The 144179-nt window shown below is 35.5% G+C and overlaps 5 protein-coding genes and 2 pseudogenes across 12 annotated transcripts; 4 read left to right on the top strand and 3 right to left on the bottom strand.

Annotated features, from left to right (window-relative positions):
- The first annotated feature begins 51104 nt into the window (after window positions 1-51104).
- On the top strand, window positions 51105-58099 carry LOC126721533 (LIM domain-containing protein WLIM2b-like; annotated as a pseudogene).
- A 19111-nt stretch (window positions 58100-77210) lies between these two features.
- On the bottom strand, window positions 77211-78521 carry LOC126721532 (aspartic proteinase CDR1-like). Its single transcript, XM_050424583.1, has one exon. The coding sequence runs from the start codon at window positions 78519-78521 to the stop codon at window positions 77211-77213; it is 1311 nt and encodes a 436-aa protein (XP_050280540.1).
- A 9457-nt stretch (window positions 78522-87978) lies between these two features.
- On the bottom strand, window positions 87979-92668 carry LOC126721529 (aspartic proteinase CDR1-like). Its single transcript, XM_050424580.1, has 3 exons — window positions 92665-92668; window positions 91819-92110; window positions 87979-89026 (listed from the first exon to the last, which is right to left on the bottom strand). The coding sequence occupies exons 1-3, from the start codon at window positions 92666-92668 to the stop codon at window positions 87979-87981; spliced, it is 1344 nt and encodes a 447-aa protein (XP_050280537.1).
- LOC126720845 (mediator of RNA polymerase II transcription subunit 22b-like) lies at window positions 91038-97980 on the top strand. Of its 7 annotated transcripts, XM_050423670.1 has the most exons (6): window positions 91038-91356; window positions 91503-91517; window positions 92671-92796; window positions 92897-93148; window positions 97034-97099; window positions 97569-97980. In XM_050423670.1, exons 4-6 carry the CDS (start codon window positions 92972-92974, stop codon window positions 97806-97808), a joined length of 483 nt encoding a protein of 160 aa, XP_050279627.1. In that variant the 5' UTR covers window positions 91038-91356; window positions 91503-91517; window positions 92671-92796; window positions 92897-92971; the 3' UTR covers window positions 97809-97980. The 7 variants fall into 7 exon arrangements, with proteins under 7 accessions (XP_050279627.1, XP_050279626.1, XP_050279624.1 ...); XM_050423669.1 differs by lacking the exon at window positions 91503-91517; XM_050423667.1 differs by lacking the exon at window positions 91503-91517 and having other exon boundaries at window positions 92632-92796.
- An 11018-nt stretch (window positions 97981-108998) lies between these two features.
- On the top strand, window positions 108999-131136 carry LOC126720844 (ATP phosphoribosyltransferase 2, chloroplastic-like). 2 transcript variants are annotated; one of them, XM_050423664.1, is made up of 11 exons: window positions 108999-109362; window positions 109465-109524; window positions 110635-110748; window positions 111989-112054; window positions 112170-112277; window positions 112376-112459; window positions 115142-115243; window positions 115386-115499; window positions 115575-115655; window positions 116003-116122; window positions 130651-131136. In XM_050423664.1, exons 1-11 carry the CDS (start codon window positions 109147-109149, stop codon window positions 130699-130701), a joined length of 1116 nt encoding a protein of 371 aa, XP_050279621.1. In that variant the 5' UTR covers window positions 108999-109146; the 3' UTR covers window positions 130702-131136. The 2 variants fall into 2 exon arrangements, with proteins under 2 accessions (XP_050279621.1, XP_050279620.1); XM_050423663.1 differs by lacking the exon at window positions 130651-131136 and adding an exon at window positions 116900-117187 and having other exon boundaries at window positions 109004-109362.
- On the top strand, window positions 120687-129146 carry LOC126720843 (heat shock factor protein HSF30-like; annotated as a pseudogene).
- Window positions 131137-137702: 6566 nt separating the features above from the next.
- Window positions 137703-139200, bottom strand: LOC126724387 (amine oxidase [copper-containing] alpha 2, peroxisomal-like). The gene is made up of 3 exons (XM_050428945.1): window positions 139075-139200; window positions 138182-138720; window positions 137703-138015 (listed from the first exon to the last, which is right to left on the bottom strand). The coding sequence occupies exons 1-3, from the start codon at window positions 139198-139200 to the stop codon at window positions 137811-137813; spliced, it is 870 nt and encodes a 289-aa protein (XP_050284902.1). The 3' UTR covers window positions 137703-137810.
- Between the last annotated feature and the right edge of the window lie 4979 nt (window positions 139201-144179).

Here is a 144179-nt window from a genome sequence, read left to right as displayed (position 1 = left end):
AATAAATAAATTCTTTTGTAGGTTGAATAGGATTCTTAAGCATCTTTTTAGACTTTTTTTAAAAAATAATTTTGCAAAAAAAAAAATTTACTGCGTAAAAGAATAACAATAAGGCTTGTTATTTTTATTATTTCTATATCATAGGAATTTATTATATGGAATATGTATTGAATTTATTTCTTTCCATATTTTAGGGAGTGTGAATGTCTTCTTTTCTCATTAATCTCTCCCAGACATAGTCGTTTGAATAATTTCCTCTTAATCGTGCACATCTTCTTTACCTACCAATTATTTCTCTTCAAAGTAATTACTTCTTTCTTTTGTAATTGTATCTTCTCTTTCACTATTTCTTCCCCTTCTTATAAATATTTACCATTTATATATATACACACATTTTAAGTAAGATGGGGATTTGAACCCTAGACTCCGTTGGAAATATCAAAGAATAACATTTGGCCTTAAGGTCATTAACAATAGCTACCAATCTAAATGAAGATTATTAGAAATTTATTTGGAGTATAAAATTGGTTTTTATTAATAAATAAATTTATTTTTAAAATTTTAATTTTGATATTATTTTATGTGCATGCATAACTTGTGCTTCATTGGTTACTGGTTAGTATATCTTTTTATACATTAAGTGAGGAGGGGGTTTGAACTTAAATATCTTAGTTGGAAACACAAAAATTGTTAGCTTTCCTCATATGGTATCCTTTTTGGTCTAACAAATATAGTTGTAATATATAAAGGATATAACATATATCAGACAAAATATAGATTGTATTTGAACTTGAATATTACACCTAAAAAAAAAATTGAATATATGCAATTTTTTTTTTTTTTTTATGTGACGAACTTAAATATCTTCATTGGAATTTGGAAGCACTAGAAAGTACCATATGATTTAAACATCATTGCTATTTTTTATTTTAAATATTGATTAAATGCCTATTTAAGTGAAAAAATGAAATCAACTTTTCTATCACGGATGACATATCCATTTCAAACTTAGAATTGAAATTCAAATCTAAGTAATAATACCTTTTAGGATAAATTACTTATTTGGTCCATATCCTATACACCACATTTAAATTTGATCTCTAACCTTTTAATTATATCAATTTAGTCCTTAACATTTCAGTATCGTATCAATTTAGTCCTTACTGTTAATTTTTGGATAAAAATTGATGACGCATCTAATGACCAAAATAAAAAATTAGATTTCATTGATGTGACAATATAATAAAATTTTATTTTGGCCTTTTGACATGTCATCAATTTTCATTCAAGATATAACAACAAGGACTAAATTGACACGACACTGAAAGATTAGGGACCAAATTGACACAATTAAAAGATTAAGGACTAAATTGAAATATGTTGTGAATGATAGGGACTAAATATGTAGTTTACCCTACTTTTTAATATGCATCAATTTTCTTTCTATTAATCATAAATGTAAATGTTTATAGTGCTTAAGTTTTTCAAATCATAAAACTGATTGTTACGAGAACTACTGTAAGTTTTAATGACAAACATTTTAAATTCTTTAATATACATTATACATATTGCCTAGCATTCAGTTACTACGAGTCCAAATATTCTATACCACTTTTTGTGTACCACTTTATATTTCACCAATCACTACTTACCATGCTTTCATTTTAGTTTCCTTATAGAATAACTGAAGTTTAAAATGGAAAGCAATCATACACATGGTAAGTAGTGATTGGTGGAACATAAAGTGATACACAAAAAGTGGTACACAAAAAGTGGTACAGAAGATTTGGACTCAGTTACTATTTTAAGTTTTAATGACAAACCTTTTCAAATTCTTTAGGGTAAATTGTAAATTGCACCCCTAAAGTTTGGGAGTGATTGGATTTTACACCCTGAAATTTCAGAATTTGGATTTTACCCTTTGAAGTTTAGAGTGTTTGGATTTTACATTCTAACGTTTTATAATTTGGATTTTACTCCTTAAAGTTTGTGAGTGTCTAAATTTTACACCCCAAAATTATGAAACTTTAAGGTGTAAAATCCAAACACCCCTAAGTTTTAGGGAGTAAAATCCAAAAACCCTTAAAATATAGGAGCTAAAATCCAAATTTTGAAACATCAGGGTATAAAATCCAACCACCCCAACGTTGGAGGGTAAAACCCAAATTTTGAAATTTCAGGATGTAAAATCCAATCACCCCTAAACTTTAGAGTGTAATTTGCAATTTACCCAATTCTTTAAGTGCACTTTTAGTCCCTACATTTTGGTTTTTTTCCATTTTGGTCCGTACATTTTAATGTCACCACTTTTAGTCCCTAAATCAATTAACGTGTGTTATTTTGGTCCTTTCCATCAGTCAACAAATGGAAATATCTGAGGTGGTTGATGGAGGACAAAATTAAAAACCAAAATTCAAATGAATTAAGATCTAAAAGTTTCTTGAACAAGAACACCAACCAAGATCTAAAAGTTTCTCCCATTGTTTTCTCGGCAGCCAAGCAATCAAATATCAAAAAGTACATAACAAAAGAAATGGTAGTGTGTAACTAACTCTCACTCTTAGTTCTCTATGACAATTTGGTCCCAAAATTCAGCTCCAATCCTTCACAAACCAGAGCTAAGGTTTTGATGAAGTTCAAAGCCATAGCTTCCACACCCACCAAATTGTATGGAAGAAACTCAAGCAAGAGTTGTAGCCCCACCAAGATAAATGTTGGACTATCTGCAATTAAGCCCGATCTTAGCGAAGACCCAGTTGATCGTTGGCACACCAATGGTGTTGACCCTGTACCGTCTCCTTCAACCTCATTTCTCTTTCTCTTTCTCAAACCACAAAACCTAGATATACAAAATCACAACTCAAACCCAGATTTTCTCATCTTTCTAAGAAACCAACAAAAAATCAACTTAAACTAAACACAAACCGATCTCCAGAAAGAACACAAACATAAAACCAACAGTAGATCTAGAGCAAACCCACAAATATCAAACCTAGAAAACAAATTAATCCATAAATTTCAAAAATAAAAATTTGAAACAAACAAATACCATTTGGTTTCTGAAATTTCCAAGGTCAAGGGTATATCATTTACGTTGTGACTCTTCTAATCATTGCCCCATCCATGTTACTTTTTCAGATTTAGTAACACCGGTTCATAAGAAAGTGTTCCGTTTTTAGGAGATGTGGTTATCACATGCTGGTTGTGAAGAAATTGTTGATGCGGCCTGGAATTGCATAGGTTACTTGAGGGTAATCCAAACATCCTGGCTAAGATTGATAAGTGTGGAAAGGATTTGGTTTGGTGGAACAAGAATATTTTTGGCAATGTGAGGAAGGAAATAGACTAACTGAGGAAGTTGTTGGCCAAAGCCAAGAAGGAGGCTATTAGGAGTGGCAACAATAATTTGGTTAGGGAGTTGAGGGGGATATTAATGTGCTTTTGGATAGGGAAGCAACGATGTGGTCTCAATGGTCTAGGTTGTTGTGGGCAAGGGATGGAGACAAAAATACAAAATACTTCCGTAGTCAAGCAACTAACAGGTATAGGAGAAATCTAATTGTGGGCATTAGAGATGATTAGGATAGGTGGCATGATCAATCAGATGACATTGCCTCCATTTTGATTGACTATTATCAAGACCTTTTCTCTTCCACAAGGCTGCAAGTCTCATCCAGTGTTGTGGAGTGTATTTCGAATGTTATCAATGAGGAGATGAATAACATGCTACGTGCTGAATTTTTGGAGAGTGAAGTTGGGGCTACCTTACACCAAATGTCCTCTCTCAAAGCACCTGGTCTGGATGGCATGCCTCCTCTCTTCTTTCAGCACTTTTGGGGTTCAAACAATAATGATGTTACTTCCTCCATATTATCTTGGTTGAATTTAGGTACCTTACCATCCCCCCTAAATCATACTTTTATTACTCTTATTCCCAAGACAAATTCACCAGAGTATGTTCATCAATTTCGACCCATAAGCCTTTGTAATGTGTTGTATAAAATTTTCTCCAAAGTCCTTGCCAATCATTTAAAAAAAATCCTTCCTAAAATTATTATTGAACATCAATCTACTTTTACTAAGGATAGGTTGATTTCAGATAATATTTTAGTAGTTTTTGAGACCTTACATTGTTTACAAAAATATAATTCCAAAACCCATGATTTTATGGCTTTGAAATTAGATATGAGTAAGGCTTATGACCGTGTTGAGTGGCCTTTCCTTGAAGAAGTAATACGAAAAATGGGTTTTAATGAAAGATGGATTAATTTGATGATGGTTTGTGTCAAGTCAGTGACCTACACTATTTTGGTGAATGGTGAACCATATGGCATGATCCAACCTACCAAGGGGATTAGGCAAGGAGACCCACTCTCTCCTTTCCTTTTCCTGCTTTGTACTGAAGGGTTGAATGGGTTGATAAAAAAGGCTGATGTGGAAGGTGAAATTCATGGTTTTTCCTTGTGTAGAAAGGGCCCAAAACTAACCCATCTGCTCTTTACAGATGATAGAATGTAATAAGGTTTTGGAGGTTCTAAATATATATGAAGGGTCTTCAAGGCAAAAGGTGAATAGGAGCAAAACATCCATATTTTTCAGTAAATCCACTTCTGCTAAAATGTAATCCTCCATCAAAGTAGCTTTGGGTGTGCAGGAGATCTTGCAATATGACAAATACCTAGGACTACCATCTCTAGTTGGGAAAGGTAAAAAGGCAAGTTTTAGTTACATAAAAGAAAGGGTGTGGAGGAAATTGCAAGGTTGGGAAGGGAAGCTACTCTCTCAACCTGGTAGGGAGGTGTTGATAAAATCTGTAATCCAAGCTATCCCAACATACACTATAGGGTGCTTTAAAATTCCCTTGGGTCTATGCCATGAAATTGAGTCGTTGATCAAAAAAATTTGGTGGGGACAAAAGGGTGATCGTAGGAAGGTCCATTGGCTAAAATGGGAAGAGATGACAAAATCAAAGTCAAGTGAAGGGATGGGCTTTAAAGACATTTCCTTATTTAATGATGCTCTCTTAGCAAAGCAAGCTTGGAGATTATTGCATAATAAAACATCCCTTTTCTACAAGGTGTTCAAAACTCGTTTCTTCCCCAACTCTTCTATCATGGAGGCAACCGAATCAAGAATGTTTTCTTATGCATGGAGAAGCATTCTAAAAGGGAGAGACGTCCTACAACAGGGTGCATGGTGGCAGATGGGAAACGGGGAGAAAATAAGGATTTGGCAGCACCATTGGCTACCAAGGAAACACCCCCCACTAGTAATCTCTAGCCCCATTGATTCCCTTCAAAATGCTACTGTGGATTTGTTAATAGATCCAAGCTCAATGCAATGGAATATGGAGGTTGTGGATGGACTGTTTGTACCAGAAGAGGCAGAGATGATCAAAAATATGCCTTTAGCACGTGGAGTTGCTGAGGACATCCTGATCTGGCCTTACTCGAGTGATGGTAATTACAATTGCAAGTCTAGTTATAGATTCCTTAAAGAAGAACTAAACTTGAAGTTTGTTCAGCAAATCGCAAGCCAAGAAAAGCAGCTTTGGAAAAATTTGTGGGCTCTGAAGGTACCGCAAAATTGAAGAATTTGCTATGGCAAGTTAGTCGTAATGCCATGCCAACGAAGGAAAACCTTGTTCGATGAACCATCATTGATGATCCATTGTGTGACCGTTGCCATCAATCACCAGAATCTCCATTACATGCATTATGGTTGTGCACTGAGCTTGATGGTGTTTGGGCAGATGCAACGCTTTAGGGTTTTAAAGGGCCTACAACATTCCAGGATTTTAAAGAGTTGCTATCTTGGATGATGACATGGGGAAGAGATGTCGAGCTTTTCTCTTACATGGTTTGGGCTGTCTGGACACAGTGGAACCAGGTCCGACTCCAAAAGTCGGCCCAAGCTCTCCATCAGTTGCCTCAACTATGTAAGGATCGGCTCCTATAGTTTTTATCCTACCAAGTATCCTCAAATGACCAACCATGATCTGCAGAAAGGAATAGGTGCAGCTGGAAACCTCCGCCCTCAACAGAATTGGTGAAAATCAATTTTGACGGTGTAGTTTTTTCCAGTACAAATCAATCTAGTGTCGGGGTTGTTATCCAAGATGCCCATGGTCTGGTGTTAGCCTCTTACTCAAGGAAGCTACCAAAGGCCTACAGAGCTGTCGGAGTGGAATCATTGGTAGCAATAATGGCTCTCTCATTTGCCTTGGATATTGGTATTTCATGTGCTATCCTTGAGGATGACTCTTGGGAAGTTTTCAAAGCTTTGACAGATGAAAAACCTGCTCTAACTTCTTATGGTTTGTTGGTTAATGATGCTAAGGTGATCTCTGGGAATTTTAATCAATTACTTTACTCTCACACTAAGAGAGAGGGTAATTCTATTGCTTATAGTCTGGCTAGATATGCTGTTAACATACCAGACTATTTAGTGTGGATGGAGAATGTTCCACCACAATTTCATTCTATTGTTCAAGCCGATTTAGATGGCTTAAGTTAATAAAACTTCACTATTTCCTTCTCAAAAAAAAAAAAAAAAAAAAAAAAAAAAAACAAAAACAAAAAAAAAAAAAAAAAAAATACCATTAGAGCAAGATCCCTTCAAACCCAACCAATCCTTGCAACTTCCCAATACAAACAAACCCATATGAAAATGAGAACCCAAACCCATATAAAACTAAAACCATGACCAAAGATCTAAGATTTGAACCTGAGAAGCCAAGTCTTCGAGTAGAGGTGTCCAAGTCTTCGATTTCAGCGTGGTTGGCTGCCTTCACTGGTCCATAAAGCTCCATTGTTGAAATGAGCCCAAGCTTGAGATGAAGTCCCATTCTCAAGCACTCAATCAGTTAAGGAAAATAAAAAGATCACCCATAAATCCATAGACCCGAACCAACCACCAAAAAACTAAAATTCCATAAATGAAAATTGGCTTCTAGGGGGGGGGGGGGGGGGGGGGGTAGAGAGAGAGAGAGAGAGAGAACATATGAATGTTCTTTGGGAAGAACCTATTCTTCCAAAAAATCTAATTAAAAACTTGCATGTGGCATCCAACCTATCTATTAATGCTTGGCAATTGGGAATTGGGAGATGTACCCATGCATGGCAACCATGTGTTTAAATTTCATTTATTTATTTTAGGTGTGTTAATATTGATTATTATTGTGGTTGTAAATCGGTTTGGTATTTTGTTCATATTTCAATATTTTGAGTTGGTTAACATTTGGGTATGTGCTAGGTTTACTAATGACATGGAATTGGTTTTGTGTTCTTGTTATTATTGTTCAAGTTAGATTCAAATCTTAATTCATGTTACTTTCATTTTTAATTCTGTTTTTTATTTTGTTAAATTGAGAAATTATTATTTTAACTCATATTTTTTCTTTTATTAAAATTGAGAAATTAATTTTTTAAAATTATAATCTGATGTGGCATGGGTGATGAGTGCCACAAGGGATTTTTAATAATATTCTAATTCCTCTATTAGCCATCTCATATATTTTCATCCGTTGATTGGCGGAAAGGACGAAAATAATACGCGTTAATTGATTTAGGGACTAAAAATGGTGAAATGAAAATATAGGGACCAAAATTGAAATAGGGTCAAAATATAGGAACTAAAAGTGCATTTACGCCTATATACATTATACGTATTTCCTATCATCTGGTTGTCAAAAACGTTATTGTTAACTGAATCTTTTTGACAAAATTGTCTAAATACATGAATGGTTATACAACTGTGTTTTGAATTTACTAATTTGTAATATAAAAATAGATGAAAATGGCTCTTTCTCACCCCATATTAACATATGATCAAGTGAGTATTGTGTGAAAACTTTTCCAGTAGACTTTACGACAGCCGTTTTACTCCCTCCTTAAACATTTGTTGTTAAAATATATTTAGATATATTATTATTTATGCATACTATATTCTGGATTTGAAAAGTACTATTTCAAGAGCTTCTAATCTTATAAGTGATGTAAGCTTGTAAGGAATATCAGCAAGCTGACTTGGCTGTTATATCCTGTGAGAGGCACATTATGGTGCTAGTCTACTATACCGGAAATTTCATAGACGACATGTATTGCCTCAAGAGAGTGACCTAATCCACATCTCAAGTCTAACACCTATATTATACTTGAATTGACGGTAATTATTTAGCATGTTATGATATGCATTTTCACTAAATTTTACATTTACCATAAATTAATAAATAAAATTAGGAGATATTACATCGTTGGTGCTTAAAATGCATCTTATAACATGATATACAATTACCATCAAATCATGTATAATTTAGGTAGCGGAGTTGAAGTATGGACCAAATCACTCTCTTGAGATGATTCACTCTCTGTCTACAAAATTTCCGGTGTATTAGACTAACAACATAGCATGCCGCCACAGGATACAACAACACAACTAACTTGCTAGTAATCCTCACAAGCCTACATCACCTGTAGGATAAGAAGGTTTTAAAATAGTACTTTCCAAAACCATAATATAGTATATAAAAATAGAATATATCTAAATATATTTAAACTACAAATGTTTGAGAAGGGAGTAAAACGGCTGTTAGATTATAAAGTCTATTGGAAAAATCTTTAAACAATGCTCACTTGATCATGTGTTAATATAGTGTGAGAAAGAGCCATTTTCATTTATTTCATATCATCACAAATTAATGAAATTCAAGACACAGTCATATAAGTTATAACCATTATACATTCATGAATTTAGACGTTTTCGCCAAAATGATTCTGTCAAGAATAAAGTTTTTGTTTTTTGATAACCGGATGCTTGTATTACTTAGATTTGAAAAGTGAAATTTATGATTTGAAAAGTCAAAAAAATTTAATATAGAATGAAGGTTGAAACTAATAGAAATAAAGCATATTAATAACTATTATTACTTAGATTTGAATTTCAATTCCACATTTGAAATAGATATGTGCAGATTAGGGATGGCAATGGGGCAGGGCAGGGCCGAAGGATGAGATCTTCGCCCCCGCCCCGCATGGATTTTTCTTGCCCCATCCTAGCCCTGCCCCGCATGACGGGGAAAATTTCTTACCCCATCCCTGCCCTGCATGACGGGGAAAATTTCTTACCCCATCCCCGCCCCTTAAGGCCCCGCGAAGACCCATGAAGCCCAGCCCTACACCATAAAACTTTATTTCCTGTTAATTTTTCCTACAATTATTACCATTTTTTCAAATAAAATGACATATTTCAATAATAAACATATACTTGAAATTATAAATAAATTTATCCTATCAAATCTGTAAGGTTGAATTTATTCAACCATCTAATTGGCTTTATTCCGTGCCAAATTTGCTTGTAATTCAGCATTTAGTAACCCTGTATTTAGGTGGGATTGTTGTAAGGGTAGTGAGTGAGATAGTGTGAAGATTGCTCAAGAGTGTGCAAGAAAACAGAGTGTCGCGGCTGGGACTCGCGGCTTCAACCCGCCAGAAGATGCACACGTGCCAAGCATGCTGGAAGATGAACAGTCATGCTAGCTGGAGCACTACAGGACAAAACAGGACAACTGGCCATACGGTTAACTCGCGACTGGATCTCGCGACTTGGTCAAGCCGCGAGGTCAAGCCGCGAGCCACCCCTGTTTTGGAAAAACCTGACGTTTCGCATTCCTCTTCACTCCAGTATAAATACCCTTTTAACCCACGATTGAAAGAGAGCTTCCAGAGAGAATTTTGAGAGAGAAACCCTAAAGAAAAACCAGATTGTTTCACCCACAATCTCTACCTTAGAGTCTCATCAAATTCCCTCACTCTCTTCCTCTCCATTGTCAAATCCTTGAGAGGCATTATACCAAACCTGGTTCTCACCATTATCATCTCTGTGAGACAAACGTTTGGAGTTCTGGGAAGCAGTTAGGAAGGAGCCAATCTTTATTGGTTGATGCTACGGTGTAGTAGCGGAATCCGGAAAGCTAGAAAAGAAAAAGGTTCGGCGCAACCTCGTTGGAGTAAGAAGCTTGGAGGGCTTAGGTGCATTGGGTAGATTAGGCTTGGAGGGTCTATTGCTGTCCTTGTATCCCAACTGTATTTTCTAGTGGATTGATTACCGCTTGGAGGGCGGCGGAGAGGTTTTTCGCCGAGGTCTTCGGTTTCCTCTTCGATAACACATCCGGGTGTTATCTCTGTGTTTGCATCTTCCTTCCTCTCTATCTCTGCCTTTACATTATCTGCTGTGGTTTATTTTGTTATGGCTTAGATAGTTGTTTAACCAATTTCATATTATAGCATATGTTAAGTTTCCGCACACTAGTTGTTTAACATATTGCTTGTGTTGGTTAAGTTGGTTTTTGGGGGTCTAAACGTTCAAAAGTGTTTTTGTACACGTTTTTGAACTTTCAATTGGTATCAGAGCGGGTACACAGCTGTTTGGTTTCATTACCATTTGTGTGATCCTAGACCCCTGAGTTGTGGTTGTTGTTTTTGTTTTTACCATGCTGAATTGTAGCTCAAGTGTTTGTGAAAATGTCTCTATGCATATGACTGAAAGGTGTCTTACTGATGATCTTGCAGAGTTATTAATAACTAAGAAACATGCTAGAGTTTTTGTTCACATGCTGAAATCTCTTGAGAATCAGAATCATGTCTTACACAGTAGCATATCTGAATCAAAATCATTGATTAAGAAATATAAAAGAAAGAATAGAATGTTGTGTGAGATGATTGAGAATCTGAAAATGAAAAATCAATCTAAAAGTAGCATGAAACCTGATGATGAGTTTGTGTTTGAAGGTCAAGAGTGTCTGTCACATGTAAATTTATTTGTGCATACCTCATTAAAAGTGTTTAATGCATGTTTGTGGTATCTTGATAGTGGGTGTTCTCGCCATATGACAGGGGATAAGTCACTGTTTAAGTCACTCAAAGAAAAGGTGGGTGACTATGTGACCTTTGGGGATGGAAGCCATGCTCAAGTCCTAGACAAAGGAACCATCGAGATACCCGGTTTGCCTCTGTTGAAAGATGTGCTGTTCATAAAAGGGCTGAAGGCGAATTTGCTGAGCATCACTCAAATTTGTGATGACGACTTCCTGGTACAATTCTCCAAGAAAGGATGTTTGATCATCAATAAAGAGGGGATTCAGGTTTTGGAAGGAAATCGGACTACGGATAATTGTTATGGAATAGTTCCCACGGCACCAATATCGTGTAGAAGTGCTCGGGTAGATATGTTGGAGCTGTGGCATCACAGATTTGGGCATGCCAACTTCAAACAAGTAGCAAAAGTCTCCAAACTTGAAGCAGTCGAGGGACTTCCTAAGTTTGGAAAAGTAAAGAAGACCATTTGTGGTGCATGTCAAATGGGGAAGCAAACTAAAGCAAGTCATCACAAGGTAAATGTGATAGCCACCTCTCGTTGCTTGGAGCTACTTCATGTTGATTTGATGGGGCCCACCAGAACTGAAAGCCTAGGGGGAAAAAGATATATTATGGTCATTGTGGACGACTACTCAAGATACACTTGGGTTGAATTCCTTAGAGAAAAATCAGAAGCTTGTGAGAGGCTGGAGATTCTGTGCAAGAAATTACAAAATGAAAAGGGGATTCCAATAGCCAAAGTTAGAAGTGATCATGGGAGAGAATTTGAGAATGCAAGATTCGAGTCCTTCTGTGAGAAGAGTGGTATTAAAAGAGAGTTTTCAGCTCCCAAAACTCCACAACAAAATGGAGTGGTAGAGAGAAAAAATCGTGTGATTCAGGAGATGGCAAGAGTCATGTTGCTTAACAAGCAAATACCTCAAAATTTTTGGGGAGAAGCTGTCAACACCTCGTGTCACATTGGCAATAGGATTTTCTTTCGAGCTGGTACAAAGAAGACTGCATATGAGATATGGAATGAGAAGAAGCCTAAAGTGAAGTATTTCCGGGTATTTGGAAGTAAATGTTATATCTTAAATGATCGAGAGAATCTTGGGAAGTTTGATGCAAGAAGTGATGAGGGTATTTTTCTTGGTTACTCCACTACAAGTCGAGCATATAGAGTGTTTAACAAGAGAACAAAGACTGTGATGGAATCCATAAATGTCAAGATTGATGATGCCTTACCTAAGGTGGAAATGATTGATGATGTAGAAGGGCCGAGCACCGAAGAGCCTGATGTTGAGGTAGAAGCTTTGGATATAGAAGGTGAAGAACCTATACCAGAAGTAGAATCGACTCCCATCAACCCAAGAAGGGAAACGAGATCGATGTCTAGAACTTCAAGTCCTCTTACTCCTCCAGAAGTTCATCCTCCTATCTCTCGTAGTGATGAAGTTTCCACTTCAAAAAGGCCTTCCTCAAGAATTCTCAAGAATCATCCGGAAAGTAATATCATAGGATCACTTGATGACGGTCTTCGCCTCAGGAAAGGAAATATTCTGCTAGCCAATCATGTAACATATCACTGTTATCTTGCACAGTTTGAACCAAAAAGAGTTGAAGAGGCTCTTCAAGATGAGAATTGGGTTGAGTCAATGCATGAAGAACTGAATCAGTTTGTGAGGAATGACGTGTGGGAACTTGCTCCACGGCCTGAGAACGTTCATGTTATAGGCACAAAGTGGATTTTTAAAAACAAAACTGATGAAGATGGAGAGATAATTCGAAACAAGTCTCGGTTGGTGGCTCAAGGCTACACACAAGTAGAAGGGGTGGATTTTGATGAATCGTTTGCTCCGGTAGCAAGACTCGAATCCATTCGAATCCTAATGTCCATTGCGTGCACTTTGAAGTTCAAACTTTATCAAATGGATGTTAAGTGTGCTTTTCTGAATGGATATCTAAATGAAGAGGTTTTTGTTGAGCAACCAAAAGGATTTGAGGATCCTCATTTTCCAGATCATGTATTAAGATTGAAGAAAGCACTATATGGTTTAAAACAAGCGCCTAGAGCCTGGTACGATCGTCTTACACATTATCTTCTAGATAGAGGTTTCAAGAGAGGGTACGCCGATCGAACTCTGTTTGTCAAAAATGATGAAGATTATCTCCTTGTGGCACAAGTCTATGTTGATGACATAGTGTTTGGAGCAACTATCGAAGATCGTGCTACTGAATTTTCTGAGGAGATGAAGAAGGAGTTTGAGATGAGCATGGTGGGGGAGCTCACATTCTTTTTGGGTCTTCAAGTCAAACAACAGAAGGAGGGTATATTTGTATCTCAAGAGAAGTATGCCAGAAATATTGTCAAGAAGTTTGGCCTAGACTCCAAAAAACATGCCTCCACTCCCATGAGCTCTTCCACTAAACTGAATGTGGATTCATCAGGAGTTGAAGTAAGTCCTACATTGTATAGGAGCATCATAGGAAGTTTGCTCTACCTTACAGCAAGTAGACCGGACATTGCTTTCAGTGTGGGCGTTTGTGCCAGGTACCAAGCTAATCCAAAGGAATCTCATCTGACTGCTGCTAAGCGAATCATTCGATATGTGAATGGTACTGCAAACTATGGTCTGTGGTATTCAAAAGACTCAAATGTGTGTCTTGCTGGGTATTCGGATGCTGACTGGGCTGGCAGTGTAGACGATCGGAAAAGCACTTCAGGCGGCTGTTTTTATCTTGGTAACAATCTTGTTTCGTGGATGAGCAAGAAGCAGAATTCAGTGTCTCTATCTACTGCAGAAGCAGAGTACATAGCTGCTGGAAGTTGCTGCACTCAGCTTCTTTGGATGAAGAAATTACTTCATGACTATGGAATTCCTCAAGAAACGATGTGTGTATTCTGTGACAACACCAGTGCCATCAATCTTTCCAAAAATCCTGTTCAGCATTCAAAATCCAAACACATAGAGATACGTTACCATTTCATTCGGGATTTGGTAGAGGAAAGAGTTGTGTGTCTTGAATTCATACACACCGACAATCAAAAGGCGGATATCTTCACCAAGCCTCTCGATGGTCCACGGTTTGAATCACTCCGTAAGACCATTGGTGTCGGTACAATTCCTTGACTCTCTTGTGTCTTGTGTGCTTCATTTTCTTTTATATCTGTCTGTGTTGGAGCACACATTTCTTTTTGCAACTTGTTTTTTGTTTGTTTGTTCTTTTGTGTTTACTGCTGGTTATGTTTGTGTTTGATTCATTCTTTTTGTTTCTTGAGTCAAAAATCCAAAAATTACATAAAGAATTTGAAAATCAAAACACTTGATTGACTTTGTTGAGTTTTGTCTTAAAACTCGTTTTGCCTTGTACCCTTGTGCTAATGGCTTTGTGCATTTTCGAGCATTGCTTGTTTTCATGCACTCATATCACTATGGGAAAACTCTTGAAATCTATGTGATTGTTGTAAATAGATCTTCAAACTTGTCATGAATGATTAGTGAATGGTTATGTTGATCTTGAAACATGCATAGACTTGTGTCTATATCTCTTCCCACTCTTTATTTTTGTTTTGCTAAAAAGAGCTCACCAAATGTAAATCTCCAAATGAAAAGAGATATTGAGCTGCAAAAGCCTGTCGCACATTCTAGTATTTGACTAGGAAAAAGGGTAAGCGACCTTATATTCAAAGTGAAATTTCTTTCAAAAAGGCCAAAGGCCTGTTCTTCAAAAGAGAAATGTTATATATCCCTCTCACAATGAGAGATGATTGCCTCAAAAGATAAAATGTTATGGCAGAAAGTGGAGTCAAATGAAAAGCTCCAAGTTATGTTATCAAGTTATGTGGGAGGTCATATATTCATATTTCTATAATTGAGATTGGTCACATGATCTAGTGCTAATTGTGTATGCCTTGGTTGAATTGATCATTGAAGCTTCACATTAGACAAAGGACTATCTCATTGTTGATATCCACACACAACACACAAGTTTATGTTCGATAAATGCCATATTCATTTGTGTGATTGTACTTGATAAAATGTGTTTCCACATGCTCAATCTTTGTTAATTCAAGCACAAAAAGATTTTTGAGTGTTTTAGGTGTTTTTGGAAAGTATTTTGTTGAAAAATCTGAAAATTTCAAAAATCCAGTTTTGCCCTGTTTTGGCGGCTCAGTCGCGGGTATGTCAAGTCGCGAGACTCAGTCGCATCTTCGCTGGTCAGTTTTGGCGACTTGTTCGCGAGTGGAAGGTCCAGTCGCGAGATTCACTCAGAGATTTTCGCGGCTCAGCTCGCGACTCACTCGCGTGTTTTGGACATACAGAGGCAGTTTTTAAAATTTTCTGTTTTCCCTCGATCTTTTTGTGACTGTTCATTGTCTTTTACTTCTGCACTTTCCCTTTCACACCGTACCTCTATTGTCGATCTCCATTGTTTGCTTCTTCTCAGCTAAAAATCGTCGACTAACAGGTATGTTTCTCTGTCTTGTACTCTAATTCTCCTGATGTCATGGTTTTTCCCTCTGGATTATTCATTTTTGTGATGGGTTTTGTGATGGGTTTTGTGATGTCACCGTTGTCCTTTCTTAGCTCATGGTTACCTGTGCTTCTGGTTTTTGAGCTAATTTATTTTGCTGATTGTGTTATTCATCTTGTGCTTAGCTAGGGTTAGCTAATTTTTGTCTGATCTGATATTGCTATCATGTTTCATTTTGATCTTGTGTGGTACCTTGTTGATGTGGTGTTGGTTTTGGTCCTTTTCAGTTGATTATGTGGTTATATTTGACCTCTCTATACTGTGTAGTTCTAATTTGGGCCTTTGATGTCCCTCATGGACCATACTCATCCAGCTATTAGGGTTTCATCATTGTTCTTACATTTTCACTAACCCACTGCTGATATAGTTTGTTGGATTGTGTTCTGTCATTTTCCTTGTTTATAATACAGACTGGTCATGTCTCCATTCAAAAAGGCTGCTGTGAAAGGAGGCTCTTCCAAAGGGAAGGAACCCGTAATTGATGTTGATGAAGACACACCTCTCCCGAAAGTGACTCGCTCTTCATCACAGCGATTCGATCCCAATAAGTTCAGATCCTTTTCAGCCTATCAGTCATATGAGAATTTTTTTCTTCATGCCACACCGTTACTAGAGAGAGCTGTGGATCTGCCATCACTTCACAACACTGACATTCCGATATGTTTTGCTCACAAGGATTGGAATTACCTTCTCTCTGATCCGGATATCGTGTATGAAGAGTTGGTTAAAGAATTTTATGCTAACGCACTTGTGGAAGGAGATGAACTTAAGTGCTGGGTTCGGCAAAAGAGCTTTTCTGTCTCTCCTACATACCTGGCAGAAATTCTTCACATCAACAGACCCATTTTTCGTCATTCACCGGTCTATGATGATCTATGTCCTGATGAGGAGCTTCTCAAACAAAGTCTTGGTCAAGACTTGGAGTTCTCACCCAATGGCAAATCCATCAGTGTTTCCTCCCTTTCTCCGAATCTGCGAGTGCTTACAATTGTGATGTTTCACAATTTGTACCCTTTATCAAGTACTGGGTATATGAATCTCGGACGTGCTTTGTTTCTTCATGATCTAATCTCTGATGAAGAAATCGACATTTATGCTCACATCTTTCATGTTCTACGCAAAACGGTTCTTCGCAGTGAGTCTCGGATCTGCATTCCTTTTTGCAGTCTCATTTCACGGATCTTGAAGCTCAAGGGGATTTATCCAACGACTGATGAGTCTCCTATCCCCAAACCGAGTCCGATCAACATGCGTACATACAATGCAAGTGTTGGACATAGTCGAAAGAGAGCCAAACCAGAAACTTCTGCATCTCACAGTGACTCTCAGTTCAGCAATCTCTCCCTCGATGAGAAACTTGATCGCATTGTTTCCTCTGTCCACGAGTTGAATACAAAGATGTCTGGACTCACTGCTTCTCTACACCATCAAAGCAACCGATGGGATATGAAGTTTACTTCTCTTCAGACTCAGTTGGATCAAATTCAGAGAAAACTAGAAGAGGATGACTAGCCTATTCCATGACAAAAAGGGGGAGTGATAGGCATAATCAGAGGGGGAGGATATTACCCTAAGGGGGAGGATATTACCCTAAGGGGGAGTGTCACTATCTAAGGGGGAGTGTCTTTATTTTTTGTTTCCTTCTTCTCTTTAAGTTGATATATTATGTTTTGTAAAACTGTTATTCAGGTATTTGTTGGTTTGTACCCATATGCTTTTGTAAGCTTTCAGGGTTATTGTTTTATGCATAGTTTTGTAGGCTTTATGGTATGTACCATGCTTAAGTGCAGCCTTTATGCTATGTTGAAATCAATACTTAATCTAAATGTTCTGCATTTTAGTCTATGTACTGTCACTCTTGTGCCCTTGTAGGATTGTTCCTAGATGCATATGCCTTGTGTGCTATGCATTGGTTGAGTGTTGTGCATACAAGTGTCTTGCCTTGTGCTTGTTAACTTGTATGTCCTTGTGTTCATTCCAAGTGTGAATGAGCACTGTGATCACTACCTTGTGGTGTTCATTTGGTTGATCAAGCCATGGTTTGTTTATTAACTCCATCTTTGCTTGATCACATATTGCCTGTTTCATATGCATTTATAATTTTCTGCTTACAATGATCATGGTGTATTGTTGTGTTTCAGGAGTTTATGTTCACATGATTCAAGTACTTCACAGCTTCTAGAGTTAGGTGTGAGTGAGTTTTGTTCAACTGTTCCCAACTCACATGTTAAGTCTAGAGTCTGTTTTAGGGTTTTGTCACGGAATAGCCAAAGGGGGAGATTGTAAGGTTGAATTTATTCAACCATCTAACTGGCTTTATTCCGTGCCAAATTTGCTTGTAATTCAGCATTTAGTAACCCTGTATTTAGGTGGGATTGTTGTAAGGGTAGTGAGTGAGATAGTGTGAAGATTGCTCAAGAGTGTGCAAGAAAACAGAGTGTCGCGGCTGGGACTCGCGGGTGGACTCGCGGCTTCAACCCGCCAGAAGATGCACACGTGCCAAGCATGCTGGAAGATGAACAGTCATGCTAGCTGGAGTACTACAGGACAAAACAGGACAACTGGCCATACGGTTAACTCGCGACTGGATCTCGCGACTTGGTCAAGCCGCGAGGTCAAGCCGCGAGCCACCCCTGTTTTGGAAAAACCTGACGTTTCGCATTCCTCTTCACTCCAGTATAAATACCCTTTTAACCCACGATTGAAAGAGAGCTTCCAGAGAGAATTTTGAGAGAGAAACCCTAAAGAAAAACCAGATTGTTTCACCCACAATCTCTACCTTAGAGTCTCATCAAATTCCCTCACTCTCTTCCTCTCCATTGTCAAATCCTTGAGAGGCATTATACCAAACCTGGTTCTCACCATTATCATCTCTGTGAGACAGACGTTTGGAGTTCTGGGAAGCAGTTAGGAAGGAGCCAATCTTTATTGGTTGATGCTACGGTGTAGTAGCGGAATCCGGAAAGCTAGAAAAGAAAAAGGTTCGGCGCAACCTCGTTGGAGCAAGAAGCTTGGAGGGCTTAGGTGCATTGGGTAGATTAGGCTTGGAGGGTCTATTGCTGTCCTTGTATCCCAACTGTATTTTCTAGTGGATTGATTACCGCTTGGAGGGCGGCGGAGAGGTTTTTCGCCGAGGTCTTCGGTTTCCTCTTCGATAACACATCCGGGTGTTATCTCTGTGTTTGCATCTTCCTTCCTCTCTATCTCTGCCTTTACATTATCTGCTGTGGTTTATTTTGTTATGGCTTAGATAGTTGTTTAACCAATTTCATATTATAGCATATGTTAAGTTTCCGCACACTAGTTGTTTAACATATTGCTTGTGTTGGTTAAGTTGGTTTTTGGGGGTCTAAACGTTCAAAAGTGTTTTTGTACACGTTTTTGAACTTTCAAAATCAAACTAATTTTTAGCAAAAACTAAATAATATTATCTAAATGTTTAACAAGACAATATCACGACAAAAATCTCATAGTATGACACAATAAAATAATCCAAACTCCTAATACATAACGAAATAAAAATTGCCTATTTCTTCAAAAAGAATCTCCACTTTCTTCCATCATTGTGACACCACTTTCTTCTTCATGGATATTTTGGAATTTGTCTTCAATTCCATCTATTATGGTAGATGAAGAACCTACAAAAAAGATAAAATAAATTTAATCAAACAATTGAAAAATATAATAAAGAATGTAGCAACATAAATCATTGCATAATTAAACTAGTAAATTTAATTACCATTAATTTCAACCCATAACCAATTTTGAGCACACATTAATGTCTCCACAGTCTTTTGATGAAGTTTACTAGGATGTGGACTTAACAATCGACCACTTGTGCTAAATGATGACTCTGAGGCAACAGTTGACAGTAGAATGGCAAGTATATCCCTTGCAATACGTTGCAAAGTAAGATACTTTGGCCCATTAGATTTCCACCATGCCAAAATATCAAAATCCACAGTTCTTGGCATTAAATGATCCTCAAGGTAATGGTCCAACTCCAATTTAATATTTCCCCCCTTTTTTTCTAACTAAGATATCTTTCAAAGTCCATAAGGGAATCATCAACTTGTGGATCCTCTACCACACAAGGGCCACGAGTACCTTCCCTACCCATTCTCCCAGAACTGTAGTCACGAATCATTTCATAACAAATATCTCTAACCCTTTGAATTTCATTATCAACTTTATCACCATAAATTATTGGAAAATAATATTTCAATCTTATATCTTGGGTCTAAAATGGTTGCCACAGCCATAACACCATGAATCACATTCCAATAACAATAAAATTTTTCCAACATTTTAAATGCCATAGTCCTAATCACATCATTTGCGCTTGTAAACCAAGAATTCAAAGCTATTTTTATTTCACACACCTTAGGAAAGAAAAGATTAGCCATAGGGTATGAGGTACCTGAAAATAGCTTTGTAACCTTGTGAAACACTACCAATCTCACACATATTACTTGCCATCTCCCATTCTTCCTCCATTGGAATGCACTTATAAGATGACTCACATATGTTCAATTGATAAAAGACATTTTGATACTTTATAGCAATAGAAAGCATGAGATAGGTAGAGTTCCAACGAGTCTTACAATCAAGGGCTAGTTCTTTGGTACATTCAACATGTGCTTGTCGAGCTGTCTCTTCAAACTTTTGCCTTCTCTTTGTTGATGCGGTCCAAAATCCCACACTTTCTCGAACCTTTTCAATGCATGATCCAATTACATCCAAACCATCTTGAACAATCAAATTAAGAACATGTGCTGCACAATGCATATGCAACATTGATCCACGCATAATAAGTGCACCACATTGAAGCTTATCTAAGATAATTTTTATAATTGCATCATTAGTACTGCAATTGTCCATAGTCACAGTAGATAACTTCCTATCAATATTCCACTCCAACAAAGTGCCTAGAAGGACACTAGAAAGCACTTCTTTCGTATGTGGAGATGGCACATAAATAAACCTTAAATGAGAAATTTAAATAATTAGAACCAACAATGATATAAGTTCATAAAACATTTGAAAAGAATTTAATTGAAACATAAAAATGAATATATCCTTTAAAAAAAGTACCTCAACATTATGTGGTCTAATAAATCAATGGCTTTCCTTTTGTGCTCGTATATGAGCCTACAAGGAAAGCCACCGATTTATATAGTACTCTTTTAATCATTTTAGTTTAATAGCTATAGGCTTTTTTTTTTTTTTTTTTTTAGATATGGAAAGGGGTTCTAACAGAAAAGTATATTACAAACTTCACTTCAATGCTACGGTAACTTTTAAGGGAAAGCAAAGCAAATTATACTACATATAACACACTCTCTTAAGCATTATGGGATAGTGTTTTTTTTTTTTTTTTTTTTTGAAAAAGAAATTGTGGGATAGTTAATAATAATATACATAAGAGAACTCATATAAGTACAAGATACGCATGTGCTTCATTGGGTGCATTAAAGAAAAAAGAGTTGTAAAATTACCATATAAAAAAATCAAATGAAAAAGAAAGACACAACAGGTACATGTAGATACATTACGAGCAGATTCTCAACCAAAAAAAGAAAAGAAAAGAAAAAACAAGAAAAAGATATATTACGAACATGGAAATACGAAAAATTGGGATTAAAAGAATAACTATATTTAATTTGTTAATTTATTAGATATTTAGTAGCACACTTATGTCATTTTAATATTTTTTAGAATGGAAAAAAAATATTGGGTAAATTGACAATTACACCCCTAAAGTTTGAGAATGATTTGATTTTATACCATGAAGTTTTAGAATTTGAATTTTACCCCTTGAAATTTGGAAGTGTTTGGATTTTACATTCTAACGTTTCAAATTTTGGATTTTACCTCCTATATTTTAAGAGTGTTCGGATTTTACTCCCTAAAGTTTTGGGAAGTTTGAATTTTATAACCTAAAGTTTCAGAATTTTGGAGTATAAAATCCCAACACTCCCAAACTTTAGGAAGTGAAATCCAAATTCTGAAAGATCAGGGCGCAAAATCCAAACACCCTAAACTTCAGGGGATAAAATTGAAATTTTGAAACTCTAGGGTGTAAAATTCAATCACCCCCAAACTACAGGGGTTTAATTTGCAATTTACCCAAAAATATTTTTATAAGAAGTTATAAAAATCAACTAATTCAGCATTTAATATATTTAGTATTTTCTTTTTCAATTTTTGCATTTTGTTTTTCAAGTAAAATATGTAATAGGTGAAGGGAGGATATGATGTTTAAAAAATTCCTTTCATTCATTTACTTAGCAAAAATACAAAAGAAAAAAAGTATTTATCATCTCCTATTATTATAATTAAAAATGATTTTTTGTTTCATTTAAATTCTTATTTATCTAAACTATTCTTATTTATCTAAACTATCTATCAGAGGATTCTCCTCACATGTACTCACAAACTCACTTAGCTTTCCTTTTCTTACCAACAATCATCTCTTCAATCACGTGAATTATCCGTTCCGTCAAATGCACCTCAAAATAATCAATCCACTCCCTCAGCATCCTCTTCTCCAAATCAAACCCCTCATTCACAGGACAACAACCCTCACTTCCCACCTTATCATCATCATCAACAACTACATTCTTCGCTGCGTCTTCTAAATTTGTCTCCTCCACTTTCTCCAGTGGCTTTTCACCCAAATTCCCTGTCCTCCTCGTCCCCACCCACCTCCTTTTACCTTTAACCTCCACTTCTACACACTCTGCCACCAAACTCTCCAGAATCTTCCCTAACATTGAGTCCAAAGCCACAGCCTTCGCACTTTGACTCCCTCGTGGGTCGGAACACCAAGACCACTTGTACACATATCTTACAGGAATTGAATATGCAAGCACGAGCCACACACTAATCAAGCAAAGTCAAAGTACCAAATTTGTGCACATATCCTCCAAGGGAATTGAACATGCAGGCACATCATACAGAACTTGTGCACATATCCCAAGGGAATTGAATATGCAGGCACAATGGAAGCGGTAGATTTAGAGACAGAGACAAAGGTCACCCTGAGTCAAGAGCCTCACCAAAATAGGTAGAGATAGAGAAGACAAGTATTAACAAGAGGTGCAAGCCACCCGGAGAAGTTTGAGGCAAGAGCCCCGGATGGACACCAAAGATATATATATATATATCCTTTAAAGCTAGTAAGAGCACCTTGTTTGTTTGGTTGATGGTTGCTGTCGTTGGCCTTGTTTGTTTTTCTTCTTAATTGACTCTAGGATAGTAAGTCATTTGTCTTTTGCTTGCAATTGGCAAAACAAGTTCTAGGATAGTGAACCTGTCATTGCTTGTTTCCCTAGCAACAAGGGTGGGAATTCAGACATACTAATCCCACGCAACTTTGCAGAGTTGCACCCTACCTCATGTATGTGTGTTGTATGTTGTGTGCGTGGGTTGAGCCCAAGCTATACGTCAAAACAAAATGTTTTATCTATTATTCTTTTGATTCCATTGGCAAAGTTCAGGAATCAAAAGAGGGGCATTTGTAGACACTGCATTTTTTACCCCACATGACTCGGGCTCTCGTTCCCTAATGATACTGATATTCTAAGGCCTAAGGTTGGTTTAGGGCTCAATCATATTACAAATTGACTTGAGAGTTATTAAAATGGAAAATATATTTTTATGAGCCAATAAATCTATTTTTGGAAAATAAAAGGCCAAGGAAACCCTCAGCTTTAGTACGAAGGCCAGAACCTGTGTACGCAGGTCTGATGCATGCGTATGCAAGCACGAACCTGTGTACATAACTAAGGTTTCGAAAACCTATGAAAGACAAGTTTTCTATATTAATGTTGAGGTTTGGAATGAATCCCACATTGTCTGGAAGCCGTTCCAAATCTCTATTTTCTCACTATATAAAACCATACATGGTACATTTTCAAAACACACAGAAAATCCTAAAGGAAAACCTAAGATTCACTAAAAATAGTGAAATAAAGAGGGAGTTTTTCACAAAACATCTTCAAGTCAATTTTATTTTATTGGGACCTCTTTTGGTCTTGATCTTTCAAGTTTAAGATTACTAATAATTTTTGTATTTGATTGTGAATAACACTCTATTTGTTTCAATGTAAAATATTTTCCAATTTTACAATGTTTGTTTTGCAGTAAAATATTTGGTCAAAAGTGAACCAAATTAATCTAAGCAAATTTATGTAAAATATTTTACACTTAAAATTTTGGGAAAACATTTTACATTTGCTCAATCTTCACACCCCAATACTTGTCACTCCCGCACTTTCGCGCTAAAACTCTTCTCTCATATATCTCTCCAAAAAAATCCAGCCACCCTCTCAAATTTCTCTCCAAAAAACCCAGCCACCTGCAGTCTCCTCTCCCGCCAATCTCTGACACCAAGGTCCAAGGCACCACCCACCAGCTCCAGCTTCCACCGGCGTCGCCCATCGCTGGCAAAACCAGGTACTTTTCTGCCTTTTTAGATTAGATTTCTCTTTTTCTTTTCATTTTTCTTCATCTCTAACCCTTCTCTGGGTTTTCTTAGGTTCGATCTGGTGTGTCTATGGTTTTGTTTCATTTTGGCTTTTGTGCTCGCTTCTTGTTACTGGGTTTTTGGTTTTTGAGTTTTAGTTAATACTATGTGCATGCCTGTTTGAATTTTTCAATCTAAAAATGGATTGGTGATCAGTGGGGTTAGAGTACAACTGATTTAGGCAAATGGGGTTTTTTTTTTTTTTTTTTTTTTGAAGCATTTATAATAGAAACATTTGCTTCCATTTATTCTTTCATTTTGTACGTTTTGTTAGCAGTTAGATGTGTGTCATATAATTGGTTTTGCATTGTTCTGCTTACGGTTGTTAAACTGGATGATTGCTTGATTTTGGGTTTGCCATAAGATATAAAGCTAGTGGATTTTGTAACAATTCTGAGATTTTGGGATTTGCTATATGATGTATATGATTGGCCACAAGAGTAGGCTATAATTGATTTGTTTTTAATGGCATAAACTTCTCTCAACTGTGGTTTTATGTTCATTTCTTAGTAAATATATGTAAGGTGAAGGATTCATTGGTTAAGGGTAATGTGGTTGTCGGATTGTCGAGCACCACCTGTTCTTGTTGCATTTTTGTTGTGCCAAAGACTCCAAGCAAAAGTAACCATGAAGCCTAAAAGCTCATCACCTACACGTTTTTAGACCCCTTAAAACACAACTGAATTAACTTGGTAAATTAGCCAAGTGATTAGTTAGTCCAAGTTTCAGATCTAGGTTAATACAATCATATAATCATATCATGCAAAGCAGCGGAAATATAAATAACACAATGATATGATGACCTAGAAAACCTTACCGGTAAAAACCTGGGGAGGATTTAACCTAGCAATCCTCAAGGTAAACCTAAATCCACTATGAAAGAATCGAAATTTTACAATAAGACTTAGGCCACTAACATCCTATTGCTACCCACTAGTAGAAACTTATTGACACGACCACGTGCAAACTCCGAGACCACGGACTCCTTCTTTCTTGGATTCTCCAATAGATACAAGCACACTCACTTGTGTTTCTTTAAGCTCTTTAGTGTAGCAACTAAATGATCATTAAGCTCTCAATAAAATCTCCTTCTTGATAATCCTAAGCATGTGTAAAGGCAACCACCTCTAGATCTCACAAAAGATTCACACACACAACAAATAGAGCAACAAAGTCCTTAGAGAGCTTTTGGGTACAAAACCCTAAATATATAAGAGGCACACTCTTCTCTCTCTAAAAACTTATAAAAACATGCTTAGGGTTTCCTTTATATACTAGGAGTAAAACACTTAACCCTACACATCATATTGGCTTAGGGCTGAGTTGGAAAATTCTGCAGAAAAACATTATGCCCGACTTTCAATCAATCGAGCCTAATTTTTGATCGATTGAGCCAGACTGAATTGGACAATGAATTTTACAATGGCTCAATTCCAACTTTACACAAAAGACCTATACTTTGAGCAAGTCTAAACAAGACTAATCAACCTGTTTTGATCATGGTTTGCCAACAATACAAATTAGAGTTCTAATACATAAGATCCTAAGTACTTAGAACCTAACAAATTTTAATTCACTTGTTTTAGTTAGGTCAATTCCTACAACATCAGAGTGATTGCAGCTGATTTGCTTCCCATGAAATAATAAATAAATCAATTAAGAAACTCTCTATTAACTTAACACTTTGGTAAAATTATAAAAATTCTAACCTTTGCTTTGATAATATTTTATTATCCATTGACAGCCTCTACATGCTTTGGATTCCAAGACCAGGGTGACCTCGTAGCTGGAGTAGGTGATGAATTGTGGAACAATGGGGCAGAATGTGGGAAATCAGTCAGTGTCTTATGCACTGGGCCTACAAACCCGAACGTGCCAACTTCTTGCAGAGGTGGGAACGTCATCGTTAAAATCGTTGATCGTAATCCAGGTGCTGCAACAATTATTAATCTCTTTGCAACCGCTTTCGCCTTAATAGTTGATCTTAATGCAGGATCAGTCTATGTTGATGTGTAAGCCCAAATCACCAGACTTTATACTTCTTCTGCTTAAGGCATGCATAACTTGCAAGAATAAGAAAGAACATAATAATTCATATATGGTTACTTTTGTATTTGCAGAGACGACGGTACTCTTTGAAGTTGATGATGCACTGCCTCTCAGAATAAAAGTTGGAGATATATAAACAGTAGATCAATCATGATGGAAACATCTATGTTTCAAGCCTGAGAAGTTATTATGATACTGTTTAAATAAGCATGTCATGTGTTGTTCGAAATAATAATGAACTAGGAGAATCTTATGGAATAATGTATTTCCTTATATTTTGTGTGCTTTTTTTTTTTTGGGGGGGGGGGGGGGGGGGGGTTGGAATAATGAACTATTACTACCCGTTTTTAATAAAAAACACTGATGTATTTAAAAAAAATGGTAGTTATTATTAAAAAGGAAAAATAATAGTGACACAGAAGATACAATCACAGAAGAAAGAGGTGATTGTTTTAAAAAGAAATAGACAGTAAGTAAAGAATATGTGCAAAATTAAGAGGATTATTCAAAATGGGAGGTGGAGAGAGAGAGAGAGAGAGAAAGAGAGATGAGTTATTTGTGTTGGTACAGAGAGAGAAGTAAGTGCGTTAGAGAGGCTTTCAGAAATAAATTAAGCAGATAAGAATGTTTGTAAAAGATTTTAGCAGATATTTATCAAGGCACTAAATTTTGTTATTAAAAAAAAAAACACTAATAGCAATTAACAATTAATGGGAAAAAGAGAAATTCAAATGCTCACTAAAATATGGAATGAAAAAAAATTTAATGCATATTCCATAGAAAATTATCATCAAGAAATATAGAGTGGACAACATATATGACTAAATAGCCTTAGTTACAAAGTTAATTTTCTTTAGTAGATTTTAAGAGAAATCTTAGCCATTTTTTTTTCAATTTTAACTAAAAAATTTTGAGAGGAAGAGAGATTTCGGAAAACAAATTAGTGGGGGAAAAAAAGTGTTACAACAAAGGCATTTTAAACAGTAATCAAAAGCATTTCCTTAATTTGATTCAAATTATTAAACGGATTTAATATGTTAGGATCATAGATTGTATTGTATTGTTGATGCAAGCTAGAAATTAGTTACTAGAAGTTAGTGCAGATACCTGCCAGTTGTGGGTGGTTATGGCAGTTGGTTATTAGATTGGTTATTAGATAGAGTAGGATTGATTGAGGAAGGTATAAAAAGGGGGCATTACTGTTGTATTGGGGGGCAATAAGAATGACTCTTTTTAGTTTCTCTCTATCTCTCTAATTCTCTAAATCTTCTCTACTTCTCTCTTCTTCTTTGGACGCCCAGCTGACCTCGAATCCAGCTACAAGTCTCTCAGATCCTAACAAATGGTATCAGAGCATCAATCCTATGACAACAATGGCTGAAACTTGTTTTGCCATTCAGACCAAGATCTTGAATGAGATGAATTAGAACATCAAGCATTGACTTAGAATATCAATGTCATTCTGCAAAAGCTAAATTCCAAGGAAGCTAGACTGCATTCTTCCTAAGAACCTGTAACCCCTGTTAGAAATTCTTTAGCTATATTCTTCATGAAACCCATTAAGCTTGAATTCCCTCGTTTTTCAGGGGAAGATCCTGCTAGTTGGGTTTATAAAGCCAATCAATACTTTGGCTATTATCAAACACCAGTTGCAGAGAAGTTGTTGGTTGCTTCTTTTCACATAGATCAAGAAGCTTAGGTCTGGTATCAAGAAGCTAAGAAAGCTGAGGTGTTCTCAAACTAGGAAACATTGGTACAAGCACTGCATGTAAGGTTTGGTTCCATAGCATATGATGATCCTATGGAGGCCTTGGCTTAGCTGAGACAGATTTCAATAATGGGTATGTATAAGGCAGAATTTGAAGCTTTGTCCAATGAGAATCATATATCAAGCAATGCTCTAGCCATCGCTTTGCAAAAACCAATTAAGATTGATTTTCCTAGGTTCAAGGGTGAAGAACATGCAGCTTGGGTTTGTAAAGCAAATAGATACTTCAACTATTACAAGACCCTAGATCATGAAAAGCTTTCGATGGCCTATTTTCACATGGATGGGGAAGCATTAGTGTGGTTCAAAAATGCTGAAGATATTGGGCTATATGATAGTTGGGGTGCCTTTGTTCAAGAACTACAAGTCAAATTTGGATCTACTACTTGTGACAATCCAGTGAAGGCTACTATTCAAGAAACACCTATTCTTGTGAGTAATCCAATGTTCATTGGCATTAACCAAACACATGTTCCACCAAATGGGTTTGTTCATGTAATCAAGAATGTAGACATAGATTTACCATGCACTCATGCTCATGTTTCACCAAATGGGTCAGTTCAGGTAATCAAGAATGAAGACGTAGACTTACCACACATTCTTGTTGAGGGCCAAATCTTGCTACTCAGTGGTTGTCCTAAAGCTAATGAACTAGATGTTTCTTGTCTTGGTGATAGCTGTGGGGTAAATGATGGATTCCATAGCCGAAATTATCACAATTTTTATAAGAAAATAAGTTCTACATCAACTTATGGTGTTGGTAGCAGTAGTGCATTACTTGCCAAGTTCTATAGCCAAGGTGATCACAAATTTTATAAGAAATCAAATCTTGATTCAAGGGCTTTACATACTAGGAAGCAAGATTACTTGGTGGGAAGCAAGATTGGTAGTTCTGCTTTTGATTGTACAGGGAAGAAATACAATGTTGCTGATCTTTTGAAGTGTGCAAGACCTTTCACTATTAAGGTTGCTGTGGGTAGGGATGTGAAAAGGAAATTACTAGCATATCCAGTGTACATGGAGTCAAGGCTATCAATTATTGGAGTTGATAATCCAGCTAATGGTGGCTTAGGAGATTTTCTAGCTAATGGTGTTTCAAAGATCCTTCAACTGATGGTGGTGTAGGAGATACAAGACATTTTATAGGGTCCAGCTGGTTTACTCCAGCCATTGCCCATTCCAGACTCAAGACTTCATCCCACCTTCCATGACTCAAGGCCTAAATCCTTCCCACCTACGGATTCAAATGGCACTCTTAATCCAGAACCCATAGCTATTCTGCAGGACAGAACTTATCAGCTAAGGAGTAGGACCATCACTCAAGTTTTAGTCCAATGGCAAGGAGGAAGTCAGGAAGATGCTACTTGGGAAAATATTTGCTTTGGAAATAATTCCCTCACCTTTTGGGCAAGGTGCTTTAATGGGGGAGGTATTGTTAGGATCATAGATTGTATTGTATTGTTGATGCAAGCTAGAAATTAGTTACTTGCAGTTAGTGCAAATACCTGCCAATTGTAGGTGGTTATGGCAGTTGATTATTAGATTGGTTATTAGATAGAGTAGGATTGATTGAGGAAGGTATAAAAAGGGTGCATTACTATTGTATTGGGGGGCAATAAGAATGAACTCTTTTTAGTTTCTCTCTATCTCTCTAATTCTCTAAATCTTCTCTTCTTCTTTGGAGGCCCAGCTGACCTCGAATCCAGCTACAACTCTCTTAGATCCTAACATAATACTAAACTAGAGATCTATATTTAAAAAAATAAATAAATAAATAAAAAATAAAATAAAAATTAGAGACGTCTTTTGAAAAAGAAAAAAAGGTTATATGATTTTATTACTTTCATATTGAATGAGATTTCGGATCAATTTTTATTGATTGATTGCCTTTGTTATGTTGTTGCTAGTATATCCCATTATTTTTGTTTTGGATCTACTTTTTATATGAATTCATCTCATATAATCTTTCAATTTCTTTACATTACATAATCCTTGCTAATCTTTCAATAAAGAATTGGTAGTTTAGATTCCTCTTTGTTGGCCTATATGCCTATAAAAGTATCCTTATACTCTTATAAAGAGTTATCATTAAAAGTGAACGCAATAAGTTAAACTCTCTAAAAGAAAATGTTCTTATTAATGTAAGCATGTTTATAGATAATACTCAAACAAATTACATCATGAGTAAAACTTAGTACACTACATAATAATAATAATAATAATAATAATAATAATAAAAACACTTATCTAAAGTTCAATATGCAACCAAGTGTTTGAACTCAATTGAAGAACCTGACAGGGACGGAACGTGGCCCCTCCCAAAATTTTTTTAAAATATTAAATAGTAGTTATATATTTAAGATTTTAGAAAATAAGTCCAAGAAAAATTATATTTGCACCCCTCAAGAAAATTATATTTGTCCCTCTTGACTTCGAATCCTAGTTTCATCCCTGGAACCTAATATATTGTATCTAAAGTACTGAACCTATGTTTTGCCCTTTTCTTAACTCTTTCAAAATATAAGTCAAGTGATGATATGTGTTATAGGTTTTAATTTAAGAATAACTGATATTTATTTTATTTAGATACATAGCAAGTTTCTTTTTATGAAGAAAGATACATAGTAATTAGATTCAAATTTATAAATATATATATATATATATATATATATAAAGATTATATAAAAAAATATTAAAAAGATTAAGGTTAAGTGCAATGCCCCCAAATAAGATTTTTTTGGCTATACCACTGCATAACAATGACCCCTATCTATAGGTCCCATATATGGAGTCCAATCTTTTGTGAGAGCAAAATATAGAATACCGAATATATAAACTAATATATAGAAAAAAAGCAGGTTATCACTGCCATGTAATTTTAATTTTGACTATCTATAAGCATTCACCAACCTAAAATTTTTTGTCGATTTGGTAAAAGAATTTAAGACTATGATATTTTGTAACATTAAATGCGTTAATGTTACACTTGTTTGTTAGAGAAAATTATTAGGTATTCCTGGAATACCATAAATGCGTGTTTCCTCCTTTCACATGAATAGTGAGTCCCATCATAAATTTAATTAATGGAACTCACCATTCATGTGAGAGGAAGAAGTACGCATTTATGATATTCCGAGAGTACACAATAATTTTCCATTTGTCAGCCATTCAAGTTCAGCATGTTCCTTGTTGCATTATGGCTTCACTGCATGACTTGTCACTAATTTCTCATTGGTGTCTAGAGTTGTTTTTTTTTTTTTTTTTTTTTTTTTTGAGAATCTGGTGTCTAAATTCTAGACCATCATGAAGTTCAAATTCTATAATATCTATATATAAAAAAATTCATATTAATAAATAAAACGTATAAAATATTTTACGTACATGGATTATTTACCAACTATACACACGTTTTTTTTCAAGAAACCAAGAATTGACTTATAAAAAAATAAAGAAATAAAAAATTGTAACCATGAAAAATTTATCTTGTATTGCTGATTTATTAATGAATTGAAGAGACTTATTATAATGAAGTAGACAATACATTAAATAACTATATATATATATATATATATGCTTAATTAATTTGAACTATTTTTTGTTGGACAGTTTTTTTTATTTGAGTAATGAACATGCGCACACAAGAGATAGTTAATGAAGTTCTAACACTACTAGAACAAAATTAAACCATCAATTTTCTCCCTTTTTTCCCCCTTATTTAATGAGTTGTGATTTTTTCATTTTTGACAAAGACCCTTAAAGTGAGTCTAATTTAATTAAAAGATGCAACTTTCAATCATGGACACAAAACATCACTATATAAAAAACTTATTCAAAAAAAAAAAAAAAAAACTAAACTTATAGCCCAAGTAAAGAAGAACACGAAGTCCCTTGCTTTCCCAAATTGCTAGCAACAAGAGGAAGAACTAAAAATTTCAAATCAAGTTAAAATAAAATTATAATATATTAATATCTCATAAAAAATAAAACCATTAAAAATAGAATATTGAAATTTTATAAAACATCACTTCAATTCATTATTTTTGTGAATGAGAAATGATATGTCTATAACATTTCTACAACATTTTTACAACAAATTTTAAGTGGCAAGTTGTTACTAGTTGTTATTGTTAGGGCAAAAAAGTAATATTAGCGTTAGTTTGAAATTTGAACCAATAACAACTAACTACCTGTAATTTGTTGTAAAAATATTGTAAACGTAGCATCTCTCTTTGTGAATATATAATACATGGATATTCTTTAGTAGTTCAAATAGAGTTATATTTAGTACTCTGAAATCTCTTGCTAGCATTTTGGGCCCACTTCTATGAAATTCCTCCTTATACTAATCTGGTGTGTGTCGGATAAATGAACTACATACACTTGAAGAAATAATCAGATACTTAAAAAAGTCTGGACACCCTCATTTGTAAAAAATAATAATAAAAAAATTGAAATTTTGATATAAATAATAAATTTCTCTCTCTCTCTCTCTCTCTCAAAACGACACAATATAAAATTTTTAAGTATTTAGTCTCCCAAAATTATAAAATTGTAATATCTCATACAAAACATAATAGCATTACAAATGTAATATACAAATTTTATAAAGGCCTCACTGATCTAATTCTTTTTTCTTTTTTTTTTTTTTTGAGAAAATAATACATGACAATTTTTTACTGGTTTCAATATGGTATGTTTAAGGCATGTTTTAACCCCCAAAAAAAAAAAAAAAAATCTAAAGCATGTGGTTAAAGAATAATTCATTTAAATTCTAAATAATAAAAAAAATCTATTTGGAATGTAACATATATTTTGAAGAGAGAGAGAGAGAGAAAGAGAGAGAGAGAGAGAGAGAGAGAGAGAATTGAAGGGGTTTTTCCATTGGCTACTATCTTCTTTCTATTTGCTTGGCATGGTAAGGAAATGTTCAAGGCTAAAAACAAACTACAAACTGGTGGTTGTTTGTGGTATATCATAAACCAAATAATACAATACCAGATATTAAGGCTTATGATAAACCACAAACACGATCGGATTGTAGTGTTTTACCAAACTAATCTCATTCATTTCTTCTATTAATTTGTATGTCTTCACTGTAAAAATTTACTCCAAACTGATCAATGTTCATGGTAGAGTACCACAAGAAACGGGACACCTTTCCAGAATTGATGCTCCGCCATGAACATGATCAGATTGTAGCAATTTATTAACAACTTAGACATGTTACGTTTGAGGCTTAGACAAAGCCCTTTTTATAGGCATCTTACAGAGGACAGAGATAAGGAGTCTTGAAAGGGAGGATTGCAACAAACGCGTGAATTAAATCATTATCAAGAGAATCATGGGTCTCATGAAGGACAATAAATGTGATGTGTAACAACGTTTTTTGAACTATTATTATTGCCGTTTCAGTGTTATTATGTTAAGGCGTTTCTCTTATCCACAAATATAATCTATTTTCTTTATCAAGGAGTGTTATAGTTTTCCTTACTTTGGGAATAAGCTAGAAGGTAGGTCATATGTGCCGCGTGACTACATAAATATGGGCTTTTCTGGTTTTTTTTTTTTTTTTTTTTTTTTTTGAGGTATGCATAATGGGCTTAATACACGGGATATGTTAGTTTTTAGACCAAAAAGGGTACTTTGATCCTACAAGGAAACAATAATTTCTAGGGACATTTAATTTCACAATATGCTAATGTTGTCAACTGTGATTGGTGAATTTTTTTTTGCTCACTCATGTTTAATTACATAGAGAAGTGGTACATACACTAGGGGTGTCAATTCGTGTTTGTGGGTTGGGTTCGTGTCATGTCAAGCCATAAGTACTCTACTATATGGGTTGACCCGAACCCTACCTATTTAGTAAATGCATCAAGAATCCTCAACCCTAACCTGGCCCGTTTATTAAACAGGTTGACCCAACCCAACAAGTTTAACCTGTTTAATTAATAAGTTATGTAAAAGTTAATACAAATAATCCGTTTCATAACCTATTTGGTTAATAGGTCATACATGACCTAAATAATCTATTATATATCTAAAATTAAAATACAATTACAACCATAAATATAGTAATAAACATATAATTACAACAAAAAATTAAGCAATAATAACAAAATTTAATACCTTTATTATCTAAACGAGTCGGACGGGTTCACATGTTGAATACGAACACGACTCATTTATTAAACGGGTCAGTCGTGTCAACCCAAATATGACCCGAACCCATTTAGCCTCAACCCATGACCTGTTTATAGACGGGTTAGTCGTGTCGGGATTGCAGGTCACGTCAGATTTTGCCACCCCTAACGTACACAACATTTCCACAAAAAATCTTAGAGCATTCACATCAAACTAGCCAATTTAGCCTACTTGTAGTTTGAAATTTAAGTTGCCTACTTGAGGTTTGAAATTTGAAACTTTGTCGAGATGTATTACATCTCCCTTTCACATAAGGATGGACTCTACTAATGGTTTGGGGACATGAGAATTGGGAATGTAATTCACAGAATGTATAAAATAATTTCTAATAAAAAAAACACATATTATCATCGCCCTTGTGCAATTTCAATTTAGACTACCTCGATATAAGCATTCATCAAGCAATATTTTTTGTCAATTTAAAGGGAAAAGAAAAAAGAGAGAAGAAAATATATCGCAATATTTTGTAACATTAATTAGGTAAAGGACTCAGGCTCATAACAGGTTGTCCTTAAGTTTTTTCCCTATTAAACATAAGGTTTAAGGGTATTTGTTAACCACATAAAAGTTTAGTCCAAAGAGGGAAATCCTCTTATAAATAGTGTGTCTATATGTGTGTGTGTGTGTGTGTGTGTGTTAATCTCATCTAAGGCTGTCTAAGGCAACTAGAAACCCGCTGGAACTGACCAACCTAGCGCCGCCTAAACTAAGGCTGACCTGATAAGAGAAACCTGCGATTTGCAGCGGGTCTTCGACGTTAGAACTCAAGGGGTACGGGTCAAGTGGCGGTTTTGGGTTTTCAAACCCGACAAAAATCAAACTAACCAACGATATCTCTCTCTCATCCTCAGATATGTCGATATACATACAAGATCTAGTGAGAACTCGATGGATCCAGCTAGATATTGGCCAGATCTCGACGGGTCTGGCTAAACATCATCCAGATCCAGCCAGATATCAATGCCAACGAAAAAACCCGAAACCGACTAGTAATACTCAAAACCTGATAAGATCCAAACTAGCCCATCCGACGAGAATTCCAGGTCAGTTTCGGGTTTTGTCTTTATTCACCTAAAATTGGGTCAAGTCCAGGTTGGGCATAAACTCAACCCAACCCAACCCATGGACAACCCTAGTCTCATTGATTATTTAACTTACAAAGCAATGATGTGACATTTTTTAGGTGACATGGGTAATGTTTTTAATATTAAAAAAGTATACATCATTATTGACACATCAGAAACACACGATCCATGAAAAGCAAAACAAATCCATTTCATACGGATTTTGCCCAAATCAAAACCATACCAAACAAACCTTTAAAGGCACTAAAAAACAAAGACGCTAGAGAAATACTCCAACAGAAAAATAATACTTAAATCAAAATTTATTAAAAGTTAATTCTTAAGTTTACACAATTCACAGTTCACTGACTTGAAGTTGTTAAGTATCAAACTTGTGAAGAACAAATTTGTGAGTACCTACTATGAGAAGAAAATAACGTAGAAAAAAAAGGAACTAAAAAAAGAGTACAAAAGTGAAACATGTTAAGATAGCTTCAAAAGAGTTTTTAGAAAAAGGCAAGAAAAAACCTCTTCGAAAAAGAGTCAACCCATGTGATATGTTAATATGTTATGTGGATCAACTTAACCTGACTTATAGTTTTAGAGGTTTGGATACAAATTGACCTATTTTATCTGCAAGTCTATAGATCTTTACCCACACAACCATACCCATATTTATGCCTTTATAGCAATAACTATCACAATTGCTCACTGCTATGACAATTTTGACCTAAGCATTCCTTCTAGAATCTTATCTCTTTTCTTTAAACTTGCATGTCACAAGTTTAAGTAAGAAAATTTTCAAAAGTGAATTCAAGTAAAAATCACATTTACACAAAATCTAAGAATAAAAGAAACCTTGCTCAGAAACCTTGCTCAGAAACCTTGAATTAAAAGAATAAATTTTAAATATATTAGTAAACCAAAGGGCCAAACCAAACGCAAAAACACAATTTCACTCCTACTAGCAAATAAAGAGAATTATAGATAAGAGGGAAAATCCTAAAATTAAAATTAAAATATAACTAACCATTTTAAAAACTCCAAGCGACGAATAATGGCAACTCCCCAACTCAACAACATCTTTGCCAAAGAATGCATATTGCGACACATAAAAAAAATGTACCCCCTGCATCACAAAAAAATTCAAGTAAAAAACCCACCAAAAGGTACCTCTTGCTCAATCATAAAAGGGTTTTTAAGCTAATCATAACCTCACTCTCAAAAAAAAATTTGAATCCAAACATGTTTTAATTTTCTCAAAAAAAAAAAAAAATCTTTTGCTAAAGTTCACATCATAGTAAAACACAAAACCGTTAAAACTCAGGACCACTATTACATTCACTTCACAATAAAAACATTCTAGTTGACCATGATTTAATAGATTATGCAAACAACAAATGATGTACCACAAAACATAGCTCAAACATGAAACCATATAAAAGTAATGACTTAAAGGGATTTATCACACACTCATTAGATTAATTCCATTCATATTGCAAAATGATGGGCCAAAAATATATTGATCTCTTTGGTAACTTAATCAATTAATTAGCCAAGTGAATTAATTATATTCAATTACATGCAATAAGCGTGGTAGCAAAACCAAATCACCAACTAAGTTAAATGCAGCGAAAAATAAATTTGACACGGGTCATTTGTTTACAAATGGGGAAAACCACCAAGGGAAAGTCCCACTGGGTAAATTTAAGGCCACCACTCCTAAAAATCCATTATTATCAAAACAAGCAGTTAGAAATAAAAGGAGCACCTAATACCGACCTACAATTGAACTCTTACCCCAATACCCAATTGGACTTGTAATGTAGCAGCAATCTCTCCTTTCAATGCACAGCTCCCAAAATTTGACTAACACACCAACTTGAGGAAGATGTTGACTGTAAAGTTATTCAGTTCATCTAACAATGAAGATCAAAAAGATCCTTGGTTACAAAACCCTTGGCACAAAGACACAATAGCTTCTACAGAGAGAAAGATGAACTAGGGCAAATTGTCTCTGATCACAATATGCATGTATAATCACTTTGCATCATGTTGCATCCACACGTGACGGCCTTTAAAATAATTCTTATATATTTCTAGGATTGTGAGAAAAGAAACCCTACACAAATACACATGAATATGTGTGAAATCAAATCTAAATATTCTAATTTCATGATTCTTGATAGATGCAACTACTGTCAAGCTTCAACATTAAACCTCGATAGATATGATTCTGTCGAGCTATCTGTCGAGGTTTAATGAACAGCACTTCTTCACTTGTTTCTTAGACAGATTTGCATGGCTTCAATACTAAACTAGAACTCTTGTTCCTTGAAGTATTAAACCCATCCTAGATCTACCCAAATACAAGTAAAGTGCATTTTGTCAAAGGATTAGCCAATTTACATAACATATGTCTCTAACAATCTCACATATGTTCTAACAATATCCCCCTTTGTCAATCCGTGACAAAACTATGACAAAAAAATGAATCATGAGAGAAGTCTTAAATCACTAAACTCATAACCACTTGTTGAATTACAAAAAAATAAAAATAAAAAAATAAAATCTAACCTTAACACAAACTCTGGAAAAACTTTGCAAGAAGAGAGTTCATGGCATGGTAGATTTTCACAAATTGTCTTTCTGAAACCCTTTAAACAAAACTCATCAAGGCATCTTAGTGTGAAACAGAAATAAAGATTGCATACATAAAGAAACATGTGTATAAAGAGAGAAAGAAAACAACACATGGAGAGAGAGGTGAAAAACAACATACATCAGCATATATATATATATATATATGAAAATAAATACAACGTATGTCATAAATGGTCACAAGACTGGTCTATAAAAGGATAATGTAACTAAAGAGAAAGAAAAGAAAAGAACATAAAATTCTCACTACATCCCTCAAAAATCTAACACTCCCCCCAACAACAAAATTTCCTATGCTAACTCTCCCCCTAAATACAAAACTACTCTCATCCAAAATTACTTCCCCTTTCTGTCATGAATGACAAAGGGTAAGTCACCGAGAGGTTATCATCTCATCATCACTGGCAGAGCTAGCTTCCTCATCCTCATCATCATCAGCAGCACCATCATTGCCATCCTCATCTACCAAAGCCTCCGGGGAAGGAAAGGGAGAAGTGGTGAAACCACCAAAGTGAGCCTGTCGCTATGCAATACAACTGACACAGTTGTTCACCTAACACAACTCATCACTAAGAGTGTCAAGGCGAGCATCCATGTGTTGAAGCTGCGCCATGATGGCCTCGAAAGTTACACCACCACCCGAGGAAGAAGGAGTGAAGGTGGAAGGAACAGTAGGAGTTGTAGGATCAGTCATCTCCATTCGTGGCCACTTCGGTCAAAGTTGGGCCTTGCTCCGTCGAATAGAAGCTGCATTGATGTCACCCATAATGATGAAGTAGGGAGAATTAGGAATAGGGATAGAAAAATGGTGAAGGATCCGCGTGATAGTCAAAGGAAAGATGAGCTTATCATAGGTCGCCATATATTGATAAACATCAATGATGGAAGTGATGAAGTGAGTGGGGAAGTCTATGGTAAGATGCTTTAAGAGGGACAACAAAAATCGAGCATGAGGCTCTGTGATAGAGTTATAGTGGGATAGTGGAGTAAGAACAAATGTCATCACCATATTAAGAAATCTGGGACCTTTTACAAGGCCCGAGCATGGGGTGTTTTAACGCTTACCCCATACAAAAGGTGTCTTACAAAAATGAGACAAAAGCTCTTCTTTGAACACAATCCTCAGACATTGACAACTGGGGTAATCCGGTTGTGATACCCTCAGGACATGTAGTATCTCGAATATAAGATCCAAAGTGACTACGATACATGTACCTCTGAATGTCATGGTAAAATGAGGTACAGAGGTATCGATATCGTGTATATTGAAGTAAAACTCTTGTATAAACTCAATAAGGCACACTCATAAAGAGATTTCCATCCCTAAGTCTGAATGACACTGGGTAGAGGAGTGTTGGAAAAGTCCAACAGAATTACATGGCGCTCCGAATGAACACCACGTTTTTGGAAGTTCTCAAGGAAGTCCTGTTGGGCCTTCCTATCACGGAACCAAACATGAAGAGAGGTTGTATTAAAAGAGGAAGACTCGGAACCAAGAGGGTTCTGAGCTAAAGTAGATTTGCACTTGGGTGCCATGCGCAATCTATCTGAGAGAGAGAGAGAGAGAGAGAGAGAGAGAGAGAGAGGAAACACATCACAAATAGAACAAAATAGAAAGAAACGAAAGGATACGTATGCATGAAATATGCATGAACATGTGACGTGCTAAAAATAAATTGCATCATGGGTTGAAACACAATCCAAACCTACCAACACACATCAACAATAATCATGCACACATCTAAATGCATGAAACATTGTTATAATTGTCACGACCCAAATCCATGGAACATGAATTTAGATATATGACTAAATTGCTAAACTTATATAACTCACTAAACATAATTAATCCAAAATAAATTAAAACTCCAAAGAAACAATACTCTTAAAAACCTTTTACAAAAATCCAAACTCCACAAATTGGAAATAATCTCCACTATATAAAACATGAATTACAAGATAAAGGTAACTAAAATTCTATAAGTCTTCAAGAAATACTGAAATCGCCTACAACTTCCACGCTCTACCTTGCACCTTACAAAGCGATCCAAAGGTTCTATATTCCCAACTACACTTTAATCTGACAATAGTAATTGATGGGGTGAGCCACATATCTAGTAAGTAATTATACAGAATACACAAAGGAATAGAGTTAAGTAAAGCATGAGTATTTTGATTTTTCACAAACTCATTCGATGATATTAAAAATAATTATTCCAAAACATATAATGAATCACTTAATACATATGTAATCGCATCTTAAAGTCATTTGAAATCACATACATATAATTGATCAGAGCACAGTGTCACATATACACATCACATATTCTCACATACAATCCTGTGAGCGGATACCAACATCTAACCCCTACTAGTGAGGGATCAATACATATTCTCACATACAATCTTGTGAGCGGATATACACATATATTTGATATATCTAATCAATTCTAAAAACACTTATTTTGATTCACATATCAGAAAGCAAAATTTATACAAAATATAATAATTTACTTGATATTAACAATTCCTTTTCAAATACAAAGGCATATCAAAGATCACAATATCGAATAGAACATAAATCAAAGGATGCTTGACTCTCTTGGGGAAACGAATAGAGGCTAAGGAGTTTATGTAAATATATTACAATTCTTGAGTAAATCTAAAAATTAAATTTGCTAAAAGAAACATTTTAACTACCATTTGGAGAATAGGAAGAACAAGAACCTTTTAGAAAGCTTACATTGAAACTCACTAATTTATGGAAAATAATTTAGTTTAGAAATCATCTTTTAAATGAGATTTGGACATTCAAAATTTATTTAAAATTTGAAGTGTCTCTTTAAAACATTATTTAATAGTCGAAATTTCTCTTTCAATGATATAAAAATACTTTTGACAAACTTTAGAAAATATAAGTTTGAAATACAAAACTTTTGAAAACTTTTAACTTCTAAGAACCTAATGGACAAAACTTATGCATATTATGCATTATTACTTACCTCTCTTGGTAATACTTCTAAACACAGCTAAACACTTTAATCTTCCATAAGCTCTAAACAAAAGAATGCTTTAATCAGTAATTATGGAATCTAATCCTTACAAACCTTTTCTTTCCTACTGTCCTACAAAAATCAAGTATGAAAACTACTTTCGTATATAACATTGAATTAAGCAATTTATTATTCCTTATCAAAGTCCCACCGCAACAATATTTCCCCGAAACTAATCTGTACTAAAAGAGTTCAAACAAATTTCTATAACCACAATTGATATTCTAGGCCAATAATGCTTCCTTGCATTAGGTCAAATCTCATATTACTGTTAGAGAAGCAGCAGCCGATATACCATAGACCTTAGATTAATATTCCGATTGAAAACGTAAGGATACAGGGCCACCTTTCGGATTTAAGGTTATAATCGTGGAATCTATATTCAAATGAAATCTGTAGGCAATTCAATGAAATCGTGTACTCACTTTCAGGAATTAATCTAATATATATAATCCTTTGTTAGACCCAAGGTCCTCAATTTCAACGGGTAATAAATATAAAATACAAAAGTACCATTAACTTATGAGTATTACAATTGAATCTTTACATAAACAACGCTCATATATATAGCCATCTTTCCATTGTAATCGATTACTCAAATAGTAGACATAACTGAATCTTATCATGCTGCCAAAATCGTAAATATATCTCAAGATTTATAAAGAGTATAGAAATATTGAGATGGGGTTCTCACCTTGGTTTCGTAGCCCAAATCTTATGCTCCTAAACAATTTTGCCTCTTCAATTGTATGTGCTCTAAACTCCAAGGAGAAACACCTCTTAGCCTCTTTGATAAAACCCTTCCTATGAAAACCCTAATTTATCTTTTCCTCCACATTATATTTTAACACATCAAAGATGTGGGCTTGGTACGGTAATGGGCTGGAGTTTAAAATCCACTTGAGCTTATCTCTTAGTCTCCAAGAAGCCCATAAAACATCTTCATCTTTTATTTATTTATTAGTTTAATTGCCACACTAAATTGTATGCACTAAAACTTTAATTTTTCTCACATATTTGTAGCACCACAAAATTGTCTACTCCCATCTTACTATGCACACACATATAGTATATCAACTCTATATTAAAATGATAAGGTACGGTGATAATCATAAAAACAAAATTGGGGTATTACAACAATGCTAAATAAATGCAATGCATGATCATATATCATCAAATTCACAAAGCCCAACCCAAAAATTTCAAGAAAAACTCAAAAACCCCAAAACCTGTGTCTAAAATGCATGAATGCAAGAAAAGGAAGAAGAATAGAAAACTTACCAAGTGTTTTGATCTTGATCTAGGCTGAAGAACACATGGGTAGAAGTTTTTGAGTGAGGGAGATGTGTTTGGGGCGAGAGAGAAAATTTTTCTATCAAGGGAGGAGTGAGAAAATGAAAACCAAATCGCGCCTCAGCTATATATAAAAAAACACAGCTTAATGGATTGAGAAGCTATCAAGATCTGTCAAGCACTAAATCTCAACAGAAGTAAATCTATCAAGGTGCTGTCAAGGATCTATTGATAGCAAAAATACCTCGATGGATCGAGAAACTGTTAAGAATCTATCTGCAGACAGAAAGTTTCTCAAATGATTGAGAAACTATCAAGAAGCTATTGAGAAACTATCAAGAAGCTATTGAGATAAATTCTAGAAAGCTTGATGGATCAAAATTGCACTATTCTCTGTCGAGAAAAGAAGAAAGAAGGGCTCGATAGATGTGAATCTATTAAGGATCTATCGAGAAGCTGTCGAACTTGAAGAAAATAAGTTTTTCAAAGAGAGGAAAAACACATAGAGATGAATCCAACAAGCCAGCTACTCAAACATAGATCCAAACAACATGTCTCTTAAAAATATCTCTCAACAAAAAAATGCAAAGCACTCATGATCCAAAACACACACATTAAACAAGTCTAACCAATTTTATATTTCAAAAACAAGTTATGACAGTTTAGTAAGCATACATTAACACATGTATTCCTTGTGATGGCCAAATCACATTGTACCTGCACATGTATCAAAAGTAGCAAAGAATTTGCGTATTGTGTGTGAAAACATAGCATGAATGCATAAGTGTTTCATATTATGATGATTTGAGATATGAGAAGATCAAATACACTCTCACACAACCATAACTGCTTGATGGGGACTATCACCTTCAAGATACATCCTATAACTCCTACATCTCCTAGAAACACACTTACAACCATATTTAAAAGCATTTTAATTCTTTTTGCCTTTGTTTTTCTTTGCATATTTTTCTTTTTGAGCATATCATGCATGGGCATATAAAACAGAGAGAGAGAGAGAGAGAGAGAGAGAGAAAGAAGAAATACCCAATTATTTTAAGCCACAAATATCACAATTTTGCTATGCTGAAACACACAGATGTTATACATGATTGGCAGGCTTTAGTGGTGAGATGGTTATTTATGCCTTTCTATTAGGATTTTTAGTCCTTCCTGTCAAAAAGAGTGATAAGAGTGTTAAGTATAAAGATTACTTAATCGTACTCATCACAAACATGAGCCACAAAGCTCACCTACTTAGTTGTGTATTGAGATGCTCATTTAAGCTACAAAAGATACAAAGTTTAGAAAACTTATTTTAAATGGCCATCCAAGGTACACAAGTACCAATGTACATAAACACACACTGTTTATGTATTTTTCTAATTTTTCAAAAAAAAATTATGAAAAACAAAATAAAGCAAAACTGAAAACAAATAAACAAAATCATGTTAAACAAAGCAAAGATAGACCGACTCAAAAATAAGAAAGCAAAACAAACAAGTAATGCATAACCATAAGGGGAGAGAAAAAAAAAAGTGACAAAATCACTTTGAGCCTTTTTCCTTCCACAACTTGGAAGAACCTTTCCTTTGAGCGAACCTTTGATCCAGTGGTGAGGGGAAAGAGTTGAAACTGTTCAAGTTTGAAAGGAATATAAGGGCCTTGAGAAGATCTCCAAGAGGAGCAAAAGAAGATGGAAACTGACTCTAGTTTCTGGATGAGAGCATACTATTGCTTTGTTGAATGGCTAACCACTAATAGCAATTCGGACGAATATGCCTTGAAGCTCCACAATGATGACAGATATATGGCTTCTTCAGTTGAGATTTTTTGTTGTTAACTTTCTTAGTCTTAGGGTTTCTAGTCTCTTTCTTTTCAACCTTAGAGGGTGCTCCTTAAATAGATTTGCCTTTATCTAGGTTCTCACTAGCTATTTTAGTTTTAAATTCATTGTTCTCAGAATTAAAATTATCAGCAAGTGAAACAAACACAGTAGTACTAGAAAAGGCAATTTTAGGAGAAGAGAAATCATACCCCAAACCAGTTTTATCAGAAGCAGCTTTCTGAAAGCTTAGCATCTCATCATGCTTTGCACTGGAAATCCTCTCCAATTGAGATCTGACTTGGAACAGTTATGCTTCAAGCTTCTTTGTCCTTTCAGCAAGGAAATTGTTTTCAAACCACAGTGCTCCAATGGTTTGATTGGCTTCATCAACCTTGGTAGAGAGCTCCTCTTGATCTAGCTCAACATCACTCATCTTCTTGGTGGTCAACCTATACAGTTTCTCATGCTTCTTAGAAACCTTGTACAATTTTGCATAGGCTGTATGGATGTCATCTTGATCGTCCATTTTCTCAAACTTACAATCCACTAAGTCTTCTTCATCATTTACTGTTTTTGTAACCCCTTCAGTAGGATCAATTGTAGCAATGAAGACATTTAAAATTCCCTCATCATCACTATCATCTGACTCAATCTCAAGCTCGATGTCACTTAAGGTAGCAGCAAGAGCCTTACTTTTCCCAACTGACTTGAAATATCTTGGACATTCTTGTTTCATATGTCCAAAATTTTGACATCCGAAGCACTTTGGTTCGGAGGGAATAGTGTACTGACCGCCATCCTTAACATCCTTCATTCCTCTGTCTTGGCTTTTGAAATAAGAAGAACTAGATTGCTTACGGTCCTTATCAAATCCTTTCACATTGGCATTCTTCATGAACTTATTGAACTTCCTAGTGATGTAGGACTTCATCTTGGAATCTTCATCATTAAAAGACTTATCTGTCTCATTGCTTTTGGCCTTCAATGCCATGCTCTTACTTTTGCTTCCTTTCCCAATTCTTGTCAAACCTAATTCATAGGTTTGCAAATTGCCAACCAGCTCTATCAATGGATAGAGTTAATATCCATTGATTCTTCAATGGCAGTGATCTTAGCATGAAATCTCTCAGGCAAAGATCTTAGCACCTTTCTTACAACCTTGGGTTTGGGAATGGTTTCCCCAAGATTAAAGGTTGAGTTGACTTTGTCCTTTTGCTTGGCATAGAACTCATCAAAAGACTCATCCTCCTCTATTTTTATCTCCTCAAAGCTAGTAGTGAGCCTTTGGAGTTTTGAATCCTTGACAAACTTAGTCCCTTCATAGGTTGTCTGAAGGATAGTCTATGCTTCCTTAGTAGTTTTAGTAGAGTATATCTTCATTACACAAAATAGAGCATTCAATGTTCTACTCTTGAGGTTTGCCACTTTGATCTTGGCATCATCCCAATCAGCCAATGCTTCCTTTGGCTTAGTCCAACCAATCTCCACAGCTTGCCACACCTTCTTATCTAAAGACTGCAAGAAAGCTCTCGTGCATACTTTTCAGTATGCATATTTAGTTCCATCAAATAAAGTAAGTATAATAAGTGACCGTCCTCTATCCATGACAAACAGGGGTTAATGGATCACATAGCAAAATTTAAACCTAATCATAGTGTGCTCGCTTTGATACCATTTGATAGGCCAAAAATGCATTAATCCCTTTAGTAACTTAATCAATTAATTAACCAATTGAATTAATTAGATTCAATTACATGCAATAAGAATGGTAGAACAAACAAATCACCAACTAAATTAAATGCAACAGAAAATAAATTTGACATGAGTGATTTGTTTACGAATGGGAAAAACCACAGAGGTAAAACCCCACCAGGTGAATTTAAGGTCACCACTCCCAAGAATCCATAATTTTCAAATCAAGCAGTTACAAGTAAAAGGAATCTCAGTACCTAATACCAATCTACAATTGAAACCTTACCCTAATACCCAATTGGACTTGTAATGTAGCGACAATCTCTCCTTTTAATGCTCGGCTTCCAGTACATGACTAACCAATGATGCATGGATCCTAGTACATGACTAACTCACCAACTTGAGGAAGATGTTGGCTGCAAAGTTCTTCAAGTCATCCAACAATAAAGATTAAAAAGTTCTTTGGTTACAAAATCCTTGGCGCAAAGACGCAATAACTTCTATAGAGAGAAAGATGAATTAGGGCAAATTGTCTCCAATCACAATATGCATGTATAATCACTTTGCATCATGTTGCATCCACATGTGACAGCCCTTAAAATAATCCTTATATATGTCTAGGGTTGTGAGAAAAGAAACCCTACACAAATACATATGGATATGCATGAAATCAAATCTGGAAATTCTAATTTCGTAATTCTTGACAGATACAGCTTCTGTTGAGCTTCTGTCGAGCTTCAACATTAATCCTCGATAGATATGATTTTGTCGAGCTTTAGTTAACAGCACTTCTTCACTTATTTCTTGGACAGATTTGCATGGCTTTAATACTAAACTTAAACTCTTGTTCCTTGAAGTACTAAACCCATCCTACATCTATCCAAATACAAGTAAAGTGCATTTTGTCAAAGGATTAGCCAATTTACATAACATATGTCTCTAACAACTCTCACATATGTCCTAACACTAAATGTGAAAATATCCAACAACCTTTTAATCAATGTGGATTTGAAACAACTTGTCACATGCACACATTGGCCATACAGATAACTTTAAACATGCATGCAAAGAGGCAAATTTAGAACCTACCTTTTTTTTTTTTTGGGATAAATAAGTGCCAATTGTACACAAATTTCATAGAAAGTTTTGATAAATTTTTTTTGATAGGTAGAAAGTTTTGATAAATGATCAAAATAAGAACAAATCAAAAGAATTGGGCAAAAACATTATGCACCAAAGTTCTTTAACAGGAACTTGAGAATTACAAATGTTTAATGATATGAGCATGCACAATAGGCTTCAACAAATTTTCATTCAGTATAAGAAGATGCTAAGCTTATCGTAAAATTATCACATTCATATATGTCCAAATAAGTTATTGGTTGTACCCATCATGCTAGCCAATTTACTTGGTTAAGTCCAAAAATTCCATATCCTCGATCATCATCTGATGGTTCCCCTTTAACCCTTCTTCTTCTCCTCCTCCTCCTCCTCCTCCTCCTCCTCCTCTAATAAGTAATAACCTAGATAACAAGCCAAAAAACAAAACAAAACATGTGAAACTCATGAAAGCTAAAGCTGTGGGATTTGATCCTCAATAACAATTCAATAGGTTCTTCAATATAAACTATAAAAAAAAATTAAAAAAAAAAACCAAGAAATTGAAAAACCCCGAAAACAATCTAGGTAGAATTTGAGGTTTCTGCGGATTACATTTGAGAGAGAGGTAGCGTGAAGAGTGGAGAGAGAATATGTTTATTTTATAATGTAAATAATAATAATAAATAAATAAAAGATAAATCCATAAGTACCCATGGGTTATGGGGTCATTCTACTGTACCCCCCTCAAAAAAAGGGGGTACAGTACCCACCTAAATCTGAACCATTAATTTAGTATTGTTTTGATCTTGACCATTGATGTAATTTTAATAGATTTTGGTTACCGGTTAAAAAGGTTTTATATATAAACAAAAAAAATTATAACATTCATCATATTTTCTCCTCTCACATTTGCTTCTCTACCTCTACTTGCTTTGTCTCACGTTTGCCTCTCTAAACAAAACCCTCAAATCAGACAACTAAAAACATACCCACAATAAAAGAACCAGACAGCAACACACCACAACCTTAAATTGGTGGCGCTTCTTCTCATCCAATCCAATTCATCGGCCGCTCTCTAGTTTCTTCTCTTCCAATCCATCCTTAAATCGACGATTTGACAAATTAATCTTTACACCAAAGGGCTTGACAGTCCACCATTGATTGCCTAGATCACTACTGGCACGTGAAACGAAATTGTAATAAGGTTGTCGATGCTTTGGCAAAGAAATTTCGGGTTGGACTAGAACTTCAGGTTTAGGTTGAAGATTTACCTAGGGACATTATCCCTGTTGCCTTGTTTGATGTTCATTAGTTTTCTTATGTTTTAATAAAGCATCTGTCTATCTCACAAACTAGTTTCTCAAAAAAAAAAAAAAAAAAAAAAAAACTTTGCACTTTTGAGTTTGGGATGTGAGATGTGAAACTTAAGGGTGGCAAAGTAAGCCCAAACCCATTTGCCCACCCACTCTAATTAAACCTAAACCCACTCAATTATTAGTTGGGTTAAATGGGCATCAACCCAATTAGACCCAATGATTATTGGGTTTTAACTAAAAACTCATTGAGGCCCATTTAACCCAAAAACAATATTCCCAAAGTCAACCCAGCCTTTCCAAAAAAAAAAAAAACCCAGCCCTCAGATGTTTCAGTGTTTCACGAGGGTTTTCATTTTCCCTCATTTTCTCGGCCTCCAATCATGTTTTAATTAGAAACCCAGCAGCTTCAAAGCTTTGGAGATTCCTTAGATTTTCATCATTTCTCTCAAATCTTCGTCTCCTCAAAAAGCTCACTTAATAATTTTAAAATTTGTTATTTTTTCCTTCTTTATATTCACCACTTTGCACTGTTTGGTCTCTGAGAAAGTGAGAGAAAAGAAAGAAAAAATGAAAATTTTAAACTTTTATCACCTCTCTTTTGAACCGACCCAGAAGCCTCTCCTCAAGCTCATTGTCATCTACTATCACTTGAATAGTGTATGCTGAGTTGAAGTAGAGAGTGTTAGAATAGGCCAAAGAGGGACATATCATAGAGGACAATGAAGAAGGTAAAGAAGATGAAGTGTGTGGGTCCTTTTGGGCCACAAGTGAGACCAACCCATCTCTGGGTTTGTGGGTCTGAAAAGGAGTGAGCTAGGGTGGTGGGGTTTTGGGTGGTTTTGAGGGTAAGAGAAAGGAGAGGAAGTTGAAGAGAGAAGAGGATGAAGTAGCCATGGATGATGATGAAGAACAATTCAAGAAGAACAATCATTTGAGTCTTTTTTTTTTTTTTGTTGGCCTTTTGATTTTGGTCTTATCAGGTTGGAATTTGGGTTTGGGTCTATGAAGTTAACCCGGTAACCTTGGGCTTAGTTCTTACTGTGTTTTGGAGTTTGTATGTGTATTTGCTGCTAGGTTGGAATTAGTTTTGGTTTGGGCCTTTGTGGCTCTATCTATATTTTGGGCCATGTGATCTATATATGTAGTAAAAATAGGCCTAATGGAAAAGTAGTAGGATATCAATCTTGTAGGGTCAATAGATTTTGGTTCAATAGTTTACACTTTGAAATATTTTTTTTTAAGAACAAATTTTTATAGATATTATATATATATATATATATATATATGTATATATATATATATATATATATATAAACAGCTCATTTTTAAAAAGTTACAAAAAAATAAGGGTACCAAATGCACAAGTCTCTTTGGAAAGACAAACTTGCTTAATTGCATTCATGCTTATACTTTGTGCTAGGAAGTTTGGTAGTATTTTGGTCATTTTTTGGGTTTCTGGGGTATTTTTGTCATTTTAAGGTTTCGAGGGTATTTTGGTAATTTTTGGGTTTTGGGGGTATTCTAGTAATTTTCTGGGTTTTGGGGGTATTTTGGTCATTTTATGGGTTTCAAGGGTATTTTGGTAATTTTTATATATTGGGGTATTTTGATCATTTTTGAAGATTTTAGAGTACTTTGGTCCTTTTCACTTTAGTGGCATTTTCATAATTTTGATAATTGGGTAATTGGGTGGGTTGGATTTGGGTTAGAAGCAATTAGTTAAATGGGTTTTAATGGGTAAATGGGTTTTATATACCCAACCCAATTATGCCCACCCCAAACCCACCCATTTGACACCCCTAAAACTTGAGTGAGATATGGGGACCCATATCCATAAGTTGGGATAAGATTAGATTTGGTTGGGGTGTGGAGAGGACACGATACTATGAACTTATGGACTTAGGATATTATTATTTTTTTACAACCACCTTGGCAATAAGAACACCAATTTTAGAGTTGGTTTGTGCTATATTAAAAGATTGAAGTGTCCTAAATACACATAGAAATTAAGAAGAAGAAGAAGAAGCATTAGCAATAGTTTTGAGGCTTTGAGGTGTTTGTTGAAATGAGTTTGTTCATATTGAGCTGCGTATGCATATAACAAGTGTCAGTCTATCTTTTGTGTCAAAAAAAATCTGGTCTTCACTTTTTAATTTTTGGTTTTTTTCAATATTGGTCGATGAATAAGTTAATGTACAGAGAGATTAAGGGAAAATAAAATTTCTCATATTGGAACTTTTTTTCATCAAGATTTGGTTTATTTTTTCCCTTGGTTTCTTCTTCTTCTTCCATTTCTATTTATATTTTTTATAAAATAATCTTGAGTTTGAATTCAGAAAATTCTACAAGAAGTATTTAAATTAGGAGAACAGTTATGTGTAAGTTCAAAATAGCTTAAATCTGTTTTTACCTGCTTGCCCATTTTGATAACAACATAAGGATCATTGCATCTGACATTCCTAACTACAAGGTTTACCCCTCTATGGACATGAATCCTAAGCAGACCCTAAAGGCTCTCCATCTCAAGGAAAAAGAATTCAAATTTTTTACAATAAAACCAGTAGAACACAAAAGAAATGAAAGGACTTGTTGCCTTATGTTATGGCTTTGAATATTGAATACCCTTTTACTTAGGCAGAGTGGAGAACTAGTTGACAAAATAGTTAGACACTATCAAAGCCTAACCCAATTGTGCATTTTTATAACCAAAGAAAGAAGACCAAGAACCAAGTCCTAGGTTTGGCAAGTTGCAATATTCTATACTGTTCATAAATAGTGTTCATAAATAATATACCTTCTCTATTGAAATTATTTGAATTCAGCCACCTTATCGTGTCACTATTAAAATTTCTGACTACTACTCCATCTAATTGGTGTGCAAGAATCTATAGAATAACACTTCTTAGAAGCCTAAATGGTTTAGGAGAAGAAAATATAGAAGATGTTCTACACCTCAAATTGGACTATTTGAATGTGGATGAATTGCTTTTAGAAGCCTGTTGGTTGATGGTATCAAACAATTTGAGCTAGTTGTGGGAAGTGATTAATGTAGGTGGTTTGCTATTTTTCGCATTGTAGATGTGAAATGTATAAATCTCTATTGGTTGATGGTATCAAATAATTTGAGCTTCTTGTGGGAAGTGATTAATGTAGATGGTTTGCTATTTTGCACATTATGTATTAGTGTTGTCATTGACTCTCAAAAGCTTGAGTTGGTTTCAAACTAGATCACCTAGCAAGGCTGCAAGCATGTTTTCTGGGACACAAGAAAAATGTGCTATTTGTGGTAAAACTACTTACCCACTTGAGAAGGTCAAATTCTAATATCCCCTAAAATCATTTTGTTGTGATATTCTACATGGAAAATCTTGAATTTTTATTAGGTTGCTGACTCTAAGTGCTCTTCTTTTTCCGCCTCCATTTCCTCTTTTCCTGGTCCAACCCTAGTAGTTTGGGGTTATGATACGCTTTTAGTGTTTTTTCTATTATATGAGTGCATGTCTTATATGCATCTGTTGTTAATTATAATTTATGGCATTGGAGTATGTAGATCTCACATTTCATATATAACATCTAAAAAAAATGGGGAAATAGGTACAGCATTCTCAATTCTTTGTTAATTATGTGCAGGAGTAGAGTGGGATTAATGTTTATAGTAATCTCAATTTGCAAATGTGGATTTAAGATTTCGAATTTGTCAATTCTAATGCCATTGGCCCCCAAGTCCCTTATGTTTAATGAACTTTCAGGATGCTAGCCAAGTATGTCTATGTATGTATGCGTATAGTTGGCTAGCTTTTTACCTAGATTAGATCTGTTTGGCATGGCTTATTCTTTTAGCTTTTTATTTTGTTTGGTTATGTATAGTTTTTTAAAGCCTCATTTTTCTAGGTAAACATTCAGCAAATAAGCTTAAAACAAAATGTAACATTTGTTGGGGTACGTTTCTTTACACCTAATGTTATTTAAATAGCACCTATTTATTTCTTTTCAAATGTCACAAACAAATTATTGGGCATGTCTAAATATTTTCTAACTATCACTATAACTAGCCCACAACCTTTCTCCTCTCTATCACAAAACTGGGCTACAAATGCAGAACGCTATGGGACCCCAATATTTTCTCGTAAAAGCCCGAATTATTTAGTAAGAGAGATAAAAACTAATCTTTTCTAAAGCCTAAGAATACTTATGCTTGATAGTATTTGAAAAGCCCATGATTCAAAACCATGGCAAAACAATGTTATCAATGGAATTCAAATCCATAATCAAAGCCCATGGTTTAAACCCATGGCAATTTATTTATCCAAATGTCCAATTCTCATTGGCAATATTTAAATTCCAATTTTAATTGGCAACATCAAAGCCCAATTCTCGTTGGCAAAATCAAAGCCTAGTTCTAGCTGGCAATATTTAAAGCCCAATATCTCATTGGCAATATCAAAGCCCAGTTCTCGTTAGCATCTTGTAAAGCACAATTTTCATTGACAACATCAAAACCCAATTTTCATTGGCAATATCAAAAGCCCAGACCTCACTGGCAATATCAAAAAGCCTAATCTTCATTGGCAACATCAAAAGCCCAGTTCCCACTGGCAATATCCAAAGCTCATTTTTTTCATTCGCTCTATTTTATCAAAAGAGCCCAAGATTATTAACGCTTGGCAAGGAAAAAATATATCATGGTATAATCATTGCTTAAATATTGCTATGACAATCGTCTTATAAAAACTCATTGGGAGTTATCTTGGAAATTAAGATCTCATGTGATAAACCCATGAAGTGCATAATCACCATTTATGTCACAACATCAACACTCATGGTTAGTATTCAAACCCATAAAGCTCAACATTTGCATCATGATGTGATTATTAGAAACCACGAGCATTATTCATGGTGAACGATTTACAAAAGCATTTTGAAGCTTGTCCTATTGTTTCAAATATTACAACTAATTGCCCAAAGGCCCATTGAAAGTATCAACGAGAAAAAAAAAAAACCAAAAGTATTCACTAACAAAAGTCCAAGAGGAATGAAAGCCCATGGCAAACATGTGTTGTTAATATCCATTTTGTGGGGTGTATACAACCTAGCCCAAAGGAACTAGCCCATGTATGCAAGTCCAATCCAAAAGACACCAGCAAGAGGCAAAGGATTGAGAGTGGACAGCCAGCCCTTCTTCATCCCTAAGCAAAGAAAAACAACTAGAGACCCCTACAAGAGAACCAAGCCTTTGAGGATAAACTATGGGTTGTTCCATCAGTTTTCTGCCACCCTCTACCTAATGTGAACAGTGCCCAAGGGCTGTCATATCAGCTGAAGTCTAAAGGATGATAGAACTCCATCATCTTCCTCAAGACTGCACCTTCAGCAAAAGGGAAGCTAAAACCAAATTATCTAAACTTCAACAAATTGATGCTATAAACCTTAAAAATGTTCAAGACATGATTCATGTGCTAAGCCCATGAATCCTAAAGGGGAAAAATTGGGAACATGTGGTTTGGAGGGCATAAAGGGATCTCCAACAGAACCCCCTAAAATGGACTTAGAGCTTGACACCTGGCTTGGGGTGTTGAATCTTACTCCTTGGGGGTCCAAATCTCAGTTGCAGTATTAGGATTCGCTCTTGATACACACCTTAATCACATTGATTAAGCTCGGCCCTAGAAATCCTGGCATTTAATGCAAAGCACTCTAAAATCCCATCATTACCCAAAGAAGCAAGACAGCCCCTAAAGTAAATCTCCTACTTCTAACCAAAAATCCGAGGAAGATTAACCTTGATTCACTACCTTTGATTAGTCCTACGTTTTTGGATTCTTGTTAATTAATGCTTCTCTAACATCAAATGCTCTTTTCCCCCTTTCACACAATCATAGCCCATAAACGTCTCTCAACTAGTCATAAAACAGCCCATCACTCACAAAAATCCTATCTTAGTATTAATCCCATCTCATTCACTCAAAATATCTCACATTCATCTCATTCATGCCTTATAAATACACACTCACCAAAATCTTAGTTAATACTTGCTGCACTGAGCTGGGGATCTTTCTCTCCGTTCACACCAAGCCAATTAATCCTTCTTTTCTTTTTCCTATGGAACCTTTAATTTTTACTTTTTATTTTACTATTGAAGGATATGATGTATTTATAACAATCGAACTCTTCCCTCACATTGATGTAATAATGGCCAAAAGCACGAAAAATTCCTCTTGACAGAGACATACAAGGACCCCCAGGAGTTAACATTTTTCTAAATTTATCTAATTATTGATTGTTGGACTATGTAACTTCACCCCTGCTGTTGGACAATTTACCTTTTTGGACTTGAGTGTAACATCACCCTTACTGTTGGAGAATTTATTTCCCTTGAACTACCAAAACAGGACCACTAATGTACTAAGTATTGTAAAGTATTTTCATTGGGCTTTTGTTGTTGTTTTGTTAAGTGTAGCCTTTTGTTTTCTCACTTGGATAGGCTTTTCATCACACCGAAAGCCTTTGGGCACCATCTCAAGAGCCCATAGTTGAGTTTCAGCTTGGTTTCCCAACATTTTATTTAGAGGCATCAACTTCCCCAAAAACATTCAAATGCACCTTAAATAAAATTTTACAAGTATGATAGTGTTTGATGAGGATAAAATTAGGCAGACAAAGGTGACGGTACAGACTTGACAAAGGTGACGGTACAGACTTGACAAAGGTGACGGTACAGACTTGACAAGGGTGACGAGATGGTTTTGCCGTCAGCATTCCTTCAAGGCTGACGGGGACCTGAAGTAAAAGAACTCCACACAAAACTGAACATCCTGAAGTTGACGGGATAAACATAAACTAACGAGATAACATAAACTGACGGCGTCAATCTATGGAAAGTTTGTTCTGCACGTTTACGTGTATAAGTAAATAACTTGCTCCCCACGTTTCATGAAACCTAAGGACTCCTATATGGAAAGAATCCCGTAAAATACGCCCAAGAAGACTCCTATAAGAAAAAGACTTCTACTCCAAGGAAAAGAGGGGCAGCCCTCGCTACTATAAAAACCCAAGCACCCTCACAAACCAAGGTATGCATAATTTACCCTCTCTAGCACTCTAGAGCAATGAGAATAATTCTAACTTGACCTTCGGAGGGTGTTTGGCCGGTACCACACCGGTACTCCCCGCTAGGTTATTCCTTTTCGTTGTGCAGGTGCCATTTGCGATCGTACGAGGAACGTGTGACTCACTGGTGGTATTATTTCCGGCATCATCAGTTGGCGCCGTGTGTGGGAAACGTTTTAGCACATTTTTGCTTCCCAGACAGAAGAATTACATGGTACTCACTCGCTCAATGGCGACCACCAACGACGTTCAAGAAGAAGAAGCCCCTACGACCGCGCTTGAAAGACAGGTGAGGACACTCGCCGCCGCCGTGGAGCGCCTCACCAAACAAAACCACGACCTAGAAGAGCAACTGAGACAAAAAAATGCAGCTCCCAACAACCATGGAGCAGATCAAGAAGGAACCAGCGCCGACAGAAGAAACCAGGAAGGACCCCAGGCCAGCAATGCCCCGAGCAAACCAGAACGACAAAACACAAGCATCCCCTCCCTCGCAGAAACCACTCCGCCGCTTGTTATCGCAAAGATGCAAGCCATGAAGGAACAAATGGAGGTTATGATGAATGCTCTCAAGGGACGAGTATCAAGCGACCTTGACGACCTTGTCAATCGAACTGACTCGCCGTTCACCGCCACCGTCAACACCTACCCTTTACCAAGTAAGTTCCGCATGCCACAGATAGACAGTTATAACGGGGTCAAGGACCCACTGGACCACCTGGAGACCTTCAAGACCCTAATGCACCTTCAAGAAGTTGCGGACGCCATCATGTGTAGGGCCTTCCCTACAACGCTGAAGGACGCAACAAGAATTTGGTTCAGCCGACTGACGCCAAACTCCATCAGCACCTTCAAAGAGCTCAGCGCTCAGTTTACCGCACAATTCATTGGAGGCCATCGATACAAGAAGTCTACGGCTTGCTTGATGAGTATGAAGCAGTGAGAAGATGAAACTTTAAGAGCCTACATCTCCCGCTTCAACAAAGAGGCACTCTCGATCGACGAAGCCGACGATAAAATACTTGTTGCGGCATTCACGAATGGCTTGAAGAAGGGTAAGTTTTTGTTTTCCCTATACAAAAACGACCCAAAAACCATGTCGAAAGTACTTTATCGCGCCACAAATATATGAACGCTGAAGATGCGCTGTTAGCTCGGGAAGAGAGGCCGAGGAAAAGAGAAAGGCAGGAAGACAATCGGCAGGACCAAGGCCGAAAGAAGGCAAGAACAGGAGACCGAAGGGACGAAAGGCGCCCTAAGCCCCTAGAGGGAAGGTTCACGAGCTTCACTCCGCTAACCGCCCCGATAGATCAAGTCCTTATGCAAATTAAGGACGAAGAGGCTCTGACGTTCCCGGGAAAACTGAAAAGTGACCCCAACAAACGTTCCCGGGATAAGTATTGCCGATTCCACCGCGACCACGGCCATGACACAGCTGATTGCTATGACCTCAAGCAGCAGATTGAAGCCCTCATCAGACAAGGAAAGCTGCAGAGATTCGTTAGCAAGGAGAAAACGGATCCCCCCGAACAAGACCAACGTCCCCGACGGGACAATGAGCGTCTGAGGCCCCCGATCGGAGATATAAGGATGATCGTAGGAGGAACGGCTGCCGCCGGGTCATCCAAGAAGGCCCGCAAGACCTATCTTCGGATGGTACAAAATGTTCAGCTGACGGGAGTCGTACCAAAGATAGCACGGAGAGAGGGTCCCATAATCGGATTCTCGGAAGAAGACGCGCGATGCCTTCACCATCCACATGACAACGCACTCGTCGTCAGCTTGCGTGTAGGAGATTACAATATGCACCGGGTGCTGATCGACAATGGCAGTTCAGCAGATATCTTGTACTACACAGCATTCCAGCAGATGAGGATCGACAAGGAGAGAGAAGATGAAAACTTACCGGTATGGAGGCCTTCTGGATGACTCAAAAGACAGCAACGGATAAGCCGACGGAAGTGAAGCTGACGAAAGGTGGGCGACGGTCTTTCTCTCCACAAGATCAGCAAGGTTGAAATAGTGAAAAATGACTGGAAAGTGCTGTTTATATATGGATAAAATGGCACGGAAGACGAAGCGACGTCTCGTCAGAAGCAAAGCCAATAGGAACGAGCCACCTGTCCAAGGCATTAAATGCACAGATCCACGCGAACGATGTCCCTGCCTCTTTTGAAAACAAACTCCATAACCCGTCAATACAGATTCTGACGGAGGTATGGAGTAGGGGGCAAGTGATGAGGATAAAATTAGGCAGACAAAGGTGACGGTACAGACTTGACAAAGGTGACGGTACAGACTTGACAAGGGTGACGAGATGGTTTTGCCGTCAGCATTCCTTCAAGGCTAACGGGGACCTGAAGTAAAAGAACTCCACACAAAGCTAAACATCCTGAAGTTGACGGGATAAACATAGACTGACGAGATAACATAAACTGACGGCGTCAGTCTATGGAATGTTTGTTCTGCACGTTTACGTGTATAAGTAAATAACTTGCTCCCCACGTTTCATGAAACCTAAGGACTCCTATATGGAAAGAATCCCGTAAAATACGCCCAAGAAGACTCCTATAAGGAAAAGACTTCTACTCCAAGGAAAAGAGGGGCAGCCCTCGCTACTATAAAAACCCAAGCACCCTCACAAACCAAGGTACGCATAATTTACCCTCTCTAGCACTCTAGAGCAGTGAGAATAATTCTAACTTGACTTTCGGAGGGTGTTTGGCCGGTACCACACCGGTTCTCCCCGCTAGGTTATTCCTTTTCGTTGTGCAGGTGCCATTTGCGATCGTACGAGGAATGTGTGACTCACTGGTGGTATTATTTCCGGCATCATCAGTGTTGATTACAATGTTGGCTTGTTTTGACTAAAAATTTGCAGGTAACAGTGGAGAGCCAGGCCTACCACAAGTCATGTTTCAAGTGCTCTCATGGTGGTTGCCCTATAACTCCCATCTAATTATGCAGCTCTAGAGGGCATTTTGTATTGTAAACACCATTTCTCCCAACTTGTATATTGTATTCGCACAATATGCTCATAGACTCATAGTGCAGGTCCCACTTGTATATTGTATTTGGCTTAAGAAGTATTTGATTTTCATGGTTAATGTCTCACCTTTTCTTTTCTCTTAAAATGAAGTTATTATTGCAGTGGGTAGTAATATATCCTTTGTTGCATTTATTTTATTTTATTTTGTATATCCTTTGTTACATTTGTAATTGTATTGGTGCAACTTGTTTCGGTGAATGATAAAGAAAGATTGGATGAGATTAGCAAATCCAATCTATTTAAACAATAAAACCTAGGGGTCCATATACTTTTGGCTATATGGACCACGATTATAAGATTGTCTTCAGCCTTGCAACTCCAAATAAGTGATCAACACCTGTACTCCATTGACAATAAATTTTACTAATTAAGCTAATTGAAACCAATAAATGAAGGTGATAGTGTTAATTACAATGTTGGTTTGTTTTGGTTAGATGAAAAAAAAAAAAAAATTCCTGCCACCTATTTGATTGATAAAAGGAAAAACTAAGTTCCAAAGTTTATCATGGAATACATTTAAGCATAGACAAAATCTACATAGTGATGTTTTTATCATTTGAAAGTTGCCTTTCCTTTTAGTAACTTTAGGGGAAATTTTTCAAAAATTCCAAACAAATTTAAATTGAAAAAAAAAAAAAAGAGACTGGCAAATGTTTTGAAGGTAGAGTAAAGGGGACAAGCAGAAAGAATAGACAGTAGAAATGAACTTTTTTCTCACTCCATATCTTTGTAACAAGCCAAAACAAAAGGTACATAAAGCTCATGAAGTTTCTGCAAAATGATGTCCTGCAAGTCGTTTTACAAAAGCTGGATTTGCATCCCATGTTCAAGCAAACACAACAGTACACCCAACACTGATGATGAGGTTTATTGCTGAAAGTTTACCTAGAAAAAATGAGGCTTTAAAAAACTATACATAACCAAATAAACTAAAAAGCTAAAAGAATAAGCCATGCCAAACAGATCCAATCTAGGTAAAAAGCTAGCCAACTATACGCATACATACAAGACATATTTGGCTCGGCATGGTGGTGCCCATTTCTACAAGTTCCATGAATATGTCATGGGCAGCTACTAATGCCATGAAATCCAAGCCAGAATCCAGTAGATAATTGTACCTTCCAAACTGCACTATCATCCCATCTTTCATAACCTGGAATTACAAAGGAAATAAAGTGCTTAAAATTTAAATATGAAAAACACATGTATGTGTTTGTTCTTGAGAGAGAGAAAAGTAATTGAAGAAATGAAAGGGGGGGGAAATCCACATTATGCAAGAAATCAACTTGGTGGGTTACTGTAGGGAAATAACTTGAATTCTCAACCTGTGAGAAACAAAAAAAATAGAGAAAACACATACCAAAGAAAAACAATCACACCCACAAAATAGTATTTACGTGGTTTGGCAATTTGCCCATGTTCACGGAATTGTAGGGATTTCACTATTATCAGGAAAAAGTACAAAATGCAGCTACAAATACTCTGTCTCTAAAAAACACAACAACAACACCCATAATAAAATCCTAATCACCAAAGTTGGTTTCTATATACAAAATGGGCCAAAATTTTGGCTTAGGCCTATTGATCCAAGCCTCCGCTCCATGGACTAAGCCTCAGTAAATCTTCCATTAAAAACCACACAACATTATTCGGGTCGGGTCGGGTCGTCAAATCGGGTCAAATAAAACTAGGCTCCACAAAGCCTAACAAATCTCCCACTTGGAGACTAGTTCAATCACCAACATCAACCGCAATCCTCCGAAACACAATCCCTCATCCCTGCAACTCATCCTCCTGTCCTCAAGCTAGAAGGCCAACTGAAGCTGCACACAATTTCAACTTCTCAATAGTGACACCCTTAGCCAATATGTCTATCAGGTTCTTAGATTCACAAATCTTCTCAAGTATTATCAATTTATCTTCAACAAGGTAACGGATAAAGTGGTATTTTGTCTGTATACGCTTCGACTTTGAATGAAAAGCCGAATTTTTGGCAAGAAAAATTGCACTCTGACTATCACTATGTAGAATGCCCATCTTCTGCTTCTTACCCAATTCATCTAAGAAACCATGTAGCAAAATCATCTCCTTTCCAGTTTCAGTTGCTGCAACATACTCAGCTTCTGTAGTAGACAAAGTAACAATCTTCTATAGATTTGAAACCCATGATATAACTGTACCACCTAGAGTAAAAACAAATCCAGTAGTACTCTTTCTACTATCAATATCACCAGCAAAATCAGCATCTACATAACCTTGCAGTTTCAAACTTGAACCTATAAAGTAAAGACATATATCTGATGAACCCTTCAAATATCTCAGAATCCACTTGACTGCCTCCCAATGCTGCTTTCCAAGCCTACTCATGAATCTGCTCACAACTCCCACTATATGTGCAATATCTGGCCTTGTACACACCATAGCATACATCAAGCTACCAATAGCTGAGGCATAGGGCACCTTGCTCATATAGTCCCTTTCTTCTTCTGTCTTCGGTGACTATTATTTGCTTAGTTTGAAATGACTACCCAAGGGTGTGCTCACTGGTTTAGCTTCATTCATGTTGAACTTGCTGAGAACCTTCTTCACATACTCTGATTGTGAAAGCTTCAATGTACCATTAGCCTTGTCTCTAATGATTCCCATACCAAGGATTTGCTTTGTAGCTCCCAAATCCTTCATTGCAAACTGTTTGGACAATTGCTTCTTCAAATTATTAATCTCCTCAATGCTAGACCCTACACTACAACAGTAATATAATGTAAGAATTGTCAAAAAAACTTAACATGGCAATAATGATCAGCTTTACATCTCTTGAACCCAATTCTATGCATAAAATTGTCAAATTTCTTGTACCACTGTCTAGGAGTTTATTTTGGACCATACAAGCTCTTTCTCAATTTGCAGACTAGATTCTCTTGTCCTTGAGCAATGAACCCTTCTGGCTGAATCATGTAAAGGTCTTCCTTCAAGTCACCATGAAGGAATGCTGTCTTCATATCTAACTGCTCAAGATGTAAGTTTTCTGCAGCAAACATTCCCTATACCAATTTGATTGTTGACATCTTCACAACTGGAGAAAATATCTTTGTGTAGTCAATGCCCTCCTTCTGTTGGAATCCCTTAACAACTAATCTGGCCTTATAACGTTTACGATCATCATGTTCATTCCTTATTCTGTATACCTACTTGTTGTGCAAAGCCTTCTTTCCTACTAGCAATTCAGTCAATTCCCATGTCTGATTCTCCAACAAGGAATCCATCTCATCCTTCATGGCTAACTCCCACTTGCTTGAATTCTCATCTTGCAAGGCTTCATCATAAGAATCTGGCTCACCACCATCAGTCAATAGGAGATAATTTAAAATAGGTGAATAACTCTGTGGAGGTCTAATGTTCTTGGAAGATCTACAAACTTCAGCTACAAGTGTACTCAGATCTACCTGTGAATTTACATTCTCCTTATCTTCTTCACCTCTTTTCTGAATAGTACTTTCAGTCAATTCATCTAAGTTGACAAACTCATATTTCTTTTAATCTATCTCTGTAACATCTGACATTACAGCAAACCTATCCTTGAACATAATCTGTTCATTAAATATCACATTTCTACTTCTGATGATTTTCCTATTTTGTTCATCCCAAAACCTATAGCCAAATTTCTCATCACCATAGCCAATAAAAAAACATATTTTAGACTTTGCATCAAGTTTACTACGAGCATCAGAATCAATATGAACATAAGAAATACAACCAAAAACTTTTAAATGTGAAAACTTTACCTCTTTACTACTCCAAACCTCCATAGGAAGTCTAAACTCCATGGGAACTGATGGTCCTTGGTTTATTAGGTAAGTTACAGTGCTAACAGCATCAGCCCAGAAAGTTTTTGGTAGTCCAGCATGCAACCTCATACTTCTAGCACGCTTGTTGAGAGTTTTGTTCATGCGCTTAGCCACACCATTCTGCTCTGGTGTCCCAGGAATGGTCTTCTCCATCCTAATTCCCTGTGCAGCACAATACTCACTAAACCCTCCATCTATGTACTTTCCTCCATTATTTGACCTAAAACATTTTACTTTCAAACCTGTTTTTGGCTCAACCATGGCCTTCCACTTCTTAAAAGTTTCAAATACATCAGATTTATTTTTCAGAAAATAAACCCATGCCTTTCTGTTTGAGTCATCAATAAAAGTGATGTAGTACCTTGAACCTCCAAGGGATGTAACCGAGAAGGCTCCCACAAATCAATGTGTACTAATTCCAATTTTTCAGCCTTTAATGTCCTGCCAGTTTTCAAGAAGCTCACCTTTTTCTGCTTTCCTAAGATGCAACTTTCACACATGTCAAAATCAATGGACTTTAATTCTAGTAGTTTTCCTTTTGACAGCAGCATCTTTATCCCTTTCTCACTCATGTGACCAAGTCTGCAGTGCCATAGGCTTGTATTAGTACTTGCATCAATAACTGCAATTGTGTCTCTTGGACTTGAGGTCATATATAGAGTACCAGTCTTCTTTCCACGAGCCAATACCCTAACTCCCTTTGTAACCTTCCAAGTATCACCAACAAATAGTATTGCATGCCCTTCATCATCAAGTTGTCCAACAGAAATCAAATTCCTCCTTAGGTCAGGAATAAGTCAAACCTTCTCAAGTAACCAAACAGATCCATTAAGCAACAATAACCGAACGTCTCCCATACCTACAACATCCAAGGCTGAACTATCAGCCAAAATACACCTTACCAAAATCACCTGCAACATAATTCTGTATGATTTCTTGGTATGGAGTGGTATGAAACAAAGCTCCTAAGTCCAAAACCCAATTATCAAGTGGACTGTCTACTACAAGAAGTAATGCATCCTGTACCTTTTCTGTTTCAACATTAACAGAGTCATCTTCATTCATTCTTCTTCTTAGGACTTTTGCATTGCCTCCTAAACTAACCTGTTTTCCCACAATTCCAACATTGTACTTGTTGACTTGATCTAGACTTACTTCTGTTCTGATTAGAATTTCTGGATTTTGATCTGCCCCAATTTGAATTTCTGTCATTACCTCTACCTCCTGTCTCAAGGTTTAGGGCAAAACTAGATCCTGAGGTTTTGCCTGCATCTCTTCTACGAATCTCTTCAGCCAAAATTAAATCTCGTATATCATTGTAATTGAGCGTATCCTTTCCTGTAGAATTGCTTACTGTCATCCTTATTGCCTCCCAACTGTTTAGCAAAGAAGCCAAAATGATCAATGCATGGATCTCATCATTAAAATCAATTTTTACAGACGACAATTGATTTGTGTGTTGAATTCATTCAGATGTTGTGCTATTAATGCATTCTCTGCCATCTTCAAATTAAACAGTTTCTTCATCAGATGCACCTTGTTGTTTGCTTACGGCTTTTCATACATACCAAACAAAGCCTTCATCAAATCTGCTGTGGTCTTCTCTTTTACAACATTGTGTGCAACAAATCTAGATAGAGTTAACCTAATAACTCCTAGAACCTGTCTGTCAAGAAGAGCCCATTCCTCAGCCTTCATAGTCTCAGGTTTTGTCCCCAAAAGAGGTAGATGCAATTTCCTCCCATAGAGATAATCTTCAATCTGCATCCTCCAATACGTGAAGTCTGTGCCATCAAAATTTTCTATTCCAAACACCTTTCCTGCTTCCTCTGCCATTGCTCCCACTCAAACTTAACCCTAGGCTCTGATACCAGTTGTAGGGAATTAACCTGAATTCCCAACCTGTGAGAAAAAAAATAGAGGAAACACATGCATAAGACAATATTTACGTAGTTCGGCAATTTGCCTACATCCACGAAGTTGCAAGGATTTTACTATTATCAGGGAAAAGTACAAAGTGCGGCTACAGATATTCTCTCTCTAAAAAATACGGCAACACCACCCACAATAAAACCCTAATCACCAAAGTCGGTTTCTATATACAAAACAGGCCAAAAATGCAGCTTGGGCCAATAGACTAAGCCTCAGTAAATCTCCCATTAAAAACCACGCGGCATTATTCGGTGTTGAGTCAAGTCGTCAAACCAAATCAAATAAAACTAGTCTCCACAAAGCCCAACATTTACTAGTAAAATGGTCTTGCCTATAAGAGCTTCTCCCACACATTCCTATAAAAGGATAAATAAGTTGGTAAAAGTAAAACACAATAACTTTCTAATACAATGGTCTTGGGGAGATCAAAAGAGCCATGTCTACATGTAAGTCAAATTAGTAGCTTTTGAAGCATAAGTAACATGTGGAAGCAAATTCATTTTCTATACAATAGCACCATTTAATCAAGCAATACAGTGTGTTTATAGACAGTAACATGCAGCAGCATAACCCAAACATGAAAGGGTTGTTCTGACATAATCAATCATGAATGTTTTAAGAGCATTTTCATATATCAATAATAGAAAATGCTAAGAAAACCTTTTTTGGTAGGTAAAGAAGAAGCCGAGAACAGCCATTAATATCATTTAGAAAGCTCCTCCATAAGTTTTAAATTACCAATATGATACTAATGGGAATCCTATAATTTATACAGAAGCCTGAGAATTTCGGCATGCTGACCTGGAAATATCATTGCCAGAGGCCAAGTCTACTAATTTGCTAATTTCCGTAACAAAGCAATATCTGCTAATTTGCTACTATGATAGTTTAACGTGTCCTTCAGAACTTTAATAATGGCACCAAGTCTGGAAAACTCAAGCTTTGTCAAAGATAAATTCTTATTTTACTACAACAGATTGTCGATAAATCCAAGTTAATCAGGAGTTTCCTTCGTGGTAGAATAGAACTTAATTAGGAGCTCAGTCAAAGATAAGTTCTCCTTTTTCTGACAAAGTAGAATTTACTTTGTGATTTATCCTTCAAGATGAACATATCGGGTCAGAGAGTAGAGCATTGTTAAACTCTGTAATCTTTTTCAGGATTCCATCAAACTGTGCCGCATCAAAAACAAGCACTCCTTTCTAGAAACAAAATGATAGACAAAAAATGACAAGTAAATGACAGGGTGAACAGAGACACCCAAGTACTTGAGAGAGGTAAATGCATCTTTTAAAGCCACCCAATTGACGAATCCAACCAGCAATATATCAGATACTCAAATAATGATCCCTATATAGATATAAAACTAATAGTACTAGTCCTGGAATAGAGAATTAGAATATCAAAATACACTGCCAAAATGCTCAAGGGGTAAAACTCGCCTAAAAACAGACAGAGCCCAATTACATGACATATCTACCAAACAATGAACAGCAAAAAAAATTTGTATGAAAGCCAAACGGAAAATTTGTTCCTAGCAGCCCTGTGAAGCTAAAAGGAAAACAAAAACAAAACAAAATTAATAACAACTCAACAATACAAAAGCCAAACGGCTAAAAACCCAGGTGAAAAACTAAAGAATAAGGATGAGATGTACTGAGATTTTAGTGACGAGAAACGGTGGAGACTTCGAACAAAAGGGTAAAGAAAAAGAGGAAAATCAGTGGCTGTTATCACCAACATTGAAGGAAAGAAGATTTGGGATGAACTAGGATCTTTCTTGGGCATATTTCTTGTGGGCTTTTCTGCTTATGGACCAAAAATTGAAGGACTGAAAATTGAAAATTCAAAAAATTGAAATTGCAGGCATGAAGTGCTAGCATTCAAACCAGAGTACTCGGCAAAAACATAACCGAATTACCACCATGCTGATGCACTAAGTTGTTAAAAAGCTTAACTTATAAAATATATAAATATGTATAACTAACTAACTAACTAACTAAATAATTAATTAATTAATATATTGATATTAATCTCACACATTAATGTTAATTAGAAAATGATACATCATTTTAGAAAATAGTTTCTTTCTTTCTTTTAATTAGTATATATAATTAGATGTTTCTCCAATAAACCCTTTCCTCCCTATACCTCCCAAGCACTTAGTGTATGGGGAGGTGTCAATTTTTCCTCTTACATTTTTTTCCAAATATATATGTTATTAATCTCTCTACACCTCTCTCTCCAATTCATTCCATGTTCTCTCCCCCCCCCCCCCCCCCACACACACACGCACGCACACACAAAAAGGTGACTACTTTTTTCTAGTTTTTCGATTTTCTTTTTCTTTTGGTAGTTTTTTTTTTTTTTTTGGTTATCTATTAGGATGGGGTAATAATAAAAAGTGAATCCTTAAAAGTACGAGTTAAAAAATATGTAGAACAATTCAGCTTTGAAATTAAAGGAATTATATCTAGATATGTTAACATTTGGTTCAAAAATAATTTGTACTACTTATACAATAATTGTTTCAAAAGCTCATAACAATAACCAAAGGACTTCATTTTTTGATGGAAAAAAAAAAGTCACTTAGCATATAATCTATATCTTTATCAAAATTATTCTTTTTAAATAATTCACCATTTAAATGAAACATTTTTTAGAAATATGTACTGCATAGCATTTTGCCTTGATTAAGCATATATTTATTTCATTTACTTCCATCCAAAATCAAATATTTTAGGGCAAATTGCAAAGTACACCCCTAAAGTTTGAGGTTGCTTGAATTTTACACTCTGAAATTTGAGAAATCTGATTTTACAGTTTGAAGTTTGGTTCTATTAGCAAAACCATATCCTCAGTTAGTTTTGGTTGTTAAGTGACACTTCATGATTATCATGCTAAATAATTTTATAGGGTACCATTTCACCATCTGAACCTAGGTTGCACAGACGTGCCATTTTTGGCGTCATGTCAGTATCGAACACGTGTCGAACACCGGAACGGGTACGACTCGCCAAATTCCGATGTCCAGCAAGTGCCTTTTTTTTTTTTTTTTCGCTTCTCTGACATGGCTCCAACATGTCCAACATGCCAGCAATGAAAAAAAAAAATCACAAATTTTGACAGATTGACTTACCAATACCACTGATTTTGTGATATACCCTAAAACAAAAAAACAAAAAAAAAAAAAAAAAAAAAAAAAAAAGTTTAGAGTCTGAGAAGTCCTTAGACTGAAAGTTGAAACCCACATCTCAAGTTCTTAACCCATCCTCCCTCTGACCACTGCCCGTTGCTGCTGCCCTCTGTCCCTCGCCAGAGATAGATCAGGCCGATCAGTGAGCTCCATAGACGTCGACGCCATGCCCTATCCCTTCCGATCTCTCTCTCTCTCTCGGCGTGGACAACAAGTCCGACCTCTTCTCTAGTTCTATTCTCTCTCTATTTTTTTTTTCTCTTCCTTTCAAATATTTTGGTGAATAGGTGTACTGTTAGTCTGTTACCCACTTATAAGTTATAAGTTATAAATTTATAATGTGTTTGTTTGTTTTTTTTTTTTTTTTAATCCCACTCTCATTGTCACAGACTCACAGTGTCACTGTCACTGTGTTATACTTTTTATTATGAATTTATTTTTTTTTCTTTACTCAACCTTTTGTTTTGCCTTATAAATTATAAACGTATTTTATGTCTAAAATATTAAAAAATATGCCTAAATATAAAATTTTATTAATTATTTAACTGCCATGTCCCCGCCATGTTGTGTCCTTATTTTTCAAAAATTGCCGTATCCCCAAGTCCCTGTCCATGTCGTGTCTGTGTCCGTGCAACATAGATCTGAACCCCACGAACCTAGCTGCCACAGCGAAGGCAAAATGATCTGACAGCTAAGAAGAATCTCGGCCCTCAAATGAAGAATTATAGTCTAAATAGAAGAAGAAGTAGTATTTGAGGATTAACACTCCAGAAAATAAGTAGCAGAAGTACATGCAAAATATGGCTATGGGAGAAGCCCGAGTATTCCCAAAAAACCATCACAATATTATGGGCATTATGGAAAATTTGTTGACGCTATATGGCAATGAGGGCGAAGCCAATGGAGCAGATGATGGCTTGGCATTGAAAACGAGTTGGTCATCATCAAAGTCAAAGGCTTTGCTTGTACTCTGTATTGTGAGCTTTTTTTCTTTCTTTCTTTATATGTGAGAGTCAAACGGTTTCAAGAGCTAGTTTGGGGTAGTGACGCCTCTATATCTATATTTTTATGAGCCCATTGAGAAAACCACTCTCTATTTCACTGTTACTGTGTTAACCAAAACAAAAATGAAAAACAGAGACTGAAAAATAAATTGGAAAAGCTCAAGTATTATTGCTATAGAAGAGAACAATACAATCCAATGCTTTACAAGTGAATAGATACTCATATATATAGGTACATCAGAGAAGAAGGGAGAGAGAAGCCCAACGGAGTTTGGTATAACAGACTTGTAACCGTCTCACACGAGTCATAACAGATCATTACAAGTGCGTGATCCTTCAATCCTTCAATAACTAATATAATCCAAAACGGCATCATTGGGTTTTAATGAGAAACGACACTGTTACACTTTAGGCGTGTTTTGTATCTAACCACTTTACTACACGACACCGTTTTGGGCTGAAAACTAGCCATTGGAACATTTGCTTCTTTTCCTTCAATATTTGATTCTGAGCTTGCATTGTCACCCATGCCATGGCCGCCGGTTTGGTGGGGTACACGATGAGTACAAGAGAAACTCTAGGATGGGTTTGCTGTTTTGATTTGGGAATAGGTTCAGATAGTGAAACGGTATCTTATAAATTCCAGATTTTGTGTTGTGAGTTTTGTGCTTAGCAGGGTAGTTTAAGAGCTGATATGAAAAAGAAGAAAAAAAAAAGTTAGCAATCAGCATGATGAGTTTTCACTTAATAACCAAAACTAACCTAGAGTGTGATTTTGCTAACTTCTAGGTGTAAAATTAAATTTCAAGTTGTAAAATTTAATCGACTCCAAACTTCAAAGGTGTATTTCACAATTTATACAACATTTTTTTTTTTTTTTTTTTTTTGGTTTCACAAGGTGTCCCTAGGTATTTACACAATATTTTAACATGATTGAGTTTGTTTATTTTATTGGATTTACATTAAATGTCTCTTCATAATTTCCAACAATACAATTTTTTTTCTTTCATGTTGTTTTAGGGTCATGCTAACGAGTGCTGTAAGGACACAATTTGTAACGACCCACACATGATAGTGGGCTCATACGCAAGGGGCCCAAACAATACAATTTGTAGAGCGTGGGGTTGAAAGGCTAGGCCTTAGTCACCGAACAGCGGCTTAATCGTGGTTTTTATGGAGGTTTATATGAGGGTGGACCTAGCTAAACCTTCCGTCGATGCAGTTTGTAGGATTTAAGTCCTCGGACCATGTCCGAGGAGCGTAGTACTCTTCTCATTCTCCCTTTTGTAGGACTCCTTCGTCTGGGGATCCCTTTCCCCCTTGGCTCTCTTTCCCTTTTATACTAGTATTTACTTTCCTCTCAGTGTCCACGTATAAGTTTTACTTTCTGGGGTGTAGACCTGTCATATCAGTCCATACCTAAAGTGGTTGGGGGTGGTTGTAAAAGCTAAATAGCATGGTGAGGAGTATGGGCCTGTCAGATGCAAAGTTCTATACTACAGTATTGGCAGCTTTCTCCCTTGTCCTGCCCCTGTACTGAGTTTGTCCTTTTCTTTAGGCGTTCTGTGAGGTGCCGAGCATAAGATCGTCCTCAGCCATATTCTTAGGTCTTTTTTGGACTCTTACTACGCATCCTCGGAAATTATTCTCCTCAGCTTGGGTCTTGGGCCCTATTGTTAAGTGGGCCAGGACCACAAATTCTCCGGCCCCATAATAGCCCCTCAAAATCCTGCTACCCGACCTCCTGGTTGGGGAGGAGGGTTTTGGTGATGTCGGGCTCAAACCATGGCTTGCCCAGCTCTGTACTTTATTAATGTCGAGCGTTTCTCCATTTGCATGGAAGGTGCGCTGGATTATGAGACGTCTCTCTAGATTTACTCATGCGGCGTCCTCGACATTTCAGTGCTTGAGGCGCGTTTTTAATATGTCCCCTTCACGAGGCTATTCAAATCTTATGATTGCAGACGGTGTTGGAAATTGAACCAAAACCGTCTTGTCTGTAGCATTTCTTGGAAACCTGCATAGATTAAATGCCACCAATTTGCCCTCTATATAAGTAGGATTGGAGGTTGCTCCCTTTATGTATAAACACTTCAGCCCCTTCAAATTCCTAATCCTTCAGCCATACTCACAGTCTTCATCTCTAGTGCAATCAACCCTTAGAGCAATATGTTTGAGGCACGAGTGGGGGTGAAGGAACCACACCCACTCCAGAGGCACTGGATCCTTCCGAGACTCAAGGTGGTGCGGTCTGGACGGGGGAGACACAAACTCAAGACAATCCTCTGCTTTTACAAGGTGGGGGCGATATCTCCACCTCTTTCAGTCAAAATCCAAAGCAGGTACTGGTCGCATCAGATTTTTGGTGCGACAGCAGTGAGGTTTCTCGTCGTCAGCACCATCCGCTCTATCACGAGCGCGGCTACTATGGAGGTTCATCAACTTCTTGTGTGGCCACCTACGAATACCCCACTCCCTGCACCTTTTCTTCAAAGGTGCTAGCCCCACGTTAAATTCTTTTGCTGCCTGAGCTATGGGCATGTAAAAGTATTGAGAAATGGTTTCCTTAGACAATGACTTGGAATTGCTGCATCTCTCTTCTCTGCACCTCTTCTTCTGTTTCTTCTTCACTCCCTTGTATCTTTTTTTTTTTTGCTTATGTAGTTAGTTTTTAGTATAAGCTTATTCAAGTTCTTTTATTGTACGTTGTACTATTTCTTTGTCTTAATAAAAGATGAATCTGTTTCCTTCTAAATATTTTTCTTTTCTGCAGCAATTACTTTGTGAATGGGTGTACTACATGTGTATTTTTCCTTTAATGATGCTTAGGGCAGGAAACCTTGTAACAAAAAGCTATTAATTTGAATTTATCGACATTATCAAATATAATAATGCCAACCCACAGTAGATTAAACTTATGAGACTAACCGAGATAACAGCTGAGTGTTCCGTAATGTGCATGAGGCAGCCGTCCGAGAATGAGAAACTCAAAATAAACCATCCGAGAGGGTTGCCGAGTAGTGAGGGACTTTGGCCGTGTTTTTGATAACACCTGGCCCCAACACAATCGCATTAGTTCCCTTGGTATTGAGGATCCGAGGATAGACCGAGGATTCCATTCGGTCTAGAGATTAACCCAATTATTAATGGGTAACCCCTCCATGGGGTAGAGTCTGAGGACCATACAATGTCCAAGTTGTGTCCAGAACCTTTGTTTTTTCCTCCAGGTAGTTGGTTTCCCCATAGGCTTGAGTCCGAGGACCATACAATATCCAGGTTGTGTCTAGAACCTTTGATTTTTCTTTCAGGTAGTTGGTTTCCCCATAGGCTTGAGTCCAAGAACCATACAATGCCTTGGTTCTGTCCAAAACCTTTGCTTTTTCTTTCAGGTAGTTGGTTTCCCCTTAGGCTTAAGTCCGAGGACCATACAATGCCTTGGTTCTGTCCAAAACCTTTGCTTTTTCTTTCAGGTAGTTGGTTTCCCCTAAGGCTTGAGTCCGAGGACCATACAATGCCTTGGTTCTGTCCGAAACCTTTGTTTTTTTTTTTTTCTTTCAGGTAGTTGGTTTCTCCATAGGTTTGAGTCCGAGGACCATACAATGCCTTGATTCTGTCCAAAACCTTTGCTTTTTCTTTCAGGTAGTTGGTTTCCCTATAGGCTTGAGTCCGATGACCATACAATGCCTTGGTTCTGTCCAAAACCTTTGCTTTTTCTTTCAGGTAGTTGGTTTCCCCTTAGGCTTGAGTCCGAGGACCATACAATGCCTTGGTTCTGTCCAAAACCTTTGCTTTTTCTTTCAGGTAGTTGGTTTCTCTATAGGCTTGAGTCCGAGGACCATACAATGCCTTGGTTCTGTCCAAAACCTTTGCTTTTTCTTTTAGGTAGTTGGTTTCCCCTTAGGCTTGAGTCCGAGGACCATACAATGCCTTAGTTCTGTCCAAAACCTTTGCTTTTTCTTTCAGGTAGTTGGTTTCCCCATAGGCTTGAGTCCAAGGACCATACAATGCCTTGGTTTTGTCCAAAACCTTTGCTTTTTCTTTCAAGTAGTTGGTTTCCCCTTAGGCTTGAGTCCGAGGACCATACAATGCCTTGGTTCTATCCGAAACCTTTGTTTTTTCTTTCAAGTAGTCGGTTTCCCCATAGGCTTGAGTGCGAGGACCATACAATGCCTTGGTTCTATCCAAAACCTTTGCTTTTTCTTTCAGGTAGTTGGTTTCCCCATAGGCTTGAGTCCGAGGACCATATAATGCCTTGGTTCTGTCCAAAACCTTTGCTTTTTCTTTCAGGTAGTTGGTTTCCCTATAAGCTTGAGTCCGAGGACCATACAATGCCTTGGTTCTGTCCAAAACCTTTGTTTTTTCTTTCAGGTAGTTGGTTTCCCCATAGGCTTGAGTCTGAGGACCATACAATGCCTTGGTTCTGTCCAAAACCTTTGTTTTTTCTTTCAGGTAGTTGGTTTCCCTATAGGCTTGAGTTCGAGGATCATACAATGCCTTGGTTCTGTCCAAAACCTTTGCTTTTTCTTTCAGGTAGTTGGTTTCCCCTTAGGATTGAGTCCGAGGACCATACAATGCATTGGTTCTGTCCAAAACCTTTGCTTTTTCTTTCAGGTAGTCGGTTTCCCCATAGGCTTGAGTCCGAGGACCATACCATGCCTTGGTTCTGTCCAAAACCTTTGTTTTTTTTTTTTTTCTTTTTAATATTGGGGGGGGGGGGGGCCTAGCTCCTTGGATGATTCGCCCCAGTCAATGTGTAAAACGTTGACCTAACGTTGAAAGCCCCTAGAACTATCCGCATTGTTAACGTTTCAAAACGCAGCCCCTAGTGGAACTTTACGTTAGGATACGACAGCAGGCTGCTGGAAATGATGGGAGAACTTTTCGTTCAACTACCTGGGCCACCGCAAAAGCCTTTCCAACAGACGGTGTCAATTGTAAGGATACAATTTGTAACGACCCACACATGATAGTGGGCTTTTACACAAGGGGCCCAAACAATACAATTTGTAGAGCGTGGGGTTGAAAAACTAGGCCTTAGTCACCAGACAACGGTTTAATCGTGGTTTTTATGGAGGTTTATATGAGGGTAGACCTTGCTAAACCTTCCGTCGGTGCGGTTTGTAGGATTTAAGTCCTCGGACCATGTCCGAGGAGCGTAGTACTCTTCTCATTCTCCCTTTTGTAGGACTCCTTCGTTTGGGGATCCCTTTCCCCCTTGGCTCTCTTTCCCTTTTATACTAGTATTTACTTTCCTCTTAGTGTCTACGTGTAAGTTTTACTTTCTGGGGTGTAGACCTGTCCTATCAGTCCATACCTAGAGTGGTTGGGGGTGGTTGTAAAAGCTAAATAGCATGGTAAGGAGTATGGGCCTGTCAGATGCAAAGTTCTATACTACAGTATTGGCAATTTTCTCCCTTGTCCTGCCCCTGTACTGAGTTTGTCCTTTTCTTTAGGCGTTCTATGAGGTGCCGAGCATAAGATTTTCCTCGGCCATATTCTTAGGTCTTTTTTGGACTCTTACTACGCGTCCTCGGAAATTCTTCTCCTCGACTTGGGTCTTGAGCCCTATTGTGAAGTGGGCCGGGACCACAAATTCTCTGACCCCACAAGTGCCTTTAGGGTATTAGTTAATAATCTAATTAAAGAAAATTTTTATGAGAAAAGGAAAAAAAAAAAAAAAAAAATTAGGTGCGGTTTGGATTCATGTTTTGTGTTTTCCTCTTTCTTTTTTTTTTTTTTTTTTTTAGTCACCCTTTTTGACTTTTCAACAACACCAGTGGGTCTCATGCACTGTTCACAGGACCCACAAACCTCACTTTTCAGCAATTTTTTCATTAAAAATGGGTCTCACGGCACTATTCATACATTTAAAAATTATTTTGCTACAGTGTTTTCAGTTTTCAGCAAAATAAGCTGTATCCAAACGGACCCTTAATGTTTTAACAGCTTTTTTCATTTTCCATAAAAATGATGTCAAAATTTTCCTAAAATTGATTGTTAACCAATACCCTAAAAGCGCTCGTTAGCATTTTCCTATGTTATATTCTCCATTAGGACATGCTTATTAATAGTGACTATTGGATCATGCATCCCCACGTTTTCATTTAGAAAAAATAAATTACACTCTTACAGTATACTTCACTTTTGTGAAAAAACACGTGTTAATAAAAAAAAAATTATAAAACCTTATAACGTTGGCCAAAAGACATTACTTAAATTGAGAGCCATGGAACTTAAAAATGATCATGTTTCCAAAAGTCTAAATTCTAGAGCAATTCTATGAACAACAATATTGAGTATAAACAAATTTATAGACCAAATTTCCTTTATTTTAAATGCATATAGTCATTTAGTCGTATATGTATAGACACCAACATCCAAGTCCTGACTTTTGTGTTGAATCTAACTACCACAAAAATAAAATCTAGAGTTAGTGAAAATCATTGGCTATGGACTTTACGAGAAAACTTATGGTGGTGATGATGTATTGGGCTATCTTTTTTCTCGTAGAAGCTCCACCTAATGACATTACCTCTGCATCCTTCCATCATTCTCTCTAGAACTCCTATGACTACACAATTAGACCTCATTTATAGTTTAGGCTTAATTATTAAAAAAAAAAAAAAAATTACTTTCATTTCAAGTGCATAAGGGCTTTGGAGAATAGGAGACTCACTTATGACAACTGAAACTTTGAGGACATAGAGATGGGCTTAGCTTAGTACGTAGTCTAAATTTCCACAAGATTACCATTGAAGTAGATGCTAGGTCAGCAGTTCGCACCCACTCATCAAATAAGATCCTAGCTGACTCTTCTCTCTTTTATGGTGCTCTAATTTCTGATGGCAGGTCTCTACTACAACATTTTGAAGAGGTTCATCTCCAATACATATCTACCGCAGAGGAAATCAGTGTACTGATCTTTTGGCGAAGAAAGGAAACATCTCCTTTCTCCACAGAATCTTTTGTGCTGTATTCTAGTCCTCGTGTTTTTGTACCAACTTTTGGCTAATACTTGGATGTCATGTACCTAAACTTTATAGTACTTAATTTCTATAAATAAAATTTCTTTTCTTTCTTTTTTTATGAATGTGAAGATTGTGTTGCATCAAATGAAAAGAGTACAAGGTTCAAGTAATAACACCTAATAGCAAAACTGAACACCAAAACTAACTCATCCAAGGAAAACAATCACTTAGCCACAATAAGGGAAACGAAGGAATTAAGAAGAAGAGGATTTAAGAACATCTAAAGAAATTCCCCATTACAACACTAAACTCTGTTTTGGACAGAATTAGTAAAATTGCCATTCCCTTCAATTCTCCTTCTAACTTCCCATTTGATCAAGTGAAGGATATTTTCTTCAACATAAATTCTCCCTTGATGAAGCACACCATTTCTCTGCTGCCAAATGTGATATGCAGAAGACCATAAGGCTAAGCGGAATACATTGGATCTAAGGCTCTTACCTTTGGCATGTCTTTCACCAAAGCCGGCTGAACAATAGATGCAATTGATGCAATCGCCTAAGGCTCCCAAATAAAAAAAAGGCCTCCACTTGTAAAAAAAAAAAAATATATATATATATATATAATATTTATCTATATATTTTAATTACAAAAAAAAAATTAAGTACTTTCATTGGTCAATAAAATGCATTAAAAAAGTTATATTATATCCTAAAATACAGAATACTGCATAGTAACAATACACACAACTTGATAGGACAAGACTGCACGATGCTCATTGCACTGTTCAGTCTTGTCCACAAGCCCCAACACATCACAAAGCCTAAGCTAAGCTAGCCCCCACACGGCCCCACACTAATTAATAAGTTATCACATTTTTTTCTAATGCAAACTCTTACTTTATCAATTATTATAAATTATCACACTAATTAATAATTTGATATATATTATATCAACTTATTTGTATTATAGTGATACTAATTTATTAAATCATGTAATAAATTAATTTTTATTTATGCAGATTTAAAGTTTAAAAAAGAATTCACTTAAAATTTTCGCCTAAGGCCCTCAAAATTGTTGAGCCGGCCCTATCTTTCACCCCAAGCCACGATCTCATCCCAACAAAGTCTAGGGTGCTTCACCAAACACCAACACATGAGAGTTCTCTATAATATCTTGGAAAAAGAGCAATCAAAGAAGAGGTGCTCTCTGTTTTCAATTTTATTTCTGCATAGTTCACATTTAGTATCTCCATTAAATCCCCAGAGTTCTTTTCTTGGTTGACAATCTATTCAACATGGCCATTGGCCAGTCATCCAATGAAGGCATGCTTCGGAATAATTTATATATTCCTCCATTAAGCGTAAATTGTAAATGGGTTATGAATTTTGGTAGCCCATGTCCTTTTGCCACATTATCATCTTTATCTTTCTTCATATTTTGGTAGCACATTATCATCTTTATCTTTCTTCATATTTTCACGGTAAACATGTCAAAAATGTCCACTCCATTTACCTAGTGCACACCTTTTATTCTGAATTAGCCTAGTTATTAAGAATCTTGCAGTCCAATACTTTGGCCTATAACATATATTTTGACCCCCAAAAAAACAAAAAAATCTGCATTGTAATCGAGGTCCTGCTTCGTGAGGGATCGCCTTGTGATGTTTTGTTTTGTGGTTCTCAGTGTTTGTACTAAGTCTGTTGAGTTACAGCCAAAAAAAAAAATCACATAATTCAGGAGTAAACTAGTGTCCATAAAAGCTTGGTCATATATACCATGCCAACTGATCTACGATTAATCATGTATCACTTCCATAGTTCAATAGCACTGACAATAAACTTCCCGAATATTGTTGAAACATTTGTGACAAGTTACTAATCCAAGATAATTTTTTTGTGAAAAACAATATCAATTAATGTTTTTTTTATAATTAATTTACTTGAGAGTTTACACTAGCTGGATCTGTCATTGGATAATGATTTTACTAATATATTTTATGGTCATATAATTTCCAAATTCCTAGTGTTCAAAAATTGAAACATTGTTTTTTAGATAAACACCCATCACAAATGATTTTAATATAACTCATGCTCAAATAATTTCCACAAACATAGTTCATAAGCAGTCATTGCAAATTTAAACAAATTCATCCCTACTAGTGCTTGGTGCAATCAGCAGGCAGGAAGGACACTTTCTTGGCCTTCAGGTCATACTCCACCAAGAAGTTTATCTGGGCCAAGTTCCCAAAGATGGCCAAACTCTCAGATGGTATCATGGTGAAGCAAACCAAATCATCATCCATTCTAGCAAACGTATTGATTGGCTTCAACTTCACATCAGCACCAGTAAAATGAGCCGTGATAATTGGGACATCAATGTCATCTTTAGACCTGAAACAGAGACTAAGAACACCCCTCGGGTCACGAACACGTTCAGCATCAATAGCTTTCTCTAAGGCTGATACCAAATCAGCATGAAACTCAGGTGGAAGAAAGGTTAAAGTAGTCCCAGAGTCAATGATAATGTTACCCTCATTACTAGCAACAGCCTTAGAAGAAGCCTTGTAGGCAAACCTCTTGTTCCCAACACTAATGCCCTCTAGAGTAAGGTAATAGAATGTCGAAGGATCTTTTGCAACCATGGGTGTTGAAACCGCACCATTGCCAGAATCCAAGCCATTGTCACCAAAATTAATCTTGCTTGTAATATTTGAATTTTCTGTGGGAACTAAACAATAAGAAAATTTCCCCCCAATAGAATTGTTTAGTTGAGAGACCAGAGAAAGAGGGCCACCTCCTAGGCCAATTATGCCTGACCCTGCCTCACCAAATGTACCATCATTATTGTGCCCGCACCCAAATATAATCTTTGGTAATGTGACTTGATGGCTGGTAGTCAAACCAATGGTTAAGGTTTCAACACCAAGATCACCATTAGTGAATGACTGGTCTCCATATGAGTAACTATACTGGCAGGTGTTTTTATCAGTGCCACAAGTGGCGGTGTCTAATGCCTTGCAAGGACTTGAATTGCAGGGCACGTTACCATATGTTGAAGATTGCTGAGGATCAAAGAGAGGAAGGTTTTGCTTGTAACATTTTTCACATGGCTCACATTGTGTCCATATTAGATCACTGCCTGTATCTGCAATGCCAAGCACCTCAATTGCCGGGGTTCCAAGGGAAATTTTAATGAGGTATTCTCCATCATTAGCTATTACGTTTGATTGGATTGAACTATTGGTTTGTAAGGTTGGCTTGAAACGATTAGCCCGTGAAACGGAACGAGCAAAAGCATTATACAAGCGATCAAAATGGGTGTGAGACGAATTGTACAGTAGAGATAATGTCGAATCACGCTTTATGAGATCAACAGTGAAACCACTATTAGTAGCTTCTGTCAACGTAAGTAAAAGTATGACTGATAAAGTAGAGATGAGAGTTTTTATTCTCAAAGCAGCAGCCATGACTTTAACTGTATGATAAGGAAAGGGTGAATGAGATGTGACAAAAACACACTGGGTATTACTGAATTTATAGAACTTAGAATCTTAGGGTGGAAGGTCAAAAGATTATATTATATCAAACAATTTACAAATTTCGTTTAAGATAAATTTGATTTGTCTATTTAAATGCATTCAGTTCTGGGAGTCTAAAGGTTTACTGGGTGATGCAGATGCAAGGTGGTATTATCTACTTAGTTATATGAAAATTCAAAGGAAGAGGAAGTGGTATATATATTTTTGATAAGATTGAAGCCATAAAGAACGTCATCTGGCTTTAGACCTTCCAAGAAATTAGACAGTTGCCACCGTAATGAAATTCAGTGTTTAATGCAGCTACATAATATATCATGAGTGATAGTTTCTGTTATACATTGCAGATTAATAATGCCCACAGTGACACACGGGTGTATTAGGAATCCTGGTATATGAGCTGAAAAGATTAGTGTCCCATAAAATTTTATAAGTAGCACCAAGAATTTTTTTTTTTTTTTTTTAATAATGGTTGAATAAGATATTTGGGGTTCAATCCTCACCTACACCAAAAACCAATTAATGTTTTGATCTGATGATAAAGAATTATCATCATGAACGAGCGTCATAAGTTGAAACTCTCTCAAGGAAAATATTAAAAAAAAAGTAGCAATAAGAATTGGTTATACTTTAAATTACATGTTTGCACAAATTGATGGGACCAATATGATACAGTCCAAAAGTTGGCCTGGTTTCTATCTTGGATCTCAAAAAATAAAAAATAAAAATAAATAAATAAAGAGTTGGCCTGGTAGACTAATTGGGTTCTGATTTGACCCCTAATATGACATGAACTTAGCTGTGTTAGTTTTGTTATGGTCTAGGAATATCTCCAAGTGTTTGACATTTTATTTTTATTTTTTTTATTATAGAAGAATGCTGTAGATTTTATTAAAAAATGTTAGCCAAATCGGCTAAGAATATAGCATTGAAGTGTGGAGAAACATTCTCCATTTATACCAAAAAAAACCATTGACATATCAAGCATGCCTAACAAATTTATTGTTGGAATTTTGACTTATAGCTTTCTAAAATAAATAAACTGATTTGATTACGAATCTATTTCAACCTATATTATATGGTATTTCACGTGTTGATGAACAAGCATGCTCTCCATTGATATTTTAAGAATTTAGCTTTGGCACCTTATGATATTAGCTTGCATTGTACATCTAACCTACCCCAAAAAAAAATACATATCACTAATTCTGAATACATCTATACATGCATGATCACATGTTTGAATGAGTTAAGTTATATATAGAGGTCAGTAAATTAATATATGGTGTCCACGTTTGACAAGCAAGTTCATCTTTGTACAATTTGTTGCAAAACTTTTGAGCCATGTTGCAGACTAGAACCCTAAGTTGTAGACAAGTATTTCGCATTCAAAGCACAGGGGAAATGTAAAGAAGGCTAGAATTGTAAAGAAGGTTTCGATTGGGAAGGCTACATCTTTAGCTAACCAACATTGTGGTCTAGTCTTAGCTCATGTTGGTAATTTTTACCCTCAAAAATTGGCTTTCAAAAGATAAATATGTTTGGACATGTGGGAGGAGGGAAAAGTAGACTGGCTGAGAGGGAAGGGGTGTACCATAAGAAATACTATAAAAATAGTATTTTTAATAACTACTAATTAACATTGCCTATCATGATTAGAGCAACATTATTGACATCACTTGTATTATACAATAAATCACAACATATCATATTAGCTGTTGTGAAAAATATTAGACTCGAATGTTCACTCAGCTTTAACCTCACCAGTAGTCCATCTAATTGGGCATCACAATATGAGACAAGGTCATGGCTTCCACCTAATTATCCTAGGGACCTCAATCATTGTATTCCACTATTCCTCCCTTGACAAAAGTTGTGGAATAAAGTGGATCTAAGGGAGTTTCTTTCATCCTCGACTGCTAAGCTATTACAAGGATGATTGTCTACTTCGATCTCCATAATTTATGTAAGGGTAAGGATCGAGCTTGCGCCACTACTTGGGGTTTGGGTTTAACCCATATATATAAACAAGGGACATCATGTAATGGTCATTTTGAAAACAAAAGGGAAAAGATTTTAAAAGAAATAGTCAAGTATTATATCATACATACATACAAGTCATTGCAAAAAATTAAGACTCTACCCTAAGTTTGCACATGTGATTCTTAGGGTATGTTTGGTAACTGTTTTTTCTCCTTATTTTTTGTTTCCAATTTTTTTTTTTTTTTAATTTTTGAGACTAAAAAACTTGTTTGGCAATCCAAAATGAATGGAAAATAAAAAAGTTTCTCAAAACTCAATTTATGAAGGAAATTGAAAACATGCAAAGGCTGTGTTTGATTTCTAGTTTTCAAAAACCAATGAAAACACGCTCCTGATTTAATGAATCTATGTCATTTAATGAGTTAGAGTCGAGAGTTCAAATTCTAGTAACAACATATTTTAATATTTTTTGTTTTTGTTATAAAACTTTTTTTTTTTCAACTAACCAAATATGTTTTTGATTTCAAAAATATAAGAAAATTGTTTTTTATTTCTATTCCCAAAAAAAAAAATTTGAAAACAAAAAACAAAAAATGTTACCAAACATAACCTTAAATTTCCATCTTTCTCATATGATGGATAAAAAAATTATAATAATATGAATCATGAATTAATATAGTTTTAATATTAGAAGGAAAAAAAAAAAAAAAACACTATGAATTTTAGTGAATTACCGTATTCAAAAAAGTGCAAGTATATGCGTAGTACTCAAGTCTGATTGATTTGTGACATAACTCCTCTAAATGCTAGAAACAAACCTTTTCCCTAGTTTATGAGATTTTTCCTAAGTGTTATGATACCAATTGTTATGCTATCATCAGCTAAGAAAAACATTTTCTTTTTCAAAATTGTCAAAAAGAATATGATACCCCCAAGAACAGCACCTAGAGTATAGTTCATGATTAGGCATCTAATGCACTTGCTCTGATTTTCTAAAAATTAATTTCATTTTGTCTTATAATTGTAGCTACTAAAACCAATATTAAACGTAATTGATTAAATTAATTTTTGCCTACATTATATTATAAACAGTATTCTTTCCTTATATTATAAAAAAAATAAAAAATAAAAAAAACCCTAAAACAGTTAAATGTATATTGGCGTTAGAGTTATTTTTCTGAAGAAAACATTTAAAAAAATAATAGTAACGTAAACATGAACAAAGAGAATAATTTTGTTTAAGGTAAATAGTATTTCCAAATTAATTTTGATTCTTAAACTTCCCCCTTCCCATATAAAAGGAAAAAGAAAGTTTTTTTTTTTTTTTTTTTTTTTTTTTTACAAGATAGAATTTTTACTCTAGCTTAATATAAGTGTATATGCGTATGAAGCTCCCTCCTGGAAACTTGAACCCCGGCCCTTACCCCCCCACATCCACAAGCATTTATACTTGTTGAGTGACCATCGCACCAAAGGTGCACAGTGATAAAAGAAAAAAAAAATTAATTTGGAGTTGAGAAAGTTATATGAAGTAGAGTTGAGAAAAATTAGTTTGGAGTTAAACTAGACATGTGTTTATTTTTTTGATATAAACATAACAATAAAATTAAAACCGTAAATATAAACACTACAATGCACGACCATCATTTTCTCCCTTAGCTTGCTTTCCTCGTGGCATTCTTCTTTCATTTCCTTGAACATGCAGAGAATCAGCCCTTTTGAGAGCATGAAGCTTGAAGCAATTTTATCTTTTGTGCCCTCGAATGCCACAATGGTGACAAAAACACTTCACTTACAGTCCCCTTTGATTCTTAGGCAATGACTTTCCTTTTGCCTTTGATTTTGGCTCAATGTCCTTCTTCTCAACGATAGGGATCTCAATCTTGGGCTTTTCTACAACCTTTGCCAATACGAACTTCATCTCCCTTCTTAGTTATGAACTGAACTTCCTTCACTAGTGTAGCCTAATCCGGTTTTGTCTAAGAAAGGCTTTTGAGACAAAAGAACATTATCAAGCTTCTTGGTTGTGATGAGCTCCACTTTAACATTAGCTTGAATCACTTCAAGTTTGAGAAACTTGATCTTTGAGTAAGCGTTCAGTAGCTCTTCTTTCAAGCCTTCAACTTCACATTTGGCCTCCTTGAGTTGTGCAAGAGTGGATTTATGGTCTTCTTCAATTCTCTTCATCTTCTTGACCGCACTCTTAGCAACTTTAGCATACTTGCCACAATCCTCAAGCAATGCTTCATAAACATCTTGAAATTTCTTATCACCTTCATTAAGGTACACTTCCTCATCATCCAAAACTTCATCTTCTTCAACATCAAAGTGTACACCGAGTTCCTCAACCAATTCACTCAATTCATCATTGGAATCAGCTGAGGTAATTGCCATAAACGCAGAGTAGTTACCATCACCATCACATCCTTCTTCAAAATCTGAATTTGAGCTCCCCAAATCACTAAGGGTAGTTGTTAGCACCTTACCCTTTCCTCTCAAATAATTCGGACACTCCTTCAAATGCCCATGTCCATTGCATTCGTAGCAAACAATGCCTTAGGGTGGTGATGACTCTCTTAGATCCTTCTTCTTGAAGTCTTTCTTGTCATTCTTGAAGGATGAGAATTTTTCTTTGCCAAATGACTTCCCATTGTTCTTCATCTTTAGAAATTTACGGAAGTTCTTTACAAGATAAGTCACCTTTTTCTTAACATCATCCTCATCCAAGGAATCACTGATTCTCTCGTTTATAGTTTTAAGAGCAAGTGAGACTTGTGAGAGGGCAAGCCGAGCTCATAAGTTTGAAGAGAACCGACAAGCTCTTGGATCTTGATCTCATCCAAGTCTTTGCTCTCCTCAATGACGGTGACTTTGGCTCGAAAGCTTTCGAGTAAGGATCTTAAGACTTTCCTTACAACTTTGGCATCCTCAATCTTTTCTCCAAGACTGAGCTTGGCAATGATAATCTCATTGAGTCTACCATAGAATGAGTCAAACAACTCATCTTCTTCCTCAAACCGGGTAGTGAGCATTTGCAATTTGGTGTCCTTGACCTTCTTGGTTCCCTCATAAGTAGTCTCGAGAATTTTTCACGCATCTTTAGCAGTCTTCACATGAGAAATCATGTGAAATTTATCAGTTAAAACACCACAGAAAATTGCGTTAATAGTTTTGCTATTGGCATTTGCCAAAGCAAGGGCAGCCTTGTCCCACTCGGCCCTAAGTGTTATTGGTCTTACCCAACCATTCTCAACGAAATCCCAAACAATCTCATCAATAGCACATTGAAAAGCACGCATACGTACTGTAAGCTCCAAGGACGGGCTTGATGGGCCAAACCACTATTTGGGCTCACAATCTATTTATTTGGTGGGTCTGAGTATCCTACCTTGGGTTGTCCTAGGCTAAAGGACCCAATGCAAACACTTTTCTCCCTTTTTCTCAATGTTAACTCCTCTCTCTTTCTCTCTTTCTTACTCTCTTCTTACCCTTAGAATTGCATCCCCCAACTATCCATTCATTTCTCCTATTTATAACCTTCGTTAATGGGATGATCATCATTATCTTCTCCCTTAGTGCAAAGAAGGGTCCAATGTCAATGGGCTTAAGTGGGTTTTTAGGTACGAGTGGCCTTGGAAATGGTTTCCACTTCAGTTAATGTGTTTGGCAGCGGAGTTTCCTAAGGTTCTGCTGGGTACGTAATCTTCTCCCTTAGTGCAAAGAAGGGTCCAATGTCAATGGGCTTAAGTGGGTTTTTAGGTACGAGTGGCCTTGGAAATGGTTCCCACTTCAGTTAATATGTTCGGTAGCGGAGTTTCCTAAGGTTCTGCCGGGCACGTAAATGGTGATGTGTCCGGGCGATGTGACCGAGCATGTACATAAATACCGGGAATGGTTTCCCAAGCATCCTGTGAGCAGGGCGTATGCAATCCGCTTTCTAAGTGTCCTGACAATACTCAGTCCATGTTGGTGGCTATTCGTGGGTCTGGGCCGGGGCCATTGTCGATGTGAAGATTAGATCCTTGGCCCATATCATTGATTCATGGTCCAAGGCCCAATATGAACTTGGGCATTTAGGTGCCGTACACGTACTTTCCAAAATGCATAGTTACTCCCATCAAAGAAAGGAGGCACGTTGAGGGATTGAGATCTATCCATCTCAAATGGGGTCTAGGATCACACAAGGATAACAAAATCCAAAAAGTGTACTCGTTTTGATACCAATTGAAAGCTCAATTAGTGTAAAAACACTAATACTTGTTTAGACCCCCAATTTTAAATTACAGCTTAGTTACTTTTACTCTAACTTAACTAAGTGCGGAATAAGAGTAAAAGATGCGCAGTAAACCGAAACACTACTCTAAGGCATAAGCAAGTACAATAAGCGATAAATGCAAAGCTTTAAAGAGTAGGGAAGAGAGATGCAAACACAAGATAACACCAAGATGTGTTATTGAAGAGAAAACCGAATTACTTGGCGAAAAATCCTCTGCGGCCCTCCAAGCCGAAATCGATCCATTAGTAAATAAGTTGGAATACACGAATATCAAAAAGACCCTCCAAGCCTAATCTACCCAATGTACTTAAGCACCCCAAGCTCCAGCTACCAATGGACTTCTCGAAGTCTTGTCTTCACTAGTTATCTGAATCTCGCAATTCCTCTCGATTGCATCTGCCACTCAATGGTTTCTTCCAACACTACCTATAAGCACCAAAACTTCTCTCAATACTCATAATTGGTAAGGTAAGTATTTAGGTTAAGAACCTCTCAAGAATGTGTAGATGGAGAGGTAGGAGTAATGGAAACTTTAGAGAAATGATGTAGAGGATAGTGGGTAAACAATCTCTAACTCTCATGTGTTTGACTAGGGTTTTCTCTCTCAAAAGTTTCTTGTAAAGACTCCTTGTTCTTCTTATATTTCATGGGTAATGAGGGTTTATATAGTGTTGGTTAAGGAATGTGAAAAGACAAAGTCAAAATAATCAGGTAGAGAGTTTCGCGGCTCACTCGCGACTTGGCTTGAGTCACGAATGACTCGCGAAATCCAGCCTCTCAAAAACTCTTCAAATTCTAGTATGTGCTTCTCACGTGACTTGTTTCGCGAGATAGCACTAGCGAGCCAATCGCGAGCTAGTCGCAAAATCCTCATCTTCATAGAATCTTCACCAAACTCTCACACACAATCCTTACATTAGATCCTACAAAAATACAAGGAAATGATTGAACAAAATTACTATCAAATTTGATACAAAATTAAGCCTGACATAAAACATAGTTGTAAAACACAACTTTACATATTAGAAAACTTATGTTGATGATGATGTATTGGGCTATTCTTTTTCTCGTGGAAGTTCTAGCTAATGACGTTTACCTCTGCATCTTTCCATCCTTCTTCAGTTCCAATCTCACTTCCTCATTCCTCCAAACTTGATAACATACTTGAACCATTTCATGTTTGCCCTAGACATCAGGTTGAAGGTTGTGAACGACCCCATCTACTATGTGTTATCTGGAATTTTAGCCACTGCTTTGAGGAGCATGAGATGAATCATGGCAAACCAATGTATCAGACGGCAGAAAGTGCGGCAGAAGATTGCCTTGAAAAACTTGAGTCAGTATGGGATTACCCTGACTATGGAAAATTTTATATAGATGGTATGTGTTGCACATCAAGAGCTAGCTTCAACATCTCACTCTCCCCTAGAACGCAGACATGCATGAGAAATATATTTGAGAGTAACCAGTAGATGTGAGTCATCAAATTACACTCGTCCTAAACATACGCCTATGATTACACAATTGGCCCTCATGGATTTTTGGTGTGAGAAAGGATTTTCAATGTGTTTTTATGTGCTAAAAACTGGATTAGAGAAAAGTCTTACCTAGGATTATTAAGTTGGGCTCTAAGTTAGGCTATAGAAATAGGAAGGTGAAAGGATAAAAAAAATCAATAAGATTCAAGAAAGCTTTTTTTTTTTTTTTTTTTGAGGAAGAGATTCAAGAAAGCTTGGACAACAACAAGTCCCCAAAATGGAAAAGTCTATATAAACCTATGAAATAAAATGCAATCATATGCATGAGACCTTCCTGTGCAAGTCACTCTCATTCAAGCTTGAGCCTTGAGCTCAAGATAGTTTATGAATTTTAGGAAGTCTATTCATCCCTTGCCTCCCTTCACACGATTCCTCCTTTCAACAATCATTATTCTTCGAATTGAAGTCCCCCATCATGTATTGTTTGGATACAGAGTAGGAATCAAAATGGTGCATTAGAGACATCCTCAAAATTAAAAGTGCATGCTTCTTTTACAACTAAGGCCTAATTATTAAAAAATGTATATTCATTGCAAGGGCACAAGGATTGGCGGCTTCTCCAAAAGCATAGGAGACTCACTTATGACTGCTGAACTTTAGGGACATAGGGATGGAATTATTAGTACAGAGTCCAAATGTCCACAAGATTACCATTGAAATAGATGCTAAGACAGCAGTAGGTATCCTCTCATCAAATAACATCCTGGCTGACTCTTCTAACTTATATAGTGCTCTAATTTCTGATGGCAGGTCTGTACTCCCAACATTTTGAAGAGGTTCATCTCCAATAAATCCACCGAAGGAAATCAGTGTACTGAGCTTTTGGCGAAGAAAGGAAACGTCTCCATAGAATCTTTTGAGCTGTGTTCTAGTCCTGCTCCTTTTATATATATATATATATATATATATATATATATATATATCCCTCCTTTTGGCTTAAATTTAAAGTGGGGTCATGAATTTTGGTAGCCCAAGTCATTTTCTCACATTGTCATCATTGTGATGTTTTGTTTTGTGGTTCTCTTTCTTTGTTTAAAATATTCTGAGTTACAGCCCAAAATAAAAATCGCATTATTCAGGAGCAAAATAGTACTGATCAATAAGCTTTTCCATATATATCATTCCAAAAGATTAACCACAAATTTTGTACCACTTCCATGGTTTAATCACATATATTAATAGAGATGTATTTGATAGCGCTGAACTAACCTTTCAGAATATTGTTGAAAACAGTTGTGACAAGTAATTTATTCAAGATACTTTTTTTGTGAAAAACAATATTAATTAATGTCATTATTTTTTTTTTAAAATTATGTTGTGTTCGCACTTACTGGATCTATCTTTGGGTTGTGGTTTCACTAATATATTTCAAGGTCATATAATTTTCGAATTCCAAGTGCCAGGAAAAAAAAAACATTGAAACATTGTTTTTTAGATAAACTAGACACCCATCACAAATGATTTTACTCATAGACAAATAATTTCCACATATATAATTTCATAAGCAGAGTCAAAAATTTCAACAAATTCATCTCTACTAGTGCTTGGTGCAGTCAACAGGCAGGAAGGACACTTTCTTGGCCTTCAGGTATTATCCCACCAAGAAGTTTATCTGAGCCAAGTTCCCAAATATGGCCACACTACCAGATGGTATCATGGTGAAGCAAACCAAATCATCATCCATTCTAGCAAATGTATTGATTGGCTTCAACTTCACATCAGCACCAGTAAAATGAGCCGTGATAATGGGGATATGAATTTCATCTCTAGACCTGAAACAAAGACTAAGAACACCCCTTGGGTCACTAACACGTTCAGCATCAATAGCTTTCTCAACGGCTGATACCAAATCTTCATGAAATTCAGGTGGAAGAGAGGTTAAAGTTGTGTCTGAGTCAATAACAATGTTACCCTCATTACTAGCAACAGCCTTAGAAGAAGCCTTATAGGCAAACCTCTTGTTCCCAACACTAATGCCCTCTAGAGTAAGGTAATAGAATGTCGAAGGATCTTTTGCAACCAAGGGTGTTGAAACCACACCATTGCCAGAAACCAAGCCATTGCTACCAAAATTAATCTTGCTTGTAACATTTGAATTTTCTATGGGAACTAAACAATAAGAAAATTTTCCACCAATAGAATTGTTTAGTTGAGAGACCAGAGAAAGAGGGCCACCTCCTAGGCCAATTATGCCTGATCCTGCCTCACCAAATGTACCATCATTATTGTGCCCGCACCCAAATACAATATTTGGTAATGTGACCTGATGGCTAGTAGTTGAGCCAATGGTTAAGGTTTCAACACCAAGATCACCATTAGTGAATGATTGGTCTCCATATGAATAACCATACTGGCAGGTGTTTTTATCAGTGCCACAAGAGGCAGTGTTTAATGCCTTGCAAGGACTTGAATTGTAGGGCACGTTACCATATGTTGAAGATTGCTGAGGATCAAAGAGAGGAAGGTTTTGCTTGTAACATTTTTCACATGGCTCACATTGTGTCCATGTTAGATCACTGCCTGTATATGCAATGCCAAGCACCTCAACTGCTGGGGTTCCAAGGGAAATCTTCATGAGGTGTTCTCCGCCATTAGCTATTATGTTTGATTGGATTGAACTCTTAGATTGTAAGCTTGGCCTGAAATGATTAGCCCGTGAAATGGAACGAGCAAAAGCCTTATACAAGCGATCAAAATGGGTGTGAGAGGCATTGTGCGATGGAGACTGTCGAATCACGCTGTATGCAGGGGCGGAGCCACTTGGCTCCTTTGGGGGGCCATGGCCCCCCCCCCCCCCCAAAATTTTTCAAATTTCCTTTAGAGTATATATAAAATTGATTTGGGCCCCTCCAAAAATTGATATCCGGCCCCCCCCCCCCAAAAAATTATTTCAACAATTCTTCTTGAGTTCTAGACCAACACAACTTCAAATAAAATAAAAAACTTGGCCCACAGCCAGCCCCACCAGCTAGCCCCAAATCCTTAATAAAGCAAAATTTTTCTCCTCTAAACTAAGCACACTTCCAACCCAGCCCAACCTCAAATCTAAAATACCTAATCAAACAAAACAAAGGCATCATCCATCCTCACCGTTTGAAAAAAGAGAGAACAATTTGACTGTCACGACTACACCTTGGTTTTTTTCCTTCTCAATTCTCAATTCACGCCTCTAATAGTGTCATGCCTTTGCCTTGGAAACAATCTCCTCACCCGCTTGCCGTGACGCCGCAGCCTCCACTAGCCCGTTGACTTGTTCATCACCTCAACCACAAGCCCTCACCTCAATTCCTCAAGGTATCTCATTCAATCATTCTCATCTCACTTCTCTCTCTTTTTCTCAACAACTAAACTAAATATTGAAGTCTGAATAGCAGAATAGAAATATCAAATATTTGTAAGTGAATGTGTGATATCCCTTTGCTAGCACAACTATTTATGCATATTTGACTTTGTTTTTTTTTTTTTTTTTTGTTTATTGTTATTGTATTCTTTATTCCTGACCCACTAACTCCATTGACTCTATGACTTAACCTTTTGGCTTTTGTGTTGTTTGTCTCTTGAGTGGGGGCAGGGCGGGGCTTGCATTTTGTAGTTGGGTAGTAAAGTAAGTAAATTATAAATGAAAAAAAAAAATCTATGGAAGGCAATTGGGATGAGGGCCGTGAGTCTGTGTATTTTGTTTTTAGCCATTACATTATGCAAGGTAGCAGGGTGTTGTTAATTTATTTGGTTTATGTTGTTTGTTTATACTTTTGATTGATTTGTTTATTTAATTTTTTTATCCTAAAAGGCCATTACTTAATTAAATGTGTATTTATATTATAATTCATGTAAGAATGAATTTTATATGATAATTTATTATAAGTTAGTTTATCATTTTTTAAATTGATTTTTTTTTTTTTTTGGATTGAAATTAGGTGCCAAATAATGAGCAAACGATAAACAATTGATGCATTCTTTAAGAAAAAATATATTAGTCACCAATAATATGGTAGCTTATATAGAGAAGGAAATTGCAGGGAATTTCACTGTAGAGATGATAATGGATGAACTTTATTCCATGAAAAATCGTCGCCAAGCATGATTTGATGTGAATATTCTTTTTTTTATGTCTACATTGAGCTAGATAGTTTTTCATGTTCATAACATACAAAAATATGATGATATATGAAAGTTGATAATTTTGTATTTAATAGACTTATGAATTATTTTTAGCATATCTCAACTACAACCCGGCCCCTCCAAGTAATTATTCTTGGTTACGCCCCTGGCTGTATGAGATCAACTGTGATTCCACTGTAAGTTGCCTCTGTCAATGAAAGTATAAGTACTACTGATAAAGTAGAGAGGAAAGTGTTTAATCTCAAAGCAGCAGCCATGTCTTAACAATATGAGAAGGAAAGGTTGAATGAGATGTGACAAAAACACATTGGACATTACTGAATTTATAGAACTTAGAATCATAAGGTGGAAGGTCAAAAGATTACGTTATATAAAACAATTTACACATATTTTTAAGATTATTTGATTGGTCAATTTAAATGCATTCAGTTTTGGAAGTCTAAACATTTTATTTTTCCTCTCCATTACCAAAACTACGTCGTTTTGGGGTTTGTTTTATAGCCCTATTAATCCTATTTTCAGCATTTGTCTCCCACTTCAAGTCTTCAACAGCAGCCGTTCTCTTCTCCCGGTTTCCCTCTCCAGTCATTCGCTTCCTCCCCATCTCTCTCTTTCTGTCATAAATGGATGTGTAAAGCAGCATCCGAGGTCGACGGGTATTATCAATGTTATTCCCGTTACTCCGTCTTCGAATCCCGGGTTGCCACCTCTTCCGCCGACTCTGCGTCGGTTGATTTCTGACCCGTCTCCGTCTCCGGCAAAGACCTATTCAAGGTCCTCGAGTTCTGGGGATGTAAGTGTGGATTTGATTGAGGAAGACACTCCCAACTCCAACTCCAATTCCAAGGTCTATACTTTTTCTTATTTTAGGTTCTTGAATTTAATGTGAAAAATTATAATCTTTTCATGGATTGTGAATATATTTCATTGACTCCGTTTCTCTCTCTCTCTCCATCACGCCGCCGTTTCTCTCTCTCTATCACACTGCTTCAGTACACTTCTTCGCCGGTATGCTTCTTCGCCGTTCACTCTTTTTTTCTTTGTTCTTTTTTTTGTTTTTGCTACTTTGCTTGGTGCTTGGTGTTTTTTTTGAAGTGGAAATATATTCATTAAACCAACCAGGAAAACATACAAAGAGCCTGCAAAGCAGGACAAAGGACATTAACTACACATATTAGATTGCATATCAGATTGCAGAAAAGACAGAATAAAGGGAGGGGCAACGCCCTTCCATATTTGACAATTTCCAGTTCTTCTAGCATGTTGTGCGAGCTCATGGGCCACTGAATTGTAACTTCTACTTAAGTACTTGAAATGGCAAGATTCAAAAGACTCACAAACTTGATGAATTCCCTGAATGAGGTGGCCGAAAATGCTCCCTGTAGCTTTATCGTTAACTGCTTGGATAACTGTCAGAGCATCAGATTCAACAATAATCCGAGGCAGCTGAAGCTCTTGAGCAAAAAGGACACCTTGCTCCAAAGCAAAAACTTCCGAAAGCTCTGCAGAAAAATAGGACTGGAGCGGCAAGCACAGAGCAGCCACTACTTGACCATTGGAGTCTCTAATAACAACACCCACACTGGAAGAACCTTCTTGTTCTGAAGAAGCACCATCAACATTAACTTTAAAAGCTCGCTTGGTGCTTGGTGTTAAGACGTGTTTTCTACGTTTGTTAATATTTACCGGTCCGTTGATATCACTTTTTTATTAATCATTAATACCTTGCTATCAAGTAAAATTATCGTAAAAATATTATAATTTTAATATTTTTTTAATATTTTATTTTAATTTATAAAAAATTAATATCTCAAAAATTGTAAAAATATTATAATAATAACAAAACATTATAATATTTTCACGATATATTTATTTTTATTTTTAAGTTAGAGCTGATCTCAATCTCATATTTTATTATTTTATTTTAAATTATAAAAAATTAACATCTCAATAATATTTTCGGCACAAACTAAAACACGGGCATACTATGACCAAAAAAAAATAAAAATAAAAAAGAAAGAAGCCCAATTCAAGCAAAACGGTGAGTTTTGCCTCACCCAATTGAATAGAGTTAGTAGATTTTATCTGTTTTTCTTTCCTACTATAATATCTCTCCACATAGACTGACCCGATTTCTTCCCAAACCAAACTCAACCCATAGTCCCACACAGACCCGCGAGAGAGAGGAAATCAATCGGCGGCGTGCCTCCATTGCCACTATTGTCCTCGCCTTCCTCCGCCGTGCTTGTCCACCCCCACCCTCCACCACCACCGCTCCACTGCCTAGGTCGAAATCGTCCCTTCCACTCTAACGTCGTTCTTCTTTGCTGTTGATTTTGTATTTCTTCTAGGCCTAACCTCTATTTGTCTTTTCTGGGCTAGGACAGAATTGGGCCCAAGTTAGCCATTTCAGGCTTTCATTTGTATCTGTGAGAGTGCCCAGAGAGAGAGAGAGAGAGAGAATGAATAAAGGCGGAGCAGGTGGAGGAGGCGGAAGTGGGAGCAGCGGTGGCGGAAGTGGACCCACCGCGGCAGCAGCGGCAGCGGCAGCTCAGAAGCAGAAAACATTACTTCAAAGAGTCGAAGCCGACATTGGCAGCATTGTTGACAACTTCAGCCACCTCGTCAATGGCTCACGGGTATTCAAATATTTGTATTACATTACTGTTTTTTGCTAAGCTTTTCTAATTGGGTTATTAAAATTTTAAGTCTTTGTGGCTCTTATTGGACAAATCTTTTGGATCTTCCAGTTTCACCATCAACAAATCTTTTGGAAACCTGTGCTACACTCATATGTTAAATTGCTTAATTTATGAACTGAGTTGTTACATTTCACTGTCAACAAATTTAAGCAAGAATTTGTATCGAAAAATGCTAGGACCACGACAAATTACACAACTTTTGTCACAACTTGAGTGGTGGAGAAAAAATTTGTGTAATTTGTTGTGGTTCTAGCATTGTTGATTTGTATCTAGCTTTTAGATGGTTGTTTTGTTTGTCTTGGTTGGTTGCATGCTTATTCTCATTAACACATGCATTGTTTGTATTCGAATAATGGTTAGTGATTAAATTTATCATGCTCTATTGGCTTAATTTTTTAAGACTAAAAGGGTAGTTTAACATAGTATCAAAGTAGGTAGTCCTAAAGTTTAACCATGTCTCCACTTTAGTCACATTTCTAGTCCATTTGGATTGAGGGGGAGGAACGGAGATTGGAGGGAAGTAGAATATAGTTGGCCAGAAATATGCTAATTTCCGGCTAACTCTACCCCACTCCCCCTCCTTCCCCCTCAATCCAAACAGACTAAAGATGGGCTCACACCCAAGAGGGAGTGTTAGGATAATGGTGAAGTGGTTAAATTCGCCATTTCATGTTAGCATAAAGTTTTGGTACTAAGAGGTAGTTTAACAGATTGAACTGACTAGCCTTATCTTGTGGTTTTCTTCTTATCTGTACTAAGATTTGAACAAATGGTTGTTCCCATCATCCTTAGCCTCGGTAGCATAGCTTGTGCCCATCATTGGTATCAACATGTCATTTTTAATGGAAGCTTTTGTTTTGTGTTGAATAGTTGTTTAATAATTAAATATTAAAATTAAGGTGTCCTAGCAATTTTCATAAATCACCTATCTTTATTGTTTAGAGTAAAGGTACAAACCATTTGGCAACTTAATCAATTATACGGGCCATTCTCACCTATTATAGATCCCATATTACCCAATATCAACTTATCTAGGGGGTCACTTGATGAATGAAAGCCTTTGACACTTCAGGATTACAAGGCTGTGTTGCTGGGGGGGTGGTGGGAATCAAGAGGGGAAGATTTGGGAAAAAGACAGGATATGAAGTGGGGAGAAATAATCTGATTTGGTTGGACATCAGATTAAGTCCGTTAGGAAATAGATAGGATGAGAATGCTGAGAACTTTAGCAAGGGGGACAGAGAGTGGATTTGAGAATATCAGCAAGAGAGAATTGAGAAAGAAGGTAAGAAAGAAAGAGGGGAAGGGGAGGGAGTGGAATACAATGTTGGGAAAAGCGAGGGGCGCACTTAAGCACACAAGCCTCTTGGAGCCTAGGCGCAAAGCACAAGTGTGCACCTTATCGAAGTGAAGCGCACATTTTTAAAATTCTCATATAAATTGAAATAAATTTTTTTATATAATTCATATAACATTTAGATAAGCCGTACTTTTGCAATTTTAACACAAAAATTGCAAGTCAAGTCTCTTTTTTTGTTTTTTGGGATAAGCTAGATATGAGTACTTCCATGTAATATCCTTTCTTAAATCTCCTATATCCATATTGCCCTATAACTAATTAGTAATATTAGTTAGGTAAAATACTATTTTGGTCCCTAAATTTTAACAAAAGTTTGTTTTTCGTCCCTAAACTTTAAAAAGTTCTTTTTTCATCCTTAAACTATTAAAAAGTTCATATTTCATCCCTAAACTATTGAAAACGTTTTATTTATGTCCTTAAACTTTACTAAAAGTTTGTTTTTCTTCCCTAAACTATTGGAAAAAGTTCTTTTTTCATCCCTATTTGTGTCTTTAAACTATTGAAAAAACACTTTACAAATTTTAGGGATGAAAAATGAACTTTTTAAAGTTTAGGGATGAAAAACAAACTTTCATTAAAATTTAGGGACCAAAATAGTATTTTACCCTATTAGTTAATAATTTAATCACTTAATGACTATGTATCTGTTTGGATACACGTTGCGTTGTGTTTCCTGCGTTTTCAGCTTTTTTTTTTCTTTTTTTTTCTGGGTTCAGCCACAGTTGTTAACCAAGTCTACCGTGAACAATGCACCCGTGCACTGTTCACGGGTCCCACGGTACTATTCACACATTTAAAAATTATTTTGCTACAGTGTTTTCAATTTTCAGTTTCAGCAAAATAAGTTCTATCCAAATGGACCCTATAACTCTATAAGAATTAGTCTGCTATATTCAACATCAACCACTTAAGTAACTAAACAATTACCACATATATTATATCATACTTTTTTTTTTTTTCACGAATGAGCTAAGAATATGAGGACATTGCAACATGATAATTGGTACCAAGCAGATTCCAAAAGGGAAAAAAATAGAATAAGAAGTGGTTAGGTGGGTTACTGTTTCAAGGAGAAAAGATAAAAATAGAGAAGAACTGGGAGGTTATGGGTTGGGTTTTAGGACAAGTTATACTCAAAATATTATTTTTTGATAAGTAAGTTACACTAAAAATATGCCAATCAATGGTTTATATCAATAATGTCAAGATCCTATAGTTTTAAGTTTTGGTTTATTTTTTTGAAAAATATAAAAAAGCGCAAAAAAGCGTGCTTAAAGTGCGCTTCTTTGAATGAGCCTAGCTTTTGAGGCAAAAAGTGCTAGAGCCTTGGGGCTTCGAGCTTTGAGCTTAAGCGCGCTTTTAACAACACTGGTGGAATAAAACTCAACAAAACTCAAAATTTCAATTCATTCATCTGCTAAAAGATCAAATTTAGCTATGATTACTTCCCATGGAAGTTCTTGCACTCTCTTTAATTTTTTTAGTAAGTAATAAAATTTTATTTAAAAGAAACAGGGCGAAGCCTGAATACATGAGAAGTATGCAAGTGCAACCCAACAAATTAAGACCTAAAATTAAAAAGATCCAAGAGCTCTAAAAGAGAACAACAAACATCCCTAATATTCCTCAACCAATCAAACAAAGATCTAAGAACACATAGTTTCAAGTGAAGCACGTAGGCATGGGCATTTTCATTTGATTCATTGTATCACTACTGCATTGCCTGCACTTTGCTAAGGAAACAATGGGCTAACTCATTACCAAGGAAATCTTCTTGCTTATTGGTAAAAGGGAAAGAAGCCTTTGCAGATAATCACCTCCCAGCCAGTGCTTGCACATTTTAAACTTTGGCTTTTTGTGCCAACTAGTTCATTGCCTTGATTGAGTGAACATAGTTACTGATGTTGTTGTTAACTAGCTCTTGAAGTTGGTATGAAGCTAGAACTTCGTATTTTGATGTTTTGTTACATTTGGTGGGTGCCACCTTGTCTCTGGGATCAGTGAGGATCACTTAGTCTCTAGAAGGGAAGGGAACCTTATACCTACTAATTGCTATTAATGAATTATAATTTTTTAATCTCTAGAATGGAAGGGAGCCTTCTTCCCTATAATTGCCAAGGTGTAAAATCAGGAAAGGGAGCTATAGGGGCATAAGGCCTTTTCAAATTGTGGGAAGTGATTCTTAACAAACTTGCCTTTTAAAATGTGAAAACTAAACAAACAATTAAGAACCCATCCAAATATACCAGAGTTGAGTAGTTTAGATCTAGAACCCGTTTGTTTATATTGCTGTATGATGTAAATAAAAGAGGCAAGTGATCTTTGAAGGGTTAATTGGTTTTTCTAAGGAAGTCACCTGAGCTTTTGGTTTGTGTTTTAATTATTGCTGAAAATTTTAAAATATATATTCTTAGAAGTTTTGTTTAATGTGATTATTTTGCATGGAACCTTGCTTAATGTAGGTGAATGATCTTCCTGTCAGAAATTCACAAGAAGCTTTCATGATGGAGATGCGTGCAGCTAGAATGGTAAGAACGGTTACAGCTTTCTCTCACTCATGTGAGCATGCACAAGAATGTAGACATGTATATATAGTTTAAAATTGAAATCTCATTCATCTACTTTTAGATTTAGATCTTGGAAAGATTGTTGTGATGCAAAAGGAAAGTTTGGGATGCAGTTTGTGAGTTTCTTTTTTGCATATCCTTTTTAAGGGATTTAGAGAGATTCCACGCACCACAAAGCCATACACTTGCCCATAAAAAAATTGATGAACTCAAGGATGCATCTCCCATTGAGCTATTGAATTTCTTAGACGATACGAGTTTATATAGGTTTTTTTCTTTTCTTTTCACTGAGATAATGAGATACTTGCTAAAAATAAGGTTGTTGATAATGGATTTAAAAGTTTGGATTTTTAAAAATTTTATTTTTACTGTTAAGACTATCTAAGCCTATTCTATTCTAGTTACTGAACACCAACATCTTCAATTATAGGTTCAGACAGCCGACTCTCTACTTAAGTTGGTATCAGAGCTTAAGCAAACCGCAATCTTCTCCGGATTTGCATCCCTTAATGACCATGTGGAGCAAAGAACAGCTGAGTTTAATCAACAGGCAGAGAAGACAGACCACATGTTGGCAAGAATTGGAGAGGAGGCAGCTGCCAGCCTCAAGGAGCTTGAATTGCATTATTTTTCTTCAGCAGAGAGGGCTAGTGATACTCCGCAGTTGTGAATGGGTGGCATAAGAGAAGCATGCTAATCAGCATTTGATTCTACTCTTAAGTACTGCGATTTCTAGTTCTAGTTTAGTTTACCAATTTGATCTGATCAGTTTTTAATTTCATTGTAAATGTTTCTTAACAGTCAGTACTAAAATTGTCAATGAATTTAATGGGTTATGGTCACCCCCTCCTCTCAACTATGGAATTATTAATTAAAAAAAAAAAATACAGTATATTTGTGCCACTCAAAATAAGTGAAACAAGTCAACAATTATTGTGTCCCAAAGCCTCGTGTCTGGATTACATTCACCTGCTAAATAGTAATTAGGGGTGGCAAAGTAAGCCTAAACTCATTTGTCCACCTAAACTCACCTACTCTAATTGAACCAAAACTTACCCAATTATTAATTTGGTTAAATAGGCATCAACCCAATTAGACCCAGTGATTATTGGGTTTTAACTAAAAACCCATTGAAGCCCATATAACCCAAAAAATAATATATCCAAATTCAACCTAACTCTTCCCATAAAAAATAAAATAAAATAAAATAAAAAACAGCCCTCAGACAATTCAGTGTTTCACGAGGGTTTTCATTTTCCCTCATTTTCTCGGCCTCCAATCACGTTTTAGTTGGAGACCCAGTGATCTTTTTTCTTTCTTTCTATTCACCACTTTGCATTGTTTGGTCCCTGAGAAAGTTTAATCTCCATCAAATCCAAGAAAACAAGAAACAAGAAACCAAACCAAACCATAAATCAACCCAAGAAATAAACCCATAAACACAATAACCAATCCATCTCCAGCAAACCCATAAACCCAAGTCGTCAGTCGACAATTGACATCGAAGATTCACCGATGAGCCACAGAACTCTCCAAGCTTCACCATCAACTCTGTAACAACAAACATAAATTGATTAATTATTCACAAAAACCAAACAAGTTCAAAAAAATTGAATCTAGAAATGGAAAATCAAACAAACCTGTGAAAGAAATGGAGCAATCAACGGCGAGGACACATGTAAGGCCGCCGGCGTAGTGGAGTGTGCCATTGGTGTAGCGAGGGAGGATTTTCTCACCATAACTGCAAAGGAATTTGATGGTCTCTGTGTTTTTGCTATTGTTGGACTCCATGAAAGTTTCAAAAGTTCTAGAGAGAGTAAGGTGGGGATTAAAATAAAAACATATATATATATATATATATATATATAATATTATTAACAGTTTATATTTTTAGAAGAAATTATTGACATAATTGGTTGTGATTGATGCAACATTATTCTCATTTAAGTCTATCATTGACATTATTTTTACCATTAACATTATTTCTATTGTACATTAATCACAACAAAATAATATCAGCCATTATAAATTTTTTTTAACAAAATTTTATATTACAATAATATTATTTTTTAAAGTAAAATACAAAAGCCTCTCGAGATTAAGATTAAAGTACCACCAATTATTTTTAAAAATATCCAATTTGTCCTCTAAGCACAAACTACACTTAACACGCTTGAAAGTTTCTCCACTCCGCCAAATACTCTACTTCCTCTAACAGCTGAACTACACATATTTCACAATGATTACATTATGACAATTATGTTGGAAAAATAATAATGAATAAACAAGAATGTAAATAAGCAATAATAATATAAATTTAAATAAATTTAGGAACAATTTTACAGTGCTATAGAATCACGCAAAAAGTGTTGTTCTTAAAGGTTAATTCATGTCACCTAAAGTAAAACTTGGTGCGATTGGTTCTCTTGACCAAACAACCCCCCAGGATTAAACTATAGAGTCGACCTTTATAATGTATGCACTTCCACTCACAAAAGGTTTAAGAACAACCTTCTATTGTCGTTCCTTAAAAAACAAATATTCTTGTAGAAAAATATGTGGTAGAGAAAGATCGTAAAATTGTGTATATCTAAATATAGAGTAGTAAAAAGACCTTTTAGAGAAGGTATTATAATGAGTATTATATAGGCTACCTAGGAAAATAATAATCTATAGTTATTGGTTACTAATAACTCTTAAAAGCCCAACGACTATATTATCAATTATTGCCTAATGGCTATTTTTCTCATAATTGCCCAACGGTTATTTTACTCATAAATTTCCAACGACTATAAAATAAATAAGGATAAAAGTGTTTGGAACACACACCCACACCAACAAATTATATACAAGAGGTTGAAGTTAATAGTAGATATATAATCATTTTTGTTCTTAAGGAACAACTTCAATATTTTTAAAGTTTTAGTAACACTAGGGGTCCGTTTTGATTGAACTTATTTTTGCTGAAACTGAAAACTAAAAACACCGTAGCAAAATAATTTTTGAATGTGTAAATAGTGTCGTAGGATTCGTAAACAGTGCGTGAACAGTACATTAACAGTGCGTGAACAATGGATGAACAGTGTTTTTGTCCCCTGCACAGTAAAATCATGTGATATTACTGTTCACGCACAAGGAAAAAAAAAAGGTCTGAAAACACAAAACGTAAACGCCACATTCAGTTGAATCCAAACGGGTACTAGGCCTATTTTATTTGAGAAAAAAGAGGTGTATTATGTATTCATTTTTAGGTTTTCGTGGGACCCACCACTAAAAAACTTGTTTGACTTTGTATTTGTATTCAGTTTTCATTTTTAGTATCAAAAAAATAGGATTTGAATACAACTTTTTAGTGTTTTCATTTTCTTGAAAATGAAAACAATTGTATTTTTGTAAAAAACCAAATCTGTGGATCCCACTAACATTGACTTGTCCCATCAAAAAACACTCACTCTCTTTCAATTGTGTTGAATTTTTAATTGAAAAATATATAGTGAAATAAAGAAGAAGCAAAAACTAGACTAGAAAATAATGCCAAACATGAAATGGGTTGGATAGAGAAAATAAATACAAGATTTGATAAATAAAAAATGAGTTCAAAAAATGAAAAGCAAAAATTAATCCATCCCATTGATAACCAAATAGGGTTTAACATTAGAGCATCTTCAGCAATTTAGCCAAATTTTCACATGGTTTGGAGAGCAACCAATTTTAGTATTTTGTCTAACTATTTTTTAAATATAATTTTCTTCATTATTACTTTAATCTTTCTTTACTAGTATGATTTTATGGACAAAGTTTAGTTACAAAATTAGTTGTAACCTAAGGCTATAACCTTACTCAATATCTTTTTATTGGGAGTAAATTTTGACAAATCCACCGTTGAATTACATTTTCTTCTTATATCCTCAATATTTACAAAATTTCTATAAAATTAAAGATCAATAACTATGTCATCAATAAATTTTTTAAATTGCAAATTTTTGTAGTTTAAAATTATGCATAAAATGTAAGTTTATAAATCATATAGTAAATAATATCCAATTAGCACAAAATTTGATATCTGTATATATTAAGAAGATTCGGAAAGTTAGTTATTGCATTTTTTTACTTACAAAAATACCCCTAATTTAATTAACTTATCTTTATTCCTAAAAAATAAGAAATAGGATTAAAATTGTAAATTGACAAAAATTAATAACAAAAAGTGAAAAAAATAAAAACTCTCCACAATCCCCACCTTCTCCTAAAAAAAACCATCCCACGTTTTATAAATTTATAAAAAATAATAATTAAAAAAAAAAACCACCATACGGTTTTCTATTTAAAAATAAAAATAAAAATAAAAAACCTATCCCAAGTTTTGTAAGAAATTATAAAATAAAAAATAAAAAATAAAAACTAACCCATATCACATCAAAAATAATAATAATAACTAAACATATTTCAACGCTATTTTGGTGTTCATTTTTTAGAGCTAGCCTTATGTTACTTTTAGCTATATTAGCAATTCTAAACGTGCAATTTTTGTGGGAAAATAAGTGTAAATCTCAAATTTTTTTTTTTTTTTTTTTAGAATCTCAAATTGAAATAAGTGAAAAATTATAACACTAATCCAAAAAAAAAAGGAACCTCATTACACACGGGCAGAGCACGTGTGATGAGGCTAGTCGGTATATATTAAGAGGATTCAGAAAGTTAGTTATAACTTTTTTTACTTACAAAAGTATCACTAATTTAATTAACTTAAAACTTAAAAATGGGGTTAAAAAAGTAAATTGACAAAAATATTAAATTCCTACTTTCACGTTTTCTGCTTCTAATAAACTTCTACTTTTACATTGATTTAAATTCCTACTTCTACTTACTAACTTTCTACAAAATAGGATTACTCTTTTGTTAGTTTTAAAGGTTCTCCAATCTACAAAACTCAACCCACATATTCACTTTTCTTTTCTTTTTTACTTCATCACGATGTATTTGTTTCTTCTGTCTCCTTTTTTTTTCAATTTTTTTTTTTTTAAAATTTCATTACTCTAATCTCACATTTTTATTTTCCCAAATCTCTTCTTCTTTATTTATTTATTTTTTAAAAAAAGACTCTAACTATAAAACCAATACTATAACTTCTATCCATCCTTATCATCCTAACATCTCCACTAAAAAGCAGTTACTACCATGTAATTTCTCACACTTTTATTTTTGTTTTTCACTTTTTGACTCACGATCTCCTTATTATCACTAAACTCCATGTTTGTTAGTCAGTTTTATATTTATCTTATATTTGTAAAGGCCAAGTTTCATTCTCATCAATCTCATGTTTCTTTTTCTTTGTAAATTTTTTTTGACAATTTGTTCAATTTGTGCTTTTCAATGTTTATTTTTTAAAATTAAGCCAAACTTTAACAACTAATTGATGACTTCAACGGATTTGATATTAGGGACACATTTTATGGGCTCTGGAATTGAGATTGGCGAATGCAATCAAGACTCAAACCATTCGTTAAGCAAACAGGTATCTTCCAAAATTTTTGGTAGTATTGATTTATGCATTTGTGGGGGAAATAATTTTTTCATAACACCCTTAGTTTTTTTTTTTTTTTTTTTGTGATTGGAAAAAGTAAAAATATCAAATTATAATAAATGCAAATAATTAATTTTTAACCAAAAAATAGAAGAGCTTCTGAGCACGCACATGAACGTGTGTTCAGAGGCTAGTGTGTATTAAAAACATAAAGAATATGCAATTTAATGATTAGATTTTCAAAATATGTAATAATGTGAAAGATTGTGAGGGTCCTTTTTTGGACTGTGTCCAGGCCCAAGTAGAAGTAAGGACCCTGGATCTTTTAGTTGTTATTTTAAGGGACTGGACTTGGTTCATCGCAGCTAAATGGACTGACTACAAATCAAGTGGTGCACAGAGCAAGAATCCTACAATACGTACATACTAGCAAGCAAGAAATATATATGCATGGAACAACAAGAAACAGTAAAGGAGCAATGTGATAAAGAAAGACACAGAATAATCGTTAAGGATCCTTAAAACAATGTGAGATATTTCATTACTTTTCTTAATTGTGTATTACAATGTGCTCACTAAAACGTGTTACAAGGTCCAAATAAATTCAAAAATTACAGACTTAGATGGCTCTCTAAGCCTCTAAGACTTGCAAAGTTTGAATCCATTTGAATCTAAGTATGTTCTATAGTGGCTGTTTAAGGATACCGGGTGATATTTTCCTTTCTTTTACTACTTTTTTTGAGTTTTTAACAGAGTTTTCTTAATGATTCTATTCTGATTCATTGTTGACTGGGCTTGGTTCACTGCAGCTAAATGGGTTGATTACAAACCAAGTGGCGCACAGAGCAATAATCCTACAATACATACATACTAGCAAGCAAGAAATATATGTGCATAGAACAGCAAGAAACAGTAAAAGAGCAATGTGATAAAGAAAGACACAGAATAATCGTTAAGGATCCTTAAAACAATGTGAGATATTTTATTACTTTTCTTAATTGTGTATTATAATGTGCTTACTAAAACGTGTTATAAAGTCCAAATAAGTTCAAAAATTACAGACTTAGATGGCTCTCTAAGCCTCTAAGCCTCTAAGCCTCTAAGACTTGCAAAATTTAAATCCCTTTGAATCCAAGTATGTTCTATAGTAGTTGTTTGAGGATACCGGGTGATATTTACCTTTCTTTTACTACTTTCTTTGAGTTTTTGACAGAGTTTTCTTAATAATTTTATTCTTATTCACTATTGACTAGGCTTGGTTCACCGTAGCCAAATGGGCTGATTACAAACCAAGTTGTGCACAGAACAAGAATCCTACAATACATACATACTATCAAGCAAGAAATTTCTATGCATGGAACAGCAAGAAACAGTAAAGGAGTAATGTGATAAAGAAATACACAGAATAATCGTTAAAAATCCTTAAAACAATGTGAGATATTTCATTACTTTTCTTAATTGTGTATTACAATGTGCTCACTAAGACGTGTTATAAGGTTCAAATAAGTTCAAAAATTACAGACTTAGATGGCTCTCTAAGCCTCTAAGATTTGCAAAGTTTGAATCCTTTTGAATCCAAGTATGTTCTATAGTGGCTGTTTGAGGATACCGGGTGATATTTTCCTTTCTTTTACTACTTTCTTTGAATTTTTGATAGAGTTTTCTTAATGATTCTGTTCTAATTCACTGTTGACTGGGATTGGTTCACTGCAGCTAAATGGGCTGATTACAAACCAAGTGGCGCACAAAGCAAGAATCCTACAATACATACATATTAGCAAGCAAGAAATATATATGCATAGAACAGCAAGAAACAGTAAAAGAGCAATGTGATAAAGAAAGACACAGAATAATCGTTAAGGATCCTTAAAATAATGTAAGATATTTCATTACTTTTCTTAATTGTGTATTATAATGTGCTTACTAAGACGTGTTATAAGGTCTAAATAAGTTCAAAAATTACAGACTTAGATGGCTCTCTAAGCCTCTAAGACTTGCAAAGTTTAAATCCCTTTGAATCCAAGTATATTCTATAGTAGCTGTTTGAGGATACCAGGTGATATTTTCCTTTCTTTTACTACTTTTTTGAGTTTTTGACAGAGTTTTCTTAATGATTCTATTCTTATTCACTATTGACTGGCCTTGGTTCATCGCAACTAAATGGGCTGATTACAAACCAAGTGGCGCACAAAGCAAGAATCCTACAATACATACATATTAGCAAGCAAGAAATATATATGCATAGAACAGCAAGAAACAGTAAAGGAGCAATGTGATAAAGAAAGACACAGAATAATCGTTAAGGATCCTTAAAATAAGGTGAGATATTTCATTACTTTTCTTAATTGTGTATTATAATGTGCTTACTAAGACGTGTTATAAGGTTCAAATAAGTTCAAAAATTACAGACTTAGATGGCTCTCTAAGCCTCTAAGACTTGCAAAGTTTAAATCCCTTTGAATCCAAGTATATTCTATAGTAGCTGTTTGAGGATACCAGGTGATATTTTCCTTTCTTTTACTACTTTTTTGAGTTTTTGACAAAGTTTTCTTAATGATTCTATTCTTATTCACTATTGACTGGGCTTGATTCATCGCAGCTAAATGGGCTGATTACAAACCAAGTGGCGCACAAAGCAAGAATCCTACAATACATACATATTAGCAAGCAAGAAATATATATGCATAGAACAGCAAGAAACAGTAAAGGAGCAATGTGATAAAGAAAGACACAGAATAATCGTTAAGGATCCTTAAAATAATGTGAGATATTTCATTACTTTTCTTAATTGTGTATTATAATGTGCTTACTAAGACGTGTTATAAGGTCCAAATAAGTTCAAAAATTACAGACTTAGATAGCTCTCTAAGCCTCTAAGACTTGCAAAGTTTAAATCCCTTTGAATCCAAGTATATTCTATAGTAGCTGTTTGAGGATACCAGGTGATATTTTCCTTTCTTTTACTACTTTTTTGAGTTTTTGACAAAGTTTTTTTAATGATTCTATTCTTATTCACTATTGACTAGGCTTGGTTCATCATAGCTAAATGGGCTGATTACAAACCAAGTTATGCACAGAGCAAGTGTCACGACCCAAATCCATAGAAAATGAATTTAGATGCATGACTAACCTGCTAAACTTATACAAATCCATAAACATAATTAATCCAAAATAAATCAATCCTCCAAAGAAAATAATACTCTCAAAAGCCTCTTACAAAAAAAAAAAAAGTCTAAACTCCACAAATGGGAAATAATCTCCACAAAACATGAATTACAAAATAAGGTAGCTAAAATTCTATAAGTCCTCAATGCATACTGAAGTCGCCTACAACTTCCATACTCTACTTTGCACCTTACAAAGCAACCCAACGGTTCTATATTTCCAAATATACTTTAATCTGAAAAATAGTAATTGATGGGGTGAGCCACACATCTAGTAAGTAATTATACAGAATATACAACTGAATAGAGTCAAGCAAAGCACGAGTATTTAACTTTTTCGCAAACTCATTCAATGATATCAAAAATAATTACTCCACAAGGCATATAATGAATCACTCAATACATATGCACTCACGTCTTAAAATCATTTGAAATCACATACATAAAATTGATCGGAGCACAGTTTCACATATACACATCACATATTCTCACATGCAATCCTGTGAGCAGATACCAACATCTAACCCCTGCTAGTGAAGGATCAACACATATTCTCACATACAATCCTGTGAGCGGATTTACACATATATCTGATCAATTCTAAAACACTTATTTTGAATCACATAACACAAAGCAAAATTTATACAAATATAATAATTTACTTGATACTAACAATTTCTTTTCAAAAATAGAGGCATATCAAAGATCACCATATCAAATAGAACATAAATCAAAGGATGCTTAACTCTCTTGGGAAACGAATAGCGACTGAGGAGTTTATGTAAATATATTACAATTCTTGAGTAAATATGAAAATTAAATTTACTAAAAGAAACATTTTAAATACCATTTGGAGAATAGGAATATAACCTTGAAATCACTTGGTTTTAACAAATTTAAAGAACAAACACCATTTTGGAAACTTACATTGAAACTCAATTATTTCCTAAAAAGAATTTAGTTTAGAAATCATCTTTTAAATGAGATTCGGACATTCAAAACATTAATTAAAATTCGAAATTTCTCTTTTAATGATATAAAAATGCTTTCAATAAACTTTAGGAAACTTTAACTTAAAAATATGACTTTTGAAAAACCTTGACATCTAAGAACCTAAATGACAAAATTTGTGCATATTTTGCATAATTACTTACCTCTCTTGCTAATATATTCGAACACAGCCGAGCACTTTTAGTCTTCCGTAAGCTCTAAACAGAAAATTACTTTAATCAATAAGCAAGAAATTTCATGATCATAAACTACTTCCTAAAACACTATAATACTCCACAACCTTCTCTTTCTATTTTTTTTTTTTTTTTTTCCTAGAGTCATAATATAGGCAAAACTAGTTCCCACACGTAGAAACATCAATTTGAATATAGCTATTAGTTATTCTAAAACAATCATCCAGTATATCAAATATCAAATATAACCAACTACAAGACTTCATGTTATGATTGACCGCCACCTTCTCTTTAGGGTCAATCCTAAACTAGTGATATAATCAAGGAAAACGTTGAAAATCTAGTAGGACCTAATATACACAAATCTAATAGAAGACTTGATGGCAATATATATAATTTATACATGCAAAACCGAAGAAGACTTAGCCAAAATTACGGATTCTAGAAATTCCGTGGCTCAATCTAGGATTCAAGGACCAACTTTTAGGAAAAGATATCTCTTAGAAACAATTCTACATATTGCCAATGTTTCTAAGATAAAATTTTAATCCTTTAATTCTTTGTTTCTAATGGATGAAAAATCATACCTGAAACAATCAGCTGCCTCTTTAATTAACTCCAAGGAAAAAATACCTCTTAGCCTCTTTGATAAAACCCTTCCTATGAAAACCCTGATTATCTCTTCCTCTACCCTGCAGTTTGTATTAGAGATGTGGGCTTAGTGGGTTAGTGGGCTGCAGTTACTAATAAAAAGAATACCTATGGCCCATCAATTATCTTTAAAATAACAAAAAATAATAATAACCTCAAATAAAAGTATGTAGGGTATTACAGCAAGAATCCTACAATACATACATACTATCAAGCAAGAAATATATATGCATGGAACAGCAAGAAATAATAAAGGAGCAATGTGATAAAGAAAGACACAGAATAATCGTTAAGGATCCTTAAAACAATATGAGATATTTTATTACTTTTCTTAATTGTGTATTACAATGTGTTCACTAAAACGTGTTACAAGGTCCAAATAAGTTCAAAAATTACAAACTTAGATGGCTCTCTAAGCCTCTAAGACTTACAAAGTTTGAATCCCTTTGAATTCAAGTATGTTCTATAGTGGCTGTTTGAGGATACCGGGTGATATTTTCCTTTCTTTTACTACTTTCTTTAAGTTTTTGACAAAGTTTTCTTAGGCTCTGTTTGATAGTTCATAAGGGAATGGAAAGGAATGGAATGAAATGTATTTAAGTAAGGGAAAAGAATGGAAAGAATGAAATGGAATGAATTAAGTAACCTTGATTGGATGTTTTAAAATAAAGGAATGAAAATGAATGGAATGTAAGTAATCTTGTTTGTGAGCAACATGAAGGGAATGAAATGAAATCATTTTATGACAATATTACTATTAGACCCCTATTTTAAAATAAAGGGTTGAATATATAAGGGTATTTTGGGAGTTTTAGTAAAAAATCATTAAATCTAATTTCATTCCCTCCTACTCCTCTCAATTTCGGGGGAATGAAAATTTGAGATTTTAAGGGAATAGAGAGGAATGAATGTTCCCTCTTACTCATTCCATTCCCTCCTACTTAAACTCCCAAATAAGGAAATGATCTTTCTATTCCCTTCATTAAAACTCCCAAACAAAGGAAGAAAAGAATATTCTAAAATTATTCTTTTCATTTCTTTTCATTCCATTCCCTCCTCCCAAACGAAGCCAATGATTTTATTCTGATTCATTGTTGATTGGACTTGGTTCACCGCAGTTAAATAGACTAATTACAAACCAAGTGGTGCACAGAGCAAATTAAAAGATAATGCAGACGATAAACCATAATTAAATAAGCAAATGAACCTATCCTACCAACAAAGTGGTACTTTTTTTCTCCACATGGATAAACTTAAAAAACTCGTGTGATATCTTGAGATGGTACTTTTGTAGTGTCAATGAATCCAAACCCCACACATCACAGGTTCACAGAATCACAATATATACCTAAAAAAAATCCTTCTCTCATTTATTTTTGCCTATTTTTACTCTAAAAAGCGGCGGCGTTTCAATCATTTCTCTCTCTCTCTCTCTCTCAAACACTCTCACACACACAGCTCGAGCTTTAGCAAACCGAAAAAGCAATGTCTATGTCGATGCTCCAGCCATGCCTCTCAGGCTCAATGCCTTCATTCCCCTTCAAACGCACCGTTTTGGTGTGCTGCGCTTCGTCGCAGCAGTCCCACGTGGCGCTGGTGAACGGACCGGTGCTCGACGCTCGGGTCCCCGAGCGAACCGAAATCCGATTCGGCCTCCCTAGCAAAGGTCGCATGGCCTCCGATACTCTCGATCTTCTAAAAGTACGCATTGTCCTTTTTTTTTTCTTTTCCTCTCTGTTTGGTTCCTGAGAAAATTGCATTGCATTGAAATTTCTTATAACTTTTGTTTTGTTTTTGTGAAAGGATTGTCAATTGTCTGTGAAGCAAGTGAATCCACGACAATACGTTGCGCAAATTCCTCAGGTATGCGAAAGCGTTTCGTTTATTTTTGTGAATTGCATTTGTGAGAATTAGGTATGATGAAATGGATGCCAAATTGTCTCAAAAGAATTAGAAATAGGCTTAAATACATTGTTGGTCCCTAAAGTTTTGTGCACGAGCGTTTTTAGTTTTCTAGGGACTAAAATTGATAATTTCAAGTTTATTAGGGACTAAAAATAATTACTTTTAAGTTTGTTAGGGACCAAAAATTGATCATTTCAAGTTTATGAGGGACTAAAAGCAATCTATTTAAGTTTTTTTGGGGACTAAAAACAATCATTTTAAGCTTGCTAGGGACTAAAAGCTATTACATTAAGCTTGTTAGGGACTAAAACTGATTACTTTATGTTTTTTAGGGACTAAAATCGATAACTATAAGTTTTTTTGGAGACTAAAAGCAATCAAATTTAGTTTGCTAGGGACTAAACGTGATCAAATTTAGTTTTTTGGCCTTAGAAATGACATTTTGTTGTGGAAAATCAGGAATCAGTGTGATAATTCTGAAGGAATGCTGAGATTGATTTTCCTCTTTTGTTCTAACTGATACTTTATAAGCAACTGGCTTTGAGTCTGACACTTGTTAAAGTAAAGAATGCTTAGATTGCATTCCCAGTTGATTTTCCCTTCTTTTTAACGACAAGCAGTAGCAATCTCATTACTAGTGTCATTTGACTCAATTAACCTGACTTGAGTCATGCCCAACTTTAGCCATGTTTAGTGTGTTTGGTTTAGTTTATTAATAAATGAACTAAGAAAAAAAATAATCTATATATGAAAGATTCTTAGATGTTTGCTCAGAATATAATGTTGCCCAATGCAGTAATATGACCTAGCGTCTTTGGGCATGTCCAGTGGGGTATGTGTCATATTGCTTGAAAAGCTAACAATGGAAAAGACATGTATAGGAAGTTTTTTAAAAAATTGTTGCATGTTTGTGCTATTGTGTGCCCCAATAATTCATAGGTCAATCAATTATAATGGCACTTCCTGGGTTCAAGCCCATTGGATGCCTGTGTGACTGACGAATAATATAAATAGTTAATCCTAGATACATTCTGTGGCCAAATTTTTTAATACCCATGTGTTTTGCAGCTTGCCAATTTGGAAGTTTGGTTTCAGCGGCCAAAAGACATTGTTCGGAAATTGGTCTCTGGAGATCTAGACCTTGGTATTGTGGGTTTTGATACAGTCAGTGAATATGGCCAGGTAAGCATTAAGTTATGAACTGTTTCTGGTTCATTATTTGGGTAATTGGGTCCCTGGGTGTTCTTTTGATGTTTACATATATATGGGCATAGTGACAATATTTTGCTTTATAAGTTGAAAAGTAAAACCTGAAATGCCTTCCCCTTTCTTCCTTAAGAGTAATTTTCCTACCAGTATATTCATTTAGATGTTTGTCACTCACTCTCTCTCTCTCTCTCTCTCTCTCTCTCTGTTGTTAGTTTGAAGGCCATACATTTGAAAAAGTATCCTTTACTTTGATGAGGAAAATGCTTGTAGAGTGTGCACAAGTGTGTGCGTATATATATTAAATAAAAAAACTGAACTTTAGGTCTGTATTGGATGTTTGATACTAACCTAGTTTATGACACCTTCAGAATCAATGATCTATAAATCATTAAGATTGGATACTCAATGTTACTAAAGTTATTTAGAATGCCTATTAAGTTGAGTACTCAATGCTACTAACTGGAGTAATTCAAAATGGCCATATAAGGTTAGATACTCAAGCATGCTTTGTCACTTTCTTTTGCTCTCTGCTATTTGTTACTGTGTTTTTTCTGTGTTTCTGGCTGTTCCAGCTGTGCTTCTATAGTGTCTTTGTACTGATCTGATGTATTTCCTTGAAATAAAAATTTGCTTATTCATAGAAAAATGGGGGTTAGATACTCAAGCATGGCTTAGAAGCCAGAGCAAAATTGTAAGATTTGTTTCAGGGAAGAATTTAATCTATTAAACACACACACATGCATCCAATGAACACTCCAATTATGTGAAGCATTCCTCCCTTTGTCATTACCTCAATAGAAACTTGTGCACGTAGTTTACACCTTGGAAAATAGGCAGAATGCTTCCAAGACCCTCCATATTGGGGGTTACAGACACATAAATGCAATGGCATCCTGTAATTAGCTGGTAGATGCTCTGCTATACTCATAGAGGTGGATTGTTAGTAAAGGGTCTGATACTTTTATCAAAGGGAAGAGTTGCAATTAGCAGCAGATCATGGACTCGTTATGAAATTTAACTAGCAAAATTTCCTTGTTTCTTGTGTATACCCTGTGTACTAGGATAGTGCTTTTATTTTTGCTCCTTTTTTTTTAATGAAATTCTATTTCTTATTAAAAAAAAAAAAAAAAAAAAGTCCTTGTTTTCTTATCAAGGATTGGTATGAGGAAGTGCATTACCATTAAAAGTTCATCATTTTTGTTCCTGCTGTCAGGGGAATGAAGATCTTATTCTTGTTCATGATGCTCTTGAGTATGGGGATTGTCATTTATCACTGGCTGTAAGTTCGAGCAGATAGCCAACTGAAACTTACTGCTTATCTCATAAATTTTACTGTTAATAATCTTGGTATATCACCGATCATAACAATCTTGGTATATCCTTTGCCCTTTCAGATTCCCAAATATGGGATTTTTGAGAACATAAATTCTCTAAAAGAGCTGGCAAAAATGCCTCAATGGACCGCTGAAAAGCCTCTGCGAGTCGCTACTGGATTCACCTACGTATGATCTGTGTTTCATTTTATTATATTATGAAAAGTTCAGTTTTTTTTTTTTTTTTTTGGTAACATTTTCAGTTTTGGCCCTATCCTTCTGCACAGCTAGGTCCTAAATTTATGAAAGAAAATGGACTAAAGAATGTGACTTTTTCAACTGCTGATGGAGCACTGGAGGCAGCTCCTGCGGTGAGAAATGCATTCTTTCTCTATGATTTGCATATTTCTTTGTTTCTTTTTTCTATTTTCATTTTCCTCAATTTAGAACTGAATTGTTGCTGTCCATTGAGATAGTTGATCTAGTCCCTTCTCATATATTAGCACAATGCATGTTGTTCTCGGGGAAGAGGCTTAGAATTTCTTTTGATCCAGAATATTGATCACCCTGCTAGTCAGTTTATTTGTTATTAACATATTCTTAATATTCTTTTCCCTTTTAAAGAAGATTGTTTATTTTGGTTATCTAATTATTTATATTCTCTACTGTTTTACCAGAATAATGGTTGATGAGATTATTTGTTTGATTGTCAGTTCTGTATACAGCACTGGACAATCTCTTTTCATTTTCCCCCCTTGCTTAGAGACATAATTTTTTTGAGAGATGATAAGAATGGAAACCATAAATAAGCCAGTATGGTTTTTTTTTTTTTTTGGTGGGGATGGAGGGGTGGGGGGAGGTTGGTCTAGTTCATAAAAAGGCACAGCAAGAAATTGAGAGAATGAATAAAAAATGGATAGAAGCACAACTAAAATAGAAATAGAAGCTAAGAGCATCTACAGCAGTGGAGCTTTTTTTAGTTATTTGGCACCATAAAAAGTTATTTTATCTATTTTACCGATTCATTTTACAAAACATCCTACAGCAGTGGATCTATTTTAGCTTTCAACACAATAAAATAATATAAACATCACAATAAAATATTCATCATATATAGTATCATCATCTCTATCTTTTTCTCTCTCTTCCTCTTCATCTCTTTCTTCTCTGATACATAGCAAGCAAACCACCACACCACAGCAACAATCACACCACGGCAAAAATCACACCAACACACCACAGCAACCCATGGATCAACAACCCACCACCACCAACCCACAGGCCACAATCCACCAACCCACGTCCACGAAACCCACTGATCCACAGGTCACAATCCAATCAGACCACACCCACGGCACAAACCCAGCACAAACACAAACACAAACACAAATCGAGCACAAACACAAACACAAACTCAGCACACATACACAAATCTAGCACAAACTCAGCAGCGATGGGGCTTGGGTAACAGAACGACGATGGGGCTTGGGGGGATGGGGTCTCGGCTCGCCAGAACCACTCAACCTGTGCCTGCCAAAACTACTCGACCTGCAGTCACCAGAACTGAAGACCGATTGACCTGAGCACCACCGCGGTCGGCGAGCTCACCGGCGAAGCAAAGAGGAGATGAGGGAGGCGCTAGAGGAAAAAAATGAGAAGGAAAAAACAAAAGAAAGAAGAGAAGCAGGAGAGAGAGAGAGATAAAGAAAGAAAAAGAGAAAAATTTAATGAGAGAAGAGAGATAAATTTAATAAAATATTATTATTTTTTTTAGCTTCTTGCTACAGTGCACATTTATTTATGGATGTGCATTGTAGCAAGAAGCTAAAAAAATTTAGGTATGCCTCCACTGCTGCAGCATGTATTCTGGTGTTTTGGTGGAGCTAAAATAGCTATTTAGCTCCACTGCTGCAAGTGCTCTAAGATGGATTTGAAGACTGAAATAGAAATAGCCGAGCTCATTCAGTGAAAACACTACTAAGTGAGCTATGCAGCGGGGAAGGCAGTCTCCAACCAAGGAGTCCAAATTGTTGGCTTCACAGGTTTCTTAAAAGGAAAATATGGCTTTTTTCCTTTTGAGGAGGGGTGTGGAGTGAATGCATAGCTGACCTTAATTCATATGAAAGGATACAGTTGTATGGTGCAATTTAGATGCTACTTTACACTTCTTTTTTTGGTTTTGTTTTGTTTTTGATTGGTAACTCTTCAAACCCACCATAATGCACCCCAAACTAGATCACAAGCCTGCGTGACCGAGCTTGGCTACTTTTCTACTTTGACTTCTGTTAGTTTTATAATAAAATAAAATAAAATAAAAATGGTAAGAAACCTTGAAATAATCGATTTTCATTGGACACCTTACTTGTCTTTCCTTGAATTCTCTCCACTTCTTCTCCACAGAGAAAGAAAAAACGATGACCCTTCAAGTACATTTTGTTCACTATTGTGAACATGATGTACTCTTCTCAATAAAGCATTTATTACCAATCCAAAAAAAAAAAAACGATGACCCTTTTCCTCTTTATCCATCATTCTTTCTTTTGTTGTTTTTAGGTGATGAGCATAATGCTCACTAAAATGTTGATAAATATGTCCTAAAAAATCCTGAATGCTTCGACGAGCTGTGGATAACAAACAACACAGATGATCATATATGGTTCAGTTTTGTTTTGTTCATTCTGTTGTCATGTTATAGCTCTTTCTGCAGTATTTGCCTTAATAAGATTCAGCACTTCAAATATCCAATTGGTTGAAGTTGTCATAACATGGAGCTGTACGCAATGGCTTCTGAAGGAAAGTTGCGGGTCTTGGGTGACAGTTCTGTATGTAAAACAATTAAAATATGAATAAAATAATTCATTTTGTTACATTATATTTCCTGTGGAATATGTTGCCTTTTGGTTTAAGACGTTCATGGTTTGGATAATGACGTTACTAGTTAAAATGGAAATTTTGTATTGGATAGTGGTGTTATCAAGTGTAGCTGACTGCTTAATAAATACATGCTATCTCCACATGAATTTTATATAGACTACTTGTCTTTACTGTTTCAGATGGGCATAGCTGATGCAATTTTGGACCTTGTGAGTAGTGGAACAACACTGAAAGAAAACAACTTGAAAGAAATTGAAGGCGGAATTGTGTTGGAAAGCCAGGTTAGCTATCTTGGACCTTGTCAAGCATCAGATTTTGTAGTTTCTAGAATGCTATTAAAAGAGGGACTTCAGGCAACTACTTTTGTGCACAGTTAATTTTGCATGTTGTCTTTATCACATCTTGTCTTACAACATTCTTCAGGCTGTTCTTGTTGCAAGCCGGAGAGCATTGATCCAAAGGAAAGGTGCATTGGACATAACACATGAGATTCTTGAAAGATTGGAGGCACATTTGAGGGCTGTTGGTCAGTTCACGGTATGTCATGTTCTTCTGCTGGGGCTGCATTTTATTTAAATTTAGTTTTATGTTGCTTACACACTTAACTGGCAGGTTACTGCAAACATGAGGGGAAGTAGTGCGGAGGAAGTGGCTGAGAGAATACTGAGTCAGCCATCATTATCTGGACTACAGGTGTGCTTTGGAATAAAATCAATCACTTTTCTTCTCCCAACTAAGTTTCCCACAATGGTTTTTTATAAGTAATAAAAAAAATTTAAATGGAAAGGCTCTAGCCCTAGTACACTGGAAGTATAAAGAGAGGCACAAAGAAATCTAAGAACACATAAAAAAAAAAATAAAAAAAAAATCTAAGATCTAAAATTTCCAAAAGAAAGTAAGAAGCAAAGCCCTCAATCGCCCTCAAGGTTTCCCATTTTTAGTTTTCATATTTGGATGAGTGAATCACAAATCATGATTTGGATTTTTAATCACCATTCCTGAATTTCAGGAGCTTTTCTTAATCCATTATATTTGTGCAGGGACCTACTGTAAGTCCAGTATTTCGTAAACGTGATGGGAAGGTAGCCTCGGATTACTTTGCCATAGTCATATGTGTACCCAAAAAGGCACTGTACAAGTCTGTACAACAACTGAGAGCGGTGAGCCTTTTTATTATCTTTTTTTTTATAAGTCCATTTTATTATCTATGTTAAATTACCGACTGTCCCAAAAGCTTAAGCTATTAGGAAATGGTGAGTTTAATCACTTAACCATAATTCTAACAATCTATATGTAATATTAATTATTTGTAATGTTACGTATGCTTGTTTTTCCGTCTCTCCTTACATGTCATGAGGAAAATGTTAGTTCTTTGGCTCAGGCTTGTGTGTCATTCTGTGGCTTGGATTGATATTTTCCCATTAGACTAGTGTTTAGCCTTTTGGATTAAAAGATGATACTAGAGTAGCAAATGTTTTAGCTCTGTGAGGTATCTGCTCTATCTCTGATGGATAATTTTACAGAATTAACCAGCTTTTGAAAGGTTCACCTCTCCCCCCTAGAATTGATAAGATCTTTTAATGTATGGACAAGCTAGGTATTTCATAAGAAACAAATGTCTTGACCTTTACAATTGAAACCAGTTTGTTTTTAAACAGGTTGGTTCAACTTAACCTGGTATGTCATGCAGGTTTGTCCAGTTTATGTAGCACCAGTTACTGAGTTTTGCGTCTTAACGTGTAGATTTCAAACTCATAAGAAATCTCTATGCCCATCTTTTGTATTGAACTATATAATATATGTTAAAAAACAAGGACACTATTTTCTGGCATCTCTCATCTCTCTAGGGATTTTTGTATCTGGTTCCACATTGAATTGAGTTTCCCCGACCAGAAATCCACCTGCAAACTTAATTGTTTGGATATTGGCTGATGCAGGTTGGAGGCAGTGGAGTTCTTGTTTCTCCTTTGACCTACATTTTTGATGAAGAGACTCCAAGATGGCGCGAGCTTCTCAGAAAACTTGGACTTTAGTCCATTGTAGTAAATGTGTTGAGCATGTTTTTGCAGCTATGTTGTTTGCATCAATGTTGAAGAGGTTTTTGTGCTCATCCCAGCTAGAAGGCAGACTTGATCATACACGATGTACTTTAGTCATGAATTTTTCAATCAATATTTTTCTCTTATTTTATATATTTTTATGATTGACTTATTTTTTATAGTTTACATATATTTTGTTTATTGATCTGTAATGTATGTTGCACGGGCATAGTACTAGTTGTAGTTTATTTGGTTGTTATAGCTCACTTGTGGACATGATGGGTTGCTGTTTTATCGTAATTATTCTCACTCCCACATCAAGCCGATCATTTGCAGATAAAGGCTTTCCACATATGTAGCTGCCTCCATTTTTGGCTTGGGATCATATAATAACCTGTATAGGTGTAATCTGTCAAATTGTATTCTATCAATTTGTAATAGCATTCTAAACTCATTCCAACCCTTTTCACCATTCTTTGACGCGCACATAGGCCTCAAACAAGTGCCCAAATATGGAATGGTCGCCAATCTAGTCCAAGATTCCTTCATCACCCATAGCTGAACGCACAAGTTTTTGCGAAATTTGCCAGTGCACATAGATAGACATAGGTGTTCTCCAAAAGTCCCCAACTCCCATAAACCTGATGTATAGAATTGTTTTCCTGATGATCCGTCTCTTATACAATACAAAACAGATTCGGGTCATGGCAGCTCATGAAATATCTCCTCTGCCAAGTCAAAATAAATGAATGACGGCTTCACATATTTCCTAGCACTCCAATAAATTGCCCCATTGCAGAGGTAGTCTTTGGGATCAATGGAACACTGTAGTTACAAATATTGTCCACATCCACCAGAATTGTCTTCCAGGTAAAGGTCTTGAATGAAAAGATCTCAATCCTTTTTATATCAAAAGGGAAAATCTGGTAGGGCCTTACTATCAGTGGAATAATCATAGCCAAAACCAACAAGACTTTGAATCAGGTGTTGATGTTGGTCTTGGTATGTTTTTGTAACATTAGGTAGATGGGTTCCAAACCAAATATTCAGATGTGCGTTTGCGCCTATTTTATATAATTCAATACATACCAAGCCATTGCAAGAAGCCAAGTTTGTCTCAACATATTCTTCACCCCACAATGGAAAACCCTGAAAATCAACATCAACTGGTTGACCATGAACATGGGTTTGAAATAGTACTTCATATCCTAACGATAAAACACAATTGTCACTACAAAACCACACATCAAATAATATCTATCTCTTTCTCTTAAAAAAAATATATAAAATTAAAATTTATTTTACAACTGTACTTAACTATGCATAGTCATATATCCAAGTTAAAGGTAGTTTCTTTTTAAAAAAATAATATATTTTTTTTAGTTCTTTTTTGTTTAAAGTTATGGTTCAACTATGGTATTCAATCCTCTATATGAAATTAACCTTAGTTTAGTTAGTATTATTCATCAATTTCTATATTTACATCAAATTAGTCTTAATTTAATTAGTATTATATAATTTTATTTAATTAATGTATACATATAAAAAGGCCCCATATAAAATTTTCACCTTAGGCTCCAAACTTTCTTAGGCTGGCCTGTCTTTGACGAGGTCATTTGGGATCGTAAAGCTTCGCCACCGTGCCTTGCAGATCCGCATGCTTCAGTTCTGGTCTTGGGCTCTCTATAATCAATATATATATATATATAGAAAGAAAAAAAAATGATTAAATAGTTATATTTTAAATCCAGTAACTAGAAATGCAACAAATTAAAATTTATAGTTTCAAAAGTATTAAACCCTAACAATTCAAAAAATAACAAATTAAACCCGCAACTTATTAGAAACAAAATGGCAGGTAGCAGCAAAATGAAAAGGTCCATCCTAAACAAAGTTGTGTGTTAATTTGGGGTATTGTGTGCTGTCCTGGCTTTGTAAAAGTTGTTGGTTGTGCCCCTGCATTGCATCACATATGTATTTGAATGGTATAACTATTAGTGCTTTAAAAAAACAATGATGTTTGTAAGAGCATATCTCTTTGCATAGAGCCTTAGATATTTAGTTATTATTTAAATAACTATAATTACTCGATAACTTTAGCTTATCTACCTCAAACTGATAATATCAAGTTCAAAATCATATATAATAAGTTTATTATTAAAAAAAAAAAAAATCAAGTAAACAACAACATACTTAAAAAAGGGATATAATTAACCTTTGAGAGGTTTCTTACCATCTGAAAGAATAATGTAAATGATTGTGGGTGCATATTAGTGTTTCAGCTCTGTTTTAGAGCTTGATCTTGTTACATGGACTTCAATTATATGTGCATATGCATTCTAGATGTTATCTTTTTAGTTTTTACATGGACTGCAATCTAATTATCAACTATAATTAGATAATTGATAATTTTTCAATTATAAGGATAAAATAGCTATGGGTTTAGGTTGGATGCTTATATCCCAAAAAAAGTTTGCATGAAAGAGACGACCATTTCATGAGGTCAACTCCTACTTATGAAAAGCTAATTAGAATTAAGCAATAGCATCACTAATCTGGAAAATTAATAATGGAATAGCGAAAAATTAGTTATCTCCTATTCATCCAAAGGTCTCGTTCAGGACCCAGAGAGCAAGCAGGATCAGAAGTCACCCATGGATGAGAAGGATGTCCATGGACGATAATGAAGTCATCCATGGACGATGATAAGACATCCAAGAACGACCAAATCGTCCATGAAATGGATAGACGAACGTGCAACACTTAGGAAATTCTCAGTGTCTTAGAACGGTTACCAAACCCATGATTATCGCCATAAACTCCTCAAATATTTAACTTCCATTAGCGGTTGTAACTTTTGTAGCCGTTAAGGAAGTTACGTCCGGACTCACCGATTTCCACCAATCTTGGGGAAGTTACTAAAGTGAACCGCTCCAAGGTTATCTATATAAGGACCGGTCTGAATCAAATCAAGGTAAGGGTGTGTTTTCTGAGATTTTACATCCGATAAAGTTGGAATTCCATTTCTTGTGAGAAACTAACTTAGCCATCGGAGGGTGTTTGGCCGGTCCAGTCCGGTCCCCTTTTGATTGTGTATTCATCATTGTAGGCCTTTTACAATCGCTAGTAGCCCACTGAAGCCGGAGTATTCAGCCTACTGAACTGTGCAATATCAATTAATATAGAGAATCAAATGGAAAATTAATAACACCAATGACTTGTCTAGCAAATTAACATTAATGACTGGTCCTACTAATGACAAGCTACTTTTGTCACATTCGACAGTGCCCTTAGTTTTTACTCACATCAAAGCAAAGGTTGCTAGCAATATTCTACTACAAGCAAATTGACAAGAAGCTGCAAAATGTGAATCTATTAAAATACAATATTTATAAAATTTAATCCTTTACACAAAACAATAGTATTATATAAGTTAAGACCCAAACAACAAGTACAAGGAACAATATGTCCAAATATAATTACAAAATAGAGTTAATAACTGATATCTACTTAAATTAAATAAACGGTAAAGATTAAAAACCTTTAAATTTAATGGTCAAGATTTGGTTGGGTACCATAGCCACTAAAAAAACACGAGGAACCATAGAATAACTCTTAAAATAAAAAGAATATATAAAGTAGTAAATGTAAGCCAAACACTAGCTTCAACAAATCCTCTTTCTCTTTCTCAAAAAAAAAAAAAAAAAAATACAAATCCTCTTTCTCATATATTTTTCGAGAAAAGCGGCAGATCATTTCTCTCATATATTTGCTCCAGCCATGCCTCTCAGCCTCAACGCCTTCATTGCCCTTCAAACGCACCGTTTTGGTGTGCTGCGCTCCGTCGCAGCAGTCCCACGTGGCGCTGGTGAACGGACCGGTGCTCGACGCTCGGGTCCCCGAACGAACCGAGATCCGTTTCGGCCTCCCTAGCAAAGGCCGCATGACCTCTGTTACTTTAGATCTTCTCAAAGTACGCATTGCTTTTTTTTTTTTTTTTCCTCTCTGTTTGGTTCCCGAGAAAATTGTATTGCATTGAAATTTCTTATAACTTTTGTCTTTTTTGTGTGAAAGGATTGTCGATTGTCTGTGAAGCAAGTGAATCCACGACAATACGTTGCGCAAATTCCTCAGGTATGCGAAAGCGTTTCGTTGTTTTTTGTGAATTGCATTTGTGAGAATTAGAAATAGGCTTAAATACATTGTTGGTCCCTAAAGTTTTGTGCATGAGCGATTTTAGTTTTCTAGGGACCAAAAATTGATCATTTCGAGTTTATGAGTGAGTCAAAGCAATCTTGGGGACTAAAAACAATCATATTAAGCTTGTTAGGGACTAAAAGCTATTACTTTAAGCTTGTTAGGGACTAAAAATGATTAGTTTATGATTTTTAGGGTCTAAAATCGATAACTATAAGTATTTTTAGAGACTAAAAGCAATCAAATTTAGTTTGCTAGGGACTAAACGCGATCAAATTTAGTTTTTTGGCCTTAGAAATGACATTTTGTTGTTGAAAATCAGGAATCAGTGATAATTCTGAAGGAATGCTGAGATTGATTTTACTCGTTCAGTCATTTGTTCTAACTGATACTTTATAAGCAACTGGTTTTGAGTCTGACACTTGTTTAAGTAAAGAATGCTGTGATTGCATTCCCAGTTGATTTTCCCTTCCTTTTTACAACATGCAGCAATAGTCTCATTACCACTGTCATTGGACTCAATTAACCTGACTTGAGTCATGCCCAACTTTAGCCATGTTTAGTGTGTTTGGTTTAGTTTATAAATAAATGACCTAAGAAAAAATTAATCTATGTATGAAAGATTCTTAGATGTTAGCTCAGAATATAATGCTGCCCAATGCAGTAATATGAACTAGCGTCTTTGGGCAAGTACAGTGGGGCATGTGTCATATTGCTTGAATTATTTTGTATGAGTTGCCTGAAAAGTTAACAATGGAAAAGACATGTATAGGTAGCTCTTAAAAAAATTGTCGCATGTTTTTGTTATTGTGTACTCCAATAATTCATAAGTCAATCAGCTATGATGGCACTTCCTGGGTTCAAGCCCATTGGATGCCTGTGTGACTGACCAATAATATAAATAGTTTAATCCTAAGTACATTCTGTAGCCAATATTTTTAATACCCATGTGTTCTGCAGCTTGCCAATTTGGAAGTTTGGTTTCAGCGCCCAAAAGACATTGTTCTAAAATTGTTACCTGGAGATCTAGAGCTTGGTATTGTGGGTTTTGATACAGTCAGTGAATATGGCCAGGTAAGCATTAAGTTATGAATTGTTTCTGGTTCATTATTTGGGTAATTGGGTCCCTGGGTGTTCTTTTGATGTTTACATATATAAGTTTGGTTTCAGCGCCCAAAAGACATTGTTCTAAAATTGTTACCTGGAGATCTAGAGCTTGGTATTGTGGGTTTTGATACAGTCAGTGAATATGGCCAGGTAAGCATTAAGTTATGAATTGTTTCTGGTTCATTATTTGGGTAATTGGGTCCCTGGGTGTTCTTTTGATGTTTACATATATATGGGCATAGTGACAATATTTTGCTTTATAAGTTGAAAAGTAAAAACTGAAATGCCTTCCCCTTTCTGCCTTAAGGGTAATTTTCCTACCATTACACCAACCCTACTTTCTTGTGCTATGCATTTAGAACTCTCTCTCTCTGCCTCACTCTCTCTGTCTCTCTGTGGTTAGTTTGAAGGCCATATGTTTGAAAAAGTATCCTTTACTTTGATGAGGCAAATGCTTGTGGAGCGTGCACAAGTGTGTGTGTATATATATATTAAATAAATAAAAAATTGAACTTTAGGTTTGTATTGGATGTTTGATCCTAACCTAGTTTATGACATCTTCAGTATCAATGATCTATAAATCATTAAGATTGGATACTCAATGTTACTAAAGTTATTTAGAATGCCTATTAAGTTGATTACTCAATGTTACTAACTGGAGTAATTCAAAATGCCCATAAGGTTAGATACTCAAGCAACCTTTGTCACTTTCTTTTGCTCTCTGCTATTTGTTACTCTGTTTTTTCTGTGTTGCTGGCTGTTCCAGCTGTGCTTCTATAGTGTCTTTGTACTGATCTGATGTATTTCCTTGAAATAAAAATTTCTCATTCATAAAAAAAGGGTTTAGATCCTCAAGCATGGCTTAGAACCCAGATCAAAATTGTAAGATTTGTTTCAGGGAAGAATTCAATCTCTTAAACACACACACATGCATCCAATGAACACTCTAATTATGTTAAGCATTCTTCCCTTTGTCATTACCTCAATAGAAACTTGTGCACATAGTTTACACCTTGGAAAATAGGCAGAGTGCTTCCAAGACCCTCCATATTGGGGGTTACAGACATATGAATGCAATGGCATCCAGTAATTGGCTGATAGATGCTCTGCCATACTCATAGAGGTGGACTTTAGTAAAGGGAATGATACTTTTATCAAAGGGAAGAGTTGCAATTAGCACCTGATCATGGACTTGTTATAAAATTGAACTTGCAAAATTTCCTTGTTTCTTGTGTACATTGTGTACTAGGACAGTGCTTTATTTGCTCCTTTTTTTTTTAATGAAATTCTATTACTTACTTTAAAAAAAAAAAAAAAAAAAAAACCTTTTGTTCTTATCAAGGATTGGTATGAGGAAGTGCATTACTATTAAAAATTCGTCATTTTTGTTCCTGCTGTCAGGGGAATGAAGATCTTATTCTTGTTCACGATGCTTTTGAGTATGGGGACTGCCATTTATTACTGGCTGTAAGTTGTTCTTGCAGACAACCAACTGAAACTCACTGCTTATCTCATAAATTTTACTGTTAATAATCTTGGTATATCATTGATCATAACAATCTTGGTATATCCTTTATCCTTTCAGATTACCAAATATGGGATTTTTGAAAACATAAATTCTCTAAAAGAGCTAGCACAAATGCCTCAATGGACTGCTGAAAAGCCTCTGCGAGTTGCTACTGGATTCACCTACGTATGATCTGTGTTTCGTTTTATTATTTTATGAAAAGTTCAGTTTATTTTTTTTATTTTTGTAACATTTTCAGTTTTGGCCCTATCCTTCTGCACAGCTAGGTCCTAAATTTATGAAAGAAAATGGACTAAAGTATGTGACTTTTTCAACTGCTGATGGAGCACTGGAGGCAGCTCCTGCGGTGAGAAATGCATTCTTTCTCTATGATTTGCAGATTTCTTTCTTTCATTTTGTTATTCTCTTTTTCCTCAATTTACAACTGAATTGTTGCTGTCCATTGAGATAGTTGATCTAGTCCCTCATCATATATTAGCACAATGCATGTTGTTCTCGGGGAAGAGGCTTAGAATTTCTTTTGATCCAGAATATTGATCACCCTGTTAGTCAGTTTATTTGTTATTAACATATTCTTAATATTCTTTTCCCTTTTAAAGAATATTGATCACCCTGTTAGTCAGTTTATTTGTTATTAACATATTCTTAATATTCTTTTCCCTTTTAAAGAATATTGATCACCCTGTTAGTCAGTATGTGACTTTTTCAACTGCTGATGGAGCACTGGAGGCAGCTCCTGCGGTGAGAAATGCATTCTTTCTCTATGATTTGCAGATTTCTTTCTTTCATTTTGTTATTCTCTTTTTCCTCAATTTACAACTGAATTGTTGCTGTCCATTGAGATAGTTGATCTAGTCCCTCATCATATATTAGCACAATGCATGTTGTTCTCGGGGAAGAGGCTTAGAATTTCTTTTGATCCAGAATATTGATCACCCTGTTAGTCAGTTTATTTGTTATTAACATATTCTTAATATTCTTTTCCCTTTTAAAGAAGATTGTTTATTTTGGTTATCTAATTATTTATATTCTTTACTGTTTTACCAGATTAGTGGTTGATGAGATAAATTGTTTGATTGTCAGTTCTGTATACAGCACTGGACAATCTCTTTTCATTTTCCTCCACTGCTTAGAGACGTAATTTTTTGAAAGATGATAAGAATGGAAACTATAAATAAGCTAGTATGGTTTTTTTTTTTTTGGTGGGGGTGGGAGGGTGGGGGGAAGTTGGTCTAGTTCATAAAAAGGCACAGAAAGAAATTGAGAGAATGAATAAAAAATGGATAGAAGAACAACTAAAATAGAAATAGAAGCTAAGATGGGTTTGAAAACTGAAATAGAAATAGCTGAGCTCATTCACTGAAAACACAACTAAATGAGCTATGCAGAGGGGAAGGCAGTCTCCAACAGAGGAATCCATATTGTTGGCTTCACAGGTTATTTCAAGGGGTTTGAAGTCAATGTATAGCTGACCTTAATTCATACGAAAGGATACAGTTGTAAAGTGCAATTTAGATGCTACTTTCCACCTTTTTTTTTTTTTTTTTTTTTTTTTTTTTTATATATATTTTTTAAGGTTTTGTTTTGCTTTTGACTGGTAACTCTTCAAACCCACCATAATGCACCCCAGATTGGGTCACAAGCCCGCGTGACCAAGCTTGGCTACTTTTCTACTTTGACTTCTGTTAGTTTTATTATAAAATAAATTAAAACTTGTAAGAAACCTTGAAATAATTGATTTTCATTGGACACATTGCTTGTCTTCCCTTGAATTCTCTCCACTTCTCCACAGAGAAAGAAAAAACGATGACCCTTCAAGCACATTTTGTTCACTATCATGAACACAAAGCACTCTTTTCAATAAAGCTTCTATTACCTATCCAAAAAAAAAAAGATGACCCTTTTCCTCTTTACCCTTCATTCTCCCTTTTGGTGTTTGTAGGTGATGAGCATAATGCTCACTAAAATGTTGATAAATATGTCCTAAATTAAGAATCCTAAGATAACAAACGACACGGATGATCGTATATGGTTCAGTTTTGTTTTGTTCAGTCTGTTGTCACGTTACAGCTCTTTTTGCAGTAGTTGCCTTAATAAGATTTAGCACTTCAAATGTCCAATTGGTCAAAGTTGTCATAACATAGAGCTGTACGCAATGGCTTCTAAAGGAAAGTTGTGGGTCTTGGGTGACAGTTCTGTATGTAAAGCAATTAAAATATGAATAAAATAATTCATTTTGTTGCATAATATTTCCCGTGGAATATGTTGCCTTTTGGTTTAAGACGTTCATGGTTTGGATAATGATGCCACTAGTTTAATTGGAAATTTTGTATTGGATAATGGTGTTATCAAGTGTAGCTGACTGCTTAATAAATACATGCTATCTCCACTTGAGTTTTATATAGACTACTTGTCTTTACTGTAAATTCAGATGGGCATAGCTGATGCAATTGTAGACCTTGTGAACAACACTGAAAGAAAACAACTTGAAAGAAATTGAAGGTGGAATTGTGTTGGAAAACCAGTTAGCTATCTTGGACCTTGCCAAGCATCAGATTTTGTAGTTTCTAGAATGCTATTAAAAGAGGGACTTCAGGCAACTGCTTTTGTGATAGTTAATTTTGCATTGTCTTTATCACATCTTGTCATACAACATTCTTCAGGCTGTTCTTGTTGCAAGTCGGAAAGCATTGATCCAGAGGAAAGATGCATTGGACATAACACGAGATTCTTGAAAGATTGGAGGCATGTTTTGAGGGTTGTTGGTCAGCCGGCATTATCTGGACTGCAGGTGTGCATGATTGTGGGAAACTTAGTTGGGAGAAGAAAAGTGATTGATTTTATTCCAAAGCACACCTGCAGTCCAGATAATGCTGGCTGACTCAGTATTCTCTTGGCCACTTCCTCCACACTACCCCTCATGTTTGCAGAAACTTGCCAGTGAAGTGTGTAACCAACATAAAACTAAATTTAAATAAAATGCAGCCCTAGAAGAAGAACATGACATACCATGACCTGTACAACAACTGAGAGCGGTGAGCCATTTTATTATCTATATTTTTTGGTAAGTCCATTTTATTATATATATGTAATATTAATTATTTGTAGTGTTACGTATGCTGGTTTTCCCATCTCTCTTTACGATGTTATGAGGAAAATGTTAGTTCTTCGGCTCAGGCTTGTGTGTCATTCTGTGGCATGGATTGATATTTTCCCATTAGACTAGTGTTTAGCCTTTTGGATAAAAAGATGATACTAGAGTAGCAAATGTTTTAGCTCTCTATCAATATAGACTAGTGTTTAGCCTATGATTAAACAGAGCTAAAACATTTGCTACTCTAGTTAATATTTAATCATAGACTAGTGTTTAGCCTTTCTCTTATAGCTAATTTTACAGAATTAGCTAGCTTTTGAAAGGTTCACCTCTCCCCCCCCCCCCCCCCCCCCCCCCCACTCTGTACGAAACAGACAAGAAGGAAAATAAGAATATAGCAACCATGTCAAACACTCAAAAGTCTCAATCATTCTCACTTTTTTAGGTTCCAACACTAACTCACTCCACCACCCTTCTTCCTCGCCACTTCAAGCACAGTAATTTCTCAAGCTTCGTTCACCAGCTCAATACATATGGTTTCAGAAAGGTTGATCCAGATCGATGGGAATTCGCAAATGAAGGGTTTCTGGCAGGGCAAAAGCATCTATTAAAGACCATCAAAAGAAGAAGACATGTCACACAGGGTACGCAACAAGGAGGAGGAGGAGCTTGTGTTGAATTGGGACAATATGGGTTAGAAGGTGAGCTTGAGATATTAAAGAGAGATCGAGGCTTGCTAATGGCCGAAATTGTGAAGTTGAGGCAGCAACAACAGAATTCAAGGGAACAAATGATTTCAATGGAGGATAGGTTACAGACCACTGAGAGGAAACAGCAACAGTTAATGAATTTTCTTGCTAAAGCACTCAATAATCCATCCTTTATCCAGCAATTTAGTCAGATGAGTGCTCAAAGAAGAGGACTACCAGGGTGTTGAAATTGGACGAAAGCGTAGACTTACTGCAAGCCCAAGTGTGGAGAATTTGCAAGAAGAAGACGTGTCTGTGTTGGCAGGCAGTAACCAAGTTGTGGACTTTACAAGCCAAGATCAAGAAGAAACGGCAACTATGGAAACATTTTTCTCAGCTGCCTTGGACAATGAATCAAGCAGTGATATCAATGACCCCATTGCAAGTTCAGTACCCACAAGAAGTGGTGCCAATTTGGATTCTGTCAATGAGACCATATGGGAAGAACTATTGAATGAAGATCTAATCCCTGAAAATCCGGAAGAAGAAGCTGTGGTTGGTGATAAGTTGGAAATTGATGTGGAAGTGGAGGATTTGGTCGCAGAACCTGACGACTGGGGTGATGATTTCCCAAGACCTCCTCGATCAAATGGTTATCTCAGGTCGATGCCGTGACCAACCCCATATATGAGATGATGATGTTGTGGTATTTTTGTATGTTTGTGTTGGTCTCTGCAACTCTACTCATGTATAGCCTCATAAAAGGGATGGTGAGAGTTGCAAAGAGGCCAACACATTTTGCTCTTCTGTATCCTTTAATGATAATTTAATCGTCCATATATTTTTCCAGCGAAACTTAGGAACAGTTTTTTAGGTTCTGTACTTCAGGTTCCCAATAGAATTCAATCACAAGGTTATATTGACCAATGAACCACATGATTGAATTCAATTGTCATTGTTCTTTGAAAAAGGTAACATTGTTTTTGTTGCATCAGTAACCATGTGGTTGAATTTTTGTTGCATTAGTAGTCATGTGATTGAATTTAGTTGGGAAACATAAGGTATAGCATCTAAGGAACTATACTTAAGGCTTGCCCGTTTTATAATACCTTCTAGTGTGCTTTGAATCAGTTCACAGGCTTATGATTTGTTGTTTATATTCTGCATTTTGCAGGCAGTCTAGCCAATGGAAATTTGTAGAAGGAGGGCATTAAGCATTGACTCATTCCCAAGCTACAGCTACAGTCTCTGCTGTATATATGCATGTTTGATACCTTGCTAAACTATCGTGGCTGGGAAGTTCCAATTCATTAATTTGTATATGTAGATATCAGCTATGCATAGAAACTTCATCCATGCAGATGTTAGCTATGTACAGAAAGTACTCAAAACGTTTTTTGTCATTTTTCTCCTCGGATGTAGATATGGACTTCTTGTTACTAGTTTGTTATATGGCTTGCATTACTATTATTTATGTTGTTAATGAGCTGTTCTTGGTTTCTGAATGTAGTCTCTATTTTTGCTGGCTGACTAATATGGCTTTCTCAGTTTCTCTTACAGAGTTACAATGTGTTTCAGCTCATTGCTTGGTGCATAATGGCTATAAGGTCTGTGCGTATTTGGCCCAGCTGCAATTAAGGATTTATATTCTTCTTGGTAAGTTTAGACTCATAACTCATTAGAATAAGCACTACAAAAACAAACACATTTTTATTTTTGGGTTGACTGTGGCCTGGATACCCTGTGAACTAAGAGGTATCTGTATGCAAGCTGGTTTAGCTTTCTGCAACTAATGGACAGGAAAGTTTGGTCTTGTTTCTGTCTCTGCAATAATTATTTATTGGCTTAGATATATGCATTTTCCATAGTGTGTTACAGATTGTAAGAGGCTGTGGGATCCATACACTATAGAAAGGAAAAAAAAAAAACATATATGATGTATAAGAAACCTTCTCCTATGATGCCTTTCTTGTTTTTCCCTTTCTATGGCTGTGTGGATTACCATCTGGCCAAAACTGTTCAGGTACCATTTCTTGTGCTCTACTGAAACTTTATCTGGTGTAACTTCTGAGTAGTTTAGTTGGATAGTAATGCCTTATGTATGTAGTTAGATTATGTTCAATTCTGTTTTATTTATTTTTGGGATTAAATGATAAATTAATCTTTAAATTCTGTAAATCTTGTACTTACCAGTAGCTACATTAATGAAGGAGACTAGGATGGGCCCTATGGGATAATGAAGGAGACTAGAGAAATAGTCTAGAGATCATATCATTCTTTGTTATAAAAAAAAAAGCCTTTTGTTTTTTGGGATAGTGAAGGAGACTAGGATGGGTCCTATGGGTTTTGTCACAAGTAGTCATGAATGACAGAAAGAGCTAGGTGTTCAATCTGGACCTATGAAGTTTAAAAATATGGAACTAATAAAATAAAGGAATTAGTAAATTATAAAAGAATTGAATAGAGAAAAAGGTTCTCTTAATCTCTTCTGTATAGTAGAAGAGACATCTCCTTGGTGAAGACTGTAGTGAAGCAGGGTAGGATGACATTTTGCTAGAGCTTCAGTTCTAAACTTCTAGTGATTATGGATTGCAGCAGACTGAACTAAAACATGCACATCAGGCCTGTTTGGTTGGATTGATGGACCTCTCCCCCCCTAGGATTGATAAGATCTTTTAATGTATGGACAAGCTAGGTATTTCATATGAAACAAATGTCTTGACCGTTACAATTGAAACCAGCTTGTTTTTAAACAGGATGGTTCAACTTAACCTGCTATGACATGCAGGTTTGTCCAGTTTATGTAGCACCAGTTATTGGGTTTTGAGTCTTAACATGTAGATTCTAACTCATAAGAAATCGCTGTACCCAACTTTTGTGTTGAACTATATAATATATGTCAAAAGACAAGGACACTAGTTTCTGGCATCTCTCATCTCGCTAGGGATTTTTGTATGTGGTTCCACATTGAATTGAGTTTTCCCGACCAGAAATCCACCTGCAAACTTAATTGTTTGGATATTGGCTGATGCAGGTTGGAGGCAGTGGAGTTCTTTCTCTGTTAACCTACATTTTTGATGCATAGACTCCAAGATGGCGCAAGCTTCTCGGAAAACTTGGACTTTAGTCCATTGTAGCAAATGCGTTGAGCATGTTAGTGCAGTTATGTTAGTTGTATCAATGTTGAAGTGTTTTTTGCGCTCATCCCAGCTAGAAGGCAGAGGAGCATATTTCTCGGGCAGCTTTTTCTTTAATCCTAATGCTATGTTTGGAAGTTTGGAGGGAGAGGAGGGTATAAGGGAAGGGTTATCTTCCACCTTGTTTGGATGTTTTTAAAATTAAGGAGGAGGGGAATAATTAGCCATTTCTCTTGTTTTGATGTTTTAAAAATTAGGATGGGAAGGAGAGGAAATGCAATAACATTGATACAACTACATAACTACAATAACATGCTCAAATGTACAACATTGGTCTTGCAATATTGGTCTATGATTAATTTGTTAGATTAAATTATTGTGACTATAAAGTGCAATATTTCTTTTGATATATACATATATATATATATATATATTTTCTTTTTCTTTTTTTCAAAAATTATAATTTGTAATGAGTTCAAAATTTTCATTGGACTTGAAATGATAACCATATTTAATTAGATTCTTAACAATTTTTATGACAATGGTCACAATATATCTTCATGATTAGGCTTAGAATCACATGCCTGCCCATGATACGCCCTTAAAGAAACTAGTTTCTGAGACAATGTATATCATATGGCCCCCCTTTAACTGGGTCCATAACATAGTCAACATGTACAATAAATTTATCAAATTTATCCAGTTTCATTTTAGTTCAAATCCAAAAATCATATACAACAAAATCAGAGTTTAGACTTATATTTCCTTCAAATATGGGTTCTTTTGACAAATTTACACATTCCTAATCCAAGTTTGAGGAAATAGGAACTGTCTAAAAATCCAATTGGGTTTAATACAACTATAATATTTCAATAAGGAAGAAATTATAATTCTTTTCTTTAAATCTATGCTGCAAAATTAGCTAAATAATTTTTTTTTAATGAAATACAAAAGAGTATTTAATAAATAGAACTTTGTTTTTGAAGCAAATAAAACTAGCCAAGATAAGATTACTTACCTATCAACAAGCTTATAAAAACTGAATACTTCTCTTTAAATCCACAAGTTGAACCAAAAACCAATTTTTAGACTAATCCAACTGCATCAATCTTATATAAATAATACAATTTAACAATGGATTAGTTAGCAAAAATTTGTAATGATGGATCATAAGCTCTCTAAAAGTTTCTAAAGAGTGCTTGGATCTGGTTCCTTCACTAGAATGTGAACACTAATCTGTTGCCTAATGGTTCTTTCGGATTACGGGATAGTAGAGTAGAGTTAGCTGAAACCACAAAGCACAATCACGTCTTAAGGTTTGCAAATCAATCCACGCATCAAAGAGAGGAGAACCATGGCATTATCCATTGAAAAAGTTTTCTTATAAGTAGCTCTACTACTGTAATTTTTGTATAGCTATGATAACCTGGGTGCTTAGTTTGATATCAAACCAAAAAAGACTAAACCATCAATGTATAATACAAGCCTATCTATGTTGTAAATATATACCCGCTGAGACTAGAGAATCATCTCCCCACTTAAACCATTAGATATTCCTCATTCAACCTAGCCTTACTTTATGGCCCCTACAATCTCAAGCCATCCTCATCTCTTCAAAGATTCAACTCACACCAAACTGTGTCTTTTCCTAAGGCAAGCCACTAACTCCAAAAGGCGACACCACATCCACTAAGATGGTTATTAAAAAAACTTAAGGGTTAAAAAACACTTTATTAATGGGAAAAGTGACATTTTATAATGCACCAAGAATCTGGGTTTCTTTTGCTCACTATAATTAGATTCTTGCAAACATCAAGAAAGTGACCTCAACTATGTCGTTTTAGAAGGAGGTATGCCTTGACCATTACAAGAATCCAAGTGTTACCAAGCCAACCATTTTGAGTCTTTTAAAGCTATCACACTATCACATGTCAGAATCCTTGTAATTTATAAAACAACTTCATCAAGAAATACAAGAAATAGAGAGTATCGTTATTGCTTCTAAAACGATTATATGTATATATATATATATAGAGAGAGAGAGAGAGAGAGAGAAGACAATGCCATAAATTATATGGTTTAGTCTCAAATCCTAGTAAATAGGTCTTACTTACATTAAGGAGTTAGTGAGGGCTACTATCAGCCACCCATATGAATGAACAAAGTATAGAGATGAAAATTGACCTTTTAACAGCCAATTATGTTCAAATTACACGTTCCAATATTTTATAGGAACAAATACCAAAAGGCTTTAGAATGAGGAGTTTGTATAAATTTTGCGAAACCTTGAGAGAGAGAGAGAGAGAGAGAGTGAGATAAGTGGTTTGGGCACTGATAAGTCTTCAACAACGAAAACATTTCATTGCTATTAGGGCTCTCTTAGACTTAGCTAGTGGAGGCTCTGCTGACTCAAATGAGGCTCACACTTATCATTATGGTCGAAATGCTAAACTCTCAATGACAAAATTATTTTGATAATTTTTGTAAAAAGGATTGGGTTGTTCATTTTTGGTAAAATTGGTCAATTGTGCTTAATTATATTTAGCTTTTCTATTGGTAATTTTTGTTATTGTAGAATTTTTTTGGGATGTTTATTTTGTTTTAGATGGGTCTAAATGTAATAATAATTTTATGAAACAAAATTGCATAGACACTTTAGTTGGGGTGGTTATACCCATGTCAGACATAGTCATTTGACACTTCCGCACACGTGGATCTAATGAAAATGCCTAAAAAATATATAACCTGGTGTAGTAGCCTTGATTGATGATTATTTCATACTGGATTTGTAGTTTCAATTCAAGTGTTTACTGAAAATTTTAAAATTGTCAACAATCTTTGTATTGGATTTTTTGCATAACTTGATAATTCTATAGTCACCCTATTTCCAACCTTAGACACCACAATAAACACACAATTATGATTAAGTTGCAGATGTTGCATAAGAACAATTAGAGAGCACATAAGGTTATACACCTTCGGTTTTATAGTATATATAAATAATAAAAAAATAAACATCAAGAAAGTGACCTCAACTATGTTATTTTATAGGGAGGTATGCCCCTAAATGTGATGGAAGCTACCAAGGGAAATACGTAGGAAGTTAATTGGTATATTCAAATATTTGTGGAAGAAACCAAGATAATTTCAATTGATTTTTTTTGTGAACAAGAGTAATTATTGTGGTTGGGCTAATTTCTTGAGATGCTTTTTTTTTTTTTTTTTTTTTTTTTTGGTTTTAGATTTTAGATCTAAATTTTTTAATAACTTAAAAAAAATTACTATTGTGATGAGCGGTTATTAGTAAATAAAAAAGTAACTTCAATGCCCAAATGTAAAATTATAGTTAGATGTGATATTGGTACTGTTTACTGTGATGATTGAACTGTCAATGGAATTGGCAGAGAGGGCTTATGAGAGCTAGCGTAAATAATCAAAGTATCAGTATCTCAGTGTGTGTGTGTGTGTGTGTATGTACCTTCTTTAGCTCTAAAGTGTATCTTATATATATCATCTTTTCTTCTAGTCGTTATACCCTATTTATGGTGGCATAAGTGCCTCTTTTGTAACGCCTCTAGGCTCATTCAATGTAGGCTTTGATAGGTCTCCAACGGTCTTCTTGGTTGATTAGTGACCATTCGAGGTATTGAATGTTCCTCTTTATGGCGCTTCTACCATTGTCCATGCTAGGTCTGGGTGGACGATGGTACTTGATGGGCTCGTCTAGACAATGGTATTTATTGGGCCTATCAGTACTGCTTACTGTGACAATGGAATCATCAAATTTGAGAAAAAAATAAAGGAACCACTATATGTGACAGAAGAATTGTCAAATTTGATATTGGAACTGCACAATGTGATAATGGAACCATCAAATTTGAGAAACAGATAAAGGAATCACTAAATGTAACAAAATAACTATCAAATGTGATGTTGGAACTGCATAATGTGAGAATAAAACCATCAAATGTTAGAAACAAATAACGGAACCACCGAATGTGACAAAAGAACTATCAAATGTGATGTTGGAACTGCACAATGTGGGGATGGAATCGTCAAATATGAGAAAAAAGTAAGGGAACCACCAAATGTGACAAAACAACTGTCACATGTGATGTTAGAACTGCATAATGTAATGATAGAACCGTCAAATGTGAGAAAAAAGTAAGGGAACCACCAAATGTGGGAAAAGAACTATCACATGTGATGTTGGAACTACTCAATGTGAGGATGAAACTGTCAAATGTGAGAAAAAAGTAAGGGAACCACCCAATGTGACAAATGAACTGTCACATGTGACAAAAATAGAGTAGATGCAATGTTGGTACTGCTTAATATAACAATGGAACTATCAAATTTGAGGAAAAAAAAATAAAGGAACCACTATATGTCACAAAAGAATTGTCAAATGTGATATTGGAACTGCACAATGTGATAATGGAACCATCAAATGTGAGAAAAGAACTGTTAAATGTGATGTTGGAACTGCACAATGCAAGGATGGAACTGCACAATGTGAGGATGAAATCGTCAAATGTGAGAAAAAAATACGGGAACCATCCAAGGTGACAAAAGAACTGTCATATGTGATGTTGAAACTACACAATGTGAGGATGGAACCGTCAAATGTGAGAAAAAAGTAAGGGAACCACCAAATGTGACAAAAAAACTGTCACATGTGATGTTGGAACTGCACAATGTGAGGATGAAACCGTCAAATGTGAGGAAAAAAATAAGGAAACCACCAAATGTGAGAAAAGAACTGTCACATTTGATGTTGAAACTACACAATATGAGGATGGAACCGTCAAGTGTGAGAAAAAAGCAAGGGAACCACCCAATGTGACAAAAAAACTGTCACATGTGATATTGGAACTGCACAATGTGAGGATGGAACCGTCAAATTTGAGAAAAAAAGTTAAGGAACCACCAAATGTGAGAAAAGAACTATCACATGTGATGTTGGAACTGCACAATGTGAGGATGGAACCATTAAGTGTGAGAAAAAAGCAAAGGAACCACCCAAACCGCCAAATGTGAGGAATAAAAAAAAAAAAAAAAAAGAACCACCAAATGTGAGAAAAGAACTATCACATGTGATGTTGGAACTGCACAATGTGAGGATGGAACCGTCAAATGTGAGAAAAAAGTAAGGGAACCACCAAATGTGAGAAAAAAATTGTCACATGTGATGTTAGAACTGTACAATGTGAGAATGGAATCGTCAAATGTAAGAAAAAAGTAACCAGGTATAGCAAGTTACCTACTAGTAGATATCGTACCCCTTTTTTTTTTGGTACCATAGAATTACCCATAGATTCAATGTGCACGTATATTATGATAATCAATGACATTATTGAACTCCTCTAGTTTACTACACTATAATGTAAAATCACATCGTTAGGTTGTGTAGTTATGCCCCTGTACAACATTTGGAGGTCTTGGTTCAAACTGTCAAAGGGAAACGTAGGACCCAATAATAAGTTCTTCCTTTTTTGGTTACTATGGGACAGTCAAAGCGCGCAGGACCCAATTTCGACATTTTCTTTTCCCTTTTTTCTAGTTTTTTTTTTTTTTTTTTTTTTTTTTTAGAAATAGTTAAAATAATTTTGTTGGCCTTATGGGGGGATAGTACTTAGTGGTCACCCTATGGGGTCGCTGTAATGTGCAAGTATAGCATATTGGTGCTTGACAGCCCAACCTGTGGGACAATTGCATTGCAAAACCTCTTATGCTCACTTGCAACAAGTATAGAGGCTGGACTTTGCATCCTGCAAAAACTAAAGTGTGTCTCTTCTTAACATAAATTGGTTTTAGAAGTAGTGGTTAGTGTTGTGGTCTTAACAAATTTCAAGGAAAAAAAAAAACCTTTAGAATTGGATACATCTTTGCCCCCTAAATTGCAAGTAGAGATTGTCCTACCTACCTAAAAAGATATTTAAATGATGACTTTACCCATATGTTTGGATAAAGGAAAATGAGAGGAAGTAAGGAGAGGCGCAAGAAGTATATTTTAATAACATTACCCATATGTTTGAATATATTATATTTTAATATATTCTAACCGTCTTCTTCTCTACTTACCTCTCCTATTTCTCCATCTCCCCCATTCCATACATAGATGTGTCCTAGATTTGCTATGACAAATGCTTTAGTCAAGCTCAAGATAAAAAATTAAAAATTTTAAAATTTTTAAAAAATCCAGCTAATCTGATAGGATGGACAGTGGACACCGTATGCTCCAAATATCTCCTCTTAGGGCTTCAAGAATGGCATATTATAGTTTATAGATAGATATATTTTGTGCTCAGTCTGTAGTATCTAAGGAGCAATGCTCTCAAGAAGTTGTTATCGTAATGATCCCCACTAGTTGTAGCTCAATAGTGTGAGTAAATGGTTAGGAGTTTCTCATTTCTACCTTCCTTCTTTTTTTTTTTCTTTTATTAAATTTTTATTTACCCTAGCATTACTTATTTTTTGTACTTGATTACCATAGTACAATATATTTGGTTACTTGAGATAATTTGTGGAAGAAGGCACATTGAATTGAACCAGGTTGTAGAGGAGAGTGAAAAGGATGATCTAATTCTTTCTAATTGGGTTCTAAGATGTGTGATTTATGGGAAGCTAGAGATGTACTTTAATGTAACTTGGACATTAAATTAACCATTGATAACAACATTTAAATCATAATTTGATAATTTCATGATCAATTATAATAAGAGAAAAGAAGAGGATGTTAAGGTCTGTACCGACCATTTTCCACCGACCATTTTTAAGTTATATGTCATTTTTTTTTTCTCTCCTCTTCTCAACACTAATGGAAGTCAATCTCAAATTAACGAAACCAACAAGATCATCTTCCATCTACTTTAAAAACTTTAGGTCCTATTTTAATATTTCAATACTCCCTCATATTAACTTGTACGCAAAAAAACTCAACCCCAAATGGTATCTAAAGCTTCATCTTTTATTTGGATTCATTATCCATTTTATGATAATCAATGACAAAGGATATCATTATTGAATCTGATTTACTACACTATGATGTAAAATCTCATGGTTTGTTGGTGCAGTTAGGCCAGTGTACAAGATTTGGAGGTCTTGTTTTAAGGACTGGATTACTATCAAAGAAATTGGTAGGCCGAAGTTCAAACCCACCACTCAAGGTTGGCATCACTGGAAAATCTTCCTGGCAAGGCACATGATGAAATCCAGTGGTGTACCATAATACTATATCCTTGTTTTCAATTTTCCTATTCCTGCATTTGTATTAAAAAAATTTTAAAAAAAAACATACAAAAAAAAAAAGAAAGTGCATTTGAAAACATTAGTCACAAGTACCATAATCAACAATTATTTTCTTGTAAATTTCTAGCTAGCAAAGTTTAAAAGTAGAATAGAGGATTTGTATTCATTATCTACTACCTGAGGCTCCAAACTGCTAAGGTATCGTCTCCTTGACTTTGATCAACATATAGTCCTCCTGCCCATTTTTCAGACTTGTTATACAGAGTAACCCACACATCTTTATTAGTAAAGGCTCCTCGAATTTGTGGATAATCATTGTACAACAAGAGAGGGCGTGTCGCTGATCCTGGAATTAGACAATAACCAACATTGTTCCCAACTTTGGTTTTCTTATTAGGATTCGCAACTACTAGCTCAGCTAGTTTCAAGCCAAACTGAATTCGAGCATCAGATTCAGTTTTAGCAATTTCACTCACTATTGTCCAATAGCTTTTCCTTGGTGAGCTATGGTTTATTAGTTTGATTGTTTCCAAATTGTTTTTGACAAAGGAATTGTCTTCAGCATCCACGTCAAGGTCAAGATAGTACGTTAAGAAGTGATCATGGTACACACCAATAGTGTTTTCTGCTAACAATGTGCCATGCACATTCTCTTTTATTTGATCTGTGTGAGTATATATCACACCCTTCATCTCTAGAATTCCTGTTAGTCCAGTCTGTTAAGATAGTTTGAGAAAGACTCAAAGTAAGAGACATAAATAAATAGGAAGACATACTATTAATTCATAGGAACTTGCTATGTAGACTGACACCTCATTTAGTTCAAAATTTTTAGGTTTGATGAAAAAATGACAGTAAGTCTGAAGTCATAATAAATTTCACAATTGTTGACTTGTTGTAGTAACAAATTGTAATTGATGTACAATATAAATTATGTTAGTGATAGTCCTAAGTGAAAGTGATATACTAATCAAAATTTGCTAGCTCAATATATAATTGTAAAATTTGTTATGAGATTTATTGGTGTTTGTTGTGTTGATGGAAAAATATTTCTCAAGTTGATAAGATACCCCCAATTTGATGGAGCCACTTGGCTTGAATTCCCAATCAATAATGTAATCATAGTTGCCCACAGTTGCGACCATCCTCACCACTAGGCTCACATCTAGCCTAACTTCCCTAATCTGCAATACCATAAAATTGTCAACTAAAACTACTACTTGTTCAAACAATACAACAAAAATCACAATAATATTACTTACAACTTCCCCAGGAATACCCAATTCAATGTGACGCCACATTATATTTCCAGCATGATTTTCATATATGCAGAAGGCATTAGATATCTTCACTGGTGTACCATCGCTCGAAGCATAATATGCATCTAAAAATACTGCATTGGCAGGGCAATCGGCTAAGGGCTTAAGTGACACTGCAGATTGACCAGACCCATATTCACCACTATCAAAAAAGGTTTGGTAGTACCATTCCTCTGTTGGATCCATGTATGGCACAAACAAGTCAAATATGAATCCTCTATATAAAATTTGGTGATATTTTTGCTTCTTAAGGTCATAAATTGATGCTAGAGAAATTATTGGACCAGCTCGTACGTCAAATCCTAGGTGGAATTTCCAGTTGACCCAACTAAATACAAAGAAAAATTGAAGCTTGTTAAAATTTTCAGGTTCAAGAACATGTAGTCCTAGCCCAATCCTTTAAATTAGGACAGGATTGCAATAAGTTTTGTAAAAACTTGTACATAAAATTTGTAATATTTCTAATTTCACTCTAAGAGCAACCACATCAATTAGTGTAAAATTTACATCTATTTTGCAAGAAAAAACCTACTTTTTTCTATTTTACACACTCACTTTTACAAAATTCCCACATTAGTTTATCTATTCTACACATTCATTCAATAAAATAATCATTTTGTTTTAGGGATAATTACCGTAAACCCACCTGTGGTATAGCCCATTTCCACTTTGCCTACTCGTGGTTTAAAACTTTACACTTTGCCCACCTGAGGTTAGTCTCGTTAACCTTCCGTAACCCACCTCTCCGTTTGCTATTAGAAAAACACATTTTTATGCAAAAACAAATATAACAAGAATCAAAAAGCTAGGGTTTTAAATTCTACATGAACTTCAATGAGAACAAAGTAGAGGAACAACACACCAATCAAATGGCTCAATGAAATTATTTTTAATCTATAACAATGTCAACAGTTTCACAAAAAACTCAAAATTTTGAACCAAATTTTACAAGAAGACCAACATCTCAAAACAACCAACAACATTATCAATAAAGAGAGAGTGAGATAGAGATAAGCCAACAACTGAAGTGTGAGGTATAGATTCCAAGGGGGCTCTGGAGCTTCCCAATGAACATTGTATTGAGGTCGAGGTTGAGCCATACTGAAATTGGCCATCTGGAATTCCTCCAACAAGATTTTCGCCTTGTGTAAAATTGCCTCACAAGCTTGTCGCTCCTTCTCCAGATGCAATGCACTCCGATTATACCAAATACACCATGCCACCATTATCACAAACTCCAAGACATCATCCCTTACATTTTCCAAACTTTAGGTGCCACAGGAATTCTATGAATTCTGGAAAAACCAAATCGTGGGCATCAAATGAATGACCCAAGATCCTCCATACTTCTTGAGCTTTTTTGCAATCCCGAAGGGCATGGCTACTGCTCTCTGACTCGACTCCACACGCCTCACAAACCGAATCAACTATGACATATCTTTGGCATAGATTAGCCTTTGTTGGCAATATATTTTTGCTAGCTTTCCACGCAAACGACTTGACCTTGTTTGGAATATTCAAGCGCCAAAGAGTTTTCCAAAAGCTTTTGGACTTTTGCTCATTAGAGGAGCCTTCAGAATTATTGTTACTACTCAACGCCACAGCCACCTTATATGCGCTTCTAATCATGAAATTTCCCTTTGGCATATAGGCCCAAACCAAACGATTAGCAGGAAGTCTCTCACTTAAAGGAATGCTCATAGGATAGTGCTGGTTTATATCCCCTGCTTTTGATCAATAATTTTCAATGCTTAGGTGATCCACTGGGACAAGGAGTTTTCATCGGAATTTAAAACCCTGACTTTTTTATTCTTGTTATATTTGTTTTTGCCTAAAAATGTGTTTTTCTATTAGCAAACGGAGAGGTGGGTTACGGAAGGCTAACGGAACTAACTTTAGGTGGGCAAAGTGTAAAGTTTTAAACCACGAGTAGGCAAAGTGAAAACGGACCATACCACAGGTGGGTTTGCTGTAATTATCCCTTTATTTTAACACTGTCATCTCTCAACACAACCCCCACAGCCACCATCATCAACCCAGCCTCCAGCCTCCCATTAAGCAACAAGATCGACACCAGCATCCAACCAAAAAAAAAAGAGTAAGGGAACCACTGAATGTGACAAAAGTTCAGTCACATATGATGTTGGTACTGCACAATGTGAGGATGGAATCATCAAGTGTGAAAAAAAAAAATGGAACCACCAAATGTGACAAAAGTTCAGTCACATGTGATGTTAGTACTGCAGAATATAAGGATAGTATCATCAAATGTGAAAAAAAAAAATAATAAGGGAACTACCAAATGTGACAAAAGTACAATCACATGTGAAATTGGTACTGCACAATGTGAGGATGGTACAATCAAATGTGAGAGAAAAAAAAAAGAAGGAATCATCAAATGTGATAAAACTACAGTCACATGTGATGTTGGTACCGCACAATGTGAGGATGGTACAATCAAATGTGAGAAAAAAATAAGGGAACCACGAAATATGATAAAAGTATAGTCATATGTGATGTTAGTACTACACAATATGAGAATGATACCATCAAATGTGAGAAAATGGTAACCTGATATAGTAAGTTGCCTACTAGTGGATACCGTACCTAAAAAAAGGGGGGGGGGGGGGTACGGTAGAATTTCTCGTGTACTATAATATGGATACAATTTAAGTCCATGAATACAATTTAAGTCCAGTTTTAGAACAACTAGCATATACCGTGTAATATAAGATTAATAAAAATTATTTTTATAATACACATATTTTAGCAATGAGAATTACTATATTTACAACATTTTATAATACTTTCACAATAAATACTATGTGACAAGTTGTTATTGGTGGGGAAAAAAAAGTAATTTCAATTGTGAATACAAACGAACTAGGACTAGTAACAGCCTATCACTTAAGATTTGTTATAAAAGTGTTGCAAAAATATTGTAAATGTAATAGGTCTCTTTACCACCCCATATTCCCAAAAGCAAGGAAAAATATAAAATTCCTTAATATTCATTAAGGACTCCTGATAGTTTTAATAGGGGAAAAAAAGTCTCCTAACAGTCTTGATTAAAAAAAAAATTGGGTAAACTACATATTTAATCTCTATATATTTTAATTTGGTCATTAACCTTTTCAATGTCATGTCAATTTAGTCATTACTGTTAAATTTTGGATGAAAATTGCTAACATAACAAATGGCCAAAACAAAATTTTAGTTTATTGTCACATCAATGAAAACTAATTTTTTATTTTAGTCATTAGACATGTCATCAATTTTCATCCAAAAGATAATAGTAGTGACTAAATTGACACGGTATTGAAATGTTAGAAACCAAATTGACACAATTGAAATATTAGAGATCAAACTGAAATATGGTAAATAGGATAGAGACCAAATACGTAATTTTCCCAAAAAAATTCTAAGTAACCCTTTGTTATTGGCAGTTACTAATGGGCAAAATAATAATTTTAGCGATAAATTCAAATTATATCTAGTAACAATTTATCAAATTGTGGAGGTAGCACTTCACTAAAAAATAATAATAATAATTAAAAACTAAATAATAAAAACGTAACTCATCCTCAAAAAGAAAATATATTACAGTTTTTTTAATAAAGAAATAAAGTGCATTTGTGAATTGACAGGAATATGAATACCTTAAATAATAATAACAATAAAACAACAAAAATAAAATTCAAAAAAAAGTTGTCAAACATCACATTTATTGTTCTTCATGAGACCCATAATTTTCTCGATAATGATTTCATTGATTCACGCGTATGTTAAAATCTCCTTTTCATCATCTCAAAAAAAAAAAAAAAAAAAAAAACTCCTTTTCATGGCTTTCCCACATCTGTTTTTACTACATGGAAGATGCCTATAAATAGGACATTTTCTAAGCCTCAAACGTACCATGTCTAAGTTGTAAGACAAATTACTATAATCTGATCGTGTTCATGGTAGAGTATCAATTCTGGATATATAGGTCCTCTCTTGCTATTCTATCATGAACAACGATCAGTTTGTAGGAATTTTTTGCTGTGAAGAGATGAAGAGAGACATCTCTAGCTTTCTAGAGGAGGAGATTAATTTTGTAAAACACTACAATCCGATTGTGTTCATGGTCTATCTTATGCCTTCCTGGTATTGTCCCATATGGTTTATGATATACCATGAACAACAACCAGATTGTTGATTGTTTTAGCTTAGAAGATTGCCTTACCACTCTGTGTGTGTGTGTGTGTGTGGGGTTTATTTATGCTTCCTTAAAACACATATTTCAACAATGTTTTCCATGCGGGTGTCTCTCACTTTTCATATTTTATAATATGTGTTGTTCATAGAAAATAGTTGTTTTTGCAACAGAAACAGATTCTGGTTTCCCTTGTTGCAACATGTGAGATGCTTCTACATACATATTGTAAATCATTTAGTTGATGCATGTGATAAGTCAATTTTTTAGAGATTATATATATGGTGGCTTATATGTTGTATTTTATCTGTTAAATATTGGATTTCCATTGGGAACCCCTACACTTTTTGACATTTTGACACATTATCTGAGAAAGAATTCTGTTTGCTTTTACTAATTGACAGATAACCATAAAAAATATGTAGTAAATAATTCAGATGCTTCAGTTTATGGTCTTGTGAAGTTGTGCCTATAGGGGAAGGGGAATTAGCCATTGTGACAGTTTCTTGATTATGTTAAATAAATCAATTAATCCCAAATTGTGTGAACAACCCAAAATATTCAAGAAAATGATGCCACATGTATAATTCCTAAATCTCATTATGATTCTGAAGCCTTAAGAACTTTGAAAGCAATCCTCTCCTAAAGATAGCAGATAGGA

Source organism: Quercus robur, chromosome 4 (assembly GCF_932294415.1).
Source record: "Quercus robur chromosome 4, dhQueRobu3.1, whole genome shotgun sequence".
In the NCBI taxonomy this organism is placed as follows: domain Eukaryota; kingdom Viridiplantae; phylum Streptophyta; class Magnoliopsida; order Fagales; family Fagaceae; genus Quercus; species Quercus robur.
Note: the sequence above shows the minus strand (reverse complement) of the source record. Positions and strands in the feature narration are given on the sequence as shown.

Excerpts from the sequence above, each read along its gene's own strand:
- LOC126721532 (XM_050424583.1), bottom strand. The coding sequence starts at position 78,521 with ATGGCTGCTGCTTTGAGAATAAAAACTCTCATCTCTACTTTATCAGTC.
- LOC126721529 (XM_050424580.1), bottom strand. Across the intron at positions 89,027-91,818 it reads TTTGAATCTTGCCATTTCAA|GCCAAGCTTACAATCTAAGA; the intron begins GTACTTAAGTAG and ends TAATCATTTCAG.
- LOC126720845 (XM_050423671.1), top strand. The coding sequence starts at position 92,972 with ATGAATAAAGGCGGAGCAGGTGGAGGAGGCGGAAGTGGGAGCAGCGGT. Across the intron at positions 93,149-97,033 it reads ACCTCGTCAATGGCTCACGG|GTGAATGATCTTCCTGTCAG; the intron begins GTATTCAAATAT and ends TGCTTAATGTAG. Across the intron at positions 97,100-97,568 it reads AGATGCGTGCAGCTAGAATG|GTTCAGACAGCCGACTCTCT; the intron begins GTAAGAACGGTT and ends CTTCAATTATAG.
- LOC126720844 (XM_050423663.1), top strand. The coding sequence starts at position 109,147 with ATGTCTATGTCGATGCTCCAGCCATGCCTCTCAGGCTCAATGCCTTCA. Across the intron at positions 112,278-112,375 it reads TCGCTACTGGATTCACCTAC|CTAGGTCCTAAATTTATGAA; the intron begins GTATGATCTGTG and ends CCTTCTGCACAG. Across the intron at positions 112,460-115,141 it reads CACTGGAGGCAGCTCCTGCG|ATGGGCATAGCTGATGCAAT; the intron begins GTGAGAAATGCA and ends TTACTGTTTCAG.
- LOC126724387 (XM_050428945.1), bottom strand. The coding sequence starts at position 139,200 with ATGGTATTGCAGATTAGGGAAGTTAGGCTAGATGTGAGCCTAGTGGTG. Across the intron at positions 138,721-139,074 it reads GTGGCTCCATCAAATTGGGG|ACTGGACTAACAGGAATTCT; the intron begins GTATCTTATCAA and ends CTATCTTAACAG. Across the intron at positions 138,016-138,181 it reads TTAGCAGTTTGGAGCCTCAG|GAATAGGAAAATTGAAAACA; the intron begins GTAGTAGATAAT and ends ATACAAATGCAG.